Source organism: Indicator indicator, chromosome 13, assembly GCF_027791375.1.
Source record: "Indicator indicator isolate 239-I01 chromosome 13, UM_Iind_1.1, whole genome shotgun sequence".
NCBI classification, from domain to species: Eukaryota; Metazoa; Chordata; class Aves; order Piciformes; family Indicatoridae; genus Indicator; species Indicator indicator.
Genome location: NC_072022.1, coordinates 16,598,780 through 16,721,714, shown reverse-complemented (window position 1 = coordinate 16,721,714; position 122,935 = coordinate 16,598,780). Strand labels below are relative to the sequence as shown.

Genomic DNA, 122,935 nt, shown 5'->3' with positions numbered 1-122,935 from the left:
CTGCTGGAATGTGTCAGTGCCAGATGAAGACCTGAGGCCAGTGCTCACTCTGGTTTGGTCAGACCCAGGTGGATCAGTTTCATCTTGGTATTTTTCCTTTTCTTGTATTTATTGAGTTTTTTTGTTTGGTTTGGTTTTCCACTTTTTAGATTAGGATTTCAGGTCTTTAATTTACCAGCATGGAGCAAACATTGCCCCAGAGCTGTTTTAGAAGCCACATGGTCAAACACATTTTTCCATAAATAGAGTCATGGAATTGTTTTGGTTAGCTAAGACCTCGAGTTCAACCATCAACCCACCACTGCCCTGGCCATTAACCCATGTCCTGAAGTGCCATGTCCACATGGTTCTCAAACATCTCTGGGGATAGTGATTCCACCATCTACCTGTGGAGTCTGTTCCAGTGCCTGAGCTGTCTTACAGGAAAGGAATTTTTCCTAATATCCAACCTCAACCTCCCCAGCAACACTAGGTCCTCAGCAGCTGATGGGTGGAAGAGAAAGAGCATAGCTCTGGAGGCTTATTTCCCTCATCATGGCATCTGTCAGCACACCACACAATGCCCAGGCACAGCCCTATCTCTGCCACCATTTCATGCAAGGGACAACAAAGCTCCACTTTGGTTCTTTCCCCTTTCAGTGTTGCCCTTCCACCCAACTCCAGCAGTGGCCTCCTCCCTATGGCTGGTGAGACCATGGTGCCTAGCAGAGCAATGTGGGGACTGGGCAGGGGCACCAAGTTTTCCAGCTCCATGAGCATGATTAACTTGCCATTAATACCTGCAGCAGTGCCACAGCATTGCTTTGTCTTTGCTAACTGACAGTGGAGAGGCCCAAACCCTGGTTTACTGTGGGGAAGAGGTGGTTTTCTGATGCCAACACTGCCCCAAGGATAAAGGTACACCTGGTGATGCCTGGAAACAACATCCCCCTGAAAAGTACTTCTCCTCCCATCCTCCCTCTTTACCCTGCAGCAGCTCAGCTCCAGCTGCCCAGTGCTGCAGGCTGGGAAATGAGGTAGCTGCAGAGAAGCCCTCACCCAATCTCAGCAGGGCCAGGACTAACACAAGGCACTTGAAAGAAAGCAACAGACAGCGAGCTCAGGCTCTTGTTAGCTGGATATATTTCTTTTTTTGTTGCCATTGGGTTGGGTTTTCACAGAAAACTTTGCAGTAGAGGGAAAACATCACATCAGAGCCCCGGGGTCCGGTGCTGGCTCTGGCACACCCAGCTGGTGGCACGTTGCGCCTGTCCCTCCTCTTGGCCCTTGACAGGTTGGACTCGATGATCTTTGAGGTCTCTTCCAGCCTTCTTGATTCTATGATTTCAACCACTTTTGCTCAAGGTTGTTTCTTTTTCTTTCTTTACCTTTTCTCAGGGTTGTTCTGCTGCTGCTTTGTTTTTTCTTGGGTTTTTTTGTTTTGGTGTGTGTTTTTTTTTCTTTTCAAACATTTCTCAAGCTTTCTCTGAAGGAATGGCCACAGGCTCTCAGCTAGCAGGAGACAACAGAAGAGCTCTGGGACACATGGGATGGTTTCCTTCTCCCACCTCGCAGCTGACTTGATCATAGATAATTTTCCAACTTGTTTTTTATTAAAAAAATAAAAAAATGCTCCAACTATCAGTTTTACAAGGCATACAAAAATCTCTAAGAGCGAAACACAAGCGCAAGGTGCTGAGGTATGAAAACCTGAGGTAGTTTGTGTGTGTGTGTGTGTGTACACATGTGTCATGGGGGTGTTGGGTCTTCAATTCCAAAATAATTTTGCTAGCTGTTTTTCCAGCCCAGGGGCTTACAACCTCTTGTAAATCTTGGGTTTTCCTTCCTTCCCCCCATGTTACCCTCCTCTCCAAAGATCAAGGGGGGCAGGGCTGGTGCTGCCCATCACTTTCCAGAGCTGTCAGCGCCCAGCAGTGCTGTGTCGGGCAGTGACGCAGAGAAAGAGGGGACAGATGGAAAGGGGATACAGAATGGATGCAAACCCCACTTTTAGATTCTGTGAAGCTAAGAGGAAAGGGCATGTGAAAGAGATTCCTCTTTTAGGAGATGGTATCCCTTCTGTTGGCTCATACAGGCACTGCTCTTCTCAAAGCCTTTAAGGAATTGCTTTTTAATGCTCGTTTTTTTTTTCCCTGCTGGCAATCCTATGTCTCTGCTCTACTGTGCATTAGAGAACCAATGGACTAGCTCCTTTCCTTTAAACTCTACAAAAGCCTGCTTTTGCTGGAAAAAAAAAAAAAGAAAGAAAATCCTTCTTCCCTGACCACTTAAAAAAAAAAATTAAAAAGAATTCTTCCAAAACTCAAACCCCGTTGTTAGTTTTGTTATTGATATATTAATTCTAAGGATCAATGTGCATCAAGCTGTGTGGCTGCAGCCCCCTGACCCCATGCTGGGTGAGCTCCTCCAGCCATGCCTGGCTGAGAACAGGTGGCTTTTGGGAAATTAAAAATACAAAACTTTCTCTGCCTATGTTAGTCCAACTAAAGGGATTGCATCAGGAAGTGATGGAGTTAAGGGGAAGGCTGTGGGATGGAGAGAGGCCTCCCTGCACCCTTCTACTGCAGATCCTCAAAGTGCCCTGGCAGTGGGAAGGAGGCTCGGGGAGGTCTTTGGTTTGCTCCTGTGACCTGCTGGGGGCGGTCCGGTGGCGGTGTGGTTACATTCATCGGGCGGTGCTGGCCAGCAGGGGGAGCCTCACTTGCTGTGCTGCGAGGCTGGGGCTCCCTGAGTGTGCTTCTGCTCCTGCTGCTTCACCTGCTGTACGATTTCCCTGATCTTCCGCTGTGCAGTCTGACGAGGAAGGACCAAGAACGGGAGGTCAGGATGGGCACCGGGAGCAGCCACTGTTCCCCACTCCCAGCTGCAACAGCATCTCGCTGCTCATCACCCTCCACAGTTTTAATTACAGGACAAGCCTCAATTAAGGTTGTGCAAAAGGTGTCACTCTGCTCCCGTACAGCTGCAAGTGGAGCACTGCAGGCTTTTTATTTGTGCTTCTCCTATCACTCCTCAAGAGCCTGAGTTTTGGGGTGCCACCAGCCACTCAAGCAAGGTTGTGGTACATGCACCCAGGTGGGATGCAGGTACCTGCAGGAGCTCCCTGATGGCACAGACACCTGGGAGGAGCTGTTTCACACCATGGGTCCCACTATGCATGGTGTCTAAGACAAGGATTTTTTTTTTTTTTTAGCTACGTCAAGCCCATCTTTGATATTAGTGCTGTGCTGGCAGAGCTGCCACAACACTTCTAGTGTATGGTGACTGCACAGGAGCCACCCAAAGCAGAGCAGCAGGATACTCAAGCAGCACTGTGCTCAGCAGCTTTCCTTGGTGGATTAAACTGGCTGGGAGTATCAGAAAATGACCAAACCTTACCTGACTGGCAAAGAAATGCCCAATTATTTTAACGACGACCTCCTCGTTCTCGTCTGGGGTTTGGTCTCGTGGCACAACGACTTCTGCACTAGTTAAGTTTTGCAGCTCATTCACCTGGAGCAAACAAGCAAGCCTTGGGTGGGTTTTGTTGTGAAGAACCAAAATTCTTCACTGCCCATGTTAGGGGCTGGAAGGGACCTCAAAAGAACATCCAGTCCAATCCCCCTGCCAGAGCCACCACCAGGACATGGGGCTAGGGTCAAGATGTTGCTGTGATCACTGAGCACCTGGGCTTTGCTCCGCAAGATGGACAGGGTGATGCCCAGCTCTGCAGTCTTGGGGCATGGGGGAACATCCTGGCACCCCTCACCTACCGTCTTGCCACCTTTGCCTATCACGCGGCCAGCAGCAAAGGAAGGCACCTTGATGTGGGCTTCAAGCTTCACTTCTTCTTTTGGGTTAAAGAAGTTTTCCTCTTTCAGCTTCCCAAATATTCGGCCTTGGGCCTGGAGAGGAGACAGAAGAGAAGTAAAAACCACCAGGCAGCAGTCCTGGCCACTGCCTGCTGTGCCCTGGCAGTGATGATGTGCTGACAACCAGCAGCATCGAAACCATGGTACCAGGCACTCAAAGAGGCAAATCCAAGCTGGCAGCACAGCAGTGATCAAAGATATGCTACTGAATTGCCCCTTAGCATCCTCCCAAGCCTGTGGCAAATATACCTTGAACTGAGCCTCAGGTGGCCCTGTGATTATGACCATCCGCTCACTGGCATCAGGACCTTCTGCCGGGGCGATCTGCAGAAGGATGTGGAAGAAGGGGCATGAGAGTGACCCTGCTTTGACAAGACCTCCCTTACGAGGGACATCTTCCCATGCATCCCCTCTCACCCAAGCAGAGCTGATAACAAGTGTGTTGCAGGATTGAGTTTGTACTAGTTTGGGGATCAAAACTGCTTCTTACAGGCTCCCATTCGCTGCCCTCAGCAGCAGAATAGGGAAATCGAGACATGAAGCCTGGGACCAGCCCCACAGTGCCCTGCTCACCTTGATGGAGGCACCAGCAAACCGTGCCAGCTGCTTGATGTGCTGCCCCTTCTTCCCAATGATGGCCCCCACTGCCTGCGTCGGGATGAACAAGTTCACAACCTCCTGCTCTGGCAGCTTGTGAGGGCATGGAAGAGCAAGATGGTCAGGGGACCAGCTGGATCAGAGGGTGACTACCCCTCTACCAGCATCCCAGGGCCAGTAGTTTCCCACCCTCCCAAGGTGTCCAAGCAAAGATCTCATGGAGGGGGATGCCAGGGCACTTACAGAGTGCTGATGGGGGAAGGTGCCAGCTGGAGGGGCTCCATACCGACCTGAGAGGTATGCCGAGGAGCTCTGCGGTCAGAGAGAAAATGAGGGTCAGTGATGCCGCCAACATGCCAGTCCCCTTCCAGCCACCCCTAGCCTGATGCAGAGCAGCATGTCACCACCCTGAGTCTGGAAGGGATGCGGGGACAAACCTTCAGTGCCTGAAACCCCTCCTGGGGAGTGCAGATACACCCAAGGGTGTATTGGGGTGAGCTACAGCCAGGATCCTGTGCCTGCCACACAGCGCAATGGGGCTGGGAAGTGGATAGGAAGTCCCATTTCCCCCACCAGTCCCTCCCTGCTGTTGTTTTTTTGGCTGTATCCTGCTAGTGTTTATCCTGCCCCTGCTGCCTTATGGAGCAGTCACAAGCCTGGAAAGCCAAAACTGTGCTGTAACCACCATCAGTCTCTTGAGGAGAAGGTGGGGGTTTGGTGACAACTGAACTTTTGCCACCACTCCCCTTCTCCAGTTCCAAGAGAGGAAAAAACAAAGGCTGAAGATACTCTCCCATGATCTGGGACGGGGACAGGGAGAAAGCAGTGGGTGTGTGCCAGCACCCCAGCCCAGCACAACCCCTCAACTATTCTGTGTCTCAAGTACATCAGACAATTCTCCTGGCAACAGACTCCCCCACTCCGGATTTGGGCAATGCAACCAGACACTCCCCATCAAGCAAGGTTACTCAGGTGGAGAATACCCAGCTCCCCTGCCCACAGCAGATGCTGCTCTTGCTGCTCCTGGCCTTCTACTTAAACCTGTCACACTGAGGTTTTGTGCTGCTTCTCACACCAAACTCATACTTTTGGCCACAGGCTGCTCCATGTTTCCTACACCAACATGTCCTCTCCTGCCCGGCTGGTTCTCATGGCTTCTCATCTCTCCCTGTTCACTGTGAAGCTCCTTCCTCATCCTCCACATCCTTGACAGGTCCCTAGAGCTCCAAAGTTAAGGAGGCTACAGCCACTAGACCCAGGTCCTGCCAAGGACATGGGGAGAAATGAAGATGTGAGACACAAAGTACTAGGGTGGAAGGAGCTGCCCCAGAGCCAAGCTGGTTTCCTTTTCATTTTTTCCCCAGCTCTTTGTTTTACTGTTAAAAAAAAATAAGTTAAAAATATGGCAGAGACAATTGCACCTCTTAGCCTCACCAGGGTGGCCTAAAAAAGGCTACACAGAGCTTTGGGGTCAAGGAGCCCACACTGAACACCACCCTTCAGAAGACCTGGTCAGTTCCTCTCTACCACATGAACAAACACTTGAGCAGGCATTTCCCAAAGACTGCCAATGCAAGCAGCCTCCTCCCCTCCATGGCTGGCAGTGAAGACAGACCTCCTCACTGCCCTGCAGGGCTGTCACACACCTCACACTCATCCATCCCTCCTCACTGCCCTGCAGGGCCGTCACACACCTCACGCTCATCCATCCCTCCTCACTGCCCTGCAGGGCCGTCACACACCTCACGCTCATCCATCCCTCCTCACTGCCCTGCAGGGCGTCACACACCTCACACTCATCCATCCCTCCTCACTGCCCTGCAGGGCCGTCACACACCTCACACTCATCCATCCCTCCTCACTGCCCTGCAGGGCCGTCACACACCTCACGCTCATCCATCCCTCCTCACTGCCCTGCAGGGCCGTCACACACCTCACGCTCATCCATCCCTCCTCACTGCCCTGCAGGGCCGTCACACACCTCACACTCATCCATCCCTCCTCACTGCCCTGCAGGGCCGTCACACACCTCACACTCATCCATCCCTCCTCACTGCCCTGCAGGGCCGTCACACACCTCACGCTCATCCATCCCTCCTCACTGCCCTGCAGGGCCGTCACACACCTCACACTCATCCATCCCTCCTCACTGCCCTGCAGGGCCGTCACACACCTCACGCTCATCCATCCCTCCTCACTGCCCTGCAGGGCTGTCACACACCTCACACTCATCCATCCCTCCTCACTGCCCTGCAGGGCCGTCACACACCTCACGCTCATCCATCCCTCCTCACTGCCCTGCAGGGCCGTCACACACCTCACGCTCATCCATCCCTCCTCACTGCCCTGCAGGGCTGTCACACACCTCACACTCATCCATCCCTCCTCACTGCCCTGCAGGGCCGTCACACACCTCACACTCATCCATCCCTCCTCACTGCCCTGCAGGGCTGTCACACATCTCACACTCATCCATCCCTCCTCACTGCCCTGCAGGGCCGTCACACACCTCACACTCATCCATCCCTCCTCACTGCCCTGCAGGGCCGTCACACACCTCACGCTCATCCATCCCTCCTCACTGCCCTGCAGGGCCGTCACACACCTCACGCTCATCCATCCCTCCTCACTGCCCTGCAGGGCCGTCACACACCTCACGCTCATCCATCCCTCCTCACTGCCCTGCAGGGCCGTCACACACCTCACGCTCATCCATCCCTCCTCACTGCCCTGCAGGGCCGTCACACACCTCACACTCATCCATCCCTCCTCACTGCCCTGCAGGGCCGTCACACACCTCACACTCATCCCTCCCTCCTCACTGCCCTGCAGGGCCGTCACACACCTCACGCTCATCCATCCCTCCTCACTGCCCTGCAGGGCTGTCACACACCTCACACTCATCCATCCCTCCTCACTGCCCTGCAGGGCTGTCACACACCTCACACTCATCCATCCCTCCTCACTGCCCTGCAGGGCTGTCACACACCTCACACTCATCCATCCCTCCTCACCACCAGCCTGGCACTCACCGTTCTCCTCCGACTGCTCTGCTGCTGGCGTTGCCAGGAAAAGAAAACAGCAGAAGTAAATTAAGCTGTGCAGTGTTCAGCCTGACAGAGACAGACCACAGAGCCTGGGGGTCTGTTGAGAGCTCCGCAGGTGCTACTGGGCCGAGGGTAGGCTGTCTCCATCAGCACTCTGGCTGGCACGTCCTCCTGATGCTGCACCAAGCCTGCCTGTCTGCAGTCTCAATGTTTTGGAAACTGTTTCCCAGGCTTACTCTGCCACAGCATCCCAAGCAAGAGGGAAAGCCTTGCATACAAATTCACGTGAAGATCAATTCTCAGCAAGCACAACCCTTCAGCTGCCAGACCCACAGGGCACAAGCAAGTCCAGATCATCACAATCCAGTGGTGGGTTTGGGGCCAGGACTAAAAACCATCTATGTGCTTTCTCCATGCTGGCATCAGCACAGGTTGCCCCCAGACACCTTCAGAGAGCAGTGCCCTTGGGCCAAGGCCAGTCCTTAGGCTCAGGACTTAGATGCTGAACTGTGCTAAGCACAGCACAACACAACCTTCCCAGAGAGCTAAATCCAAGCAGCGACAAACCACATTCATTCCCTGTCTTGTCCGTTTTGCTGCCATGATGAGCATCTTCCCCAAACAGTCAAGAGTTGTGGCTCTTGTTCAAGGCTCCCCATCAGGGCTCCTCCAGATAGAGAGTCCATCCAAGCCCCAAGAACTAAAGAATGAGACCACTCTGCCCCTAAGAATGTGTCCCCTGCACCCCAAAGCCTCTTGCACTTACTGCAAACGGGTGGTATGGGGTGGCTGTTGCAGACCCTCGGGCTCCTGGGGTGGATGGGAACATGGACAGTCCTGTTGAGAAGATGCCCAAAGCACTGAGATTCAGTCCTGGGATCAGGTTGGCTTGTTGCTGGGAAAGCAAAGACATAAGACAACCACGTAAAAGACAGAGTGCATTCTCTGGGGTTCTCACCACATAGCGTGGACATGACGGGTGAGGACCAACCCTTGCTGTAATGACTCCCCCCCCCCCCACTTTCTTCTGGCCACTTTAGCAGGGGCATCCCAAGTGGGAGGGCTGGGAGCTTACATTAACAGCCACCACATCACTCTCGTAGGCCTCTCGCAGCTTCTTCATGATCTCCACTTCAGCACTGCAGCAAGCCTCTGTGCTGCCCTTCACCGTGATGGTCCGCTCGGGGTTATAAATGGTTAAATCCTGCAAGCTACCCCACAGACACACCCAGTGTCACATTTTGGGTTGAAGGTACCCAAAAAAAAAAAAAACCAAACAAAAAAAAGTAAGTTAAAATAAAATGGAAAACTCAAATCAAAGATGAGTTTCCCCTTGAGACAGTGTGGGACCACACACCCTTGTCTTGGCCAACACCACTGTTCAGCTGGCACAAGGAATTCCCACCCGGGATGGGGAACATGTGTAGGAGGCCACAACTGCTGTTTTCTGGCTTCAGTGCTGCCCTTCTCATGCTGGATGGAAGGGAAAGGACTTACGGGGAGATGGTGATCTTCGTGCCTGTGTCCTGCTCAATCTTCTTGAGGTTGCGGCCCTCCTTGCCAATCAACCTCCCCACCAGACTGTTGTGTGCTAAGATTTTCAAGGGAATCTCTTCTGCTCTAAAAGAGATTAAAAAACCCAATAATATCTAACGGTTCATCTCTCCAGGAAACCAACCTCCAGCAACAAGCACTAACCATGTGGTGGAAAGAGCAGAAGAACCACCACTGTTTCTGACCACTGTTATCTCCTCAGTTTCTGAGGAATGGGAACTCAGGAATTTCCCAAGCCCAATGGCACATCTGTATTTCATGGGGGTTTGTTCTCCAAGTTTGCCTACATAACTCTGAGGCCACCATCATGGAGAAGCTATTAAGTTAACTGACCCATGAGTCTACTCTGAAACTCTTAAATTCCTTCAGTGGCTGGGGAGTGACAGAAGATGGCTGCTTCTCCACTGATGGCTGAGTTCACCTCCCTTCCACCAAACCCACCAGTCTCACTGGGCAAGGGGCACTTACAATTTAGTTTCATCAGCCTCCTTCTGCATGATATCAAGGATCATGCGACATGCTTCAGAGCAGCCCTCTGGGGTGGCATGGATGGTGATTGGCTTCTCAGCAGCACCAGCATTCTCCTTCCGATGGATGTCAACCCTACAAGGAAACAACCAGCAGAGAAGAACCCCCTGAGATGTGCCTACTGTCATGTCACACAAAGGCTTTTGAGAGCTCAGGAGCTGAGCTTGCTATTCACAGGAAAGCTCATTTCAGTACCTGCTCAAGCTCTGGGGTGAACCCAGGTCTGACTGATGTACCCCTACTCTCACCTGGTCTCATGCAAGCCCAGGTAGTGTTTCACTTCAAGTTGGTTTAGATCAGATTTGAGCTACGATCACCTTTGTGACCCAAGGTCTGCCTGGCAGCTGAGGGATGTCAATCAACAACAAATGATCCATCAAGAGCAGACAGAACAAATCCTCAGCTGGACAAGGCCCTCAGCAATCTGGTCTATCATCTTTGATGCCAGTCTGACTCGGGAGCAGACTGGATTAGACGACTCCAGAGATCCCTTCCAAACTCAATCTCTGCACAACACCTGAGGCTGTCTGGCAAGCAGCAGCTGCCAGGACGACCGCGTCCCCTTTGGGACAGAAGACAACTTACCACAGGCAGTGTTTGGCACAATGGAGGCACACGTCTACAACAGCTCTTGTACTCACGCCCTTCCTTCCACAGGAGACCAGAAAGCTGTCCCTTGTGCCCCGCAGGGACTGTGCTTAGCTGCTCTGCTCCTCCCCTCAGCTCAGGGCTGCGAGGAGGCACAGGCCTCCAGCTCGCTCCTCACTGCTCAACCGTACCTGGCAAAGGCCCTGAGAGAGAGGGAGAGAGGAAAGCAGGGTAGGAGACTCCTGCATGTCAACCACGTCTTGAAGAACAGGGGTAAGCAACCTTTCCATCTTCTCCACACAGATCTGTGCGCTCTGGATGATGCCATGCAGCCATCCTGCCGTCAGCCACCGCCTCAGCATCCCTGTCACTGCTGCAGCCAGGGCTGGGCTGGCCCAGATCTTCTCAGAAGGTGCAGCAGTGGCCACTCCAGCCACCCAGTGAACGCCACCAGCGCTCCAACGTGGTGCCCTCCAGCCTTGTCTTTGTTTTCATAAGAGGTCCCCATCCTGACCAGGATCATTCATGGGTGCTGCTGTGCATGCAAGGCCAAGGTTGTGGTGCAGTCACCCCTAACCAGCACCACATTTGGATGCTGCAGGGTCATGGTGGGTTTGCACAGGTCAGCTCTTCCAGGAGCTCAGGAAGCACTGTGTAGAAACAACAATGCTTCATTTACAGGTAGTGGGGTGCAGTTGGGTGAACCTTCCCTGACGTAATGGAAGAGCCTACCTTACCAGCTTCAAAAGGGACCCCAGTGGTTTCATCTGAGCATGAAGACTGAAGGAAGACAGAGTCTGATCCCCTTTTCAGGCTACATCTCTCCAGATTGCCTATGGATTCAGGCAGAGCTGTTCAGGCAGCAGACTGGTCCTTCCTGGACTGTGCAATGAGATGCTGGAGACAGTGTCACCACCAAGCTCTCCCTGCCCTTTATTTATGTCTACAGAATACAGTGACCCAGTTGCATGTTGCATGACACTCTCTAAGGTTCTCTCAGCTGTGGAGCTCCATCAGGTTGGTTGACCTGGAGGATCTGTTTCTTCAGAGGCAGTGCCCAGCAGGCACTGGGTAGAAGGCAAATGCATCACTAAGTGCCACAAGAAACAATGCCAAGACCATGCTCCAGAGCAGTGCTGCAATGTGACACACTAGGCTGATGCTTCCAGATAGGGGGAACCAATGAGGAATCCATCCCAACAAACCCCACAGCCAGGAGTGTGGTAGCTTCTTCAACCCACAAGCAGCTGAGCCTGGTGGAGACAGGGCATGTAGCTGAGCCTTTGTTCTGAAGAAGGGCCAAGAGCCATGGATGGGCTGAAGTGACAAGTACCCTGGACAAGCCCAGGAGATGGACATGGGCTAGATTTCTGGCTGACCTCCAATGAATCCCAAACTGGGATGTGCAGGCAGAAGCTCTGTTTGCAGAGAGAAGATGGGGCACCAGGAAGGAGGTGGTGCATTCAGGCATGTCCCACCACAAGGAGCTGGAGGGTGGAAGACAGCTCTAGACTTCCCAGCACATCCCAGTGATGCTGCTGCACAGCTTCATTCTGCCAGAAGGATGGAGAGGTGGACCCTCAAACCCTCACCCCATCAGCAGATGCCAGGGACCCCAAGGTGCTGCAAGCGGGGAGACCAGAGCAGCTGAAGGGATGGGGGCACAGGAACAGGGCAGGTTTGCCCATGGTGTAGCATTAAAAACCTTCAAGACACCTTAGTAGGAACACTGGGAATACTTCAGAGGGGTAGCCCTGACAGCCCCTCTCAAAGTGGACAGACAGTATAGTGTGCATGTAGGGTCATGCTGGCCCCATGGCTGCTTGGTAGCAATGGTCCTCTTCTCCTTAAGTTACAAGAACTGCAGTCACTGTGCAGTGTTGTGGGGGCTCTCCTCAGCCAAAGAAGAAGATGGCTCAGCCTGGGAACAATTTGTCCCCTGGAGCTTAGGAGAATCTCTGAGCATCACTGGGTGTGCAGACAGGGGTAAAGTCCTACATAACCAGAGGAATTCAGGAGCCAGTGCTGCTCCAGGTAGGAGCAAGGGCCTACAGGCAACAGGCATGTCACCAGCAACCTTGACCCCAGCATCATCACACTGGTGGGTGAAGGTGGCCTGAGAAGGGACAGAGCTGCAGGCTGACAGCAGCGGTCTCAGATCAAGTGCATATGAGGTCCCCTTTGCTCAAGGTTGGAGTGGAGGTGGTGGGCCACCATGGCATAGGGCCTCTTCTGGTAGGTCAGGAGAGTAAGAGCAGGGAGCACGGACTTCCTCCATAGCACTAGGTCTTTGAGTCAGGCAGAAGTGGCTGCTTGATGGCAGCATCTGGCCTAATGGTTGGGAAAAACTGACATCTGGTGCCTCCCACCTTCTCCCTGGGCTCAGGGCTTGGAAAGGGCAATCATCCAGTCTTGGGCGATGAGAACACAACTACACCCACTGCACATCACACCAGGGGACTCACCTGGAGAAGAAGGGCTGGCAGCCAACCAGGACCAGCTCACAGCAACCATGCTCTAGAGCTAACCAGGTTCCAAGAGCTCCTCTCCCTATGCATCTGCCCCCTTTCTATACAGGCCTCTTCCTGCACACCCAACGGTGGAGTCTGGCTCGCTCAGCTGCAGAGCAGCACATGTTCCTACCTCCTGGTCAAGCAGACGTACTATAACCAAATAATTTGCCTCTAAAAGCTTGTCTGAGAACTAGGATGCCCTGGAGGATGCTCTGGTACAGGAGTCCTATATCCTGTGGGATCAACGGGTTCAGGATGATGAGCATGGCAGAAGACAGCTTTGGGTTAAACACACACAAATCCGGGCAGGAACAAAGCATGCAGGAAAACCACGCAGAAAATCAGAGGTGAAATCAATGTGAACATTGACAAGAGAAACATGGAAAACTTTGGCAAGGCAGTCCCCCTTTTTTTTTTTTTTTTGTCTTCAAAAATAAAAATGTTAGACTGCAAAAAGAGAGGCTTTGAACTTACAAAGAGATCGTCCTTCTCATGGCAGTGCTCTGCTCCCATGGTGTCCCCTCTCCCCTGCAACAGCCCTAGCCCATAGAGGGTGCTGTGGGATGAGAAAATCCCAAAGCCAAGTACCACGTGGGCATCAACCACTGTACCTGGGATCCCTCTTCAGCACTTTATCCCCCAAATCTGCCATTTCTCCCTAAAGCCCTGTCCCCAGCTGTTTTGGTGATCAAGCTTTGGTGCCCTATTCCTAGCCTGTTTAAACGTGCATCCCCCTCTTGCTGCAACCAGATCACCCTGGCAGGCAAGAACTGTTTAGGACCTGGGTTCTGCCACCATCCCATGAGGGTTGCACCCCAAGAAAACAGCACTAGCCAGCACTCCAAAGCCCCAGGCACAGGGAGGATCCATGCCACAGACCTAGAGTACCCTGAGGAAGGAAACAAAACCATTCATGGTACTTACTTGGACTGGGTTTGCTTAGTAAGATTCTTTATGGTCAAGCCCTCCTTTCCTATGATCGCACCAACAAACTGCGTGGGCACCAGCATCCGCAGTGGGAACTCGAGCTGTTTGGGCTGTGAGGAGCCCCCTGGGGAGGAGCCCTGCTCCCTGGAAGAGTGGCCCCCGCGGCGGGACCGCTGGGGGGGTGGAGGGGAGCTCACCTCTTCATCCAGGAGGTAGGAAATCTTGAAGGAATAGTTCTCAAACTGGTGGTCGCTCAGCTTCTCAATTGCTCTGCAAGGTGAGAAAAGTGGTGAGGGGCTTTCCAATGGGTATACCTCCCATACACCAAGCACCTGCCCTTGTAGGCTTGCCCTCCCCAGCCCTGCATCCTCCTCCCTTCCCAGTTTGGAGAAGGCAGCCAAGGGAACACAGAGTCCCCCACTTTCCCCATGCAAGCCCCATAGCATGGGGTAATGTTCCCTTCCAAGTGGGTAACACCAGGGCTAGCACAGTTTGTCTCCACAGTGGAGATGGGATGCTAGCCTGAGGATCTGCCACTTCACCTGGGGAAAATGCTGGCCAGAAGCTACCACACAGCATGGAAATGCTCTTGTGGGCTTTTTGGATATGGAAATGGTGACAGGAGGGCTCAAACAAGAGCTGCTGCTCCAAGGAGAAGGGTGTGACCCCCAGTGCCTCTCTACTGGGAAGTTTTGATCCCTTTCCAGCTCAGCAAGACTGGGAATGCAGTACATGGACTCTTCATCCCCCTCAAGCCCCTGTTCAGCAGTGTGATGACATTGCTTGCAAGCAATGATAACTTCAGCCATACTTCCTCCTTCTTCCTACCACATCTCACTTTGGATATTTGGCAGTGTCCCTTGGGAGGCCATCCTGAAGGACAAATGAGTTGAGGAAGGCTGGGCATGCTTCAAGAAGGAAATCTGAAAAACTCAGGAGCAGGCCATCACCATGGTGGGGAAGACACAGCCCAGCTGAATGGAGAGCTCTGTCTGGAGCTCAGGAACACAAGGAGAATCCATGGTCTTTGGAAAGGGGGACAGGTCACTCAGGAGAACTACAAAGACACAGTGAAGCTACCCAGGGAGAAAATTAGAAGGGACAAAGATCAATCAGAACTCAGTCTAGCCACTGCTGTAAAACAGAATAAAAAAATGCTTCTATGAACACATTATCAACAAGAGGAGGACAAGGGAGAATCTCCATCCTCTATTGGATGCAGAGGGAGACAGTGACTAAGGATGAGGAGAAGGCTGAGGTGCTTTAATGCCTTTTTCACCTCAGTCTTTGATAGTTGTTTGTTGAATAGCCAGCCCCTCAAGCTGGAAAACAGGAATGAGGAACAGAAGGAAACCTCCATAGTTCGAGGAAATAATGAGTGACCTGCTGCAAAAGTCTACGGGGTGAGACAGATTACACTCAAGAGTGCTGAAGGAGTTGGTGGATGTGCTCACCTCCTCATGAGTTGCCAGGAGCCCTGGCTAACCTGAAAGGTTCCAGCAGACTGGAGATTACCAAATGTGATGCCCATCCACAAGAAGGGCTGGAAGGAGGATCCAGGGAACTACAGACCTCAGTGCCAGAGAAGGTCATGGAATGAATCATCTTGTGTGCCATAACCCACCATTTACAGGACAATCAGGTGATCAGGCCCAGGCAGCATGGGTTCATGAAGGGCAGTTTAATGAACCTCATCTCCTTCTATGACAAGATGACCAACTGGGTGAATGAGGGAAAGGCTGTGGGTGTTTTTCACCTGGGCTTCAGTAGAGCCTTTGACACTGTTCCATGTAGCATCCTTCTGGGGAAACTGGCTGCCCTGGGCCTGGATGAGCATACACCCTGCTGGATCAAGCACTGGCTGGAGGGCTGGGCACAGAGAGTGGTGGGGAATGGAGTTAACTCCAGTCTGCAGCTGGACACAAGTGGTGTTCCCTAGGGCTCAGTGCTGGCACCACTCCTGTTTTAATGTCTTTATCAATGGCATTGACAAGGAGATTGAGAGCACCCTTAGTAAGTCTGCAGACGACACCAAGTTAGGTGGAAGTGTTGATCTGCTTGAGGGTAGGAAGGCTCTGCAGAGGGACCTGAACAAAGGCCAAAGCCAATGAGATGAGATTCAACAAGGCCAAGTGCGGGCTCCTGCACTTGGGTCCAGGCTTGGGGCAGAGTGCCTGGCAGAGAAAGACCTGGAGATGCTGGTTGACAACAGCTGAAGACAAGCCAGCATGTGCCCTGGTGGCCAAGAAAGCCACCAGCATCCTTGCCTTAATCAGCAGAACTAGAGAGGTGACTGTCCCCTCAGCACTTTCGAGGCCACTCCTTGCATACTGGGTTCTGGTTTGGGCCCCTCACTCCAAGAGGGACACCGAGGTGCTGGAGCAGGTCCAGAGGAAGGGCAAGAAAGGTGGTGAAGGGTCTGGTGAACAGGTCTGGTGAGAAGCAGCTGAGGGAACTGGGGTTGTTCAGCCTGGAAAAGAGGAAGCTAAGGGGAGACGTCGTTATCTCTACAACTCCACAGAAGGAAGCTGTAGCTAGATGGGTGTTGGCCTCCTCTTACAAGTCAGAATTAATAAGACATCTGACAGGACTCAAGTTATGCCAGGGGAAGTTTAGGTTGGACATAAAGAAAAACTTTGATACTGAAAGGGTTCTCCAAGACTGGAACAGGCTGCCCAGGGAAGTGGTTGAATCCTCATCCCTGGATGTATTTAAAAACCATCTCAATATGGTGCTCAAGGATGTGGTGTAGTAGTGACCCTGGCAGAGTTAGGTAATGGCTGGACTCAATGATCCTGAAGATCCTTTCCAACCATGCTGATTCTGTCATGTCTGTCCTTACAAGTCCAACCTTGTGATAGGTCAACTCTGATGAGAAATTACTGTAACACTCATCTGCAGATGGACTCTGGCAAAGGCTCTTCCTTGCATGGTATCAGCCTGGCCCTTGGTCATATCAAAAATACCCTGGTGACTAAGTACAAGATGAGCTCACTACAGACTCACAGCCAGCTGAGGGTTGGTCTCCAGCACAGAGCTAAAGTCATCTACAAGCCTGGAACAAAGCAGTCTCCTTGAAATTATCCCTACATTTTAGAAGTAACCCTTAATTTGTTCTGTTCTCCTCTGCTGGCTATCACAGGTCTTTCAGAACATCTTACCAGAACCCTGTGCCCTGATGCACAGCCTCATCACGTTCTTCCATCCTTTGAAAGCTGGATGTGGCTCTGAGCAACCTGATCTAGTGTGAGGTATCCCTGCCCATGGCAGGGGGATTGGAACTAGATAATCCCTGAGGTCCCTTCCAACCCTAACAATTCTCTGATTCTACAAATCTTGATGAGTGACATTTCTTTCCAACTCTGCTGCACACCATGCAGGTAATTTCCCTTTGCTGCTCTACTTTCCTGCAGAAACTGGCCATGAACCTGTGGCTCCCTCTCACCTCCTCTAACCAGTTATTTATCCACTCAGAGGCCCTCTCTTCTCCATGGCAGAAGAACTTTGTGACAGCCTATTAGAAGTCATAGAATCATAGAATGCGTTGGGTTGGAGGGGACCTTAAAGATCATCTAGTTCCAACCACCCTGCCATGGGCTGGGACACCTCCCACTAGATCAGGTTGCTCAAGGCAGTGTCCATTCTGGCCTTGAACACCTCCAGGGTGGGGGCATCCATGACCTCCCTGGGCAACCTGTTCCAGTGTCTCCCCACCCTCACTGTAATGAATTTCTTCCTAATCTCCAGTCTAATTCTCCCCTCTGCCAGCCCAAAGCCATTGCCCCTCATGCTATCACTCCAAGCCCTTGTGAAAAGTCCCTCCCCAGCTCTCTTATAGCTCCCTTCAGGTACTGGAATGCTGCTCTAAGGTCTCCCTGGAGCCTTCTCTTCTCCAGACTGAACAGCCCCAACTCTCTCAGCCTGTACCTACAGGGGAAGTGCTCCAGCCCTCTGATCATCTTCGTGGCTTTCTGTGGATCAGTCCAGCAGTTTGATGTCCTTCTTGTGTTGGGGGCACCTAAACTGGTGCGGTACTCCAGGGAGGGTCTCTCCAGAGCAGAGGGTCATCCTGCTGGTCACACTTCGTTTGATGCAGCCCAGGACAGAGCTGCCTTCTGGGCTGCAAGCACATGTAAGCTGACCAGCTGGTTTCTCTTGACTCCAGGAAGCAAGAGGTGACAGTTTCTGCCCGCTTTGGTCTCCAGCTTGAATTTTCCCCCAGACGGTGGAGCGTACTTACATCTCCCATCATAGCAGCATTTCTTCAGCATCTCTCCCACCTCCTTCACCATATTCCAACACTTCAGCAGCTCAGGCTGAGTATTCAGACTGGCAATTAATCCAGTGCATTTTTAGTTTAGGTCCAGACTTCCAGCCTGGGAAGAAGACTCCTTGACAAACCGTTTCTCTAACCTGTCCCTCAGCTTTCCAGAGCACTTTGCTCACTTAAGACAAGACCACTGCATCCCTACAGAGGACCTTATAGGAAGTTCACTGTCCAAGGTGAACTGCAACATGGTACATCTAGGAGACGTCCCTGGGAACAAGAGAAGGCACAGAGGAAGAGTGGACCACTACAGGGCTGATGGCCCCAAGCTGGACCAGCAGTGCCTGCATGATGGAACACTACAAGAAACTCCATCTCCTATGCAAAAGAAGGCAAGGAGACTGCCCAGCAAGAGAGCTGACAGAAGACACAGCTCAAGATAAAACCATCATCTGCTTGCTGTACCTTCAGAAGATACACAGAGAACCCTTAAGGCACTTGAAGCTCACACTGTAAGAGACAAGAATAATCCTGGAAGATATCCAAGAATTTTCAGGAAAAGTTTGAGTAGTGTTAAAATACAGACAGAAGGAAACAAGCCCCACTTACACTTTTGCTTCTTCTTTAGTTGCATAAGTTACGTTAACAACAGCAGTTTCTGTGTCTGTGTTGACTGGAGAAAAAGCAAGAGGAGAAGTTAGAGCAAGGGTGGAGAACAACACTGCCACTGCTCCCAGCCTCCTCCCACCAAGGATTCACCAGTGATTCTATGATTCAGGGGGAGATGGTGGAAAGGTAATGCCTGTCCCACTGGGGACAGCCCCAGCCATTGTGCATCCTTGTGCACTGTTCATTTTCCACCATCACAAGGACTGGACTGGGACGGCAAAGGACCAGAAGGTGCCATGGCCAGATCCTGCCACCCTTGCCAAGAATTATGCACAGCTGGACATCTCCAATACACCAGAAGACCCCAAACAACCCTCAAGCTCATTTTCGCTTGCAGGGACAATTGGTTTTTGAATTTGCAAGCAACCAGAAGCCCTGGGGATGGAGAGCTGATAGCCCATGACATCCTGCCACCAGATAGGTGGCTCCACCTCTGCCAGCAGGGCTTGTGTCCACAGGGAAAACCATTTTAGCCCAGTACAAATGACTGGGAAAACTAGGTTTTACTCCACTGGGTTTTCTCCAGCATGGGCAATGCTTGGGAGCAGCACTGGGACTTTTACACAGTGTACCAGACCATGCTGGGCCATCTTACCTTGCTCTACATTCTCCACCATCCCATACTGAGCTAATAGGCCATCCAGCACCTGAGGGAGAGAGCAGCAAATGGGGCAGGTGAAGCATGCAGAAGAGGCTTCTGGACACACAAGGAGCAGACAGGGGAAGAACCTGCTTCACCCACAGACACCTTCCAAAGAGCCAGTGTTACCCAGATACTTGAATTCCTTCATCCACCTTCGTCCCCCTATCCCAGCGATCACCCCCACTCCTGGAAGCTGCCCCATGGCTCAGGGATCCAAAAGCAGGCAGGAGATGGAGCCCAGTTCATGCCCCACCTCCCTCCTGGGACTACTGGAAGGTAAAGGGTGGCTTGTGTACAGGCCACAAACTCCAGCAGCACATAACTCATGCTGCTCAGCACAGCTGATGGAGGAAGTGATGAATGGGATGGTTTTAGGATCATCTGCTTCTTACCTCCCACTGCAGGTGGGGAGGAATGTTTCGGATCTGGATCTTCCTGCTCCTGCAAAGACAAAGCCCTGGGTTAGGGTCTGCAGGCATAGCATGGCAAGAGGACAAAGGCTTTCCATGAGTCAGACAGCAGCTGGTGACAGCCTGCCAAAGCATCTCACTTCCCCAGGCTGAGCTGGAGCAGCTCATTCCCAGGGAAAGCCATTTCTGCCAGCTTCACCCCAGTCACCACTTGCTGGGGCTGAAGCTGTCTCCAGAATGCTCTGTCCTCTGGCTACCAAGAAAACCTGAAAACAGCCTCTGCACAGTCATGGCCACACAGGCACAGCTAGGACATGCATCCCCCTGACAGCAGTGCCCTGGCCTGGTCTGCTGGGTGGGGACAGGACCACAAGACCCACCACGGCTAGCCCTGCTGTCCCTTGAGGAGGGCACTCCAAAGGTGCATCCTGCTGATGCCCACCACTTCCAAGCAATGTGGGGCTGCTTTCCATAGAGAAATCTAAACACATCCCCCAAGGCCTGCCCTTGGAAATGGCCAACACATCCAATCTGGCTGTGGTTGCATTCCCAACCTCACTGAGGTGCAGCCTTGGGATATGGATGCAAAACAAGAATTGCAAAGGCTTCCCAAGAGGTATTGGCCACCAAACACCCCCCCAGCCTGTGGAAGAAGACATGTTTGGGCAGTGGGGAGTTTTGAGACATCCACATCTACAGAGGATCCAGCCAAGCCATGAACTCATCCACTGTCCACCTGGATCAGCATTCATGATTGTAGGCATAATCTCACCTGGTCCAGCTCTGATGCTCTGGTCAGAGCAGAGCCAGACCACCTCTCGGGAATCAGAGATGAGTTTTCAAACCAAGCCACCTCACAGACACAGCTGGAAAACGAGACCTTCAAACTTTGGCCCAAGTGGCAAGGCTGGTCCCTGCACTAGCTGCTCACTACACAAATGCACCCTGAGCCTCTGCAAACAATTTTGGCAGATAGAGAGTTTTTCAGGTAGCATTGGGCCAGACATCAAGGCAAGAACAGAAGGAAACACTGACTTTCATTATGACCCAAACCAGCCAGGGCTAGGGAGGGGCAGGCACTGCAGCACTGGAGGTTGGTGTGCTGCACATGATCCTTCTTCCACTACATCATCAGCACCCTCCTCTTGCTCCTGATTTAATAGGACGGGACAGTCAGAACCTTGTGGTGGACAACCATCTGCCCTGTGAAACTGAATCTGGGGGGGCATCACAAGTAACACAGTTATAAGGATGCTGCCAAAGTACCTGCAGCAATCAGGAGCATCCTCAGGAAATCATAGATGTCTTAGGCTGGAGGAGACCTCAGAGATCATCTACGCCAACACCTCTGTCACAGGCAGAGACACCTTTAAATTAAACTTGGTTACTCAAGGCCTCATCCAACCTGGCCTTGAACACTTCCAGGGAAGGGGCATCCACAACCTCCCTGGGCAACTTATTCCAGAGTCCCACCACCCTCATATTGAAGAACTTGTTCCTAAGATCCAGTCTAAACCTACTCTCCCTCAACTAAAAACCATTGCCCCTTGTCGTGTCCCTAGGCACCCTTATGAAAAGTCCCTCTCCAACTTTCCTGTAGGCTCCTTTCAGCTATGGGAAGGCAGCTATAAGATCACCCTGGAATCTTCTCCAGGCTAAACACCACCAGCTTCCTCAGCCTATCCTCACAGCAGAGGTGCATCAGCCCTTGGATCATCTTTGTGGCCCTCCTCTGGACTCACTCCAACAGTTCTGTGTCCTTCTCATGATAGCTCCCAGGGAAGTAATAAGTAGTGACCATCCCAGAAATCCAGGGACACAGAGGAAGAAGAGCAATGTTCAGATGATGTGAAATGAAAACAAGCCACCAGACCTTCTGCCCAACTTACACAAGCCCTCCCCGTGTTTGTCCATCCTTCCCCTGACCACCAGGCAGCAGCTCCATGGACTACCCACCATCCCCTGGTCTCCTCTTCCAGAGGAGCTTCTTCCCCCACCACAAGCATTTGGGAACCAGAAACTCAATTTTGTTAAGCCAGCTTCAATGTGGTACATAAAGGACAGCTTCACCACTCTTTGACCTCTCCCTCCCCCCAAAAAAAAGTTTAGTTTTGTTTTGGGTTTCTGATGTTTTGGGTTTTTTCCTAGTTAAGCTTTGTAATATCTTACTGTAGTAAAGCTACCTTCCATCTCAGATCAGTATTGAAGAGTAGAGAAAATGCTGCCTGACAGCTCCTGTTTTCAATAAATATTGTTTTTCCAAGAGAGTCAGGGAAAAAAATAAGAGAGAGGAAACATACTGGAAACCAACCATCTCCCCCACAGCCCTGTCTGCTTTTATAGAGTGTTTGTCCCAGACAAGAAAATATCTAGAAAAAATGATGGTCATCATCACATAGGGATCAAACTCAGTCCCACCTTAATTCTTCAAACCCAGCAGCTGGGAGGCTGAGACAGGAATGCTTCCCTAATCAGGTAGGGATTAAAGCAGCTGTTGGGTTTGTGTCTCTTTCTCATTACATATATTTTTTGGTCTATCAGGGTCATCCTTGACAAGTTTTGCTCTTGCCCAACCCGATTCAGCAGTGGATCTTAACAAGCGACAGCTCCGTCAGCACCAGGCTGGATAAGCATTAAAGAGCTGCCCCAGTTTCAACCAGTTGCCAAGAGCATCGCGGATGTGTCTGCTCCAGATCCTCTCCCAGCCCAGGGGTTTTGCCTTGACGCTCTTAAGGAATTAAAATCCGTTCCAGTTAAAGCCTTGTCCTCTTCCGCAGCATGAGCAACCTGCCGAGGGACTGCGCGGGGGCGACCGGAGAGGGCAGGAGATGGATGCACCCCTGAGCTGGGGATGTGTTAACAACAGGGATGAATGGGAAACGTCCCATCTGGCCACAGCTTTTCAAGATTAGTGAGTAGGGGAGTGGAAGGGGCGGGGAAAAAAACCCAAACAAACAAGCAGGTGGGGAGAAAAAAACCCAAGCTGTGTGCAGAAGCATGGCCACCAGCTCCACAGGCTGCAAGCCCTGGCGTGCTGGGCATGCAAGGGACGTGCAGAGCTGCAGTGCTGTGCTCTTGTCCCCTGCCAGCCGCAGCCATTGAACCATCCCTGCCCCAGCCCAGGGAGAGCGGATGGGCAGTGAGTAGGGGTAGGCAGGGCATCAATGCAATGCCCAACAGGGCAGAAGGGCAAGTTCAAACTGTCAGAAGAACTATGAACCAACAAAAATCATAGGGAATTCATGTTCTTGGTCTGTCCCCAACATCCTTCCTGTTCTGCATCCAGAATACAACCCTGCTCCCATCCTTGATGCCACTCCACTCCCACCCCCAATGACACCCTGCTCCCACCCCTGCATCCCAGCAGGTGGCAAAGAACCAAGTGAAAAGGCAGCCAAAGAAAAATAAAACAAGGGAAATGCCACCAGCTCCCAGTTTATCCACGTCCTGAGAATATAACAAGTAATGGCATTGCACCTCGGTACAACTAGCACTAGAGTCCACCTAGGAAAGAATCACCTCCAAGGGGTTTCTCCTGAGCAGCTCCTTAGGGAACACCATTTGGGATCGATGAAAACCTGTTGCACACCCAGAGGGCAGCCTGAGTTGGCTTCCTTGTGTGTCACACCATCAGCACTGCCCTGGCAGTGTCTTAGTTATGTTTGTGTGTGTATATACATATACAGATCTCTCTATCTTTCTATAGTTCAATAATAGTTGGACTCAAATTAAAGGTCTTTTCCAGCCAAAAATGATTCTGTGATTCTAAAGATATATATTTTAAAAATATAATTTATGTATATTTAAATGTGCATTTATAGAGTAAAAATTTTTTTAAAATTATGTATATAGTACCTTTATAATATCTTTTATTGCTACATACATAAAAGATATGTACATATATTTGTTTATATTTTTATATGTGTGTGTATATATATATATTAAAAAGACACTTTAAATGTTTAAAGATATGTTATTTATATAGAGTAAGAGAAGCATAAAAGCAACTAAAATATATTGAAGGTATATATTTAAAACCCAGACTAAAGCAGCCCCACTTTCAGCACTCCCATTTTCAGCCCAGTGCTACCACAAAACAAAAAAATTCCAGCAAGTTTAGTTCTCTTGGCAAAACAAAGTAAATCCTCCCCATGCTGAAGGTGGAGAAAAATCTCTTCTTGCTCTTCATGTTTCTCTAATTCTTTTTTTTTTTTTTAATTAGAGCTATTAGAACCAGAGAGCCATGAAAGTGCTTTCCCTGGTCCTCATGTATTTACAGACAGACACACACATGGTTGCTGGTGGCTTTTCCTGGCAAAGCAACTAGTTTGCACAAGGATTTCTTCTGCCCTCATTAAGCATCCCACTAATGACGTGCAGTCAAAAAGAAAAGATGGGCTGCCAATGAGGAGACAAAGGGGCTTGTACATTTGTTCCAAACCCTAACATCACCAGCATTTTGGGTTTCAAAATAAGGGAGTGTGAAGAAACAAATAAATAAGTAGGGAAGAAAAAACACCTAAAACCCAGAAAAACACAAACACACCAAACCAACCAACAACAAAACCCAACCAAACTAAATATGTGGAAGTAAGAACTGGGTTGATGCTCAAGATAAGAAATTTATTTAAGAATAATTCCTTTGGAAATAGGAGCCAATACTGCAGGCCTTATAAAATCACCCCCAGCAAAGCTGGCAGGCATTTGCATCACTATCCCACCACAGCAACCACTGTCTGGGACAAAACCACCCAAGTTTTGCCATTTGCTACAATAGCAAAAATTCTTTTTTTAAAGTATTATAGAGATTTCCAGCCCAAGCTCTCTCCATCAGCTTTCCACTCCCTGCTCTTCAGATGTCCCTCACGCTTCTACTTCTCACAATTGAAGATTACAGCAGAAACAGAAATTAAAAGGCACCTCTGCAGTTGGGAACACAAGATTTTTCACTGGTTTGGAGACACTAAATGGCACATGGCTACACCCCAATACTTTAGAGATCATTTTTATCCAGTCCTTGTATAAAAGTCAGCATTGGGGTGGCTGGGTTTTACTTTCTGTATTTCACAGAAAATAATTTTTCTTGTTTTTTTTAATCTATATTTCCCACTAACAGGACTTTCAAAGATTTCAGAGATGTACAATCTATCTGAAAGAAGAATGATGCTGATGCTTCCCTCACCACCACGCTCCGAGATACAAAACACTCTTCATGAGGGATTAAATTGTCCTGCTTTAAGCAAATAAAATCAATCTCTGCTGAATTAAAAAATTAATTTAAAATTTAATTCAAAAATTTAAAATGTTGATTAAGAGAGAAGGTTGTGAAGGTTTGGGGGTTTTTTTGCTTTCATTCTCTAAGGCACAATACAGTATGTACAAGGGAAACAACAACAATTGAGACACTGTTGGATCCTTCCTATAGAAGCCCAAAGCCTTTGTACAGCAGCAGAATGGCTGATTTTTAACTTGTGCGAGGCAGAGCAGGCAGCATTCAGGCTTCTTCCTACCATCGTCACCTTTAATTCCTGTCTTCGGAGAAGGAGAAACAACCCCCTGCCAGCAACTCCCAGCAGCACCTCGAGGAAATCTCTTCCTCTCCCTACCATGGGGGGCGAGATGTTGACAGTGTTTTCCAGCTCATTTCTTACCGAGCCATATTTATCTATGTCTGAATGCATTGGTAAAATACATCTGTGTTAGATTTGGTTATATAAATAAAGCACTCCAGGTGAATCTGGGCACAGAGGGCTAGCGTCTGGCATCAGCACCTCCTGGTCCCCATCCCCATGACACAGAAATGCTGGGGGATGAGAGCCAAGAGGGGCTCAGGTTCCCCAAACCCAATTAAAGCACAAACTTATTTAAACAACTGCGGGATTTCACCATTTGAACCCCCTCAGTGAATTCCCAGCAATTCTCTGGAACACGACCACAACTACAAAAATTGGGTTTTCTACAAATTTAGGGGGAGGATAGCTAAAACATGACCATGTGAAGCTCTGCTCTCTGCCAAAAAAATCACATTATAAAAATAAAATCTATAGTCTGAGGCAGAGGCATGGCCCTTCTAACTGGATATATTAATTAATGTATTTTTTAGTTTTGGGGAAAAAAAAGCTACATTAGATCTCAATAATCTGGGGAAATTTAGGAGCTGAGATGGAAAAGAAAATTTGGAGGCAGCTGAAAACAGACATGCAAAATCAGTATTTGTTTCTGGGCTGTTTAAGTTAAAAAAAAGATTTTTCTTTTAAAACTCAGAGGGACAAGCAGAAGGACACCTGCCTGACAGAGAATTTAGGTAAAGATGAATTCCTTGTTTACATCCTCTTCATACATGGTAAAGGTCAAGTTCTAAGTCCATACTATCATCGCACATTCCCAATTTCTGGATCCATCACTCTCTTAAAAGTCATCAGTTAGACCAGCCTAAGGCTGCTGCAAAGATTTAGGTTAGTAATATTACAGCTGGGATTATTTTGTTGCTTGCTTTTCAGGATTTTTTTTTTTTTTTTAAGGTAAGACAACGTGTGATCCCAGACGAAGAAATCCTGCTCTGGCACACGTGATGCTGGGCACAAGACGTTCCACCACCGAGCCTCAATTACACAACAGCATTCTCCCCCTTTCCCCTCATAATTCCAAAATTAATACTCCAACATCAATCACAGGCCAAACCTCCACACCTCCAGCAGCAAATTAGCCTGTAGATTCATCCAACAGGATTTTTATTCCAGCACACAGATCTTTTATCCCAACACACGCTGAGGGTGGAACAATCCCGTGACAAGGCAGCTACGCAACATGGTCCTGGGATTGATTTTCTCTTATCAAACACACGGATCCCTGTCCCTGTGTAGCTGGTACCGGGACTCCCCAACCCTGAGGAACATCAGAAGGCACACTTCGACGCAATGTACGAACGCGTCGGGGTTTTGGATCCTCCGGCAGAATAACGGGAGAAAAGAAGGTATTTAGGAAAAGGAAATTGCTGAATTACTTTAGAAACAGCATCTTCCCACGCCACTGGCAGCCCCACTGTAAGGCACAACCTCCCTGGGTGTTAACTCCCAGCTCACCCCAGGAAAAGGCAGGGGGGAAAAAGAGCGTTTTTCATACACACCGCCCCCCCCCCCCCAAAAAAAAAAAAAAAAAAGAAAGAAAACCAACCAACCAACCAAAAAAAAACCCGACGCGAGAGGCAGTTCTCTACTGACACCGGCTGAGTGCCCACACGCCCAGCAACGGCTGCCCGGCACCGGGTCGGGGGCCAGACCCACCACCACCCGCGGCCGGGACCCCCACAGGAGCTTTGTCGTGGGCCGGGAGCTCCATTCCCCTGCCTCCCCTTTCCAGAGCGAAAGTAAAACCCGGTGGGACTCCCGCCTCCCCCTCTCCCCGCTCCCGGCGCTTCCCACCCTCCTCCCCCAGGCCCGGTGGCACGGCGGAGGGGTGGAGTGGGTGGCGGTGGTGGCGAGGAGTTACCTGAGCTTTTTGGGCACGGAATAGTCCACTTCCATCACTTTGCCGTGCAGCTCCACTTTCCCTGCGGAGACAGCGGGGCGCTCAGCATCACCCTGGGCAGCCCACCCCCGAACTCCCCATAAATCCGACTCCAAATCCACCACTATCATACCCGCCCCGGGGCCGCCTGCCCCGCCGCCGCCCCGGCCTGCACGCACCCGCCCTGCCGGTGCTCTGCCTGCGCCTCCTCAGCCGCTGGCCCCCAGCCGCCCCTTCGGCCGCCCTTTGCTCTGCGCCCCCAGGGAATTCGAGCAGGACACCTCGTAAAATGGTTCCCAAGGGGGAACGGGTGCTGGAGGGGCGGCGGGTCAGGGGGCTCCGCGCCTGATCGCTTCTTAATAAAATCGAAGAAAAAAATCAGCGAAAAATACCCGATGTTGGAAAGAGCTGGGGCGGCCGCGGGAAGGAGGGAAGGGAGAGAATGAGGCGGGGGACACACATACACGGACGGGGAACGGCGGGATGTCTGGGGAGCGAGGTCAGCGGGATGGGGGAGCCCCCGCGCAGGCGAGGGAGAGCCGTGGGATGCTGGCGTTGAGGGGGTATGGGCTCCCTTGCCTGGCTTACCCGAGAGGGTCTCGATAGCCCGGATGGCCCAGTTTTGGTCCGGGTAATCCACGAAGGCGTAACCCGACTTGAGCAGGACCTGGCCGGACAGGGGCAGCTTCCTCTCCCCAAAAAGCTGCTTGAGGTCGTCGACGGTGGCGGCGGGACTGAGGTTCCCTATGTATAGCTTGTTCATCCTCCGTCGCTTCATGGGGAGCAACCCCACCCCCCCCCACCCCCGCTCTCCCGGCTCCTCCCCGCCTTCGGCGGCCGGTAGAGACGCGGGGACGGGAGGGTCCGGCTCTGCGCCACCCGCCCTGCCCCTGCCCTAGCCCCGCAACAGCCTGCGAAGGGCGGTGGATAGCGGGCGGGGCGGAGCTGTGCCGTGCCGTGCCGAGCCCAGCCCAACGCCACCGCCCGCCGGGACGGGGAGCCGGCCCCGGGGCCGCCCCGTAGGGTAGCGGGTATCCGAAGCAGGTGGAGCAGCAAAGACTCCTACGTGAGGACCAGCCGGGATGTTCCCCTCTTGAAGGGTGTGTGGAGAGGAACCAGTGGCCGGTGCCAGCTCTTCTCCTCAGGGGGTGGTGGAGTTTGCCTAGCCCGGGCAGAAGCGGCTTCCAGAGGGGGCTCACCAATTTTGGGTCATTTATCCGTGGTAGATCAGGAGGTCCCACCTGCAGCACGCTCCCTGCCTGCACACCGCAGCACCTCTGTCCATAAGCCCATTGCACCCCATCTCCCACAGTTTGCCCAGCTCTCGTGTCCCACAGGCCAATCTTTGCTCAGAACCACTTGAGCAGTTCCTTCAGGGAGAGGGAAATGGTCTCACTGAGGAACGAAGATGAAAAATAAATCTGTAAATAAATAAAAGCCTGTATTAAATTTGGGGGAGTTTGAGAGCACAAGTGGGCAAACCCACCCCAGCTGAGATATGACTAGCCATCACTGTGTGAGCCCATCATCCAAATGGCTTCCAGAAAGGGCAAGCTGATGCTCTAGCATCCCAGAGCTGAGGGATCGTGTTCTCAGCCAGGTGGTAGATAGCTCCTGTAGCTTCTGGGGCACATGGCTCTTGGGGCCTCTGCTGAAGTATGTCCTCAAGTGACCAAGAGTTAGTGTCACAACTTACCTGCTCTCCTGAGGGCAGGATGCTGCAGCTGAAATGGCTTCTCTACCTCTCTTCTTGAGAATACAAAGCCAAATCTTTACGGAAGTGTGTCTAGGCCATGACTGGAAGCTAAATAAGGTGCAGAAATGTCCTTAGAATAGAATGTTGTGCCCCAGGAGCAGTTGTCCTTTACTGGAAATGGGATGAAGGGTGGTAATCAAATTCCCCAGTTTGTAAGCAACATGGCAGGACAATTAAAAGTGACACTCCTTCCTGCTGCACTCCATCCTACTGCCACTCTTCCCCTGTCATGCCGCGGTGCTGGATGGAGTAGGAATAGCAGTGACGGATGCTTGATGTCATGTGTATAGCAAAAATAGATGTGGTTGGATTCTGATGATGCAAAGCGAGAAGAATCCTTTCTCCTCCAATTTCTTCGTCTTTGCTTTCAGTGCAGCTCATGCTGGGCTGCCGGTTGGCTGTGGGGCAAGAGGTTTTTCTTTGCCTAGAACCTTTTTGCAGTGCTTTTAGGCTGAAACACCTTGATGATGTAATTTTTTTAAAAAGGCTTACCCTCATTTGGGTCATCAATTCATCCTCAGTGATGAGCTATTGACAGTAACAGGGCAGGAAGCTGTCGTTTCATCACGTTAAGTCATTGCCACTGGGAAGCTGTAGCTTTTGGAGTAATCAGTGCCCACAGGTTGCAATATTCATTTATGACTTGTCACACAAGTCTTCAGCAGGAGCTGGATGAAATGTAGGAAGTCTCTTGTAATTACCAGCATGATCTCATTCCTCCTGCTTCTCATTTTTGACTTTGCAAGAGGTCAACCTTCTTCAGACATTTTCCCAACCCTACGGAGCTGGTACTCTTGCTCAGAGTTTTAGTGGACTGCCTTTAGTCTGTATGGGATGGTCAAAAGAAGCATGTACTTTAGGGAGGCAGATTTAAGAGCACTGATACAAAACAGCTGGTGAGGCAGCAATCACACAGGCAAAGCTTAGAGTAAATGGTCTGGTCTTAAGGTTGGTGCAGGACCCAGCAGGAAAGGCAAGTCTTCTTCTGAGGTCAGCCCTGCAGGTAGTAAGTGCAGTGAGATCATTCCTTTCTGAGAGATGGAGCAAGTCTGGGAAGCAGCGGTCAGACTGATAAAAGCAAAACCACACGAGAGCAAGGAGTGGAAGGAGACTTTGTTTAGTCTAGTGGAGGACAAGATAAGGGGCTTGTCCTTGTGTGCAGGAAGGGCTGCCTTGAAAACACAGGAGAAATTAGGAAAAAATCCTGAAGTATTTGATCAGAAACTGGTACTATTCCTTGGCTGGAGGTTTTGGGAGGAGGCATGACAAATTTCTGGGATTACTACATCCACCGTGGTGCTAGGGCTGGCCAGAGAGATTCTTGAGCCCTCACCAAGCTCAGGATAAACAGGTTGGTCCCCAGCTCTGTTTTATCCCAAGTCTTTGCTAAATCTGTCTTGGAGCAAGCACATTAGGATCACTGATGTTTCATCACTGTTTCCTGGTGGACTGGTCTTATTTGAACCTGCAGGAAGGGCACTGGCTGGGCTTCTGTTTACACATGCTTTTGAGGGGGCCTGGCTGGGACTGCACTGAGGCATCTGTGTTGGGATCCCTCCTTAGCTCCCAGAGCTGAAGCATGTGTCCCCAGAGAGCATTTGGAACAGGAGAGAAAGGGACAGCACAGGGAAGGAGGATCCTGCCTCGAGCCAACTGTCAGGATAGAGTGAAGCTGCCACATTTCCACCAGTAGAGGGGCTCCAGAAGTTGTGATGTGCTTGGCAGGGCAGGCAGCAAGGCAGACTTGGGGATGATCCCAAAGGAGGTGTTCCCTACCATCACTAGGGATCAGAGAAGCACCAGCATCCCCTGCAAGTGGAGAGGATGCAAAAGCATCAATGGACAAACATACGGTGGCTGTGGTCTGGCCAGATCTCATAGTCCAGCACACACAGGTGAAGAGTGTGGCTTTTCTGCCAGCAGACAAGGTCAGACACCTAGCTCTTTGCAGCTGAATATAGCATAGTTGTAGCTGTGTGCATGGCCCAAGGGGTGGATCAATGGCCTATGTGTTGGGAGCAGAATTGGCTGACACGCCTGCTTGCCCTGATCCCCAGGAGCTGCATTAATCCAGGGGGAAAAGGTACCTGGCTTAGGAGGAACCCACCTTGTCCCTCAGACCTGACCATTCTCATTGAATCCTTAAGGATATTTATCACTCACTGATGATATAGGACAGACCTCAGTAGGGCTTTGTCCCATCTCTGCCCCTTTGGTTTCAGGGGCAAGATGGAAAACAGCCACTTGCCAGTGTGCAGGGATGCACATCTGGCTGTAAAGAAAACTTCACAGTAGAAACATTGCCAAAGAAAAGCCTCAAATAAACCTTCCCTTACAAATTAACTTCCTTTACAAAACAATCGAATTTTATTCTAAACAAATTGTAGAGGCAACTTTTCTGAACCCAAATTAAGAAGTCCTAGGAAAAATAGGATTTTGAAGAACTTAGGAAATTTAGTGGAAAACCGAAAGCTGCTGCACTGCTTGTGCAAGGGGTGCCAGAAGATTTGGTGCCCTGTGCTCTCCATTCCCCATGTGCAGTGTCACACTAGACCCAGATGCTCTCAACACCCAGCTTCAAGTTGTGTTTGCAACCCACCTTGCATGTTAGCTTTAGTAATGTCCAACCGAATATCCTAAACCCACAACTACCAACCCTCACATGCTGACGCTCAGCAGCTCCCTCAAGCTACACCACTCCTCATGCCTTTAAGACTGAGGAGATGCTGTAGCGTCATGGAGCGGCTGAAGCATCGCTCCTACCACAAGAGGCACAAACTGACTTAGAGGAAACTCCACATGCACGCTATGGGGAGAGACCAGCAGCACAGCAACACAAACATTGGCTTTTCCCCACAAGCTTTAAAGGCTTTTCTTTGTCCTGCTTCTGACAGAAAAGTGGGTCAGCAAAGGGTGCAGCATTTCACATCCACCCCAGCAGATGTTGCTCCCACAGACACCACTGCAGAGGATGCTTTACTATTGCTGGTGGGATTTACGCCCAAGCTCAAAACACTTCTCCCCTCCACAGACTGGTAGAGCACCAGGATATCCGGCAGTGATTCAGAGGTGGTTTCAAAGCACATCACATACCACAGCATTCGGTCATTCCCATGTAACAGGGCAACATTACACATGCTGAGAAGCATCTGACCAGGGTCTCTTTCTGGACTCAAGAGCAGGCGCTGCTGCTTTCCCCAAACCCTATAAACAGCTTTCAAACGGATTTCGGGACATGCTTTGGTGTGCTGTCTCTACATAACCCCATTTCCTTTTGTAGAGGAAAAGGTTTGCTTTCATCCAGAGCAGAGCACTGCTCTACAGTGGATGCAAGCCTCACCAGAAGTACCAGGTAGCACCATGCAGGGAATGGGAGGGAGCCAGATGAACTCAGCTGCCCAGAACTGCACCACAAGTTGCAAAATCCTCCTTTTGCTAAAACATAAAGGAGTTTCCTGCAGGACACACGTTCTTAATTCTGTATTTGTTAACCCCTGCCAAGTGATTCAAAGGGTAGGTCCATGACTAAGAAAATACAGTTTGAAATAACTATTGTGGAAATCTCATTGTCCAATCTTATATCCAGTGAAAACTGGTATGGATTTAAAAACATCCAGGTATTTGCAAAAGCCTTCCAAAGATACCTGACATACAGCTGTTAGCCACCTCCACAGGGAGCTGCAGCATTTTTTGCCTCTCGCTTTGTGCTGTTGCACAGAACTTGTCAAGCTGCTTCTGAGAGCAAAAAGGAAAAGCATTTTTTTTCTACAGCAGTAGAGAACACCATTTTTTGACTTCTGAAAACACTATTTCTACACACACAAAACTGTAAACACTGAGTGTAAAGCAACATGGAAAGCTCAGTGCACCTCCTCCAATGCACAGATCATAACTGCACAGATTCGCTGTGTATGATAAAGGATCTTGAACAAATACTAGGTAGTGTAACTCCAACAGGTAACTTAGCAGCCAAGAACCAAAATGAGTGAGATAGTACTGCCTTTACAAATCACAAATGAACTTCAGGAAGCACTTCATGAAGAATCAAGTGCAATTTAGCCTTCATGGGATAGGAAAGGTCAGGTTGCTCCCAAATGAGCTGTAGTTCAATGTGCAAGCACTTACCCTATGATTACCTCAGGTTTTTTTGTTAGGCTGATGAACTATTACAGCAGTTTCCACGGAATGAAGAATTTGAGGGAAGAAGAGGCTCACAGTATTAAGTATTACCACTTAAATCCCAACCTGTGATGGCTTTTGGTGGCACTATTCTTTATAGCTGAATGCCAGCACAGCAGCTCATACAGCCATGTTTTAAATTCTCAAAGACTGCAGGGGTAGGCTCCTGATCACTCATCCTCTGGTGCAAGCTGCTGTATAAAAACCTGCAGCTCAGTCATACTTAAGAGTATCACACCAGGACATGTGTGAAATAGTATTCAGAAAGAAATTGGTATTAGGTGACTATATAAGCCCACAGTTCCTCTGCCTGTAGAACACTGCACCACCCTGCTTCTTCCTTCCAGTCCCCTCCAAAGGAACTGCTATGTTACCAACAACTTCCATTGAAGTATGTAACTAGAGTTGAAAACTACAGTAGGACAAGAGATTACAGAGGCCACCAATAAAAAATGAGACAGAAACACAGAGAGAGCAGCTGTTTGTTCCAGTCCCATATAGAAACAGGGCAAAACACCAAATAAGGATCAAGAGGCTGCAGGTCCACAGGGTCGTGAAACTGCTTTTAGTCCATGAAAACACTACAAGTTGCCATACAGGAAAAAAACAGTAGTAGAACCTAAAAAGCCGAAAGAACCGTGGCAGACGTAGCTTAGCATCTCACTGCTCTTCCTCCTTTTTAGGTGCTCCATGCTTGGTCACCATGGGAGCTATAATACCAGGCTAAGAAAATTTATAGTTTGACAAAAGTACTTTCTAATCTTGCACAAAATTTTCCTGTCTCGTGTGTGAAGTTTATGAATCCAAGTAGGCAAAAATGGTACTATACTGGTAGTAAAGCATTGAGTGACATTGTACTTTAGCCAGATATGCAGATACAGACACACCCTCATTAAAAGATGGGATAATCAGTGAAGAAGTACGGAAGATCAAAGTAGACTAAATGTTATTTCACTGCCTTCTCAGAGTGTATAGTTACCTATATCCACTCTTTAGTTCAAGGGCTCCATGTGAGAGCAGGTGATAACCTGCTGAATAGCTCACCCAGACCTCAGTAGCATTACCAAGAGTTTACTGTAAGTCTTGCCCCATGTGTAGACTGCTGCTGAACGACATCTTACTGCTCTACACACATGCACATGCTCCAAGCACTAGGTCTGCATAGCTGAATGTATTATGTTTAGAGAACAACTAGCCAGCAACACAAAACTACGGTCAATTTTACTTCTGGGCTTCCAAAATTATTCCAGAATACATAACCTAAATACCGTAGTCTCTTTTCAACTCATAAAACTTATACTTGGCAAAAGTAAGTAGGAAAAGAAAAAACAAACGTCTTTTTATTTTATTTTCCACTTTTGGAAAGCATTTTACACAGGTTGATTTTCAGAATATCTTGGAATCAGTAGAAAAAAAACCTAACTGAACAGTTTGTCTTTACAATAGAAACCTTTCGGGAGTCAAAATTGAGACTAAAAAAATACATGCAAAACATACTCCTTTCAAAACACAACTTGAAACAAAGCACCAAACTACACAAATACGCTGAATGAACATCACAGAAGTAGTCTTCTTAAAAGGTGTAAAAGTCACCTATTCACTAGGCACTGTTCACTTTTTTTAAACAGAAGAGACAATAAAAATATTGTCGACAAACTTGCAATTTCAACTCAAAGGCTGTAGCTGGAATTTCCTCTGTGTGTCGTGCTTTAGTAGCGACCTGAATTAAAACACAAAATACATACACCATTAGACTTACAAGGATTGGCAAATTAAAGACTTCTGTCTAAACTCACTGCTATCCCTCAGCTTTGCATTAAATTCAAGAGCCTTATGATATGTCTGGCAAAGTCCAGCCGTCAAGAAAGTTCTGCCAGCAAGTTCCTTTCTGTAGAAGAAAAGCCCAGCTCCTGATGCACACTAACTGTTCCCTCCTGTCCAGCTTCCTCTCCTATCAGGAAAAGCAGTTACCCTTCATAGTGCTTGTTTTCATGTGGACACAAAGAGCATACATGAGAACATAACCCATTCTTTCACTGTATCCATTACAAAGGGAGTATGCTAGGAATGCTATTGTGTTTTAGTAGCTATCTGCCTCAAAAATGCAGCTTATCTTCCATGCAAATGAGCAATTCCAAGAAAAAAGCACTGGTTGGACCTTGGGATGCAGTCAATACTTTTAGCAAGTTATGTAGTGAAATTTACTTTCAGTGTTAGAACTTGGGAGGTTTGGAATTTGGCCTTGCCCTTCGGCAGGTAAGCAGACTGCTAATATTCTACAAACTCCTGTTTTAGAGTTTCAGAGAAAGAAATGGCACCACAGACTTATTAATGAGTGGTATTACTGCAAACGAAGTATTTACTCTCTCCTCAAAGTTGCCAATTGCTCAGTGAAACATTAAAGGGGACTGTGGTTCAAAAAAGCATGACCACACTGAACTCATGCAGTCCTTGTGGACACAAAAGCTCAAGCAAAGTTCAAGCCAGGTGGAAGTTTCCTTTACTTACGAGGTGAATAGGACCGAGATCTGGATCGAGATCTGTAGCCCCCTCGACTGTAATATGGTGATGGTGATCTCCGCCTGTGAAAGAGGGCAACAGAAGCAATTCCTTTGTTAGAGCCTCTTGCAGCAGCTTTACCTCTAAGCCAGATCCTGGCATCTGAAGAAACCGGAAGAGCACAATGCTGATCAACATTTCTACTAGATAGCAGAACAAATATTAGAGTGTTTTCTTAACACTTTTTATCATCACCAGGTCACAGGAGTATTACTTTGGACTAACAGAGGAAACAAGCTCTCTTGTGTTTACAATTTGACTACAAGAGTTTCAACCAGGAGCATCCCTAACAAGCAGAGTAAATCAAATTACACCTTAACTTTTAATCTAAATGACTTGTTTTGAGATGAAGAGTTTATTTGATTAGCACTCACTGCCACAACCAACCCCACCTTCTCATCCCTCCAATCCAGGCCAATCCTCAATTTTGCGCTTCCTTGCCCAGTTCCATTCACCTAACAACAACAAAATAACCAAAACCCCCCACAAACTTCCAGAGATTCAGGACATTAGTCTACTGGCATAAATCAAGTTTTTTTCCTGCACAAAGCAGTCCCTATACTAATCTAACTCCTTTACAGTGTGATAAAAGAACCTCTGAAATGCAGCACTGCATTTCTATTCAGCTTCTATTCATGTGTTTACAGGTGTCCTAGACTTGATTTACAGAATGCTCCCAAGATACCACATGTAACAATTTCCACATGACCAGACACTGAAAGCTTTCTTTTCGTACCTGTAAAACTGATCCCTGTCTTGAACAGCTCTCCATCCTCCACCTCCTCCACCACCACCACCTCTGTGAATGGAAAAAGTAAAATGACAAAAGTCCATTGTACAAGCCAAAAGCATTATCAAGTGTTAAGAAAATGACTACAAGAAAACGTTGGTTCCTACACTGATAATATGTACTTCATTCTGTTTATTTTTAGGTATTCCTGGAATGAGCTGGCTAAACTCTGTAAAGGAGCAGTTAAGGAGGACTCATGTTCCTGATGACCAATACTGTAGTATTTTACAATGTCATGCTCTCCAACAAGCAGCAGCGTAAGATCTGTACATCATTTTTGCTCCTAGAATAATTTCTATTCTCAGATGCCAACCTTCTCAAAGCAAGCAAACTTTCAATTCACTGTCCTGAAGAAAAGGCTGATTCCAGAGAAGTGGGAAAAAAAAAAAAAAAAAAACACACCCTTACATCTTAACACTTTACAATCACATATACGAATTGAGACACAACTTCTAACACAGAAAACTGCCTAGAACTGAAACAATACATTATGGTATTTAAGAATATTAAGTGCTAAGAATATTAAGGGCCAGTACTTCCACAGATTTAGAAACAGCAAAGCATTACCAGACAGGTAACAACCCAAAATTTGGATTATGGAAGAGTCACTGCCACAGGCATCTCAGAAGCTCAAAAAGTCTATAAATCGAAGGACAGCGAACCCTCAAACACCATGCTTTCAATCAGCAAGTCTTCCCCCTTTTTTTAAGGTATTCTCCATTTGGCCAACAGCTAGTGTGCAAGATGGATTTTTTTTTTCTTTTAAGGTTACTCTTTAGGTTACAGGTACTTTTCCAGAAGGAATGAAGCATCCCAAGACAGTGAGAAGAAATTATTTTTACCAATTGGAAATTATATCTTAAAAGGTTTACTGCAGAGAAGGCAAGGAAGACAAAGTAAGGAATTGTTACCAACCGATTTCCTAGGACAGAGCAGTAGTTTGCAATGCTCTACTGTATCTTTAACAATTCCAACTTTCCCTTCTTCATGACACACACTATTTTCCTCAAACAACCAAGATTTGTGGCTTACATTCACTTTTCAATATCTGGTATGAAAAGATACTCTAAAGGTTCTGCAGTGAACTAAAGCTCATTGGGGTGTGGGATTTTTTTAACTCTAAGATAGGAAATAGAAATCACCCTTGCTGGAATCATCATCAATGAGTATTTTCACCCCAAAGCCCTAGCTTACAAGAGATACAGGATAGGATGCAGGAAGGTCAGAATTGCACCCAGCACGTGGCAGCCTCAAAGACCTCAACCAAAGCATGGGCCATGAATTCCAACATGCTACACTCAGACTAGTGCACTAACTGAAGCAGTCTGTCTTTTCTTATCACTCTTACTAGCCTGCTCTTCCTCCCCAAAGGCAGGTACTCAGCTTTTTATGTTCAGTCACTATTACAGTCTGGACCTATTCTCACCAGCACATACACAACTCATGGAATTAAAGCTTCTGATAATCACAGAATGTTAGAGGTTGGAAGGGCCCTAGAAAGATTGTTAGGTCTAACCCTGCTGCCAGAGCAGGATCCCCTACAGTAGGTCATACAGGAACACATCCACGTGGGTTTTGAGTGTCTCCAGAGAAGGAGATTCACAACCTCTCCTGGCAGCCTGTTTCAGTGCTCTGGCACCCTCACAGTGAAAAAGTTTTTCCTTAAGTTTAAATGGAACCTCTTATGCTCCAGCTTGCACCTGTCACCCCTTGTCCTATCATTGGGTATCAGCGAGAAAAGCCTGACTGCTGACTGATGAAATTTTCCAGTTTTTCTCTAGTACACTACATCCAAATTGCAAGCTTCCACTTTAATTCCAGCTTGAATATTAGAACTGCACCTGTATTCTCACCATTCCAATGCTAACAGATAAACCAACGAAAGATTCTTTTTAAATGAGAGTAGAGAGAACATATTTTGTTCTCAAAACCTAATGCAGATTAAAAAATCTTTATAGGCAAACTCACGCTACAGGTTAAACACCCCAAAAGTATTTCTCGATCTGCCCAAATGTGATTTGTACTGAGCAGTCATTCTGGTAAAGACTGCATAAAAAGATTCCAGAAAGACACCATGTGCAAAAATATTTTGGCACACATGTAGAATAAACTGCTTAACACTTCTAAAGGTAGAAGTGTACACAAGAAAGTAGAGTTTAAATAGCAGCTGAGTATTACAAATATTGCCTCACCTGTATGATCTGCTGTAATAGTCACGATCATCATAGCCTCTATCGTACCCTCTGTCGTAGTAATCTCGGCGTCGTGAGCTGCCACTACAAATGATGAAAGAGAAGTACATTTAATGAGATATAAAACATTAATATTGTTTGCAGTGCTTTCCAGTAGGCAGTCAGTTAAGTATATGCCATTTGAACTGGGTTATACTGTTACCTCATGTCCTCACAGATGAAACAACTGTGAGCACCCTTACTTTCCCATCGGTGCAGCTGCCAACAAACTACTAAAATAATTGCTTTTTCTAAATTCTTGAACTTTAAGACAGCTACACTTTCCTCCTTGGTCTGAAAGCTTGTAACTTTTTGGTAACATAGGCATACAAGGAATTCCATTCTGTGACAACTTTTCATTCACTTTTAACTCTCAGAAAGCTCCTTTTGGAAGAACTTTCCAATTAAATAAAACCTACAGTTTCAATATGACAGCAACTACTTAACCACCAGTACTGTTAAGATGAAAGCCTTGGGGAGAAACTGGGCAATTACTTGAGAGAAGACTTTACGTTCTTGGCATCTTTAAGTAAAAAATGTACTCCAAAGATAGGGCAGACCACGCTACATAGCTGCTGAATTATTATCTGTTAATTATCTCTTGAAAACTCAAGCTTGCAAAAGGCACTAACATTTGAAGGTGTATACGATGACAGCATAATTTAGAAATCATAAAAAACCCAAGAAAACTATCTTACTGTAAACATAAACGTTAAGATAACTTGTGTCTGGGCTGCATAACTAAGAAACAGGATTTTGCTCAATCCAGGCTGACCCCCGATCAGTCACTGGCAAGCACCATATAAATTAACTCTTCCTGTCTAAAAAGCTGTAAATATACATCTCACAACTGATGGCTGTCCACATCTAGCCTCTCTTTAATGTTGAAGATCTCCTTTACCAGTGGAGTTTAGTTTTCATAAGCTTTGGTGGATAACCACAAGTGCTAGCAGAACTCCTAAGGATTTAAAAAAAAAAAAAACAACACAAAAAAACCCACCAAAAAAACAACTACAAAAAAACAACCAAACTAGACATCAGTGATTTTTGCATTTTAGTTTCTAGTACTGAAACAACCTCATAACCTATAGCACACAAGTCATAAGCAAGGAAAGAGCTTTCAGAAGAGTGGATTAATGCAAAAGCCCAATAAACTATGAAACCCACAGGGAAACAGTATCTGTACCTTGGTGGGGATACAGAACAGTTTTTAACAAAATACAAGCCAATCTTATCTGCTGCTGGTTTGGAAAAGCCCACACAAGTAACTTACTAAGTGGGCCTTCCCATATAAATTCCAGGGGTAGGTGTGTGAGGTCTTTTTGTTATGGAGAAGTCAACCCGGATCCTTCTTCCATCCAGCTCCATTCCATTGGCACGTTCCTTTGCCTAAACAGAGTGATAAAATACAATTAGCTGCAGGTATGAAGTTTATTTATGACCACAAATTTCTAACCACTGCTTCAGGATTAACTCATAACATGACTCTTAGCAAGCACATCTATGCCTTATATGTAACATTGAATACAAACTCCTAAGACATTCTAGGCAAATTGGATATAAACTTCAGCAACCACTTAAAATGTGGCTTACATTTCATAAAAAGCGTGAAAGAAACATAATTTAACAATTGTTTCAGTACCCCTATTTCTAAAATGATTAAGAGGAATCTCTGAACATGCTTATGTAGAGAGACAACTACTCTAATATGAAACAAAGCATTCAGAAGTTAAGAGCACTACTGTTTTTTCCTCCAGTAAGTTGTCAAAATCTACCATAACCTTGAATATAATAATATCAGTGTCAAAAGTAAATCTGAAGTACAAAAAAACCCAAACCCAGTAACTCCCAAAAAACATCCCCTCCCCCTGCCCCTAAGCCATTGTTTTTCGTTTTTGGTTTTTTTTATTTTTTTTCAGCCAAGTAGCAAGACCTACATCCAAAGCTTCAACCTAACATGGAAGCTTTCACATCAAATTTGGAAAAGACAAGACTAGAGGCTTTAAGGAGTGGAATTTATGCAGAATTTAAACCTAGTTACAGCCCATAAGCACACTGCATTCCAAGGCCTGGCTGGAGTGTTAGAATTCTCTACCTGGCAAGTATAGACTTCCCCGTTCATTCTGCAGCACTTATAAATCCTGTATTTGTTACAAGGTTTTTGACACAGTTTCCAATTTAACAAACGCCTTAGGGTTTCCCCTGTACACTTATAGGCACGAGGAAGCCATGTACAGCCTGGCCTTTTATTTTCAGGAAAGATTCCCCCTGTCCTTTCAGACCAAAGCACTAGAAGTCAACAGAATGCATCATAGCACTCCTACAAAGAGCTCTGCAATGACTGCCTGGTCCACTCTGTACATGGCTGTTATTAACTAATATCACATGTGGAGTTATGAAGCAGCCTGGGTCTCTCTTTCTTGTTGGCACAGGTGGCACCATGGCTGGCACTTCAGACTAACCTGAAGTTTGCTTTTGTGAATTCACAATAGTTTGGCCTGCACAAAGACCAGTGTTCATACCTCTCCATTCTCTCCTCTGGTACACAGGAGGTACCTCTAAGACATTTGTTATGATGTGCCAAGTATTTTTTTAAGCCTGGGAAATCTCACAGCCATATCCTGTTACAGAATATACATCCTAGCAACTGTTAACAAATACATTTGGTACCCCAACCTACTTCCTTAGCATCTTCAACATTTTCAAAGTACACAAATGCAAATCCTCTTGAACGCCGAGACTGCTGATCATACACAATGGAAACATCAGCAATTGGACCATACTTGGAGAAAACTTCTCTGAGATCTCTTTCTGTGGTGTACAGACTCAATCCAAACACGCCAAGACAACAATTTGGGTCAGGATTTGCCTAAAGAAAGAGACAGACAGGTATTAGAATGAAAACGCTTTTATCTGCAGTAGAAGCTATTTCACAATTCGTTGACTGAAAGCTTCAAGATAAAACAACAACAAAAAGATACCGAGATTCAGGTTGGGTTAATTTGCTGATAGATACTACTACAGTCAAACCTACAGGTACACAAGCCTCCTTCAACAAAAATACTTTGCATTTCTCAGGGTACTGTACAAGCTACAATTAAAGCACAAAGTTTTCCCTCTAGAGGCTAGCTGATGACTGTTGAACACAGAGATATACATGCAGAGAGGGGCCAAAACCACACCTTCATTTGTATTAGCTATCACCTTTTTCCCTACTTCAGCACATATCAAATTACACTCAGTCACCTGAGCTTTTAAGGCAGGTAAAAGCAAAGTGTCTTGCATGCTTCTTTAAAAATGACACCATCAAAACAGCTTTTAATACAATGTTTTAGTTTTCCAGGCTTTCTAATCAAGTAATTCTATCCCCATCCTTCGCCACATTTATTATGTTCACTCATTACATCAATTACAGTGACAACAGCCTGCATTGGCAGCACTTCTAAAGGCATCTGCTAAAAACCAAACATGACACCCTCACAGAGGTAGGAATCACCTACTTCTGTAACAGACATACCCTGTTTCCAATATGACGTCTGCGAGTCGACATGGGTGAATGGCTGTGACTGTGTCGTCGCCGATAATCCCGACTGTAAGACCTACTTCTGGACCTCCTGTGAGAGCGGGAACGGGAGCGTGATCTTGTGTAGTGTCTACGAGAACTCCTCCTTGATCTAGATCTGAGGGAAAAAGGTTCAGTGTTGGGTTTGACTTCGTTTGTTAACCCTTAAAAATATGTCAGATATTAACAAAAAGCCCAAATACCCATTTTCTACAAACCTGCAGTAGCACATGACTTGGCTACTCTAGTCACTCAAAGGCTTGTTACTTTTAATAACTGCTGGCTAAATCTTTACAATTATTGTAGATGCTGAGTGACCTCCTGTAGAATGACAGCTTCAAGTTATTTTCTTATTCCACTACAGCTTTATAACTTTCTCTAACAAGGCTATCTTGATTTGACTTGGTGTATGCTTAGAACATTCATAGCATTGAAATAAAACTAGCTAGGGTGGTTTTCTTTTAAAGATTCAACAGAAGGAAGTAACTTAGAATGCATGACTGCAGAATTGCACATTTCTGCTTATTCTAGCACTCAGAAAAACACTGCTTTCAGTGAGACTGAAAGCAAATGCCCCTGAAACAGAGCTTCACATAATGAAAGAAGCTAAGCAGTAGCTTTATTTCAATAGTTATTTAACAGTGGTGTTCATGAACATTGACATGTTCAAATTTCCAAGTGTATTTAGGCAAACATGCAACTGCGCATTAATGTGAGTTGAGGCATCCTCACAACAGTTCCAGAAGTGTTTTCTGACAGCACTAGGTCTGCTGAGATGAGGCTCTGAAACACTTCAGCTCTCTCAACACAGACCACCTTAGCTGAAAATCTAGGCAAACACTCAAACTGAAGTAGTATACCTGAGCTTGGCCTGCTGATGGCAGTCACTGAATAATCTGCCTTCCACACAACTACAAGGAAAAATCACTGCCTGGTTAAGAAACACAATGAACAGTGTAACATTCAAAGGCTCTAAGTCATAAATTGTTAATTTTCAGACTAATGTGTGTCTTAAGTGTCTTTCCTCTAGTCTGTAGATGCCAAGGTAGTTAAGTACTGACCAAGACCATAAGCTACCATCATTGTACCATTTCCACAGTAATACCACCACTACACTGGCATGAATGAACCTGGTCATACTCCTGAGCATTTACTAGCTGCTTCCACAGTCAGAATTTCTCACTAGGCAAGTGACACCAGATGGCCAAACTGCAGGATATACACTGCTACCTGTTACACGCTTCCATAAAAAAATGCCCTTAACCTTCTCAGAAGTGAGTCAGCTAAGTTCTGATATCCTTAAACATGTATAACATGTTCAGGAGAAATGACTTTGGCATGTCCCATTACAATACTTCAAACAATGTATACAGAAAATTATTTATGGCAACTGAAAGTAAAAACAAAACAAAAGCACTTCCCTGAGGCAAAGGAAATGGTAAAGAAAGACAGAAATAACGCTACTGATGACAAAAAGAGAAGCTCAACGCGTGCATACAGCCATGTTTCAATCACTGACATGGAAAAAACCCTGAAGGCAAGCACAAAACTGTTGGTTCCAGGTAACAGAATGCACCCACTGCATCTAACAAGACCTGGACGCTTCTAAACTAGGCAATCCATTATGTGAGAGAACAAGTCTTATTTAAAATAGGCACTGCTTATATTTCTGCTTTAAATGGCAGAGTGCCATTATTCTCCTTTGCTGCAAAGCAACTGCAGCTGACAATCCTACTCCTGCATTAGGATCTGTTTGGATCTCACAGAATTAACTAAATATAACAAGCATGCTACACTGCTGCTGAAAATCTCAACAAAAACATTAAATCAAGTATATCCACACCCCAACTGATAAATACACCAGGACACAGATTTGTTCCTAAATTAAAGTTTAATTTATAAAGCTGGTAACTAAAAAAAAAAAAATAAAAAATTACACTTCCAACAGCAACTATAAAGAAATAAAGTTTTCAGTGTTATTTATCTGGTGAGAGGCAGTTAGATGATCTCCTTGGAAGAGGTAAGCATGTTGGTTCTAAAGATGTGCCTTGACAGGTGTCCAAACCTGCTAGTAAACACACTAACTTTGTAATAACTTTGTAATACTCCTAGTCATAGAACAGCTGTTAAGTGCTCAGGAAGCAATGGCAGTCAAAAGCTTCTCCTTTTGTTGTTTAAGAAGTAAAAAAGCAGTTGCCTGGCTATTATTTAAAGGATGATTTCTTCTGAATCATTTGCTAGATCTCTTGTAACATTCTAGATCTTCTATTTGCTTCTTCCAGCATTTTACACAATTAGTGACTATATTCCTAGACACTACTACAGTCAGTCTGCAAGTGAGAAACAGTGCTTGAAAGAGTATGGAATCCCTATGGGTTATGGATTAAGGTGCAGAAGAACTGCTGAGCTGGTCCTGACTTACTTGTTATCATAAAAGGTTTCCTCCAAAGGTTATTTGGCATTCTTCACACTCAAGAGGTTTTCAGAACCCAACTGATTGTTTTTCTACCAGATTAGTTGACAGATTTGCTTTTGCACAACAGTGACTGCCAAGTGCATGATTTGACAGTTCTGATTATGCCTGAAGTATACAGAAAAAACAAAATGAGAAGCCTCTAAAGTAAAAATTTCTCTTGTATCTTCCTTTTCCCAGAAGGCTTTCAAATTGATAAAACTGTCCTCACAAGGAGACCTAAATGCAGTATCTGATGGTGTCTCCCATCATGAGTGATTGCTAATATCAATGTCCTCTGAAGCTCTCATCCCTCTTCTTGCCTGAGCCCCAGGATCTGGCAAGCCTAATTTATTCTTACACACTTCAGTGTCTTATGAACACCTCAGCTGGAAACCCCACTGATGAAACCCACGTTTTAACCTGAACGTTTACAAAAGAATAAAGAAACTGTCATTCACTTCTGTAGTCAGCACTCAATTGTCTGTTTATGGTTGGACTCAATCTTGAAGTCTTTTCAATCGGGTGATTCGATGATCTAGATTCTGAAGAAAACAATGCCAGTTCACTCACTTCGAGGTTCTGTCACCTCTCCATTCTTTATGAAATGCACTACCTCTTGTGTAACATCCGGTAAAGCAAATGCAAAGCAGATAGCAGTGACACAGTCTTACTTCTAGACTATCAGCACATTGTTTCAACAGTTTTAAGATTAATTCTGTGACCATGAACAGATTGTTTAGCAGCAATACAGTGCAAAAGGCACTTTTCATAGGCAGCATTTGTGTTGCTACACGGTAAATACAATAAGCAAGCTACTTTCTCCACAACTTTTAAGAGCTTGGAAAGCTATCTCATCTTTAAAGCTTTCCATTTTGCTAATTTTTAAGTTCAATTAATAGAAATTTAATCAAACAGAGGTCTGTTGAAATTCACATTTATCTCTACTGTTTCTTTTTCATAGAATATACTCTTAGCTACCCCTGAAATATCACTGCTTCCAGTGAGAAACTGTAATATATTGATATGACAAAAATCTGATGTGCAATATTTTTGGAGCACACAAAAATTAACATCTTGGGGGGGAAGTGGAAAATTGAGGGGTAAAAGGGGTGGGAAACATTAGAACTACTGCATTACACTCAAACTAGCCATTATTCCAAGACTTCAAAGGCAGGCCACCTCCAAACTCATACCAGCAAGATGCACAAGCCTATGCAGTCAACTATCTCTTATGGAAAAAAAGCTGCAAAAGCATTTAACTTGATCTTTTTAAATCCTGAAACCACACATGCCTTACTGGATTAAATGTCCACGTATCACCAGTTACCTCTGGAAACAGAAGTGGGCTAAATTGGATTTCAGTTCACCTCTGACAATCATCCGGTTTGTGAAGAGGAGGAAGAGTTAAAAGAAGTAAACTCACCTGGATTCAGACCTGGATCTAGATTTTGACCTGGAACGCCTGGAATCCTCCTTAGATCGAGATCTTGCAGGGGTGTGCCTCCCCGACTTGCCAGACCCATGAGCGCTTCCGCTTCTGGAAGCAGAACGGGATTCCTGCACGCAGATATTGAAAGCCTAATTTGTACAAAAATTTCTTGTTTACCTAAGGTGTGTAAACAAGCTCCAGTGAAATAAATGGTAAAAATTTGTATCTATGTGTCCGGGCAGTTGGCATTAGAACTGCCTAGATTTTTAAGAAGTTTTTATTTTTTTCCCTGGTAGACACTTCTTTACCCTGCATATACTTTTGCTATTAAACAGATAATGCATGCATGTTTAGCAAAATATACAGGGACACATAAACAGACTAGTAATTACTTAGCGTAGTGCTTTCAGATTCCAGATTACTTCTTATCTTAACTTCATTTTTATTCCTTTTCTTCATTCTTCCGTTTCAAATTCTGACTTCTTTCATCTTCCCCACTTCACACAAATTGCTCAATATTCTACAAGTGGGACTTCTGGTCTGATAATTAGCATGCATTCACTTTCTTTTTTTTCAAATTTCAGCTTCACTTATTCCTGAGCTTCAAATAATTCTCATTTATAAAACTTGTCAAATGGCGACTTCCGCATTTTCCTTCTTCAACATTAACCTTAATAGAAAAAGAACAGGATGAAGAATATTTAAAAACTCCAGGATAAAATCTAGTGCCAAAACTGAAACTAGAAAAAAAAAGTTTTGTGGACTTTTACTATATATGCAGTTCAAGAATTGCATCTACCAAATACCCTACTATTTTATAAACAGATTCAGTCAGTTTAACTTAGTACTAAGTAACTGAAGTCACTATTTATGCCTATAATTAATAGCAAATGCACAGCAGATCAACTTATTATCTACTAATGAATTTTAGCATTAAGATACTCGAAATACTTTGCACTGTCAGCCACACACTAAGACAAAAATCATCAAGAAGTAACTTAAGCAAGGTCCCTATTGTGGCCAGAGATGACTAACTGATAGGATTTTTGAACGCAAAAAGCACAACGTGGTTGGTCTTTCAGTGACTTACAATTACGTTTCTTCTGGGGATGTTTCTTGCCCTTCAAAGAAGGCCCAGTTTGAAGGTTTATGAGCAGACTCACACCTACTTTGTCTGCACAAGTGTGATTGCAGATGCAGGCTTCATTCTTCCACATAATTCATAGTTTTCCACTGACCAAAATGCAATTCTGTGTAACACACTCAAACACTGTTTTGGAACAATATCCCATCTAGTCTATTATTTACTTGTAAACTTCTTTGGTAATGACCTGATTGGTATTTTAAACTTTTATATTCCTTTAATCTACATAATTCCTAGCCTCAGTCACATGCCTTAAACAGTTGCTTTCAACACACTAGAAGGTATTCTTTATTTCAAGGTGTTAGATAAAAATCTAAAATTCAGCAGCAGAGTTCTATTTACTTTGTAAAAACAATGCTAACTTTTCTGTCAATTCTGATCAAGAATGCTCACTAACACCCGAGTAAGAAATTTCTCTCAGTAAATCCATCAATCACTTACTAACATCTCCAAAACCTTTAAAACTCAACTTAATGAGCATTCCATACTAAACATTCAAAAATTCATTTGCTAACTCAAAATTTCATCATGCTTAAACCACTTCCACAAAACTTGAAACAAAATTTCACTTTTACAATTGCCTACCACACAATCCTGAGGAGGTGGGGGAAAGAGGCATAGCCATGGGGGAGAAACAACTTGCAGGATAAAGCAGGTCTTCGATTAATACAAGAGCAACAGAAATAACACAAACTTGGCCTTATTCTTCCCCATCAAAATATTTAGGGAGGTGTTCTAAACTATAGCCATCTCATATACTACCACTGTAAAGGGCAAACACTGAGAGCCAATTTCAAGTTACAAATAACAAATTTAACCTAACGCCATTACTACCTTCAGAAAAATAATCCATGGAGTTCCAAATTAATGTATTAATTTAGCCATAAGAAGCCTTCAACTCTAACAGAATTTGAAAAAGCAAGACCGATGAAGGACTGAAAAACAAACTATGGCTGTTATCCTTTTGAGGAAAAATACTTCTGCTCACAAAACAGAACTCTCAGTAGGTCCAGGCTAGATAGAAGGAGCCATGCTCAGATACAAGTGGTCTAATACTGAAAAGAACAAGAGATGCAGGAAAGGAGCAAAGCAGCAGGGAGGATCTTGTCCATAAACATACCCCCTACCCTTTTTAGAAGTGAATAAGCTTTGAAAAAATTAGTAGAAAAAGGGTATTAGTGTAAGCAAATGAGTGAAGTATTCATGTATTTGATACAATTTTTTTCTACAGTGTTTGCCTCACATGTTAAGATTGATGTGGAAAATAGGTATCTTGGATATGAGAAGAAATTCAGAGAGGACACCTTAGGACAGCTGTGTACCTAAATCAGAAAATTAAACAACTAGCTTATTTTCACTGAGCTCCTTTGGACCTTACATATTCCATCTTTTAAACATCCAGATCATCCTTCTTCAAAGCATTTATCTTTGACCTACCCAATTTCATTATTCCTTTACCAGAATTCATTGCACCTCCTTTGTGCCAGATATTACTAAGACTGATAATAACCCCTAAAATTTCAAAGTTGTTACCCTGCCCACCTCCATTTCCAGAAAATCCTTCTTACCCCAAAATTTCAAGCACCAGGAGCATGCAGCACTCCAAGTCTAGTTTATACCCCATTTACTGACACCCCTTAAGGGTTCATAGAATCCACTCCCACAGCTCACTTAAATTTAGGACTTTCCATCTAGTTTTGTTGTTCTTAATATATTTTGGTTTTGCTATTTCACTTTGTGAATTTTTCCTTTTAACTGCCAGTGTAGGCTCCTGTCGTATGTGGAAGAAGAAACAACCTCCTTTATTCTACCTATATTCAAACACTGTTGGTAAGTAGATCAAGAGCGGTGTTCACTGTTAATTATTGGTTTTCTAGCCTTGAGTTTACGCAGCATGGATTTTGAAGGTCACCAGAATCCCTTGATCTTTACCAACAGTTCTTTCCCTTCATGAGGCATTACTGGAAGTCAGCTGGAACCCCTGAAGTTCAGGGCTTATAGTTTGCAAATTACTCTCCACATATTTTAAACACATCAAACACTGTATAATACTACAGAGATGATATTTGTAACACCTCTAGGTACATTCAGAAAGATGCTTTACAGCTATCCACTCTATAAGCAGGAAATGCCACAACAGCAGGATTATTTGGGAGGCAGATAGAAAAAGTTTCCTCTGACAGAAGCAGCTTAAGTATGCAAGCGAGGACCATGTATTTGCACTGAGATCCAGTTTTTCCTTACAGGAACACAAGTTACAGACTTCAGCTACCTAAGATAAGATACAGGCAAATAAAATTAGCACTATTTTTTGAATCCTAAATACCTCTCAACATGTATTGCCACTTGCTTTCCTAAAGGAAAGGTGCTGCCTCACACTACACATTATCACATCTGCAGTTATGATTTATTCAAGGTGCAGTCGTGCTGATTCCACATTCCTTTAATCTCTCCACTGCTGAATTTGGGAACTGGTTCAACAGAAGAGTAACAGCATTTGCCACTCTTTCCCCTGAAGAGTATGATCAGATCACTGCTGAGGGGGCTGGGAATCTACCCAGAGGGAAAGCATAACCACCCCTTTATACAAGTTTTCAAACTCCACCAAAAAGACAAGAATGTGATTTGGAGAACCAAGCTAACAGAAGCAGCCCAGCTTCTTCCTACCACCGCTGCCACTTGAGCTGATCCTGGGGGCTCATTCAGTGCACCAGGACATTAGGAAACTCAAAAGGCAAACTATTTTCTGACAGCTTAAGGTACTGAAACTGTCCACCAAGAAGTCAGATCAAGTGCCAGCTGAGGTTCTTTTGGTGACAGCAAGTGATCAGATTGTTTCTAATCTTTTCAAACTGCTTCCTTAGATATTCTTCCACAATTTAGTAATGAAAAAATCAGGCTTTTTTCAAAGCATGTTAAGTACTTTGTAAGTAAATCTATAAATTGAGCATATATACCATTCAAGTTACTCAACAAAAAACCTGTCAGTTTCTGACCAGACACATACCAAGCAATCACTATCAGCACTAACCCACTCATAGGGGACTATTTTGTCCTTTGACCAGTCTTCTTTACAACCCTTCCATGTCAGCACAATTTCAATGAATGAAACCAAAATAACAGTGACTTTGGAAAATGTAGCAGTATTACAGTTTACTGACAACATATGAAGTATCTGTAACATTTAGTAATGTATAATCAAATCACTTCAATTTTCTTCTACAATTTATACTCCATAGTGGAAATTTTAATTGGGGATTTTTCCCCCCATCTTCCTTTTTGCACTGTGACAGAAGCCAATTTAAGTTTGTGTTGCTGCTGAAATACCAAGTCCCATTACTCGGGAAAGCACCTCGTCTATCATCTTCATCCCCAATGCTGACATTAAGACTTGTGGCTACACAATCAAGTCAAGTCTGCAAAACAGTGCAGCTGGAAATGGAATCAGAAAAAGAAGGAAAAAAGTTCAGGTGCTTTAATTCCCAAACTTGACTGACTACAGAAACACTAACACAAGGGAGAAAAGAGGAACATTTTCAGGAGCACAACTCTTGTTGGCAGCACAGACTTGGAATAGTTGAACAGACAGTTGTAAAGTCGTATCCTAGATTATTTATTCATTATTCAAGAGTTTCTGCTCTTTAGAGACTTCAGTGCTTCCAGTGTGAAAAAGTACAAAGCCACTGAATCAGTAAAATACAAGGCTTAAGTAAACCAAAAATAAATCTTAACACTGGCAACAGCATTAGAAAAGCCACTCCCTGATCTAGTCTGAAATAGCAGGCTTGTAACTCAATGGTTTCATCTTTTAGTTTTAAGAACATGTACATTACATACAACTTACCTATTTATGATCCATAAAAGCTCAGGCATAACCCATTTTAAGCCTTGGTGAAGCCTGCAAAGTTTTGTGTTTTTTGGTGTTTTGTTTTGTTTTAATTAAGTGAAAGTATAGAAGAGAGAACATAGAAAAGCAGATTGGGCAAGTGATGTTGTCCCATCATATCCTGAACAATTACGTTTCTAGAATAGTTTGTTATAATGATTTTAACATTTCCGCTCATTCTGATGGAAAATGCAATGAAAGTTACCCTGGTAAACTAGTGAAGTTGACACCTTCCTTAAATTGGTTTTCAGACTTGCACAGAAAACTAACACAATAGAAATCCACCTTGAGAAAGTCAGAAGTAATATTCCCTTGCTAAAAATACACCAATTCCAAGAGTGACATGAACCCATCAACTGAAAGACGATATGGGAAGTGGTAGAAATCTATCCAGTCTTTTAGCATTTATTTCTATCTAGCATTTTTATCTTCCTGGAGATCAAATTTTTCTAACCTCTTCTAACCAAGTTTTTCTACTTTGAAGTTGAAACACCCACGCTATTAAAGCTTATTATAGTGAATCTGAATAAAGACATAGTCAAAGAAAGACAATGCAAGACATGGCAATTTTGTGTTCAGAATTATTACACCCTCTTTAATGGCTTTTTGTTGTTGTTTATTTTGCCACTTCCAGTGAAGGTTTAAATTTTAAACCACTCATCACCGCCACAACTCCCTGATGCTGCAGTTAAAAAGTTAAACTGGTGCTGAAAAACATAACATTGAGCTTCGCACTGCGCTTGCCTGTTGCAGTAAAAATGAAAAATATCAAAGGAAAACAAGACTAATTTACTGAAGAAAAATCAACTTTGAGTAATCTGTATTGCAGATATACATTACAACATGAAGCCTAGCAAAATCATCTACTGCCATGTTAGTAAAATTCCACCCAGACGTTAACATCTTGCAGTAACTATGCAGTTTACAAGAACATCTCTCGTAGGTTGCACGAAGCAAGGATATTGCCCTAGCACAGTTCGAAGTTGAACTTTTCAACTACTGCAATCACATTTAAACTAAGAGACCAAGAATGCAAGGCCGCAACTACATCAAGAAGCAGAGTTAGTATTTCACAAGCGCGAGGAGCAGCAAAGTGGAGCTGAATTTACGAAGTAATTACCCAAAAGTGAACTGCAATGCAGCTTTGGAGAGAGCGTAACAAAGGCTGAGAGTACTATCGGCTCCCAGAGGATCTTCCTTCCCTATGCAGACGTTACCGAACAGGACTGGGGGATGGAGGCATCAGCCGAGATCGCCGCAGCCCGTCTACGAGCTCGGAGGAGCCTGATGGGCCGGGGCATGGGAGGGTGAAGACGACAGACCCCTGTCCGCCCTCCGGGGCCGCGACGGAAGCTGGCAGCTGCCGCACAGTCCCGCCACAGTCCGTGTGCTCTACCTCACTCAGGGCAGACACGAGACTGCTCCGCCAGGGAGAGACACGCCGGCGACGGCGCAGCTGCAGAGACCAGAACACGCAGCGCCGCCAACCTCGGCCATTTTGTCCCTCTCCGGCACGCCCGGTCACCAGCCCAAGATGGCGCCGGGCAGACTCACGATGGGAGTGCGCCGGCGGGCGGGCAGCTAGAGGATCCCCGCCGCGCGCCCCCCCCACCTTCTCGGTTGGACCAGCCGCCATCTTCCCACAGCCGAGCCCTCGCCCCACCGGCTCTCCCGCGCGTCCACCGAGGGCCTCCTCGCCCACCGCACCATGGCGGCCTCTTCCGCGGCGGCTCTGCCACCCGTTCCACTCAGGCAAGGGGACAGGGAGGAGACACTGGGGCAGACAGTGCCACCAGGAGAGGGGCGAAGTAGGACAGAAGGGGCCCGACCGCGCAGCGCACTCAGGCTCCGTTTATTACCCGCTCGCCGTAGTTCTGCTCTCCGCTATCGCTCATTGTCTCGCCGCACCGCTCCCCGAAACGCGACCGACCCTGGCGCCAGCGTTTCCGTAAAGGAAGTGACGCCCAGGGCACGCGCACGCCCCGCCCCGCGCTGCCGAGCCTGGAGGCGCAAAACCCCACCCTAAGGTGCAGTTCCACTGTGGGGTGAGCGTTGGATGTCTCTCACCCCACCGGGCTCGGGTGGAGATTGTCTTGTACGCCCGGACGGGGAGACTGAGGGCAAGGCCAAGACCTCCTCTTTCCCTTTCTCCAGCCTCGCTCTCCACAGGCCGCGTAGGCTTTTAAAGAATCGCTCTGCCTGCAGGGCGCTTTCCCGGAGCAGATGCCCAAGCGTTTGAAAGCATTAGTTTACTGCGGGTCGGGATTAAAGACTGGGGACTTCCCACACTAACCACGCGAGGGCAGCATAGCGTTTACTGGCCAGCCGGCTTTGCTCAGGCCTGGACTGGCCTGTCGGACGCGTACCGCTGCGTCTGCCGGCAGCCACACAGGCACCGTTTTCTCCATCACAGTCACTCCGACTGTCGGTGGCTGTTTTATTTCACCATGGCAAGACATGCGGCACGGGTAAAGCATTATCATCCACAAAGGGTCGACGTGACTCTGACTGTGCAGGTATGACACAAGGACACCCAAATGAAGTGTGGACATGGAGGTGACAAATGGACACCTATGGCTTATTATGACCTATTGTGAGGTGACAATGGACAATATTTTGGTTTAAGCAAAATGCTGACTCATTCAACACTCTTGAAGCCATGGTGCCATGTGCAGGAGTGTCTGGAGACAGACTGCACCATCACACCCTGCTGGCATATCCCAGTGTACCAGTTAGCCAGCACACTGCCACTGAAGGAAGTGATCCCACTCCTCAGCTGCTCCCATAGCCATCTGATGTACCGAGCAGCACTTCTTTTTCTTCATTTAAATGCATTTTTTCATAGTGTGAGAGTTGGGATAATCACAGAATCACAGAATGTTGGGGGCTGGAAGTGACCTCAAAATATCATTGACTGCAGTCCCCCTGCCAGAGCAGCATCACCCAGAGTAGGCCTCACAGGAATGCATCCAGGCAGGTTTTGAACGTCTCCAGTAAAGGAAACTCCACAACATCTCTGGGCAGCTGTGGCAGGTACGACACTGCCCTCCCTGCCACAAGCACAGGGTCCTGACAGGCTCCAAGAAGGGCGCTGGGGCTTGCTGGAAGCTGGTAAATATGAGCTTGACACCCCCAGACATTAGCTGGCACCTCTGGGTCTAGAAGTCAGAACTCCAACTAATTATTAAACTGATCACAGCACAACAACTCTCAAGGATATAAACAGAGTCCTGCTATGGAGAGAGTTGAGTTCACCTCACAGAAGCAGCCTGGCAGTCAGGTCTTCTCCCCTTAGAATGGAACCTAATGAGTCCTCACCCTCCTTGGTGAGTATACCCATGGGGAGATTTTCCTTTTCTGAGTGAGTCTATGCACATTTTGGTTCATAACTCCAAATAGTTTAATTAGTTATAAGGAGAGCAGATTAATTGTAATAAATCCACAGTTTTTGAGTGGCTACTGCTGCCTGTTTTGTGGGTGCCTTCATGACAATCTGCTCTCCTCTACCTGCTCAAAGCTGTGAAAAATCACCCTTACATCTCTTTTGTGAACCTGCTCCAGGATGATGCCTCTTGGAAAGCCAAAAGAGCGGAAAGGTGAGATTCCTCCTCTCCCTGCCTCTCAAATCTTCTCTCTCCAGGCCTCAATCTCATCCATGTGTACCTGAGACACCAGCAGAGCTTGTGAGAGGTGTTTTTAGGAATGCTTCCACCTTCTGCCTTGGTGTTGCTCACTGTTGCTCGCTGACTGGTGACATTTTGAGGGGGTTGTCTGAATTTTGGAGCAGGGATGTAAGCTCCTTGGTGTCTCCTGACAGGATGATAGGCTGGGTTGGGACAGAGCTGTGGATCCTCACAGCTCACCCAGCATGGAAAACTCTGCTGATGGTTTCTCCTCTGGTCTGTGCTGAAGGATAGGAGTGGGAAGAAGCTGCCAGGAGGGAGGAAGCGTGTCTCTGGGAAATGGATGAGGATGAGAATGATGCCCTCACATACAGAAAACCTCATGTGCAGAAAACCCAGTTTGATAGCAGGATCCAACAACTCTAATGTGAAAGGGAGAAGAGGTCTGTAAGCCTTCCCTGGGTAAGTCCCCGGGATAGTATCTCTGAAAGGTTTTCCTGTTCTGGGGACCTTGATTGAACTCAGAAGGGTTACAGAGAAAAGGCCAAAAGTGTCTATGACAACCAGCACAAGGATGGTGCATTCTGCCTGCCTGGCTCCCTACAGAGGAAGAATCTTCTTCCTCCAGTGAGATGAGAACATCTCTTCATGTTAGCAGTGAGGCCTCCAGCCTAACATAGAGTCATGTTGATTCTGTACCTGAGAAAACCAGCCTGAATCTTTGGGCAGAGAGGCTGTTCTTTGGTTTGGTTCATTGGCTAAAGCTGGCCTGATTATTTACATCATGGTGCATCTGCCTTTAAAAAGTCAAAGGCATTGGAATGTGCTGCCTAGGTTGAGCCACCAACTCTGGATGTGTTTAAAGGTGGTTTTGATGCGGTGCTTGGGGATATGGTTTAGGGGTGAACTTTGTAGAGTAGGGTTATTGGTTGGACTTGGTCATCCTGAGTGTCTTTTCCAACCTGAATGTTTCTGTGAAAGCACAGTACCTGTAATCCTAACTGCTGTGCTAAAAGGGAGGAATGATGGCTGACATAAAAGAGCAAGGTGTCTGGAATTTTAGAGAAAGAGGGAATTAAACTGTCCTTAGGCACAGCAGTTTCTTTCTTGGCAAACTTCTGAAGAAGATTTGGCTAGGCAGTAAATAGTAAGTTAACAGCACTTACCTGAGTCACTATGTCCACTCCAAGCTCTCTTTAAATCTATCACAACCACAGCTAGAATGGTCTGAATGGCCAGGGCAATGAAGTTGTTGAAGCCAAACATCAGGTGACAGCAGTCTGGAACCTGAGGGGAGGCCGGCAGATCAGTTAGGTCACACTGGGTGCAAAACTGTTGCTTTGATTGATGATGTTTGGTTGATGAAAAGAAACAAGTTGTGCAGGTGATATATCAAGGACAGAGTAAACAATGCTTCATTTGTTTGCTTCCTCTTTGTTATTCTACTTCTGACAACTGAGTAGCTTGGTCTCCTGAGAGATCTTGGCTGAGTTTGTGTCCAAGATTCTCTTTTATTCCTTCTTTACGCCACAATATCGTTAAGGATTATCTGCTGGGGAACACGCTATACCAAATCTTTTCTTGCATTCCTTCAGTTTGTGGCCTGTGACTGTTCAGCAGGCAAATGAATCTTAAACCCATTAAATGGTTATTTTATTTATGCTGCAAACTGTAACCTTCCAGAGCTGGTTATTGTTGTGCTTTGTTTGAGTTTTACCTTCGTTTAAAAGCTTTAAGCAATGTTTTACTTTTTCAATGTTTGCTGCTCCATCTAAAAGAAAAGGTAGAAAATACATACGTCCTCTACACTCAGGTTTTTATCAGGTCCTGTTAGATAGGGAGTCAGGAAAGGTTCTGATGGTTTCATCATGCGGAAGAATCCATAGAGGCAGAGGAGCAGGGTGGGAAATCTCCAGGTGTTGCTTTTCTCTGGCTTACTGGCAGCCTATGGCCCCTGCAGCAGAGCTGTGGAGGAATGTGATCAGAAGGGTGACAGTGCCCACTCAAGAACAGAGATGTCATGCAATTCCTTTGTAGTCTCTGATTTCTGAAGCTAAAGAGTGCTCATTAGAGGCTGGCAGCTGGAAAGCATTTTTCTTCATCACCTAAAAGTGAACAGCTTTGCTTGATGTTTGTCTGCTCTCTCTCTATCAATAAAGAATGTTGGAATCACAGAATCACAGAATGGTGGGGTTTGGAAGGGACCTCCAGAGATCGTCGAGTCCATGGATGGAGGTTCACGAACTTTTAGAATTCGCCTTATGTAAGTATTATCAATGGTTAAGGGATTAGCTTCATAGACATAAATAAGGCTGCCATTGAGCTTGGTAGAGAGGTGAAAAACAGGAGTGCAGCTGCAGGTGGTTCACACGTCATAGAGATAAAGAGGAACAAAAGCAAGATGAACCCAGTCTTGTGGTTTTGGCAAAAGAAAAACAAGAGCTGAATGACCCGAGTCCAACAAGAGGACACTGTGATGAAGAGGAAGATGAGAAAGTAAGGGGTCTCAGAAGACCGCCGGATGACTGTGATTTTATAAAGTGACAGTAGGGGGCAGCAAAGACCGAGAGGTGAAGGATCTGCGGCTAGGCGTTGTTGTGCTCCAGATTTCTCAGCAAACTACTGAATATGATAACCACTGCCCAGGAATTGTTACTCACATGTGGTACTAACCCTGGATATAAGGTGTGTAACCAGCTCTTTTTGGCGCTGTGCCCATGGTTGTGTAATAAAGTGATACCTGGCTTAATAGCTACCTGAGCGAGTGAGTTAATAGATTTCGCTGCATCAGATCTTTCAACTTAAATACTTTTCTTACCAACTCAGTAAAATGTGGAATAACATTAAAAATTAATCTAAACGATCCTTTACCACAGAACGCCAAGGAACAGCGGAACTGTTTTAACAACTCTTTCAAAACAGGAAGCTCAGTAGAAAGTGTGGGGGGCCAGAGCATACCTGGAAATGAGAAGTGTGTTATGATTTCCTATATATTACTGCATAGAGGCCTTTGTGAACCCTGAAATAAATATAACCTCTCCTATGGAGACAGACTGAAAGAGCTGGGGTTTCTCAGTCTGGAGATTAGAAGGCTCTGAGGAGACCTTATTGTGGCCTTCCAGTATCTGAAGAGGGCCTACAAGAAAACTGGTGAGGGACTTTTTAGGATTTCAGCTAGTGACAGGACTAGGGGAAATGGAACAAAACTGGAAGTGAGGAGATTCAGATTGCATCTTAGGAAGAACTTCACTGTGAGGGTGGTGAAACACTGGAACAGGTTGCCCGGGGTGGTGGTGGAAGCCCCATCCCTGGAATTTTTTAAGGCCAGGCTGGATGGAGCTCTGGGCAGCCTAATCTAGTATGAAGTGTCCCTGCCCATGGCAGGAGGGTTGGAACTGGATGATCCTTGAGGTCCCTTCCAACTGTGACAGTTCTGTGATTCTGTGACAATAGGTTTTGTAAAACGGCTTTTCCAGATTTCTTGAAACACCAATTTACAGTCTTCAGGACAGCAAGTTTGAAAGCAGAGCTGATGAAATGATGCAAAATGTCGTTTGGGTAAAGAGCTTTTTCATTTGCAGAATTAAAAATGGCTTGTACATAATAATGGTTAGTATCTTTTGTTGTATAAGCATATCAGAGTTGTTCATTACCTTACTAACTCTCATCAAGAACAGCCAATCTCCTCCTACTTCCCAGAGCTGGAAGTTGATCTGCTGAAGTCAGTGCTTTTGAGCAATGGTACTCATCTGGGTGAATTCTGCAAAGATATTTACATTTGAAAACAGCTGCTTAATAAGTCATCTTACATTTTAAAGTTTGCTGTTGTGTTTAAGACCTGCTCTCAGCTAATAAAATCCCATTTAAATTTACTTGTTCATCATAGACATGAATGATTGAATCCTTGTTCAAATTTCAGTGTAAATTGTGTATTGGTTCTGTGTTGTGCCACGTTTGAGATTGTGTTGTTGGAAATACCAGAGACAAGCAAATCCAATCAGAGCTGGATTATTTCCTTCACTCAAGAGCAGACAGAGGTGTGTGAAAAGGTCTTGTTTTATGTTTTAGTTCCATTTAAGGCATGTAAATGAAACACGAGTGTCAGTTGCTTCTCAGATACTAATACAAGTGGGAGTGAGAGTTCTTGTGTTTCCAGAGAATGTTCCATGTGTCTGCATTGTTTGCAAATGGGTATTTTTTTCTGTTGCACTGGAGCATAATCTCAAATGAGTGCATAAACCCATCTTTTTGTTATTCCCAGTGACTGTGGTGAGGGTGTTTTGTTAGACACCCCACAGAGGAACACTTTCATAACAGTTTATCAGGTTTTAAGCTTTCATAGTGCTGCAGCATGCTGTAGTCATTTGCAGATTTTTATCTCAGTTAGTGCTGGAGCAGATTTTGATGGACTGAAGTACATTTTTTTTTTTTAAATGCTGCTTTAGAGTTTGATTATTGCATCATCTGCACAAGCTGTTCTTTGCTGGCTTGGAGTCCTGTGGATGAAGCAACTGCAGCACTGGGTGTTGGAAGAGCAGAATTAGTCCTGTGATATGAAATTGAACATAAACCAGTCTCATTACATTCCCTTTTTTCATAATTGTTAAGTATTTTGTTGTTCAAAGCTGCCCGCGTGGTGCCCTAAAAATGTCATGGATCAAATGTCCCTGAATTTCCATAATTATCCATTCTCATATGCAGATATCTGTATACTGTGGCTGTTTTAAAAAACACAAAATATTTTTGTCATTTCCACATCTTGATTGCCCATCTCCACTGTTGTGGCTGAAAGTACAACTTCCTTGAGGGAGCAGAAATTGTTATTTCTCTAACAAAACCCCACTTTTCTGTTTCTCAGTCTTTCAGTGGACCATTTTATTTCCGTTTTGATCCGTGTCTTCAAACACAAACCATATTATAGTATTTTTGGTCACTTACAAGGTATCAAGGCCGGCTGACAGTATCTGGAAGCATTTTCACCTATAATAAATCCTAGTATGTATCATTGTGACTATGAGGTAATTTACATGCAAAAAATGTACTGTCTGATTAAAGGACCTTAGAAGTGATGTTAGAAAAGCAATGACCTCCAGAACCAGCACAATACAGGCAGACATCATATTTGAAATTCCATCTTTCAGATTCTTTTCCCGATAACTCTCTTTGTTATGGTTCTACATGTTTTGTTTTTTTTTTTTTTTTGTCATGAACTTGCAGGATGTAGACGTTGCTTGTTTTGTTTCTTCCTAGGTTTGAAAACAAAAAGTATATAGCTGAAAGCATCCTAGAACTGAAAAGACTCAAAATACTCAATTCAGCTGGATCTCTTGATTCACTGTATAAGACTCGATTATAGTTGGGCTTTCTTTCAGACCAGGCACAGTATCCTCATTTGGTTTTGCCCTTTTAGGTCTGGTCTAAGGTTACTGCTGGTTTCAGAGAACATGGAGAAAAAAACAAACATTGAGGAGAATACAGTTCATTCAAGTGAAACATACATGTGAAATCAACACTATGCAATAACTGCAATACCTGCTGAGGCACTGGGAATTTTTTAGTTAGGGTTCAAAATGTTACAACTGGAACTGCTGTTCTGACAGGAGAAGGAGACAATACTGACTTAATGAATATTTTTAGCAATTTTTATTTTCATTACCTCAAATGTTGTTTTCTTCTCCCTTCCTCCCTTCTTTCCTCTCCTTTTCTATTTCAGGTGCTCAAAGTACACCTATTGCCACTGACTAGTGTAGCATTCAACAAAGCTGATTCCCAGCAAGTTCTTTTCAAAGTCAAAATACACAGCCATTAGCTGAAGTTTTGTGTTTGTAAATAAATTGTGAGGGAATTCCAGTACTCTTGGTGCAAAAAATAATTCAGCCCTGCTGCTCATAAGCAACTTCAGACATGATTGAGGGGTAGTTTTCAGTGCTCTGTGGGAGAACCAATGTGAGTTGTAAAAAAGTAGTGGGTAAGATTCAATTTATGTAATATTTTTCTTCCTAGGTGATACTGTGTTGGCAATTAACATATTTCAGAAAGAAAGACCTTTATGGTAATAAAGCTATATGAGTCTTTGATGTAAATGCATTTGGGACTTTCCCTGTGGTGGCATAATATCCTCCTTGGCTGCACTCTGCTTTGCTGCACTTCACTGATTTTCAGCAAAGGCTGGGAGGAAGGCACAGTATCCATCAGCCAGACCTGTCTTCACTGCAAATTGTTCTAATGAGTGTGATAGCCCAGCTGCCTAATTCAACTCTGTCCTGCTAAATGCTGTGCAGCTGCAAGGTGCTTTCTGAGGGCCGTGCCTTCGGAGGGGTTTAAAGTAGTGGCACTATGAATTTGATCTTGTGTAGCAAATGCATGGGAATGGCTGGTGCCCCCAGCACAAGGACATAAAAATGTTGGAGTAGGTCCAGAGGAGGCTGCAAAGATGGCTGGAGCACCTCCCCTATGGGGACAGGCTGAGCCAGGGCTGTTCAGCCTGGAGAAGGCTCTGGGAGACCTTACAGCAGCCTTCCAGTAGCTGAAGAAAGAAATTCTTTACGGTCAGGGTGGTGAGACACTGGAAGAGGTTTCCCAAGTAGATCATGGATGCCCCCACGCTGGAGGTGTTCAGGGCCAGGTTGGACAGGGCCTTGAGCAACCTGGTCTAGTGGAAGGTCTCTGCCTATGGCAGGGTGGTTGGAACTAAATGATCTTTAAGGTCCCTTCCAACCCAAACCACTGGCTGGTATGGATGTGCTTCTTCCTTGCCTGCCATTTGGGCCAATTGGTAGCTCATGTGGGCTCTTTGAGTGGGGTGCAGGGTTTTTCCCATGGCATTTTGAATGTCAGGATTTATGGTCCCATTCCAGTTGTGCAGCTCCATGTGAAACTGGATAAGAGAAACACTAAAATCAGTCTCTTCAGAAAGGTTACCTGCTGAATTAACAGATAGCTGTAAAGAGGTAACAATTTTTATCACAGACTACAATAAAATGGTTAATTTACTTTAAGGTGCTATGAAAATCTTTGGCATTATGACAAAATTGAGGTTGGCTGTAGTTTTTCAGCTTCTAATAAACCCAGCATCAAAATCAGACTAACCAAGACCAAACTAAACATGAAGTTTCTAAATACTTCTCTTTCAGTAGATAGCTCAATAGCATTAATATATCTACAGGCCAAATTCTGTCATCTATGACCTAGGTGGTCTTAGGTTGATGGTTGGACTTGATGATCTTAGAGGTCTTTTCCAACTGAAATAATTCCGTGATTTTATCTGGAGACCTTGGAGGGTGAGATGGTGGTCAGCAGGCAGTCCTGGCTGGGACTGGTACTGAGGAATGTGTCTGCTGTTCTCATGGATGACCTCCAACTGCCAGGGCATCTCCTGCAGCTCATGAGGCTCATCTGGTTCAGTAAACTGTGGTGCATCTCTTCAAGCACTTGCCCAGCTCCCACTTGTACCTGTTGACAAGCTTTGCATCCTCGAATGTGATCATGTGTCATCTCTTGATTGCTGTGAACCTGGCTTGTAGGGGTTTCATCTCTGGGCTCCTAGTCTGTATTGGGAACAAACTGAACAGCCACCTCTCTATGCCCTTATGGTACCAACAACCTTGTGTAGTTAGGGATGCTGAACTGCAACTAACTGACTCTTGAGATTTTTACCTACAATTGTATCTGGTATGAAGTTCTCCTGTGTATTTAGCATTGACTTTTCTCAGCCTTTTTTAATGGTGGACAAGTCCTGTTCAGATTCACCCAACTAAGTGCTGGGTTCTTTTTCTGTTTAGCAGTAGAAATACCTTCACACCTATGCAGCAGGGCAGTAAATACCCGTGCAAATAAGCAGCAGAAACTCTTTAAAATTCTGCCTCCCCACCTCCTGCCCACTTCTGCAGCCAGAGTAAGCACTAGCAGGATTCACTATGTCAGGAGTTATCCTGGGGTTACTGCCTGGCAGGGAGCATGTAACTCACTGTTCTGTGGTGCTAGGAATGTTAGGATCGACCTTGATGGAGCTGTGGAACCTGAGTGAAGCTGTAGCTTTGGTGTGGAGGTAAGACCTAGAGCTTCCTCTGCCTTGGTTTGGGCAGGGCCATGGCTCACTCAGCAGAGCTTTTACAGGGCTGGCTGGAAAAGATAATTTTGGGGGCAGAATGGCTGGAAAGCTGCCCAGCAGAAAAGGACCTGGGGGCTCTGGTTAACAGCCAGCCTAACATGAGCCAGTATGTGCACAGATGGCCAAGAAGGCCACCAGGATCCTGGCCTGGATCAGGAATATGTGGTGAGCAGGACCAGGGAAGTGATTGTGCCCCTGTACTCAGCACTGGTGAGGCCACACCTTGAGTACTGGGTTCAGTTTTGGAACCCTCACTACAAGAAGGACATCGAGGGGCTGGAGCATGTCCACAGAAGGCCAGCAAAGGTGGTAAAGGGTCTGGAGAACAAGTTTTATGAAGAGCAGCTGAGGGGACTGGGGTTGTTTATTCTGGATGAGAAGGGGCTGAGGGGAAACTTCATTGCTCTCTTCAACCCCTTGAAAGGAGATTGGAGTGAGGTGGGGGTTGGTCTCTTCTCCCCAGTATCAGGTGATAGAACAATAAGAAATGGCCTGAAATTGTAACAGGAGAGGAAAAATTCCTCTTCTGCAAGAGTGGTCAGGCATTGGAACAGGCTGCCCAGGGAGGTGGTGGAGTCACCATGCCTGGAGGTGTTCAAGAACGTGGCACTTAGGGACATTGTTTAATGGCCATGGCAGTCTTAAGTTGACAGCTCGACTTCTTAGAGGTCTTTTCCAACTGAAACAATTCTGTGATTCTGTAATAGGTCTGACACCTCTATCGCAGTCATGAACATTTTAGGAAGGCAAAGCAGACACATGTTAGGACATAAATTTATTTCTGAATAAATGGCAACATTCAAAAGTACAGAGAAACTGCATCACACTGTTACAACTCTGTCATGTTATTTGTGCTTTGTAGGATAAGTAAACATTTATTCTATCACACCAAAAACTGACAACTACCTGTATTTGGCTTAGAAATAAATACACCTTTCCACGATGAACTCAAAGCACTCCATCTGTAACACCTGATGCTTTATTGACTTCCAGCCTTGGAACTGCTGAGCTTCCAGAAGAGCTGCTTATGTGGTGGGAGTTCTGGATGCTCAGCAGCTCTTGGGGCAGGCCCAGGACTGCGTGGTTCTGCTCAATGTAGGCAATAAACTGACCTTTGTTGTTACAGTAAAGCTACCCTTGCTATTCTGTGCACCCTGTAGAGCAGTTGTGGCATACTATGTTCCACGGTAGCTTTGACCCACTAACAATCTGTGTTTTGTAACACATGAGTGATGCAACCATGCAAGTTGAGGAATGGTTTGAAAGATAAAATTGACAATATGGCTCTTTTAATAAATTATTTAAAACTACTTCAAATTTTTCAAAAATATTTAGTGCAAAAGGATAGCTGTTTTTTTCTTTCCCAAGAAATATTACAGAGGCATATACCGTTGTATGGAAAATAAAACATCTCTTAAGTACTTTATTGGGGCAAGCAGGCAGGGTTTCTATTTCACTCTTTGGGTGGGAGAGATGAAAGAAATACTTTCAAAGGAATAACTGGCAGAAGAGCTGTGATGTGAACAGTTGTAATTGACCTTTAAATTCCAACCCGAGCTCTTTGGAAGAGTCAAGAGCCTGCATTTTTAAGTGTGTGGTACTAACTGATCATCTCAACCAGGTGATACCACCGCACATCTTGGCAAACAGCTAGAGAAACATTAGTGATGTGAACTATCACATCATCCAGACGCTGACACCTAAAAAATGAACAGGTATCTGCTGAAATGTTAACCATTGCTTTGCTTTCTTCTAAGTTACAAAAACTAAGAGTTTTATGAGATGAAACTTTTCAGATACACATTTCTTCACTTTAATAACAATTTATTGGATTAAACTAAAATAGTATTTTTTTTCCACTTCTTTTCACTGATCTGTGGCAGGTAACAGAGTGCTTGAAGCACTTTGCATAAGGATGGTACTGTCATTACTCCTCCTTATTGGGTAGGGATACTGAGGCACAGAGGTGAAGTGACTCATAGCAGGTCTGTGGTGGGACCAGGTGTAGAGCCCTACTGCCTCCCTGGACAGCTGTGCTCAAGGGTGTCCTGGGTGTGGCTGCACCATGCTGCACTGTGTTGCCTCCATGTGAAGAGAAGTGAGTTCTGAGGGCAGTGACCCAGAGGCTTGATTTCACTTCACTGAGATGGGAGTTGGGAACAGCTATGGAAGAGAAATAATCGCCCTGAAAGAAACTGTTTACAGCAGCTTTTTACTGTGGCATCTGACTGTGAAGGTCTTAAGGGTTGAAAAGTCTCCACCTCTTAGCAGGCTCTGGGGATTTAAAAATAAAATAATTATTTCAGTAGGGTAATGGGTGTCTCCAGGCAGCATGGATAAAACTCTGGTTCTAATAGTCAAACTGTACAAACAGTGGTGTGTTAAACCTGAATATTAGTGTACTATCCCATTTAGCTGATTGATTTAACCAAACTGATGAAAAAGGTACATATTAGATACTTAATTAAGCCTTTATTGTGTAGTCCATTAATTCAGAAAGGTGAAAACCCAGCCCCTTCTAGTCCAGTCCATCCTGTAGCACAATGTGTCGTGAGTCCCTTGCGGTACAGACAGACACAATACACCTTGGCTCACTCTGCTCTGTGTGCACTCATGGAATGGATGCATGGTCTTCCTGTGGAGATTGTCCATCTGTGCCCATTTTACTCAGTGATGTTCAGAAATCCACTGCTTAGTTAAACTGGAACCAAGTGGAGACACTGAAGAGGTGGACTTCCTTAGCCCAGCTCAAGAAGCCAGTCGAACAGGCTGGGTGTCATTTGTCTGCCTTCCTCGCTGAGCTTGCAGTACTGCACCACAGCTTGGAAGATATCCCCCACCTTCCAGGACTTCTGCTGAACTAACTGCACAACATCTAAAAACTAAACAAGAAAACAAACCAATCTTAGCATCTGGCTGATGTTTGATAAATACACACACAGAGCTGCCAGACCATCCTTTGTGAATGGGCACAATTCACCATGTGGCAACAGAAAGGCTCCTTCCACACAGGAAACGTCATTACCCCTTTGAAAGAAAACCCAAACCTCTTCATCCACATTAGCTGCATTGTAATTGATATTTAATTTTCTATATTTCCACACACATCCTATGCTATTTTAAATGTTCACATAGCACTGGTGAGAGGGAATCTAGGCAAACATCCGTCACATGAAGATGTTTGACAGAGTAGTGGTTGAACCACAGAGAGTATCTACATACCGTTTTTCTCAGCTTTCAGACAAACCAGAGGTTAAATACACATTCTTAAGCAGCTGTGAAAAATCCTGAATTTTGTCCACTTTGTACTTAATAATGGGCTTCACCATGTCCTGCATCTAGCCCTGTTTCTTCCTGAAGCACATAAAGGAAAATCAAAGCTTTTCAGTTCTTTGAATTCCACAATCAGTATCAAATCAGTTTGTCCCTTCGATGCTTCCGGTTCTACACCACCCAAGAAAACAGTCTCGAGCTGATGTAGCTGTTTGCTATTTACATACTGAAGCCTAAACTTTTAATATGTATTTTAATGCCCTTTAATAGGCACACGATTGCCACGAGTGCTGTTGTCGGCAGGATGTGCCTCATTATTCTCCAGTGTATCTCTGCAATTGAATTAGCTGTCTGCCAAAGCACATGGGTAAAGCTGACAGCTGCTGCTTTCATTAGCTGCAATTTGCACTGCTGCTGCTGAATGCATTTTAAATGATGTTTATGATTCCCAAATGCATGTACTCAAGAAAATCAAACAATATATCTGTTACTCAAAATGATCTTCTCATGAAAGACCAAAATACTGATTTCTAATACTTCTTTTGTTAATTAAGTTGAACACTTTGATACTTAGAATCATTAAGGTTGGAGAAGACCTCTAAAATCAAGTCCAACCTTCTACCCAACACCTCCATGACCACTAGACCTGAAGTGCCCCATCTATTTGTTTTTTGAACCTCCAGGAATGGTGACTCCACCTCCCTGGGCAGCTTGTTCCAATGCCTCATCACTCCTTCAGTAAAATTCTTCCTAATAGCCTATCTAAACTTCCCCTGCTGCAGCTTGAGGTCATTTCCTCTTGTCCTGTTGTTAGTTACCTGGAAGAAGAGGCCAACACCAGCCTCACTACAACCTCCTTTCAGGTGGCTGTAGAGAGCAATGAGGTCTTGTCTCAGTCTCCTCTTCTTTAGGCTAAACAATCCCAGTTCCCTCAGCCACTCCTCATAAGACATGCTCTCCAAACTCCTCACCAGCTTTTTTCCCCTTCTCTGGACACACTCCAGCACCTTCTTATACCATGGTGCCCAAAATTGGGACACAGTATTTGAGGTGCAGCCACACCAGTGCTGAGTACAGGGGCATGATCACTTCCCTCTCCTGCTGGCCACACTATTCCTGTCATGATGCTGTTGGCCTTCTTGGCTACCTGAGCTCACTGCTGGTTCATGTTCATACAGCAGTCAACCAGCACCCCCGGGTCCTTTTCTGCTGGGCAGCTTTCCAGCCACTCTGCCCCAAGCCTGTGGCACTGCATGAGGTTGTTCCGACCCCAGTGCAGGACCCAGGACTTGGCCTTGCTGAACCTCATACAACTGACCTTAGCCCACTGGCCCAAGCTATCCAGGTAAGGCTTACCTTAAATGTTGGCATTTTTACTTTTGGTAGTAAACAGCAGCATTGCTGTCTTGCAAACACAGATGGTTTTGCATATGCTCTTAAGCCCAGTAACTTCAATAAATCATAGCTGCTGCTGTGGTTCAAGTGCATCGATGCTATTCTCCACTCTATAAGCAGTACCTTTTCAATTCTGTTTTCCTGAGACTTCTTAAAATAGATGGTTGGGATTCCAAGTTCAGAAGCAGCTATCCACTGCAGGGTGGCTCGCAGCTCCGCGTCAGGGCTGTCTGGTTCCATATCAAAGTTTATCACTAGCAGGTCCTTCTGACAGTTAGCTGTGCCCACTGAAAGCTCAGAAGTGCTTTCTGGAAAAACAATCCCAACAGTTAGTGTGCCATGACTTGTGTTAACCTCAGATTGTCTGTTTTAATCAATACAGTTCAACTTACCCTCCGTATTTTCTGTCTGTTCTGTAAGGAAAACTTTTTCTTCCACTAATTCACTTAGAAACAAACAACAACAGAGCTCATTAGTGATATTTAGGAACAGTCTACAACATTGCTTCACGATGGATAAACTTTTCCCTCAATGTAAGACCTAGAAAACTGCAAGAAAAAAGCTACACAGGATGAAATAATACAACGCTGAATACATTTCATGGATTTAATCTTTGAATCAGGAAAAGCTTTGGGAATTGGAGCATTATTCCTCTAAGAGGATGAAGTACTTGTACTAGCTACACTGTGTATTGCCTTTCACCAGGATCTCTGTATCTTTAGTTAGACGAGCAAATGACATTATGGTATGGCACAGCAAGTCTCATAGCCTGGGTGGAATACTGAACCTACAGTGTTCTGCAGGGCTACACTCCCTGGCTGAACATGTCCCAGGCTGGCTTTCTGGTTTTATCTTTTGTAGTTAAATATAGTAGTAACTGTTGGTCACTTCAGTTACTGCTGCTTTAAAATATATTACTGTTTGGATAAACAAATTCTGTTTACACCTTGTAAGGATTTCCATCTCTCTCATAAACTACAGGAAACAAACTCCAGGCATGTGGTCACTGCTTCAGCTTCCTTTTCTGAATGTACACATGGCAGGAGACTGCAGAATCACTGCTGCTGTCACACTCATTCCCATGTTCCTGGAGGGACATCACTCACAGTGCACATCCCAAGCCTGTCCCATTCTGCCCTCAATCCAGAGGACGCTGCAGGTGTCAGGTTTTTCTAGCCTGGGAGGGCACTAGTCTTTAACACCTTCGTTCACAGGACTTCAGATTCTTCCCCAAGGCTGCAAAGAGTCCAGGTTAGATACACTAGTGCAGCAGGTGCTGCAAAAGGTGAGAGGCAAGGATCAAATGGCAGCATGCAATGTATGCTTTGTCATGACTTGGAATCACAGGTGCTTAATAACCTCCTTCCCAGTAGATTTGTTTCCAGTCCTCTGTTTGAAAAGCAGATGTATTCTATACTTTGACTTTGATTTGTGGAAGTAAAAACTCCTCCGACCTATTAGGCCTGCATCTGAGAACAGCCCCTGAAAGCTAACATGGGGAGTCAGAAATGTATCCCTTTGGTCTTTGAAATATAAGGGAGAGAGGTCACTGCCTGCTGTGAGGATGGGAATGCTTCACAAGGTCAGTCTCTGAATCAGCAGCTGAGAGGGAATGTGTCTAACTCACAAACAACCCAGGTTTCTTACAGAATAAAACCCCTCTCAAAGAAGGACAGTTGTGGTATAGTCTGGTAATGAGCTGTAGAGGTTTCCTGATGTCACCAACTTCACAAAGCTGTACAATGTATGATGTGTGGTCTCTATGCTTCTGCCATGGCCCATGCCCTGATGGCATCACCAGCTGGCACGTGTCACCAGGTACCATAATCTTTAGGCAGGTACTTGCACATCTCTTGATAATTTATCTGCATGCTCAGTAGAAACATGCTCAGAAACAACAGGAAAATGTACATTGGGCCAAATTATTGTCATTATTATTAATAATAATTTATTTATTGATATTAATAATATTGACATATATTTTCCTTTGACTTTAATGGATCCTTGTTTGCTTGACCTTACTTGCTATTACAGCAGAGTTTTGGCAATATTTGAAGTTACTCAGAGAAGAAAGTTCACACTATGATAGTGCAGAAAACTCTTTTAGGAAGAGTGGTTGCTGGATCCATGTTCTCTTGAGATCCATCTGGCTGGGCTTTCCTGTCATCTTTCACTGTCTGGTGCTGTCACTGCATAGGCACCTGCATGTGTTTTCTTCTGAATCTAAGGGCTGGCTCAGCAGCAGGCATAGAGCTGGGCTTGGCACATTTTAGATGGTGTAAATGATTTGCAGTTAAAATCAGATTAAACATCAAGTCTCACTTCAGTGACTACTTACTTAATCACAGGAGAAGATGTCACGTTCTCCTGATAAACTTCCAGGTCCATAATGCCAAGACTGCTAGTAGTACTGCTGTTGCCATTGCTGACAAAGCAAAAGTTTAAACATTAGTGCCAAGCTGCGCCAAGCATGTCTCCATACATCTCTCTTTAATTTCTTTATGCACAAAGACAAGTGAGGAGGCTGGTCCTGCTATGCAAAGTTCCACAAAATCACTTCTGCTCAGCAAGTGGTTCCCAGGATGAAGCACTCTAGTATGCTCAAAGTAATGAGGCTTTTATTACAACAGTTCTAGATGGAGCATGTATCAAATGATACTGTAAACTGGAGAGGAAAAAAAAAAGTGGCCTATCTTCTTGCAAATGGCTTCTGCAGTGAACATTTGGCCTCAAATTCATGTACAGAGATGTCCTGGAGAAAACCTGCAGGGATTCAGATCCCTCTGAACGTGGCAAGTTACAGCAAGGTGTGTAGTTGCCCATCACCACTTACCTGTTTAGTGTCTCCATGCCTGTAACCAGCCCCCATGTCAGCGTATTACATCAGACCTCAAAGGCTCTCAGGACCCGAGGGAACCCACAGGCACAGCAACAGCCCCTCCTGTTTCTGACTACTCTGCAAGACTGAGGTTTAAATTAAAGCCAGTGCTCAATGGGACCAGCAATGACCAGAGGTATTCTCTTTGGCTTCTTTACAAGAACCAAGTGTTACATCTGAGAGTATCTGGAAAAGACAGCACCAGTTCACTTGATGGCATTGTTATGGATTTGACAGATCACGTCATGTTGCATGGACAGGCTGTGGATGTGCTGGCTGCAAGTCAATCAGCATATGCTAATTCGGTGTGGCAAACTAATCTGAACCACTTTGTTTGTAGTGGAAAAGCAACTAACAGTGTTTTTCCTTATGTGGGAAGGACTGATTAGACAGTTCCTTTCCCCATCACACCATGGGTTCAGACCTGCTGTGGCAATTCCTATCTCAGCACAGAGCCCAAAGGCACCAAACAACAGCTCTCTCAGACCAAGGGCTTTGTCATGAACTGGTACTGTAATAGTGGGATGAATGATCACCCACAGATGGGCTTTGTGCTGTATTTTTTCAGCCAGCCAACAGTGCTCTCTGATAGAGACTCTCTCTTTCCTGCTTCATTGCCACACTCTTCTCTCCTTGCCGTCTTAATATCCTGGTAATTACATGACAACATTTTAAAACCTAATCCAAGAGCATGTGAAGAAAAAAATCTTGCTCAATTTGAAGTCATGAAAGGGATGAAGTCAGACTAACATCATTTTATATAAATTCTGAGGACTCTAACAGTTTTAAACATGTCCTGACTTAAACAATAACGAAAAGCCACACATTGCACTGGGAGCTCTGGAACTTATGCCTGTTCTGGGGGAGCTCAGCCATCCTCTGCTGATGTGCTCCCCTGTGCCAGGCTAAGCAGCTCAGGGCTCTGTCTCTGCTCTCAGTGCACAGATACCCGGTGGGAGAACAGCAGTCTCATCAATCTCAGCTAAAGAGATGCCAAAATAAACATTATGCAAATAGTAGTGGATAGATCAAAGGCAAGACAGTAGCAATTAGCTTGTCCGATGGCCCTTTTGCTATAGGACCGAGGCACTTGAGTGGTGCCAGGAAGGCTTTTTTGTCTGAATTTAGTTGCTCACCAGTAACAAAAAGACCTGGCTGAGAATCAGGATGTTGCTAGCTCTTAGCAATACGGCGATGAACTCTGTCTTTAGGCTGTCTTTACAGTATTCTGAATCAACCTCGAGCTGCTGCCCTCATTCCTGACACATGGCACTCAAATGGTTGACTAGACCATGTCGTGCACTGAGAACACACAAGTGTGGTACCTCAGGGATCGCTCGCTGAGCTGTAGGTAGCTGCTTGTGTCGTCGGGATTGTCCTCATCATTAGCAAGCTGGGACCAGCTGCCTGTGCTCTCCTCACTGCTGCTGAGGTGGTTTGGGAATTCTTCAGCTGCTTTTGTCTCTCCTGGGATTTCAACATCATCTCTGCTCTGTGGGCTCCTGCTGGTAGGGTGAAAAAGACAGCACATTGGCATTGTAATGCAGGCAAACAAACCAGTCTCCAGACAGTGCTGCTTGTTAAAGTCAACCATGCTATAAAATCACAGAGATGCAAGAGTCTGGACAGGTTTATAACTTATACACAAAGTCCAGCTGAACATATGGGTTTGAGACGTTCTTAAAAAAAGGGTCATCTTATGACTGCTACAAACAAACACAAATCAAAGCCTGAAGTATGCTGAAGTATGCATAGAAAAGGTTCAGCTGGGACAGGAAGGTTTTGCACATACAGAAGAAACTGCTCAATGCATAGGCTGACCACACTTCAGTGGTTGAAATATGGGGTGTATGTTAGTGCAAAACAGAGAGTTCTTTGAAAAAGATCCCTCTCCTACTAATGGCTGAGTAAGTTTCTTGCCAGGGTTTCCTACTCTGTTAGTACTGTAGATCTCAAAATGAGGTGGGAGCTGGTCTCTTCTTCCCAGTATCAGGTGATAGAATGACAGGAAATGGCCTAAAATTGTGCCAGGGAAGGTTTAGGTTTGACATTAGGAAAAGTTTCTTTCTCGAAGGAGTGGTCAGGTGTTTTAACAGACTGCCCAGGAAGGTGGTGGAATCACCATCCCTGGAGGTGTTCAAGAAATGTGTGGGCATGGCACTTTGGGACATCGTTTAATGGCCATGGTAGCATTAGGTTGAGGGTTGGACTTGATGATCTTAGAGGTCTTTTCCAACCAAAACAATTGTATGATTCTATGATTCTACCAAGAGCTGTGACTTTCTGATGACTCTCAGGGTCTTTGCTGCTTAGGCTGGGGAAGGACAAAGTGTTCTTTTTCTAGGCAGGTGTGCAGCAGGGAGTCAGAAATCAGACCAAATGTGGTGCCCAGCCTGAGTTTAGAAAGTACAGGTGAAGGGAAAAGTGCTTTATAATTCTGCACATTTGACATGGCACACACCCCCACATATACATACACCCACTTCCTCAAAAGCAGGCACAAACACCAAAACATGCCCTTAACTTCAGAAAGGGAAGTTACTGAGAAGAGACTGACCTGAAAAGTAAAAGTAGTGAACAGAATTAGTTCTGTTCCATAAACCGAAGCAGGACATTCAGAGCACTCTGTGACAATACCGTGGAATCATGTTACAGAATCAGAGAATGGTTTGGGTTGCAACATCATCAGTGCTTGTATGGGGTAAAGGGACTTGCTTGTCTGAGGGCCTCTGCTCTGCCCAGCCATCAGCATCTGTCACTAACTGTGCCTGAGGAAGGGCCCTGTCTGCCTGAGGGCCTCTGCTCTGCCCAGCCATCAGCATCTGTCACTGACTGTGCCTGAGGAAGGGCCCTGTCTGCCTGAGGGCCTCTGCTCTGCCCAGCCATCAGCATCTGTCACTGTGCCTGAGGAAGGGCCCTGTCTGCCTGAGGGCCTCTGCTCTGCCCAGCCATCAGCATCTGTCACTAACTGTGCCTGAGGAAGGGCCCTGTCTGCCTGAGGGCCTCTGCTCTGCCCAGCCATCAGCATCTGTCACTGTGCCTGAGGAAGGGCCCTGTCTGCCTGAGGGCCTCTGCTCTGCCCAGCCATCAGCATCTGTCACTGTGCCTGAGGAAGGGCCCTGTCTGCCTGAGGGCCTCTGCTCTGCCCAGCCATCAGCATCTGTCACTAACTGTGCCTGAGGAAGGGCCCTGTCTGCCTGAGGGCCTCTGCTCTGCCCAGCCATCAGCATCTGTCACTGTGCCTGAGGAAGGGCCCTGTCTGCCTGAGGGCCTCTGCTCTGCCCAGCCATCAGCATCTGTCACTGTGCCTGAGGAAGGGCCCTGTCTCCTGAGAGCCTCTGCTCTGCCCAGCCATCAGCATCTGTCACTGTGCCTGAGGAAGGGCCCTGTCTCCTGAGAGCCTCTGCTCTGCCCAGCCATCAGCATCTGTCACTGTGCCTGAGGAAGGGCCCTGTCTGCCTGAGGGCCTCTGCTCTGCCCAGCCATCAGCATCTGTCACTGACTGTGCCTGAGGGCCCTGTCTCCTGAGAGCCTCTGCTCTGCCCAGCCATCAGCATCTGTCACGGACTGTGCCTGTCAGCCCTGGCCCACAGGTACCAGCCTCATCCCGAGGTAACATGGCAGTGCTGAGTGGCCAGGCCACAGGGCGCTGGTGTCATTCAGGTTTTTAATGCAGGGCAGGGAGCACTGGCACTCAGTCCAAACCCTGAGGGATTCTGTGGGTGCTGTTATTTGGTGTTTTGGCATTTTTTCATTCATTATGCAATTCCATCTCAGAGCAGCGACACTGTGAACTGACAGTTCTCTACTGCTGAACACTCAGCACTGACAGGACTGGCTCTGCTGCACAGCTTCCCTACAGGGAACAATTCTCTTTCCTTGGTGATGGCCTCTTTCCCCAGGCCTGCAGCACTTTTTAAAATTTAGTTTGTTTTTTTTCTCATTGACTGTATCTCTGCTTGATACTTTGCCTGGAGCCCTGTGTGCCTGCATCCACACCAGCAAGTAACTTCATGCAGTAGGAGTGGATCAAACCAATTGGTGATGACACTTTTATGTCTACATTCTATATATTTTTAGCATTTTACTTTAGCCTTGGCTCAGTCCAGACAGCCACATCACAAGTGCTTCAAATCCACGTGAAGAACCACTGGAAGTTTTGCTTTCCCAGCAGGGGCACTAGCACATCTGAGACATACTTGTGCGGCTTCTAGCTGAGATTCCTTTTCAAGAGATCTGCATTTCACATTGCTAACAGAGCCAGTGCATGAAAATGGAACCACACTGCATCACCAACCCAAAATGCTCATGGAGGTGTAGCCTCTGCTTACTAATTCTGCTCTAACAATCTTACTGCTCTAAATTCCCCATAGCCACCTTGAGAACTCTGCACCAGAGGTAGAGGAAAAGTTGTTATTAAAGAGTTCAGAAACCATGCAAAAATAACTTCATTTTCAAACTGCCAAGTTCCAAAGAGGAGGATTTCTAAATGTATCTCATTAAACACAGGTGGGTTCAAGGGAAGAGGAAGGTTAGTGGAGGAGAGTCAATACGAAAGAAGTGATGCTATGATAATTATCCCCCTAATTGCTACTATGCACAGGGAAGCACAGGCTTTCTCACTTTCTCAAAAGCGAAAACAGAGCACTGCCTAGAACAAAATGAGCTACAGAATGGTTTCTAATAGTGTCAGTGCACTCTTCCCAGCACTTTGAGATAATGGGGTGCTATAGAGCTCCAAATGATAGGCAGTTTAGATACCATTAAAGTAAGAGATACAATGAAGTAGAGTTAAAAATAGGCAAGGCCCTGAGAGAGAGCCTTGCTCCTAACCTTACAGCATCCACAGCAACCCTCTGTACTTGCTCTATGCTCTCATGCTGGGCTGACACTGTGTCTTAACCAAAGCAGGCTACAGATTTCCCAGCAAAAGGAGCACAGTAGTAAGGAGAGGATCCTTTGGGATACCCTGTAGGACAAACACCATGAAATTAAATTAAAATAAAGTAAAATTTTATTCTTTTCTCTATCTAAATTTTGCCAGAGCAATCTTGAAACCAAGGAGGTGAGTGTTGCTTTTAATTACTATTTTATTTCCTCCATTAAAGCATTTTTATTACTTGTAGCTCCAGACTGTAAACATAAAGCTAAACTCAAAACTCCTGGAAGTCTGGTCTTGTTTCCAGGCACACTAAGCATTTAGTTACACAGTCACAGCAGACATCTACAGGCCCAATTCTGCTGTCTTCCTTTTTATGCTGCCTTTCAGTTATTAAATTGAGATATCAGCCAGTGCTAAATTAAAGTTCAAACTTTGTCTGTCTTTCCTGTCTTGACTGTGGAAGACTTCAGTATTTGTAGAGAGACAAACACAGTGTTAAATTTACTCAGAACCACAGCACTGTTGTGTTCAATGTGAGTTTGCTCTAGAGATCAGCACTGTGACATATGATGGGGTGACTTTGTGCTGTAAGCCCATAGTAAGAACTTAACCTGTTCCTTTCTCTTACCTTATACCTTTAGCAAAACAGTTTTTACTGGGAATTGAAACACTAAAGCAATGTGCTGATTTGCTGGCTTGCCACTTACCTGTTTCGCAGGGATCTGGAAACTGTGTGTTTCCCATCACAAGCTTCTGGAGGCTTTTCTTTGCTTTGATGCTCGTTTCCAGGAGGCACACATGAAGTTAAGGACTCCAAGTCTTTTTCCGGTTCATCTCGTTGATCAGTTTCTATCTGAATTAAAGGCACTTCCCTGTGCTGACCCACAGGGAGGCACCCAGGGCTCTTCACAGGCTCTTTTTGCTCCACATTTCCTCCATCCCCTCTGGGTTTTGACTGGCTCTGAGTTGTGCTTTGGGGGTGTTTGCTTTCCAACACGTGTTCTTGGCTTGTACAGTCAAAGGAATCCTGCTGGACGACAATTAAACTTTTACCACTCTCAACAATATTTGCAGCCAGTCTGTTTGCATATTGTTCCACCTGTGGTGGGGATTCACTGTGGAAATGCTCTGTCTCTGCGGCTTCAGCCTCATCTGCTATGATTTTGTTCTTGCGCATGAGAGATTCAATAGAACTTGCCCATGTCTCGTGAATCAACATGTCCGTTATCTGGTCAGTCTTGCACTTTTGGTACAGGCAGGAGTCAGACTTGCAAAGACCTGCAGAAGCCACGGTACTGACCGGCTGCACGCTTAAAGAATCCTGGTGGTGGTGGGCAAATCCATCTAATGAATTTGCCTTCACTGGGACATTCACTGTTAGCCTAGAGCCTGATACTCTGCTGTCAGGCACTGATGACTGCCTAAAGCAAAAGGGTGATCGTAGAGAAGGTGGAAGCAAGCTGCCACACCAGTCCTTTGAATTCCGAGGGGAAGATAAGTTCTCTTTATTTTCCTTTTCTATTTCTCTTAGCATATACCTATAAAACTCTTCAGTGATGCTTTCTGTGCTGGACTGTTTGGATGGGCAACTTGGCCTTACATTAAGGTGACCATTTTTCTTGGCTACCTGTTGCAAAGCAGAATTTAAGATGCTGTTTGCATTTTTTCCTGCATAGTAGTCCAATAATAAATCAAACCCTCTTCCTTCATTTTCCATCTGGTTCACCATAAATCTTGAAAATTCATCTGTAATGCTTTCACAACTCGACTGCTTTGAGACAGAACTTGTCTGGCTCACAGAGTGACCCAAGGTGTTCATTAGGCCTAAGGTATTGAAAGAAGTTTTGGAATCTGAGTCCTCCTCTGGTATGCTCTCGCAGCTTGAGGCCTTGGCTCGGCTCCATCTGTCACAATGCAGTCTGTTTCTGGGGTGGTTTGGACCCTGCCAGATGCTATCAACCACAGAAAGCTCAGAGAGGTTCATGATCTTGGCAGCCACTTCATCTGCAAAGATATTGACTGAATTTGGTGTGTCCTCGAGGTTTATAGACTCATCTACTACCCGATTCATCAGTCTCTCCTTTAGCTCAGGATGCTCATCTGTTTTTCTTTTGATCTCACTGAGTCGAGGTGCTCTGTGCTTCCGAACAACTGAACCATTAGCATGGGGTTCCTTCTTCCGCTTCATGGTCCTGCATGATAAACTCTGGGTCACCAGATATTCATTACCTCTCTTCCACGCACAGAACCAGGGCTGCTTCCCATTTGAATTTTCCAGACAAATGGCTGCTATTTCTGTTGCCATAGAGACAACTGTTTCTGCCAATTCTTCTGCAAAATCTGTTATACAGTATTTGTCTGCTGAATTCTTCACCTGCAGCACAGGCTGGGAGGGAAGCAAGCTGTGATTTCCTAGTAGTGACAAGCTAACCTGGAGGTCATTGTTTAGCACTGTCTCGCTCTTGTGCTTGTCATGGCTCTCTGTATTCTCAGTGGCACTGGAAGATAGCTCTTCTTGAACACCATTGTTTGCAAAGCTATTTTCTCTGTCTGAAAATGACCTGTAGTCCTTCCAAATATTGTTATTCTGGGTTGGGGATTTGTAACAGTCTCGTGTGGTTCTTTTCAGGTATCTTCTCTTGGGAGATGTTTTTGCAATGAGTGCATTATGCCCTGTGGCTCTACTCATTGGTTCTGAATTCAATGTGGCACTTTCCTTTCTATTCACATCTTTTGTGTTGCTGTTCCTGGTGTTCATGACATTTCCCAGATCTTTGCTAGCACTGGTGCTGTAAGATGTACCAAATGGCTCAACAGCAGATGGATCATGGGGGCTGTGTGACATTTCATGTGCTGTGGCCTGTGTTGACCATCCTTCTGGTGTTGTTACTTTCTCTGCTTTTGTCCCTTTGGAGAAAAGAGGAGAACACTCTTCAACCTGCCTTATGTCGTTCATCTTCTTGCAAGTGAAATATATCACATTAAAAAGCAGCTCGTTTGCAGTCTCCATGAAAAAGTCTTGCGCACTTGAGCCATTTTCTGAATGGGGGCATAGCTGTCTCCTCTTCCTCACCTCTTCAATGGAATGGCGTAGAATAATATTGGATAAGTTTTGTGCAAGTTCATCCCTGATTACTTCACCTGTGTGTGGAATCTGTGGCCTCGCTGCTGTCTCTATAATTTTTCCATGTATGGATTCCATAAAATGCCCTACATTTCTGTATGTGTTGGGTGCTGTCAAAATGATTGATGCCTCCTTGAGAAGTGCCTTTGCTATGCTGCTGTTCAGCTTCTCCATGCTGCTTCCTATAGCTAAGCTGCAGTGCAGAGTGACAGCTGCAGATGTCTGAGCTGCAGATAGCAGTCCACTCGAAGTCACAGGGTACTTCTCTTCCTTTGTTTCCCCCAGACCACAGACAGCTACAGCACTTGCTACCTGAGTCATGCCACACAGTGCAGATGGAAATGAATATTCTGTGCCAGCACAGTCATTGAGTAGCTGTGATGATGCTGTGTGCAGCTCTTCATTATCAACTGCTCCACTTTTGGAGTCTGTTGCTTCTTGGTCCTGTCTGAATCTTTCTGCAGCCTGGGGACTGGAAATGGTTCCAATAACAGTGGCTGCACAAGCTAGAGCCACTTCCAGAGCACTGTGGCCATGCCCGTTCGACTGTTCTTCCTCAAAGTAATCCAAAACTTCAGAAGAACTCTCTGCCTCAGCCCAGTGCCCTCCCCAGTGGCTGGGGAAGGCAGCCCCTGGCCAGTCAGACACGTTCTCTGAACTGTCTGGACTTTGCACAATGACGATCTTGGGAAGTTCATTCCATGATCGGGAAGCAGATATGTCCTCTGACTTATAGGAGCTTCCTACAGAGATGCTGACGGCAGCCTCCTCACTAAAAGTGGGCTGAGACTGTGACAGTCTAATGAATGCATCCTGCAGAACAGATTCTGCCAAATTTGTGGCATACTGACCTGTAGTCGCTGGCTCTTTCTGCAAGGGAGGATCACTTTTACTGATGTCTGCACAATCCTCCCTGTCTGTCTTCTCACTGTGTTCCACTGCTGGGTCATACAGAGGCTCCAGCTCCTCTTTAGCCATTCTGGTTAAAGATCCATCTTCTAACACGTGTGCTGAGCAGGAATTTTTTACCTCGCTAGTCAAATTAGTAGCACTAAAGGATGAAGTAGCTCTTCCAGCTAATTCCTTCTGCAACACTGTTTCCTGGTCTGACTTCTCTTCAGATTGTAAGATGCCATCTTCTGCCACAGTGTTCACAGCTTCAGGGACTCTAGGAGCAGCAGTATCTTTAGGAATGCAGCTCCTTTCGAGAATCAAAGGCAGCCTGGCCTTTCTGTAGTGGAGACTTTCAAATCCCTTTCCTTTATTTTTTTTGACATCAAAAGATGCTTCTGAAACACTTAATTTTTCATGACCTGTTAAAAGAAAAGAAAGAAATGCATTTTTGCAGAGTACCCTTGTACTACTGTATACCACACTCCTGCTCTGTGAAACTCCTGTACAGCCACGTATTCTTCCCTTTGAACAGGTTTGAAACACGGATGGCTGTCCAGTTTCTAAACTACAAATGGACACATGCATGAATTATCACTGACTGCAGTTTCTGTAAGCACTGCCATGATTGCCTTGCTGAAACAAACACCAGCAGAATTACATTCAGTCCCATTGATTTTACCAGATTTACATTCATCAGCCTCGTTGTCATCCTCAAGGTGCTCAGATGCTGTGAGGAAATCTTCTTCTATGGAGGACACGGAGCAGTTTGTGTCATCCTCGGGCTTTAAGATGCGAGTGTCTGTCTGCAGCTGTCTCTCCTGAACGAGCTCAAGTCCAATCAGAAACTTGTTTATTTCAAAAATGATGCAGCTTGTGCTGTTCTTCCTGTCCCCCCTGGCACACTGAACCAGGCAGACATCTGCCAGCCAAGGACACTGGAGGAAAGGAATCTCAAATGGTTATTGAGTTAAAACATGAATCTTATTTTTAAGCATCCCTCTCTATAAATACCTCAGGAATGTCCTGCTGCAAAGACACAATGTGAGTTGTCTGTAACACAGTGTGCAGTTATACACATGCCAGAATCAGCCCACCTGGGCTGACACAGGCCTGTCATCAGAGAACCCAGCTGCAGCACAGGGCATCTTTATTTGGCTGAAATTACAGAGCTGATTATTTTCAATCAACTCCTTTTAAAGGCAGAGACTCATTTACTTTGAGTCAGATGAGTTAGCCCCCTGACATGCTGTTACCAGTGGCCTTGTACCACCCACCCTCATCTGTTTCTGGAGGGAACTGCCAGGACAACCTCTGCTGCAAGGCTTGTTTGAAGGCAGCCCTGCATATACTGCCTGGTGAGACTGGTAAGAGCAGGTCATCTTCACATGTTCTGCCAGGCTGTTCTAAAATTGTGTTTTCTTTTGTTTCTTTACTTCTCCTCTTGTTCCTTATTTGCCCAGAGCCCGATTATTTCAGACCAGTATAACCCCCACTGGAAATGGGGCTCCAGTGCATGCTGTGCCTAGACTTACATAAAACTGTTTTACCTAGAGCAACCAGACAATGAAGTTGAACATTGGATAGAAGATGGGAGAAACTCTTCTTATCCTCTTTTTATTGATATTAAACCTGTTGGATATTTGCACAGCCACGGAGCTGACCTGCTATCTCTGTATAAAGGAAGACCTGCTCTGAAGCAAAGCCAAGCTTTTGCACTTTTTGATGTTCTGCTTCAGCTCCATGTCCCCAGGAAAGACCGGCCTGAGTGGAACCAGCTCTGGATCCAGCCAGCATGTTTAAAGCTGTGCACAAGATGCCCTGGACTCCCTGCACCTTTGTGCACAATCTAGCACCACATAATCCCTTTCTGATCTTTTGAGTGTGAATGCAAAACAAGCATCTAGTAATAAAGGGAGTGGAATGAGGATTATGCTGGAAGAGCATGTTTTATTAGTTTGCTCTTCCTTTACACCTAAAGAATGCCTGAACAGACCCCAATTAAATTACTGTGCTTAAACAGCTGGTTTTGAACTAGCGGCTAAGAAACTGTTGCTGAATCAGACTTCAGCACACACCCTGTTGTGAAAAATATCATTAAATAGAGATGCAGCCTTAGATTAACCCTTCCCCTGCTGTTCACAGAATCACAGAATTGTCAGGGTTAGAAGAGACCTCAAGGATCATCTAGTTCCACCCCGCCTGCCCTGGGCAGGGATACTTTCCACTAGATCAGGTTGCCCAGAGCCACATCCAGCCTGGCCTTAAAAAAAAAAAAAGCCAGGCTGTCCTGGCCAAGAGAGCCAATAGGATCCTGGGGTGCATTGAGAAAAGTGTGGCCAGCAGGTCTAGAGAGGTTCTCCTACCTCTCTACTCTGCCCTGGTGAGACCACACCTGCAATATTGCATCCAGTTTTGGGCTCCCCAGTTCAAGAGAAACAGAGACCTGCTGGAGAGAATCCAATGGAGAGCCATGAGGATGATCAGGGGACTTGAGCATCTCCCCTATGAAGAGAGACTGAGATCCCTGGGGCTGTTTAGCCTTGAGAAGAGAAGACTGAGAGGGGATCTGATCAATGTGTATAAGTATCTGAGGGGTGGGTGTCAAGTGGAGGGGGGCAAGCCCTTTTCAGTGGTGTGCAATAATAAAACAAGGAACAACGGGTTCAAGCTTGAACATAATAGATTTCACCTCAATATGAGGAGAAACTTCTTTACAGGGAGGATGATGGAGCACTGGAACAGGCTGCCCAGAGAGGTTGTGGAATCTCCTTCTCTGGAGACTTTCAAAACCCACCTGGATGCATTCCTGTGCAGACTACCCTAAGTGATCCTGCTTTGGCAGGGGGCTTGGACCCGATGATCTCTTGAGGTCCCTTCCAACCTCTACTGTACTGTGATACTGTGATTCTCAAAAGGAGCTGCATTAAGTAATTTTTAAGTTGACAGAAACAAAATTAGGTCTTAGCTCTGGTTTGGTTGGTATCACTTGGTATTTTCCACTGTGACATTCAGGCTTACAGTAGCCTCTTGGATCTTCATGTTCTGTCACAGCACTTTTCCGAGGTGCATGCGTGGGAGATTGGGAACAACAGTGGGAAGTAGCAAGATTTCACTTGAGCAGGAGCCTGTAGGAGCTGTGCCCTGCTCTAGCTATGGTCTCAGACAAAGTGTTGCATCTTTCCTTTCCCCACTGCTGTGCTGCCCTTATGACTCCTGCTACGCTTGAAATCTGTACCTGTGAATCATCTCTGCCACCAATGCCTTCCCTGAAGGATCAATTGCTAGTGTGGCCTAAAGCATTACCAGCTGCAACCCAGACATCCTCAGAAGCCAGAGGGAATAGCAGGATCTCTCCTATCTCTGTGTCACACCCCCCCCCCCCCCCATACTTAACTGACTTCTGTTAGAGTTGTTTTTCATGTTTGTGAACTCCCACTCATCTCTCAAAGTAGTGCATGGTCTTTGCTTTCAGCTTCCTTTTGTCTATTTCCTAAATCCTATTCCTCACAGGTGTGATCTGATCTCAGAGATGACTGATCCCTACCTGGGGAACTTCATAGTCAGCCTGAAGGTTTCCCGAGGTTAATCCGCTCAGCAGGACAATTTCATTCTCCTTGGGTGGCTGAACATTCATCGAGCTGATGAGTTTGGGAAGATTTGGAGAGACACTGATCAGCCTCTGTAGCAGGAAAGAGATTTTGCTCTCAGATTATGAAATCTGAGTTGCAGAGTTATATTCATAAAAATTAAACACCATTTACATGAATCCCTTGAGAACGCTTGTATGACTTTGAGTCAATTAAAAACTGACCTGGCAGCATTAAAATTTTTTCTTTTGAGCCACTAGGCAAGACAAGGGTGACAATGCAGATCCTGTGCCACTCTCCAGCAGGACACTCTGTCATCCCTTGTGCTGTCATGTGCTGAACAACTCGATTGCATTTGTGCATCTAAACACTTGGGCCTTCCTATTACCCATGGGTTCCATAGAGACTGGGAGCACTGTCTGTTACTGTCTCAAGCAGGAAAGATTCAGTAAGCATGGTAAGGAGAGCTGGACAAACCTTCCTGTTTTCCTCCAGGCACACTGAAAATCAGGAACCAAAAGGGAAGTGAGCTGATTGAATTGATACAATAGCAAACATGGAATAACAGAGTATTTAATGTTCAGATGCCTTGCATTTATTTGCTTCTCCACCATGCACCCTTCATGACCTTTCATTTGTAATGATACAATCATTTTCTACCTGTTATGCATTTGTTAGAGGCCAAAGTGGTGACAGTCACAATGCCTAGTGGATGAGGGAAAGGCTGTTGATTTTTCTACCTGGACTTCAGTAAAACATCCTACAGCATCCTCCTGGAGAAGCTGGTGGCTGATGGCTTAGACAGGTGAACTGTTTTCTGGGTAAAAAACTGTCTGGATGGCTGGGCCCAAAGAGTGGTGGTGAATGGAGCTAAATCCAGAGGGCAGCTGGTGACAAGTGGTGCTACTAAGGGCTCAGTTTTGGGGCCAGTCGTGTAATATCTTTATCAATGACCTGGATGACATGATTGAGTGCTTCCTCAGTAAGTTTGCAGATGACACCAAATTGGGTGGGAGTGTTGATCTGCTCGAAGATAGGAAGGCTCTGCAGAGGAATCTGGACAGCTTGGATTGATTGGCTGAGGTCAGTTGTATGAGGTTTAACAAGGCCAACTGCTGGATTCATGCAATGCTCTGGGCTTGGAACAGAGTGGTTGGAAAGCTGCCCAGCAAATACCCTGGGGGTGCTGATCAACAGCTGGCTGAACATGAGCCAGCAGTGTGCCCAGGTGGCAAATAAAGCCAACAGCATCATGGCTGGCATCAGCAATATTGTGGCCAGCAGGACCAGGGCAATGATTTTGCCCCTGTACTCAGAACTGGTGAGGCCATACCTTGAGTGCTGGATTCAGTTTTGGGCCCCTCACTACAAGAAGGACATTGAGGTGCTGCAGTGTGCCCAGAGAAGGGCAATGAAGCTGGTGAGTGGTCTGGTAAACAGTCTGGTGGACTGAATGACTGAATGAACTGGGGTGTTTCATTTAGAGAAAAGGAGGCTGAGAGGAAGCCTTTCTACCTGGTTGTAGTGAGGTGTGTGTTTGTCCATTTCCCAAGTAAGTAGCCACGAGTGGAAATGACATCAAGTTTCACCAGGGGAGGTTTAGATTTGATATTAGGAGAAATTTCTTTACTGGAAGTGGTCAGGCACTGGAACAGGCTGCCCAGGTTAGTGGTGGAGTCACCATCCCTGGAGGTGTTAAAAAAATGTGTAGACGTTGCACTTTTGGACATGGTTTAATGGCCATGGTGATGTTAGTTTGAGGGTCAGACTCGATGATCTTAGAGCTCTTTTCTATCTGGAAGGACTCGATGATTCTGTGGTTCTATGCAGTGATGCTGTGTGACATAGGAGGTGTCTGTTGCAACACTGTGAGGAGGTTTCAGCATGTACAGGAGACCTGTGTGCTCACTTATCTGCAAAAGCCAGAACAAAGGGACAACAACCATTCTAGGAGTGCCTGCAATCCTTCTCTGCCAAGGATTCTGGAGTGCTTGTGTTGTCAGTAGGGAATGGGAAGGGACCCCCTACCGATGGAGTCACTGCCACCTCCATTTCGTGCACTAACAGTCCCTGAGATGGCAAAGGCATTTGGGGAGCACAGATCTGACAGCCAGCTGTACCTGTAGTTGTTGTGCACTTCAGTGCTGCTCCACTCTTTCCTTTTCATTGTCTAAATAACAAGCCCGCAGTATTGTTCTTTTTATCTCTGAGTGAATTAGATACAATAAAACTTTTTGTCTAACTCAATTTTGAGGAACAATTCCCATTTCAGTAGGCTGATCTTCAGATAAGGCTAACTATTTCTATCTGACATAATGAAATTCAGTGCTTCAGTTTGACATTTCAGTGTAGTACAAAAAAGTTATAATCTTTTTATTTGCTCAAATTATAACCTCTCTGTTATGTCATGGGTTGAGTTGAATCTGCTGATGGTATTCAATAACATGATGCTGTCATGCTAGCTTCAAAATGAAAGTGCTGGCTGGAACAAAGTATTATGGGGCTTGGAGTTCTGATTGCAACATGAAAGGCTTCCTGTTCCAGTGGCTGCTTCCATTTTCTGGGTTTGGTGTGTGGGTCTTCTCCACTGGGCTGGGGCATCATTCTCTGGGGGAGAATTCATGTACTTGTGCAGCTAGGACTGGAGTGGGTTTTCCATCCCACTTCCTCATGTCTTCCCCATGGTCACACAAGCAAAACCACAGGGTATGCTGTGGTGTGTACCTCCCAGAGTCTCTCTCTTGAACAGGGGAGCACCTGCACCTCATGGCTGAAACACAGGACTGTACAGATGGGGAATAGAGCATGTTCTTCCTGAGTTGAAGGACCTCCCAGAACAGTTCCTTTACACCTGAAACACAGGTTTTCCTCAGGTTGCCAGGGCCTGCTAGCCATTTCATCCACTGTTTGTCCTTGACCATCTTCCAAAGACCAAGTGACCATCCCTGGCTCTTTCTCTTGTTCCCGTGATGACCTTGATTCATCCATACCCTTTGCCAGAGGAGCTGCTTTCCTTGTATGCTTCTTTTTCCATACAGGGGCAGCTGATATTGGAACAGGCTGGTTCTCTGGTGCAGCTGCCATGCGTGTTGTTCTGTCTGTAGCCCCAGAGACCTTCTCTTGCTCCTGAGCACTCTGGACAGTGATGAGAAGGGCTTGATAGATGATGGATCAGGCTCCAATGCATGTGCTGGACTCTTTCAAGTAGTTCCCTGGGGTCCTTCTTGAACTGAGGGGCCCAGAACTGGACACAATATTCCAGATGCAGCCTCGCCAGGCCAGAGTAGAGGGGGAGGAGAATCTCTCTTGACCTAGTAGTCACACCCCTTCTAATCCACCCCGGGATACCATTGGCTGCCTTGGCCACAAGGACACATTGCTGGCTCATGGTCATCCTGTTGTCCACTAGGACTCCCAGGTCTTTTTTCCTCAGAGCTCCTCTCCAACAGGCCAGACCCCAACCTATACTGGTCCATGGGGTTCTTCCTTCCCAGATTCAAGACTCTGCACTTGTCCTTGTTGTATTTCATTAAATTTCTCCCCACCCAACTCTCCAACCTGTCCAGGTATCTCTGAACAGCAGCACAGCCTTCAGGTGTGTCAGCCACTGCTCCCAGTTTTGTGTCATCAGCAAACTTGCTGACAGTGCACTCTGTGCCCTCATCCAGATTGTTGATGAATATATTGAATAGTACTGGTCCCAGTACCAACCCTTGGGGTACTCCACTAGATATAGACCCCCAACCAGACTCTGTCCCATTGATCACAACTCTCTCACTTCTTTCCTTCAACCAGTTCATATCCACCTCACTACCCTATCGTCCAGACTACACTTCCTCAGTTTAGCTGCAAGAATGCTGTGGGAGACAGTGATGAAAAGAGCAGGATGCTGAAAATAGCACAGAAAAACAGTCCCTGCTAATGGATGACTTGCCCAAGGCAGCAAGGTCCCAGCATTGGTTGTTCTGCCATAAGCCGAAATAGTTTCAGCAAACTACCTGTAATGCTTTACCAAGGAACTGCCTGGGCACTGTGAGCACACCTTACCTTTGCTCACATACCAAACATTCATGCCACACTGCTGTGTCAATCACAGGCACCAAGCCAGGATGATGAAAATGAACTGACAAAGGACAATGTAAACTCAAACCTGACACCAGGCTGTATCTTTAAAATGGGACTTCCTCAGATCCCAGCAAGGTTTGGAACAGTTTGTGTTTTACATAGCATATAGTGATGTGTTTTTTCTTAAGTGTTTGCAAAATAACCAAAATTTTCCTTTCTTTAAATCCAAACTTGCAGTTAAAGAAATATCACACACCTTTAGCTCTGTTTAATCTAGACCCCTTCTTGAAACCATATAATCTGGAGTTTTACTGAGTACAGTTGAAAAAGACCTAAATGAGAAAATTCTCAAAGGCTTTGTGGTATTAGGAAGGAGAGACATCAGAATTATTTTTGTGCAGTATCATATAAAATTTAAAAAACTGGAGGTATGACATTTCCATGTTTGCTTCTTTGATAAAACAAAGGTTGTGCAAGAAGTCCACTCACATGGGATCTGCTGGGAATTCACAGGTTGCAATGATCCTTTGGGTATTTCTGGGATGGGAGTAAGAAAAGCTATAAAATATGGCCTGGTGTTGAGGCAATAGATTCCCGGTGTGTTGCTCTCTGTAAGGGTTAAAACTCTAGGGTTGGCTTAGGTTTGTCTACAGAATTTTGATCTGGGTTTATATTGGAGAGTCCTAGTATATCTGACTAGACCCACTGTGTGTGTTATTAAGAGCTAAACTGTTACCTGCTTCACTTTCTCATCGCTGCAATCATCTCTGTTCGCATCTAAATTCACAAAACACACCTGTAATAAGAAAGAAGAAGAAACAGTAGCTTATAAAGTTGTATTAGAATAGCAGCAACTCTTTCAAAGTTCATAGGGGTTTCTTTTCTACCCTGGTAGCTGAATATGCAAAGCTTCTTCCTAGTGCAAGAAGGGCTGAAAAATTAGTAAAGAGAATAGCAGGGTGAACTTCAAGAAAGAAGACATGGAGAACAAAAGTAAGAGTTATGACTTATCTGCTCTGACAATTAGCTGATGAATGAGCAAGTGTTGCCAATAAACAGGGTATTAGACATGGCAGAGGAAATGCTAAAAAAGCATTTGATTGTCTATCAGATAAGCTCTTCGTGTCTTCCTTTTGGAATAACTTCTTTTCAGGCACTTGAATGTTTCATAAGTGCAACTGTCAGTTGCTTTTAGAGTTTTCTTCACATCACATAAAGATTGAAGTATTTTTTCTAACTTTCCAAACATCCTAAGTAGAAGTTTAAGATTTTATGAAATAATTTGTTTTAACCTTGGTTCATGAGCCACTAAGGAGGCAGAAGTTTGCAGCAGTGCTAACAGGCAGCGGAACAGCCTCCTACCTATTGAGGATCCATGGGAGTCTGGGAGTACTGGACAGTACTGCTCTTAATGACCAGGTCTTTGCCCCCTTCTTTGACCATTCTGGATTTCAGTAGCCATTTAATGGCAGTGATGTAAACAGAAATTTCACAACTAAACTCCATTTCATTTCTCAAATTTATTTTTATACATGACTGGAAGGCTGTTTTCCAACATTCAGAAATAAGATAATCCCTCCTCCAGGTTTATATATGAGTCAGAACCAAGGACTCCAAATCACAACTGACTGTCCTTCTTTGAACACTGCAATATCTCTTGAGAGATTTGTGAGAGTTTGATATTGCCTTGATTTAAACCAAACCCTGGCACAGATTCAGGCCTGAGTTGAAGCCAAGCCCTGATCAAACTAAACTGCAGATCCAGAATTTACCTTTTAAGAGCTGAGTGATTTTTTTGGGGTGGGTCTTTTTTCGGCAAACAGTAAATGCATCTTTCTAAAAATGTAAATTTTCCGTAGAAAAATAAAATGGTGTAAATTCGCCTCTTGACTAATATCCTTGCATTAGGCATCTGAGGTCCTCTTGTTTGCTGCTCTTACCCCAAGCAAAGGTTGACTCCAGTTTCTACATGCATATCCCCTATGTACTCATTATGACCATGTGCAGTAACAGCCAGCACAGCAGATGGAAAAATCCAGCCAGGCCTCCCATCACAAACCAAAAATGTTTCACTGAAAAAGAAAGCTTGCTGCCCTTTTAAACAGTTTAATGGCATCTCTGTATGAACATTTTAAGGAAAGATATTTCTCCCTCTGACAATGCCTGGGCTTGGGATATGTCCCCATCATCATTGTTTATGGCTGTCAGTAATTTATCAGAAATAGCTTCAAAAACTTCTACGCTGCAAGGTATTAAAAATCTCCTCTAGCAACATAATGTGGGAGTTATATGTAATTGTCCTAAACATTTTAGTTAATTTCATAAACAAAATCTTGCCCTCCTTTAAATGAGGATTTTACATGTTGGCATTTCACCCATCAGCCACAGATTGCAATCACAAAGCATCAAGAAATTATGCTTTTCATTCACATATGAGCTTGCCCAGTGCCCACAGAGATTTGTGGTTATGAATTTCTGGGTGCATGGAAGGGAGTTTGTGTGAGGGACTGTTAGTTTGGCACATAGGGTAGGGGTGCTGGGAGGTGTGGATCCAGCTTCTTGTCCCCTCAAGTGTGTTTACTACTGTGCTGAAGGCAGGGGTGTTAGTAGCTTTGTTTCCAGGCCCCCATGCCAGAGTGGTAAGGTCTGGTTTTGTACAGGGTTCAGTGTGAAAGCTTTGTGAAAAGACTGTGTAGGAGCAGTCATGTCTGTACATACCTTCCAGCCAAATTCAAGACTCTGGTAAACCTTGTTTTGTCCTTTGCTACCTATGCATTGGCATGATGATTAAGGAATCATGGAAGGGACCATATAGATCATTTAGTTCCAACCCCTCTGCCATGAGCAGAGACAACTCCTACTAGACCAGATTGCTCAAGGCCCCATCCATCCTAGCTTCCAGGTTTGGAGCCTCCGCAGCCTCTCTGGGCAACCTGTTCCAGTGCCTCACCACCCTTTGACATGCTGGCACTGCTACCAGTGATACTGCCATCCTGCAGGTATGTTTGCCCCTTGCAGCAGCTAAAAAAAAAAAAATCATAATTTTGTGTGGCGTGCATGGCACGTAACTTACTAATGCCTTGTTAGAAGATAGAACAGTATAAGCAAGAATATCTACTACTTAAAGCCATACTCTCTTTCTTTCATCTTTTTTAAACTTATTTTCAGAACCCACTGAATTTACATTACAAAATTCCATATTGAATCCAGCTGCCAAAGACACTCATTGAATTCCAGTGACATTAGTTTATTACCCTGCCAATGCAGTCTGTTTTCAGCACTTTCCCCTTCTGTGGATTTTGCAGTTTTATTTATAGGCAATTTTAAAACAAAAATAGTTCTGCAATGGTGAAAGACACTGAAGGGCTCATTTACTTTTCACATACTGCTGTTTGCATAGAGCTTTGCCCTGCTTTAAGCGGGAGGTGATGGGACTAGATGGCTATAGCAATTGTCTCAGATGAATCTCGCTGTTGCATGAGCGTCGGGCGATCCCCCAGAACAGGTAGCTATTGCCGGATCTGACTAGAGTGCTACTATCTAGTATGGTGAGGGAACATTCAGCTTGTGGAGAAGTGAAGCGCTTTATTTTTTCGCTGTGTAGAATATACTTCAGTTCGAGAGTGGTCTCTCAGAGACGTGGCGAAGGGAATGTGAGGATGACTCTACAGTGAAATATTATTTGTTGCTATTTCTGCATGGCTATTCAGAATTCATGAAATTTAAGCTCTCTCTTAATCTGGTGCGTTTGCAAGATTGTCTGCTGTGAACTAGTCTTGGGGATTAGTGAGATCATGTATGTACACCTCAATACTCAGAAGACTCCTCAAAAACGAACACTCCGAGAATTAGCTCTTGAAACTTGTACTGAAGAGATGAAAATATACTTGCTCTTGTAGTTATCTCATATTAGAATAGGAGAGCACCTTAAGATTTTTGGTAGGTTGCACGTCTATTTGGTTCGCTCTGAGTTTTCTCCTTTCTTTGATACTCGCTAGACAGGCAAGGCGGAATAAATCTGAATGTTTACTTAGATTTACTATAGGTAGTGCATCGAATACGCTTGTGTCTCCTCTATCCTTGAACTGCTCGAGGTGCCTTTCTTGGCCTATAAATACATTTTCGCGGGTTATCAATCCTCGCGCGCAGATAGGATCAATTGTCAAATTCGTGTCTCGAAAGCACGCGCTTTTACACGCTTTGCGCAAAATGTGTTTTAGTCTGCGTCTCTACTCATCACTGAGGCTGATTGCCTTGGTTTATCGTTATAGAGAAGTACAGTGCGAAGTATTATTGCCACTGTTTCTGTACTATATATCTCTTATGAACTTGGGAGAGTCAGATATACCAAGGACAGTAGAATCAAGGCTGGTGTGAAGGGGGTCTAGAGAATAGACAAGTAGTCTTATTTAGGTAGCATGGCGTAAGGTGGGAACTTGGGTTTGTGTTTGGGTGCGTGGAGAAGGTGGAGGCTAAGAGAGTTTGAGGAGCTTGTAATGTCGTTTCTTATGAAGAACTTCTCCATTAGAACGACAATGGGTAGTGAGGTGATGGGGTGATGGAGGATTGATCTCGCCTTACTCTGCTAGTTATCAATGTAAATAGAATCAAGGAGAGGGGGGGAAATGGCTCTTTGGAATTTGGCTTGAGCGCTTAGGGGAGGATTTGAGGTTGTGAGTTGTCCTAGGAATAATTTTCTTTGCTGACAAGGATCTGGTCAGGCATTCGGAAGCTCAGCGGTGCTCGACCCATGGGAAGACTCTTCGTGTGCGGGTGGGTGGATGTTCACCGCTCCTTTTTAATACTCTTGTGAAAGGCTCGATCAGAAGTAAGCAAGGCTGTGGACATGGTTTATCGGCTCTCAGGGCAAGTGTCTTTTCGGTTGGAGAAGGTGTGGACTAGATGGTTTAGCAGGTCTTTTACTATGCGCCAACAGCTCAATGGTCTATGATTAGCTTGGAAACTATATTTCAGAGCAGAGGGTATTTCCAGGACTTCTCCTGTCGAGTGGAGTACCCCAATGATCAGTGTGGAGTTTTTTTTGCCAAGGAAGGCAGTTCTTCTGCATGTAACCAGATGGCCTTGTAACAGTTATGTTATGTTGCGCAGTATGTTCAGTATAGAACAACTAGTCGCGTCAAGAGAAGAATCCACTAAATGAGGGTTTCCCAGTGATATATTAGATCCGAGACGATTATGACACTAGCTTAGAAAGATAAAGTGCTTGCACGAGACGTTGCTCTGCCTTTTAGAACGATGTGTATTTGGGTGTTTAGAATTTCCAGGACCCACACTCTACCCTGCTCTCACTCCACAACTCCGCGCGACCAATCTCCGCCGTTTCTCTGAATAGCTGAATCTTCAATAACAGGAGTGAAGGGATACTTAAGCGTTTTATTATTCTTTACCCTATTTCATACCAGGTTTATCTGGTACAATGCTCACATAGATCATGACTGTCAGCTCGTGTATGGCAAGAGAACTAACTCTGTTCAAAAAATACTAACTCATTTTATTAAGGCTACAATGCGCATTGTGTCCCAGCGAGTAGATGTGTATGTCGGAGGTTTAGAGTGTGTGCTTAACAAATAGTTTGATCATGCGCTAGTGGAGATGGTAGATTTTGTCATGATGTTTTTTGATTAAATTCTTTTGTAAAGAAGTTCAGGAGGATAACAATTGGATGACGCAGCTTTCAATTAAAGAAGGAATAGTTAAATGGGTTTTTGTCTTGGGCTTTTTAGCCGCACAGAAATATTTCAGTGATGCTGCGCGAGATCAAGTGAAGAGATGCAGAATTCGCAAGTTGGACGGTGTCGAGAAGAGTGTAAGATGGAGGATAGTCTTGTGAGACGGATGATCAATATATATAGGGATCATTTAGTTTGTAAGGGAATCGATAATTTCAGTAGTAGCTCAGTCAGAAGTTGTTGTGATTTCTATATTGCTCGCGCATTTAGTTGCATTTTAGGGTTTTGAGTAGACGCAGTATATTGTTAAGATATAACTTTTACCTGATACTTTTGACGAAGAACTCGTTTTTTAATTGTGATCTGAGACCCCACATTCTGGCAGATGGTTTGGCATGGGGTGATTTCTCATGATTTGAGTTTCGACTTTCAGAAAATTGTTTGGGTGTCTGATGACATGGATGGTGAGACTAGTTAGGATAGAAGGACGACTTACTTTTTTAATCAGATCTCTCTTCATATACTGAATAAGCAGTACTGCCTCTAAAAATAGGCGAGTAGTGATAAAGAGACAGGGCTCTACTATGCACGCTCACTAAGGTACAATTTCTGCATTACACATAAAGTGCTATGACGAAGAGTCAAGAGACCGCAGACTGCCCTTATTTTCATGGGACTTATTGTTTTTGGGATTAACAAGAGCCTCGATCGCCTGGAGTGGTCTTGCTATTGACTGAGATACAGCCTGGGAGATTCCAAGATGGGAGTCAGCTGTAGTTCTTGCGTATGAAAGACGCACATTGACATATATTCTCCGCTTTGACAACAAACAGATCTCCATCAGTAGATAGTTGAGTCTTTGGGCTTCGCTCAGCTTTACCTCTCCAAACTCCAAATTGCTAAATCCGTGATGGTTTGTGGCCAGTAGGTTTGTGGTGGTGCAGGAAGTATACTAATAGAGAGGATGGTCGATGAGTAGTTGTGTGCCGCCGTGTAGGTAGGGTGGGGTTGCGGGTAACTTTTGGATTTAAGGGGTGAGCAGACTTTAGGGATTGTTATCTCCACTCTCAGTGCGTGCTTAAGTGCGGGGAGATAGAGAGTGGAAATAGAGCTTACTTCTAACCCATTCGCAGAGGTTCCTCGTGTGGTGACAGTATCTGTGGTTTTTGGTAGGAGTTCTGGTATCTGATGTGACTATTCAAATGCCACACCACAGCTTTCTTTCTTTGTTGTGTTGGAGGATATAATTTTTCCAAATCAAAAGGACAGGAGAAAAACTTTAATAAATGGCACATGGGGTTTTTCAAAGGGGTTTTCGTGTGTTTGGGACCAGTCCTGGTTAGTCAACTTTTGGGGGAACGGTTGCTGGATGAGATTTCCCCAGGGGTAAATGGTTCCTAATATGGTATTTCATGGGAATATAGATGAATGGGAACTGGAAGGATTTTCGCAGGTCTGAGCCACCGCAGCTGGGGAGTGTGGTAGGACTACGCAGGATTTTTTTGATTAGTACAATCAAAAAACTCAAGGGACCAAAATGGCCCCCTTTTTTCATAAGATTTTGCTTCTACTACGAAAGATAGGGGAAGGGAAGACATTTGGCATCGTGCAGAAGCTTTACGCATCTTCCAGGATGGCTGAAAATGAAAGAAAGTAGCTTGGGGGGGAAATGGTTAATGCAGTAGGTATAGGCCAGGGCTCTTCGCGCTTCTCAATACCCGCAGACATATCTCACATGAGGGCCTTGTCCAGAAAATTCTAGCTGTTTTCAGGGGGACCCACGTTCATAAGGTAGGACAAAAGATAAAAACATTGTCCTGGTTGGATTCGCATTCTTATTCCTCGTTAATTCTTTGCATGGCTTTCAGAGGATGGCCTCACCTTTTTATATTAACCTTGACTGGGGTCTAAAACAGCTGTGAGCAGGAAGCTTGGCCTGGGATGGCGGGTACATTGCACACATAGAAGGACCGGCTGGCCGAACAGAAGGCTCTGTAAGTCTCCTCCAGCAGAAACAGAGAAGGCAGTTCCTAACTAGTTTAGTTTAAAATGGACTGATTGAGGGCCTTTGCAGCCATATGTTTATTTTTGTTACAGAGCTTCAGTCAGGACTGATGAAAAGAGAGATCCAAGGAGCCACAGCAGGAACAAAGCCTGTGGTGAAAGGGACTGAGCTTGGTAATGTTGAGCAATTAGTGTTTTGGCTAGGAAGTGTCGCTGTTATGAGGGAACACATGAAGCTATGGCCATGGTGGTTTGTGGATCTCAGGTGCTCAGAAACGAGGGCTCACTATGTCACCTTCTGAACTGCAGTGGAAACCACTAGCTAGACTGCTCGAGAGTTTTATGTGGAAAAAAATCTCTAAATGAATACACTGGTTAAGTCCACAGAATAAGTGGTATTTTTTTTTTTTTAATCATAGAATGGTTTTTGGGGTTGGGGAAGGGGACCTTAAAGATCATCTGTAGTTCAACCACCGGCCCAACCGATGGGCGCAAAGGACATCTTCCACTAGAACAGGTTGCTCCCATGGGCCCTGGTCCCAACCTGACCTTGAACCACCTTCAAGGGAGTGGGGGCATCCAGGAAAACCTCACCCTGGGCAACCTGTTGCCACTGTCCTCCCCACCATCACTGTAAAGAATCTCTTCATAATATCTAGTCTAAATATACCCTCTTTTCGCATCTTATTTGTACTCTGGTACTTTATCTAGTAATTTCTACAGGGGTGACTGGTTAGAAGCATGTGACAGTAAACTGTTGTGGGGAGCTAAGAATACTGTCACCCCAAAGCTGTAATTCAACAAGTCCAAGTGCCCGGGTGCTGCACTTTGCCACAACAAACCCCATGCAGAGCTACAGGTCTGGGGTCAGAGTGGGCTGGAGGAGCAGCCAGGCAGGAAAGGGACCTGGGGGTTACTGGTTGACAGGGGCGAGGGGGCTGAACATGAGCCAGCAGGGTGTGTGCCCCAGGTGGGCCAAGAGAGCCCAATGGGCATCCTGGGCCTGCATCAGGCATAGTGTGGCCAGCAGGAGCAGGGAGGTCATTGTGTACCCCTGTACACGAGCACTGGTTTAGGGCCCACCACCTTGAGGTACTGTTGTCCAGTTCTTCTGGGCCCGCAGTTTAGGAAAGATGTTGAATTGCTGGAGCATGTCCAGAGAAGGGGCAACGAGGTGGGGGAGAGGGCCTTGAGCACAAGCCCTGGTGAGGAGAGGCTGAGGACTGGGGAGGGGGAGCTGGGACTGTTTAGCCTGGAGAAGAGGAGGCTCAGGGGGGACCTCATTGCTGTCTACAACTACTGAAGGGGAGGTTGTAGCCAGGAGGGGGTGGTTGGTCTCTTTCTCCCAGGCATACCAGGCACCAGAACAAGAGGACACGAGTCTCAAGCTGCGCCAGGGGGAGGTTTAGGTGGGAGGGTGAGGGAGAAAGTTCTTCACAGAGAGAGTGGTTGGCCATTGGAAATATGTGGGCTAGTCGCCCGAGGGAGGTTTGGGGGGATGGAGTTCACCATTCGCCTGGGAGGGTGTTCAAGAGAGGGGGATTATGGAATGGTGCGTGGCACTTGGTGGCTGGAGCCATGGTTTTAGAGTAGGCATGAGGTTGGGTAGGGTGTGGACAGGTTGGACTCGATTGGATCCTTGAGGTCTCTTCCAACTTCTTGGATTGCTTGATCTTGATTCATTGAATTTCTGGTGTTGATTTGTTAGGCATGGAGCAAGTCGTCAGTTGTAGCTGAATCTTTTGGGTGTCCTGGAATGGCAACACTGGGAGAAATGAAGGCGTTCCTTTTTGGAGGGAGGAAAAATTAATGGTGTCTTGGTTTAAAAAACTTAATCTTATCACCAAGGAAGCAAGGTAGAGCAGTTGGGGGGCGGCAGGTGGATGGCTTAATAGGAAGTGAAAGAGGAGAGGAGGGCTTAGTGGCATTTTTCCTGATTCAGGTTAGACTTTACAAACCTGTGATTTTTGATTCTTAACCATGCATAACGATGGCTATATAATGTATCTATACAATTAAACTAGCACAGTCAAAAAACCCATTATCAGGCCGGCTTGTTTATCCTTTCCTTAATTGCCTCTTCGCTCGATTGCAGCTCAAAAGGCAGAGAACTGGACTTACATGGCGGGCTTTTTACTGAAGGCCCACTGGGAGCAAACGTGGCGCGTGGCTGGTTATTAAATTGCGTAGTGGACAATAGTTCCTCATTTTACTTGATCCAGTCCTAAAATCCTTTCCACAAAAGGACTTTTGATTTGTAGGATAGGAATTTATCAGAGAGACACATTTTGCAGGAGGTGTGGACAAACTATGGGCTAGCTGCCGTAACAAGGGTGCCACATCCCCATTTCCTGGCTTCCCCTGATGTAGGCTCAGAGCAAAGGGCATCTAAGCCCAGGGGACGACTGCAATCAGTGAGCAGACGGGCTAGCGCCGCTGTGTGAAAAGGACAGGATGAAGATGAGAAACACGCTCCAGACTATGATGCACGCACTAACTTTGTACCACAGAAGTGAGGGGACAAAAACACCCATACAGGAATAAGCGTGTTGAGTAAGTAATAGAACTAGCTCACTCGTCTGGCTGTAAAATAATACAGCTATATTTTTCAGTGCGTTGCTGCCTTAGCTTCTGATCTAAACAAGCTTACATTTTAAGTTGTATACATACAATTTACTCTTCCCCTCCCAACTATTTTGTGCTCAGGTTAATTACCTGCTCGTTCATACACCCCCAGAGAGTCTGGAGCCCACGGAACTGGAGTCTGATCGCTCTTGTATCTTCACTGTGTGGAATATGTTTTCCCTTGACATCTTTGTTTAGCCAAAATCATTTGTGTCATTTGGCAAATTGGAAAACTTAGTTCAGGCAGATGTACTTTTCCCTTATCCGCTAAGTACTGAAAAATGCCTGTAGAGCAGCACAGTAGAAACTGTTATCATGGTGCAGGATAAGCAGAATGGGATTTACGTACTTGTATTTGAAGTGCTTTTGGCTTCAGGCATTGGTAACAGGTTTCCCAGGGATTGTGGTGGAGGTGCTGTCCGGGAGATGTTCAAGAAATGTTGTGGAACTATGGCACCTTGGGACAGGGTGTTATAATGGTAAGGCCGGTGGTGTGGTTCGGTCTTAATTTTGACATGCTGTGGACTCAATGATCTTTAGAGGGTCTCTTCTAACTGGAAAAACAATTTCTAATTCTTGAGATTCTTTTATGTATTTTTTTCTTTTTCTTCTGCATGGAACACAAACATCTCCAGGGGGAAAAGATGAGTTGATCTTGATTAGGTGTCAATTGTAGAGGGAAGCAACATTGTATCAAATGAGATTGGTCTGGAGGTGTATGCTTAAAACAAATAGTTAGTGGCAAATAGTTCCCAGCGCTGTCCGCCAGAAATCTGAGTATTCATTTTAGGTTAATTGGGCACTAGCAGTGTTCTCCTGCGCAGACATGATTTGGCCATGCAATGGGTCCGAGATAAATTCTCTGGCTTTCCAGTTGCTTGTAAGATTAAAAATATTGCATCTCTTTTGAACTGTGGGAAAACTATGGGCAGTATGTGGCATTTCGCTTGGCTTACCAAGACTGGCCGGGGCAGAGATGGACAAGAAAGTTGGGCTGCAGGGAGTCAGTCTTTCACCTCCATTCACTGTTCATTAGCCAATCATATCCAAACCATTAAGTTTGTTACATCCTTTGGTGCAGTTACCTAGCAGAGTCTGGTCTATAGTTAAACACAACAGTCAAAACTTCATGGCCTAGTGATGACTGAAAATTTCAACTATTTCTATGCAACCTTTCCCTAGAAGTGTCTAAAATTTGGAAGTACTATTTTTTGAAGCTTGATCTTTGTCTCTATAGAGCAGCCTAGTCACTGACATGTTGTTTGAACCTGTGGTGGTGCTTGCAGATTGGAGGCTGCAAGCAGAAGGAGCAGGACTGGCATCTCTACACCACAAACCTCTCCCAGGTTCATACTTGTTATTTTGCTCAGAAACAAATCTACCTTGAAAATAACAACCCCTGCAATAGTCTGGTGGAACCATAGTTTTTCCATACCAACAATCTTCCAACACAGGAAATGGAAAAAGACAAGATTAACTTGAACAAAGCTAAATGATGGTATCAGTTATAGCTTATTGGTTTATGTTTATCCCTGTTTTATACAGACTGGCTTCGAAATCAGATTTCTCATCTTTGTTAGCTGTCACAGTTAAATTATCTTGTCTTCTGAAATTCTACTTCATATTTAAATGGGTACACACACACAAAAAAAGAAGAAAATGGTTCTTTGGGGGAGCTTTGCAGATCAGTGTTTTGATAACCATCAAAACAGATGACCTTGCCATATAGACAGAAAAAACCAGATGGTGCATTGTTAGAATCTGCTGGAAAAGGCATTTTATGTCATCCTAATAAAAGTAAAAATATGTGAATGCTGCTGGTCATTTTCAAGGAGACAAAGCTCTCAGACAATTTCTGGACAAAGCACGGCCCATTGCCACTCCTTTGATATTTCCTGTGGGTTACAGTTTGCTCTCATTCAGATGCATGAAGTAAAATAATATTTTTTTTCCTGGGACTTTTCCTGAGTTTAGCTCCTAAGGGAGCCCAGCATACAACTGTATGTGCTGTGGAACAGACACTTGCCACTCCAGTGAGGGATGCCTAGGAGTAGCTGCATTGGGTTATAGTGCTGTGGGGAAATCAGGGTGCTCTGAAATATGATCTAAAGCCAGGAGACTCTGACTTTGGGTTGATAAAAGGTTTTGAGCAACTGTATTGTTTTTCTGCTTTTGCACAGATGAAATTAGGATGTGAACAGGGCTCATAACTCCAAAACCACCATCATGGAGCTATTGCTGAGAGTAGAAATGAGTGAGGTTAGACACTCCAATCCTTAAAACCAAGTTCACAGCACTCACAGTTACTGTACAATTTCACAACCCTCTTCACAAAGAACTCTATCTTCATGGTTCTACATTTAAAGAAGGGATAAAGTGTTCAGTAGCATAACAGCATGTCAGAAACAAAACATATCCTGAAAACAGACAGTACCTGCCCAAGATACAGAGGGGAAACCAGGTGGAAATAAATGCCAATGTAATGCTAGATAATCCAAATATCACTGCATTAATGTAAGATGCAAGCTGCTCACACTGGGCACAACGAGCAAGGAAAGATAGAAACAAGCACAATCACATATATATTAATTTAAAGTGACATTGTGAGGATTCATGCCTGAATCACCTAGATCAGGATGGAGAGGAGACAGCCAACTGCCTTGACACATAGCTGCCTTCCTGCTCCCACCACTGGGCTCCTCAGACACAGATTCTAACATCTGAAGCAAGGAAAATAACTACCAAGTGCGAGCAGGGAAAGCTCAAAGTGCAAGGAATAGCTTGTTCCCAACTGGCCTGTCCTGCTGAGGAGATACAGCCACTGCTGGAGGACTGTGTCCTGCTCAGCACCTGGGCTGGGTTTGTGGTCACTGAGCTCAGCCCTCATACATGCTACCTAGGCCACGCATGGCTGCATCCCACACCTCCCCAGGTTTAGGCACTCAGACTATGCTTTCCCTTTGCACCCAGAAAACAATTTTCTTTCCTGGGGCTTATTCTCTTTTCCACTTTTGTTTGTAGGAGATTAAACATGAGTTTTATGGGCAGACCACAGTGCCAAACCACTTATTCCCTCTAACTCTCTCCTGGGCTGTCTGAATTGGCACCTAGCTTGTCTACATAGCCTTGGTGTTATGAGAGAAGGCAGGAGAGAGGGTAGAAAAAGCTGAACAGCAACAGGCCTGGGATGTAAAGACCCTATAAGCTCAGCTTCCAGACAGCATTTACACACTGACATACTAGCCAGGACAGCACAGAACGCAGCAAGTTCTGCACAATTACCCTGTGTATTTATCCAAAGACACACAGGAAGTTCTCTGCTTCTGCACTCTTGCTGTTCACTGAAGCAGGCAGGGATTCTGTGGTGCAGAAACATGACTATTGGAAGTGCAATTAAGTTTGCACAAGCCACCTGTACACAGTTCTGATTTTCAAGTCTTGTCTCTTCAGTTTAAATTCATTTCTTTTAAAACAGGTATTGAAAATTATTTGGGAGGAAGTCATATAATCTCTGTGAATCTGGATTTTATTGGGAGGATAAAACAAGCCTCTCCTGCAGCACTTTAAAGTGTTGATCACAGCTCTTTACAGTGCACCTCACCAGAGTAACCTGTAACTGATAGCGACAGTTTTGATCTCAGTTAGATGGAGGAATATAGTGGAGTGTCAGCTCCACTTCATCACTAGGGAAAACCTGGAAAAATTCATACTTCATTGAAGAAAAGGATCAAGCTTTTCTTAAATCTGTGTCTCCTCTGAAACGTTGCTGGCAGCTGCCAGCCAGTGCAGCACAATGCCAAAAGATACAACGATTGCAGCAGTTAGCCCAGCCTTCAGATACCTCTGCTGACTCAGTGTTTTGTCAAAGACTAACTTGGGTTAGTACAAGCTGAGATGAAAGCAATAAGGAAAATATAGACAGTATCTTTCTTTGCTTGTCATTCAGCTGTTTGCCAACATCAGAATGCTGAAAAAAAATCACAAAATTGCTTTACTCTTCCAAAGGGAGAGAACAGGCTTCTAGCAATTCCCTGAGGCAGTCTGCCAAAGAGTACAATATATTGTGTTTCTAGAACATTATATCCTTAAGTGCTCAATAAACAAATTATTTCTTAACATGTACTTCTTTTAAGAAGTAATAGTCCTAACTTGCAGCCCATGGACACTGAGATGTCTGTGTAGTTTCTATACCAATTCAAGATTAGATTTCAGGATTTGTAATTGTTAATCTAGATAATTTGCTCCCCATACCTCTTTCATGCAAAACAGGGAAGAAAACACATAATAAACATTTCTCTACTTGCCTTTTAGATGATACTGGAAACTCAAGGCTTCTTTAGTATCAAAAGAGAGCAAGTTAGTGATGATAATCTGCCTGATTATGTCCTAGCAGAAATGCCTGGAAGGTTTTGTGAACAGGCGTTTCAGGAGTCAGACCCCAACTTGGGTTATTTGTATACAAGGATCTACACAGTGAAAGGGTTGCTATGAGCAGAGTGACTGTGCATTAAATGCCCTCTGGATATGTAGAACAGAACTTTCTGCCAGCACTGACACTAGATCTGAGAGCAGTGGTATATGTTCACCAGAAGAGTTCTTGCTTGACCAAACTGTTTCTAAACTGGAAACACCTCTGAACCAAATGTAGATACGAGCATCTAACAGGGAAGCTGGAGGTGACTGTCATACTGCCAGGCTTTGGGTACTGGGTTTTCTTCCTTTTGTATTATCTAACGCTACTTAGAATCACAGAATTGTTTCAGCTGGAAAAGAACTCCAAGATCATCATGTCCAACCATCAACCTAAGACCGGTATGGCTATTAAACCACAGCTCCAAGTGCCATGTCCACACATTTCTTGAACACCTCCAGGGATGGTGATTATATTAATTAGAAAGTCTTGACTGAACTCTGAATTTTCCTTTCCCCCAACTTCTCCTCTATTTGCTCTCCCTTCAGCTTGAATTTACTCTTTCATTGCTCCCAGGAGCACCTGAAATGATTTCTGTTGGTAAACAGGCAACCAGAAATCATAATTATGCTCCCTTATTGAAGCTGTCATCCTTGGTATCCTCTTGACTCTTACAAAAGTATTTAATCAAACTCATGCAAATCTACTTCCACTAGCTTGTCAAACTATTTTTATGCACACACATCCACAGCTACTTTGGGACAATGTTTTGCCTAATTAACATGTGGTTTTTGACAGATTTAGTTCTTGTCCCAGTTGAAGTATGATCTATTGATTTCCAGAACCCAGTATGAAATAGGTAAGATAAGTAATTTCTTTACAGTATCCTTGAAGCACCTTTCAGGGAAGGGGAGGAGAAAAAAAGGGGGATAGAGTGGGAGGGAGATGTGGATCTGGAAGGCACTGTCTTACCCAAATACACTGTTTAAGCAGCAAGCTGTGAAATTCTTTAAGCTGTTCATAATGTCTGGATTACTTTTAACTGGGAAACATTTTGGTGGATTTGATAGGTGTTACTGAACATACACTTGGTCTGTACATGGCCCTGAGTTCTGCAGAAGAACTGCCTCTGGCAAAAAACTCACTGCAGTGGGGTACAACTGACAGAGGAAGCTGGATTTCCTGCTCTGAATTCAAAGAATCATAGAATTGTGTTGGCTGTAAAAACCTCTAAAACCATCTAGTCCAACCTTCAACCTAAGACCATTGTGGCCATTACACTGTGTCCCAAAGTGCCATGTGCACCTCCCTTGGCAACCTGTTCCAATGCTTGACCACTCTTGCAGGGAAGACATTTTTGCTATCAAACAACCTAAACCTCCCCAGCCCAATTTCAGGCCATTTCCTCTCAGTCTATTGTCTGATACTAGGGAGAAGAGACCAACTCCCACCTCACTCCAACCTCCTTTCAGGGACTTCTGGAGAGAAATGAAGTCTCCCCTTAGCCTTCTCCAGACTAAACAATCCCACTTCCCTCAGCTACTCCTTATGATTCAGAGATGTAACTGTGCAGTCACACACCCCAAGGAAGAGGAAATGAGGATGATCTCAAGAGGAGTGTGCTCTCGTGGCTTTCTCATGCAAACACAAAGCCTAATGTGTGAGCTTCCTTCAGCTTCCTTTGGGTCTATATTGTGCTGCTTTAAAATACCTTTGTGCAGAGCAGCAAGGCTCCTGACACCTGCACCACAAAACACCTAAAGGAAGAGACACTTCCCTGTGGTTTTTGGGACAGAACGATCCCAGCTGTTCACAACTGCTAGCAGAAGTGTGTGGGGTGTCAGATAATATTCTACAGTGCTCTCCCACCTTGGTTATTTCTTTATTTGTTTGCTATTTAGTTTGCTATTGCTCCATCTCTGATCAGCTTTGGGAGGCAGCAGGAATATTGTTTTCTGCCCTGCTATTTGAACTTACATGCTGTCATAGGATGGAAGAATGTAATTCCCAAGTGTTTCCTCTCCCTGAGCACAGAGATCAATGCCTGCTGTGTTGTAAGGTACGTAGAGCTTGGAGATTCTTCACAAGAAATAAGGAAACTGAAAACTATCAGTTGTTCTTTTATGTTGCAGTTATTCAATCTTAGACTACAATCTCCTTTTCTTCACTGACTAAGTTCTGATGTCTCATTTTTCCTGCTATTGTCTTACTTCTTTTTGGAAGTTCATTAACAGCTACAATTAATATGCATAGCTCAATTTTTGGGTAGACACCAGACTGGGGATGACATAAGAGATGGAGCTCTCTTCTCTACACATGGTGGAATTTGATCCTTGGTTAACAAGGATCTTGAGTTGAAGTACATCTTACATGAGGTGCTTGGAATGGCCTGATAGTGACTCAGAATAAAAAAGCATCTTCTGGAAGACAGGACTAATCATCCTTTAACATTTGGATGCAAAGCTTGTCTCACATTAATTTCCATGCTTGACAAAATGATTTTGGCTGAGGAACCAGCTGTGAAGTGTAGAAATAAAAGTATTGTTTTGGAAGCACTAGGTCTGCCATGTAGCAGTTTGCAAAAGCTGTACATGAAGGAAAGTGTGAGGCGGCAGTGCTACATGGGTGGGAGATTTTCCAAGGGATAACCCTATCTTAGCAAGTTCACCTAAATAAGGTCCTGATGTGATCTTCCTGTGTCTCCTCAGCCCAGCCACAATCCTTTCCTAGGTACACATTTTATGTTGTCAGAAGGATGTGTGAAATTGCTCTCCTTCAGCCATTTTAGCAGTAATGTACCTAAAGTTTGGTCCAAATTACTCTTCAGAAAGCGCTTATTTCAAATACCTTGGTGGATTTATGAGTCTTGATATTCTAGAAACTACCTCTATTTTAATGGCTAGACTGCATTAATGAATCATCCCCAAGTCATCTCCTCATAATCTGTTGATTCAAGAGCAGCTGTGAATATTTTCTTCCCATTAAGACTTATATTCCTTCTAATTAATTATCACTTATGGTTTAAAGAAAATATGCCAATAAATATTGATGCCACATGCACTCTCTGCTTCCTCCAGTGCCCTGTATACTTTTGTTTAAAAAATTTCTCTAACCCTCATGCTGCAGCTTGTGCTGGAGGTTATAGCAGCATTGAGCAGTTACAGGTGTCCCCTTTCTTGATGAAGCACAGCATGGAGGAACTGAGAAATGAGGCCAGAGTGAAGTGCTGAAGGGGACATGGCTGCAGTACCGTGCTGGTGGGTATTTACAGTTTTGTCAGAATGAGGCTTAGCATCAGATTCTCTTACACACAGGCAGGAAAATGCTGTGTGAGCAGGTCACAGAGGGACAGGAGAGAAAAGAGCAGATCTAGAGAGATGATTAGAGTGTCCAAGTAGGAAGTTACAAGGATAGAGAAGAAAATCTATTGTCAATCTTCCCCATTATTAGGCAGCTCTTGGCTGCTGTATAAAACATGTGCAGTCCTGAAAAAGTGGAAATACAACCCTTGAAAGGCATATTTAATTTCTGCCTTAACAACAGCTCATATGTGAAGCTGTATTTTTCAGAGCCAAGTACAAACAAGAGCAAAGAGAGGAACATATTTTACAGATTATATAAGTAAGCCTTGACTTTTAAGCTAGTGCTCAGCCTGCCTGTGCTAGGCCCCAGAAGGAGAGAGTAACTGGTGAAGAGGGTGGGTTCTTCCTTCTCTGTGCAAGTGAGAGGGGCTTTCAGGAAGGTACTTCATGAACACCCGCATGTGCCTGAGAAAGGACTAGGACTCAGTGCCAAAATTTTGCCTGCAGCTGTTGATTCCTTCTCTTTGTCAGGATATAATTAAGGTATCGTCAGCCCCAACAGGAAGATGGGACTTAAAACTAAAAATACCTCTAGTAATTATGGCTTAGAGCTGGAAAGCAATGGATGGGTCTTGATTTCTGAACGAGACAATGCTGTTCTTGAAGACAGTTGAGTAATTACTGAGTGAAAGGTAAAGTAAACACTCTTGTAATCCTCTGCCTTGACATGCTGCTGGAGATGTGCATGAGACCTTCTGATGGAAGACAAACCTCTCAGCATGTAGGTCTGCCTGCTTTATGCTTTGCTGTGTTTAGGAGAAATGTAAATCTTCGTTCAAACACAACGAACCACAACAGTTGTTTCAGCTACGTATGGTCACTACTCAGCAACACACATATGGTTTTGATTTAAAAAGCCCAACAAACAAACCCTCTCCTCTGGGATTCAAGACTGCATTTCCACACTTGGCTGCACAATGAGCCTTGCTGGCTACTACAACTTCTGGGAAGAAACCTCCTCCTTTCTCAACTCCTTTAGGACCAGCTGTCTACCCTCAGTTAAGGACATTCTTTCATTCTCTGGAGACTCCACAGAACATCCTAGAGCCAGAGGCCCTGATTAAGAGACAAAATGTCCCAGTGCTTAAAGTTCAACACCTGGAGCCAGTGTCCATATTAGTGCTAGCAAGTTACCTGGAAATCATTGTAGTATCAGAGAGTAATATAAAATACAAATCTGAATGTTTGTACCTAAACATCTAAAGACATGCCAAATCCTTAAAGAAATTAGTTGGGATGTGAAGAGGGAGAGAACGTGATGTCATGTTTTGTGGGGAGGTTATTGCAGTCTGGGTCCATTTTGAGCCACTCAGGAACAGTATTGCCAGCAGGGCCAGGGAAGTGATCTTGCCCCTGTACATGACACTGGTCAGGCAACACCTTGACTACTGAGCTCAGTTTTGGAGATTTCACTGCAAGAAAGACATAGAGGAGCTGGAGCATGTCTAGAGAAGAGCAACAAAGCTGGTGAGTGGTCTGGAGAACAGGTCTGGTGAACAGCACCTGAGGGAACTGGGAGTGTTTAGTGTGGAGAACAGGAGGCTGAGGGAAGACTTCATTGCTCTCTGCAACTCCCTGAAAGGAGGTTGGTCTCTTCTCCCTAGTACCAGACTGAGAATAATGGAGTGGACAAGGGCATATATATATTAATGTGAAACTACATTTATTTTATGAAGTCTCTCCAAAGGGTAATAAGAATGTCACATTACAGATATTTCAATTACATTTATAAGTCACTGTGTGCAGCTTATGAATGATTATATCTCATGAACCCTGGTAGGTGGACTAAGTTTTCATTCAGTGGAAACAAACAACACTTCTATAATTAAACCACCTTTATAATTTATACTATCTAATTATTGTCTTAGCATGAAACGATGGTTTCTAATCTGCAGCAGTAAATTGCTGCTAAACAATATCATTGTTAATTGAACTAAGATTAATTTCATGTTGACCAATTACACATATTCTCAGAAGAGGAAAAACCCACTCATAACATCGGTGCAGAAGTTCTTTGAGGGAGTTGAATCTTTTTAAGCAGACAGAAATCAGACAGGATCATCTGAAATCAGGCAGGTAGCACACTTCAACCCAGGGGTGTTTTAGAGAGAGCTGTCAGGGTGTGTTATTCCAGTACAGAAATGAAAACAAGCAGTGCTAATACCCAGGATTTACCTTCCCTCTTTCCTGCTGTGCCTTCACCTCAAGCACTCTGAAATGTCTTCCCACATGCCTACCAGCCTTTGTGGGAAGTATCCCCAAAAGGCCCTGATCACCTGATGGCTCTGCCCCTCTGGACTCGAACCCCAGTGCAGCTAATTTTAGGATCTCAGGTAGTGACAGGACTAGGGGGAATGGAATAAAGCTGGAAGTAGGGAGATTCAGACTGGATGTGAGGAAGAAGTTCTTCACCATGAGAGTGGTGAGAGCCTGGAATGGGTTGTCCAGGGAGGTGGTTGAGGCCCCATCCCTGGAGGTGTTTAAGGCCAGGCTGGATGAGGCTCTGGCCAGCCTGATGTAGTGTGAGGTGTCCCTGCCCATGGCAGGGGGGTTGGAACTAGATGATCCTTGTGGTCCCTTCCAACCCTGACTGATTCTATGATTCTATGATTCTAATTGCATTTCCTTAAGGTAAAGACAGAGGATGGAAAGTCAACAAACCCATACATACAGAAAGCAGAAAAGGGAAGTTTGTACAAGACGATCTTTTAAACTCTGTCCACACCACGCTCACTTGTTATAAGACCTTTTTTCACAGACAACTTGCCAGTTTGCATACAAATGGAGAATAGACACCACATCTTGCCTTTATTTCTCCTTGTGATTTCTACTGTTAATCACTGCAGATGACCAGAAACATTGGATAAAAGATGAACACACTAGCATGTCCTCTGCTGTGGCAGGGTACCAGAATTTGAAATAACAATTTTCAGAACTCAGGAGAATATTTCCCACTTAAGCAAATGGGAAATACTCTTCCGCTAACACAATTTATTATTTTTCCTATCCTAAAGGCTACATTTTCATTAACCCATTTGGAAATGAATGGGCTATTACACAAACTCTGCTGCTTAAAAAAAATATAAACCTCTCTTTGAAAAAGCAGACTGCTCTGAGTTAAATGTTTAGTGTCTGAATAAAGCAATGTGAGTATACTTGATGAGCATATGTAGGACAGCCAGGAGTCTATTTTTATTTGTACTAACTGTACTAATCACTAATGGGACATAATGAATGTAACATTTATGAAAGCTCTGTTCACATGGTCTTGCTGCATTTATACTCCTGGATTAGACCCCTTATTGCTAAACGTGAATTCCTGAAACTGAACACTAGAGCCAGATGTATTCCAGCTATCTTTGGGAAAAGCATCGTTAATGATACCATACATCTGAGATTTCTTTTTCCTTCTGCAGATCTAGTGACAGCTTTCAGAGGCAGCAGGAGTAGGAAATGGAGACTTGCTGACTTTGTTTCAAAGCATATCCTAAAACTCCTCCCCTGTAAGAAGTGTGTGGTCAGAGTCTTTATCTTAGGATAGCATTAGGAACTGTGGGAGCAACTCCATATCATGCATGCCTCGTGAAGCATGCCCACCCTCTGCTTACAAGCAGAACTACACTATCACATCGTAGTAACGCAAGCAGTTTACTTAGGGAAGAGCTTTATCTTGTCTTTCCTTGGACAATGAAGGGATTTAGGAGAAAATTATCACATTGCATGATTTTGATAGCAGATGAGATCTGGGTCTGTGACTTCTGAATGTCCTTTTGGAATTGTAATGAAAAGTCACTTTAGTACTTCTGGTCTAGTGGGAGGCACCCCTGCCCATGGCAGGGGAGTTGGAACTAGATTATCTTTAAGGTCCCTTCCAACCCAAACCATTCTGTAATTCTGCCTCTTCTCTCAGACCTGCAGAATGGTAAGCAGAATGGTTTGTACCAACAAGGTGGCTACCGGGGCTAGACAAATCCTGATCTGTGCTTTCAAGAGGAAAAGTCTGTATCAAGAAGCTATACTGGGTATTTTAAAATGAAATCTGAGTATAGTCTTGCTTTAACAAGCTTCCTTTTCTCAGTAGCTCCATCCTATCAGAGATGGAGGTAATTTCCTATAAGATTCAAAGAAATATGAAGAATAAAGTCAAAGTTCAACAGATCAAAAAGCAAGTCATGACTCATTTAAGTATAATTTGGAGTTATCCTTTCCTTTGAGAAAATAAGCCTTCTTTAGGTATCAAATACTGACTAGTAAAACCAAGTGACTGTGGTCAGTGTATTCTGCATTAAAAGCAATCCTTTCCTTTGCCATCAAGGATACCACTGATCACCTGCCTGATAAGCTCATTCTGGTTAAGAAGTATTCAGGCTGCTGTTCATGTGACAGCATTTCAGCTGTGAACCATGTTTGTACTTCCCAATACCATGACCCTTTTCCTCGGGAGAACGCAAGCAGAATGCTCAAAGAAAAGGTAATTACTGCTTTGGCGAGTTAGAAAATTAGTTCCAGTAAACATTCCTTATTTCACCCACTGTCATCCCATATAGTTTCTTACCTCACACCCTGCATGGTGTGCATATGTAGATTAGGTTGTGTTTTGTTCTTTGTCTTGTGGAAACCAATAGTCCAGTAGACAGCATGACAGTGAAGTGAGCCCTTTGACCATATTCCTGACTTTAAACTGCTGACATTATGCTGTGGTATCATGCCCAGGGCAAGACACAGAGCCTTCAGTCATCCCCACCGTGGGAGAGAGAACCAGCTTCTTGACAGCAGGCATCAGGGTTCATCAGCTGGAGCAGAAATGCTTGTGTCTGGGAGAGAATCCCAGCAGAGTCCATAGAGCCCTCAGCTGGCCTTCAGGCTGTATGCAGCTCAAGTGGTGCTGGAAACCCTTCACCTGAGATAAAATCGCTCTTGACTTAAAGCCCTTCTTGGCTCACTGGGACCAGGGAGTAGCAATCAAATGGGATTGCAAGTAAGGATCTGCTTTCCTGCATCCTTCATCAAATAAAAACCTATGGCAATCATAGCAATGTACTTCCATCTAGTTTCATGTAGCTCACACATAAAGCAACCTAACAACTCCTATTTCTTCATGTACACTCTTAAAAAATCCCTGTTCTTAATTGCATTATAACCCACAACAGTGAGATTTCAATTGCATTTCCAATGTACAATAATTCTGTTTGAGTTCTTTCAAAGCTTCTCTTCATCTAATACAGAAAGTGTTGTCTCTTTAATTCTCTCTCTCTGCCTTAAAGAACATTGAGCAGCCTTTTAAACATCTGCTCTTTCCAACCTGCCACTTAGCAAGTTACGGGTTGAAGTAATTTTCTCTTGGGCTTATTTTTCTCTCTTGTCAGTTGCAGATTATGAGCATAAAAAAACCCATGGAGAACCACAGAGTCTGAAGGCCAAATGTGGGGAAATGTCTGCAGCAACATTTATTGATGTGCTCTGTATAGAAATCCATCTGCATTTTTTGTTTTGTATGGTTGCTTTAAACAGGAAGCTGGAAATTACAGAAACCATAGCCAGGCTGCAGTAATTTCAGTGTCAGTCATTGAAATTTTTTTCATGTAATATGTGCTGTGGTCATCCCCACACCTTACCCAAACAACTCCCCATGGACTTTTCCCCAGAGGGGGTTACAGCAAGTACTTACTGAGGCACAGTTGCTTTCTGACTTGTCTTCCAGAAAGCCAATTTGGCATGGTGTCCTCTGATTCTGCAGCCAGTAGTCTGTTGATCCTAGCAGACTGTTACTGCAGAGAATCTGTTAAAATAGTGAAAAATAGTTAAAATTATTTAAAAATGTACTCAGTCCTACCATACTTTGGGGGCCTGAACTCTCTTGTTGTAACTCAAAGGAAATGTTGCCTACAATTTTATCTTTTTGGGGTTTGTTTTGTTTTGTTTTGTTGTATGCATGTGATGTTAAGACTGAGATTTTGCTGCTTTTGGACCTGTCCTGTTAATGAACCTTAAATTAAGTGATTTATATATCCCCTAAAGTATTGACCTATTTACTCTCAGAACTGAAAGTCCTTCAAGACACTTTAAGGAGATGCCTAAGCCCAACATTCTGACTGGAAAATAGTGCTAGGAGTTTTGGTCTGTGTTTAAATGATAAACATAGATGTTGGTGAAACTAATTATTTACAGATACCAGAGTGCACAAACTTGCAGCCTTTATATGTCTCTTTCTCTACAAGTATCCATTGTTTCCAGGCTACAAACTTTCTTCTTAAACACATTTCTTGCTTCCTGAGAAGCTGAAGTTTTTAATATCTGCGGTAAGGATTACTGAGCTGAGACCAAAGCTCAGCCTGTAGTTTCTCTGTGTGGAATCAGGCCTGCAGCTTATGTCATGAGCTTTGCTCAAAAGAAACCAAAATGAGGCCAGATTTACAAGTCTGATGCTTAGATCGAACTGAATTCCTTCCTTGCTGCCTGTGTACTAATATTCTTCCATGAAAAAGGAACTCCTAGTATTTTTAAAACAAGAAGGTAAGTGCAGGAAAAGAATAGCTGCAACAGTCATGCTACTTACAGAACGTTTTATATGACTTACCATCTTCCCCAGGCAGCAGTGTGAAGAAGAATGTTTGCTAAATGGATGTGGCTTTTATTTGTACTTCCCACAATCCTGCATTATATTGGACTAGGCTGTACTCCAGCTCTTTAGCCTTTTATTTTAATAATGATGTTTTAAAATACAAATTTGTTGGTCTACCTGAGGGGAAAAAAAAAAACTATCCATGGTACTCTCCTTTACCTTGCTGTACATTTTGCATTATCACAGTTTTGTCCTGCTTCAGGAACACTTGATCCACAAGCCTTGATCCCTTCCTTAGGAAGGGAAGTGAAGGAACTTGTAAGGCTGCTCTGCTTCTCAGGGAAGACGAATGCTGTGGAAAGCTGCTCTGGCCAGTGGACACAATTTTCTAATACTCAGGGGCAATCCAGAAGTAAGCTTATTACCACCCACAGACTAACACCTACTCTAATGTTTATCTCTCTGGCAGAAAGTCTGTTAGATAGTTAATGCTGCACTCCCTGCAGCAATACAATTCTGTATTGATTCCCAAATAAAAGTCAGCAGAAGATGGATGAGGAGGTCACAGGAAACACCACAGCCTGTAAGCTTGCTTTGGTGCCCTCCACAAAGGCTTTGCACCTGCATGGTGGCTGTTTCTCAGTGCTCCATCCCTGCTATGTGGTTTCTTCCAAAAAGCTTCTGGATACAAATTTAGGGTTCACAAAACACTCAGGAAAAGCACTGTGCCCAAAGACTTTGTTCTCTCAATGACAAAAGCTCATGAAGGCTGAACATCGGCACCCATCACTTCTTAGGTGCTGCCAACTAATCTTGTTTACCAATTGAATGACTCTGCACACAATAAATTTTATAACCTCCTGTCTCAGTGCAGAAAGATTCCTGACACCATAACTAAGTCCAAGGCTAGATTCAGAAAATAATAGATTTCATATCCCAAAGAAACAATTTCCTGTTCATGTTATAAATTTTTTTTCCCCTGAAATGTTTTCAAATGTGAAAATACCAAACCAGTAAATAAACCAGTTGGTAAAATCTAGAATCAAGCAGTTATTTCCTCTTTTCCAAAAACTACCCTCCTCTGAGGCTTCTTATGAAGACATACAGAATTGAACAAATACATACATGCACTCTCACATGCATATCTACACATATAACAAATATATCAATTATGCAATATATTACATATAAATTTCAGATTTCATCTTATTCTAGATCTTTTGCCCTAGGTGATCCTTTTTTGGCATGGGTGTTGGACTAGCTGATCTCCAGAGGTCCCTCCCAACCTCTACCATTCTATGAGGTTCTTATCCCCAAGGGCTGGAGTTCTTAATTAAGATACACTGCATGCATTGGAAACAGCTCTCTCTAGCTCAAATTGTCTTCACTTTAACAAGAACTCGTTTTGTTTCCTTAAAAATCACAGTGAATTTGTCTCCAGCTTTAATCAGTTCAGATCATTCTTTCCTAAATCTCAGACAGTTTCTGAGAACTGGAAGAAATATCATGCAGAAGTAAGCTTCAGAAAACAATCCTTGGTATAACTCTTCTTTGCCTCATAAGGACCTCATAAGCAAGCAACATTCAAGAACAGCTAAATGATGCAGATGTATATTGTTGGTGATAAACACATGGCATGAGCTAGGCAGCCCAAACTTCAGAGGGCTTTCCTCCTGTGGGATGTAAATGACCTGTGGTAGCTCTGTCTTTCTTTAGAGGATATTTTTTTTTCAGGATGCAAACACTGGTAATACAACAACATAAGAAATAGCTCTCCTGAACAAATGTTTCAGTTAGGTCAGGTCACAGCCACCAAACTTTGGTCACTCCAGGATGATTTATAAGCTGCAAGGATTTACCGTATATTTAGTTTTCCTATGCAGCTTTTCATAATAGACTTTGAAGTCAATAGTAGAAATTATTACAAGTATGTTTTGGATAGCATTGGATAGCATTGAATAGTGATTTTTAAGTAACCTCAAGGAGATGAAGGAGCAGGAGGATGTTTTCCATGGGCAGATTCTGCTCCCATGTGTACATAAGTTGTTCTGCACGTTTACTCGAGAATGCAACCAGAAATGTGAAGAAGGGTGCAATGGAACAGAACATTTTTGCTACTGGGGGTTGGAGAAAATAATTTGCAGCAATCTGGATTTGAAGAAGGCAGGTAAGAAAAACAAAACCAGGTATAATGAGTCCACACAGCAGAAGGTGGTGAGGTCAGCAGTGTAAGGAACACCAGCTGGCCCAAAGTCACCTGTAAAGTCTCTTAAATTACTCAGCAAAGAGCATACTGTGGGAAAGGGAGGCACATGCAGGAGAGGCTTTCTTGCATGTGGCCTGGTTTTACATGTATCTGAAAGGTGATCAGCAGACAGAAGTGGTGACATTTCAGTAAGTGGTGGCAGGAATGAGGATATATTTGGATAAATTTAAACTCCACCTGGATTATGAAATGAATTAGGACTGTTCTGGACACATTATTGCTTATCTTCTTTGAAGCAAGGATGGTTTGGGCCTCCCCGCAGTGCCGATTGCATCGGGGTCACACAGACCTATGCCAGAATGCATCCACAGAAGCCATGCCAGCTTTGGGGCATGTTTATTTGGTAATAGACAACAACATTGCCACGGGCAAAGACAAACCTACAGGAACAGCATGTGTTACATGTCTTAAGAGCACCTCACTGCTGTCAGGCAGTTATCCCTGTTAACTATGTGCACATGTTGACACAAAGTAGGAGTTTCCATATATCTTAAAACTTGCTGGGATGTTCCTGCTTTTAAAGGAATATACTGAAGTCCTTATAGTAAAATAATGTACGACTGCAATGATCAAAAGCGTGTAAGCTTGACGGAGCTGGACTAAATTGACAAAGTTAATTAATCAATCACCAAATCACAGAACACATCCAGTTGGAAGAAACCTCCAAGATCATTCAGTCCAACCATTGACCCAGCACTGAAGGGTCAACACTAAATCATGTCCCTAAGTGCCATGTCCACATGCTGCTTGAACACCTGCAGGGATGGTGACTCTACCACTGCTCCAGGCAGACCATTTCAATGTCTGATAACCCTTTCTGTGAAGAAATATTTCCTAACATCCAGCCTCAACCTCCCCTGGTGCAGCTTGTAGCCATTCCCTCTAGTTCTGTCGCTTGACACCAAGGAGAAGAGGCTGGTCTCCTCCTTGCTCCAACCTCCCTTCAGGTAGTTATAGAGAGCAGTGAGATCTCTCCTCAGCCTCCTCTTCTCCAGACTGAACAACCCCAGCTCCCTCAGACACTCCTTGTAGGTGATGTGCTCCAGGCCCTTCATGAGCCTCCTTGCCCTTCTCTGGACATCTCCCTGTTCCTGCTGGCTACCATGTTTCTAATACAAGCCAGGATGCCATACCAAATGCAATGTGAGAACTGGCATTGCCCAGAGCTGTAACTCTGCAGTACACTCTGACTGCCAGTTTTGCACTTAAGTAAATCCTCAGTATCATGCTGAGCTGGTCTGCACCACAGGATAAGAACCCTAAACCTGCACTACTCCAGCTGTCAGTCAGCACCCGTCTTTTATATAACCTCCACTTGCCAAAATTTCCTCTTCCTGTCTTGCACTTCACTCTTACCTAATTGAGGCAAATCCTCAGTCAATCCCACTGACATGCACTGTTAGTAATCCTGCTGAATTCAGCCAGGCTGAGGGGACTGGATTGTTTAGTCTGAAGAAGAGGAGGCTGAGGGGAGACCTCATTGCTCTCTACAGCTACCTGAAAGGAGGTTGGAGGGAGGTGGGGGTCACTCTCTTCTCCCCAGTATAAGGTGACAGAACAAGAGGAAATAGACTGAAATCATGCCAGGGGAGGTTCAGGTTGGACACTAGAAAAAATTTCTTTACTGAAAACATGGTCAGACATTGAAACAGGCTGCCCAGGGAAGTGGTGGAGTTACCCCCGGAACTGCTCTGAAAACATGTAGACATGGCACTTTGGGACATGGTTTAGTGGGCATGGTGGTGTTGGGTTGATGGCTGGGCTTGATGATCTTAGAGGTCTCTTTCCAATGAAACAGTTCTATGGTTCTAAGTTGCTTCTGATTTGCAATGGTACCACTGAAAGCAGAACTTACTGACCATACTGAGGTGTGACACACTGTACTGCTGTGTCTCTGGTTCAGAGCAGGATCATCACATTCAGAAAATAATTCAGGATGAATTTGCATCGTGTACTAAATGTGAAATCAGCAGTAATTCACCGTTCTATAAAAAAAGTTTCCACTCTCATCTGGAGACTGAGCCGTCAGCATTACTCAGTGTGTTGTGAATCAATGAACTAAATCAGCCTCTAGCAGAGCGTGGATTAGAAAAGTCACTCTTTCCCAGAGGAAAATACTGCATATGATTTTAGCATAACAGCTTCCTGCTCCCCAATTTAGATCATAAGACATTAAAATACAGCAAATATCTATAACCGAGACAGCATTTAAAAAGGCTCTGCTCCACAAATGAAACAGCTGCGTTTTGGTGGCTGATCATTTTAATTGCTTTGGTTAATTACTACTCTTCAAAAAAGATATGGAAGTGGGACATACAGAATGGGATATCAAGAGGCACATCTCCTGCATTCCATCAGAGTGCTCTGTGTAGCCACAGGCCACATCTCATATGGCTCCTGACGGGAGCTGCTCATGCCAAACCCAACTGCTGTGAGCTGCAAGTCAACTGTTTGAACTGTTCCCTTGCAGCAGGGGCACAGTGTTCCACTCCACCACCAATCACACCTCTAACTTAAAAACCACTGTAACTCACAGAGGCTAAAAGAGAAGGTAATAGCCTATTTTTGGTAAGTCTTTATCCTTTTCCACACAGACACAAAATAATGGCATCACTGTGACACTGCTGTAAAGCAGCCCAAAATACCCTGCTGTGTGTCAGAAGCGCTGGCAAAAGTGAATCACTTCTTTTGGTGTGCCAACAATCATCCCATCGACTGGTTGCACTGAAAAGTTCAGATGAAGGGTTCAGGCAAGGGAAGCAACTCTAAATCCTGCACAGCAGCACTTTATAAGCAGTGATGCTTCTCAAGGTGACCATGGTGGGAAGAGTTGTAAACACAGTGAGTGGTGGCACTTCTCAGCGCTGTGCCACTCTCCTTCACTCTTACATAAAATAGACAACTCTGACATTAAGAGAAGGTTTAAGATGGCCTCCCACACAATGGATTTTTTGCCTGGTTTTGTCTTTTTGAAGATCCTGATCACAGTCAGCAGCAGTTCTTTTAAAATCAGGTATTCTTCTGTAAACAAACAACTCCTTTGGTCAAATGAAATACTGACACTTTTAGCAATGTTGGGGTGAGCTGCAGAAGTTCAGTCCCAGTCCCCAGTTCTTTTTTTATAACAATGACATTGCATTTAACATTTCTGTAGACAATACTCACCCCCCACACCCACAGTGTGGTTTGCAGGATGAGGGAGATAAATCTTTTATCTTCTACATGTTTTTATCTTTCTCTTTCTCTGCTTACCTATATAGAGATATTTATTGTTGTTATGAAAACAAAACAAAACAAAACAAACAACAAACCCAAAAGGAAAGTGTTGTTATTACTAGAGAAGGAAAAGAAAAAAGAAGTTAAGAATTATGGGAAAAATGAATGAACTGTGAAGTTTTATAACATTTCTGTGTTAGAACAAATGCTTTCTTATCAGCTCTGGAACTATGCCTGTGGGAGACAGGAGAGCTCTGAGGGTTATTGCAAAGTGAGGGATGAAGGATGGCCTGTCTTCTTAGCAAGTCTTTGGCAGTGCCCCTGCCTGCTGTAACCCTGTACTGCTGTAACCTGGCCCTGGGGAGGAGGAATCTGTATTCCTTTGTACTACTTTTATTTCATATTGTCAGATAATGAGGAAAAATAGAAACTTTCAGGGGGAGTTCATCTCCTGTATATGTATAATATATTTTGGTACCACTCAGTTATGGACTAGGCTGACAAAATTGCAAGATACCTTAACAGCACCCAGAATTCATTTTTCTGTATCAGTCCTTTTTTAGCCATCTGTTTAACTTTTTATTCCCCAATAAAGACAAAAGCTAAAATGCAAAGCTATAACCTGGGATAGGTATATCTACCTTTGAATAGAACATAAACTTAGAAGTTACCTTCTTACATGCTGTGACAGAGCTTCCCAAACTGGTTGCCGAACTCTCTGTGCTGCTGCCTTGGTGCTCTGGGATATCATGCATCAGTGGAGGTTCAGAGTTGCTGAAGAACAAAAAAGAAACAAATCCCCAAAATCCTTTCCAGTGACTCAGCTACACAGATAACTCCAATGACACCAAACCATAGTTCAGCACAGAGATGTACCTTAACTTTGATTACAGGAAGCCCTACTCTCCTTGCTGACATTATTGGTCTATTTATTGCCTTCATTTTCACTTGTTTCCTGAGCTACACACCTTGGATAGCATATAGATGCCTATAACCATGTCCACATCCACCTGTCTTGTGGTCTTGTAAGAAATGTAGTAGCTTGTTTTCACGAGCAGGCAGCTTGGAGCAGCACATGAAACCTTTGCTGCATTAATTCAGCTTGGCAAAGTGAAGAAATGCCTGCTGCATTTCCACCTGCCTGGGTAAGAGGCAAATGGGTGGTGATCAAAATGTAAACTAGGAGTTGCTTAATTCTGTCATCTAGATGGAAAAACTGCGGGTTTAGAGCAAGGGTATGCACATACTCTGAGTCAGTGCTACAACAAACCTTTATTTACCATGGGACTGTGCAGATGTGCAAAATACAAACCTGTTACAAACAAGCTCCCCCAGCCAAGTTATTTGCGTGCACAGCTAGTATCACCCCTCAGACTTCTCCAGAAATGTACTAGGGAAGGAGCAACCTACACCATCAGGTTCTGCCTCCCAAATTGGGTCTTTAGAGTGTTTTTTCATTTATTGCAAGGCACACATTAGGAACACACTGTGATAGACCACAAGAAGCATGCAGGTTACCATGGCTTAGCCAATAATCTTTCATCAGTTTCAAGGGGATAACAGACCATGTACAATTTCCTGATATGCTCAATTAAAAACTAAGATGTCACCTTGACTAGAGCTTAAGCCACTTATGTGCAAAGGAGGCTATTTCCATGCTTTGCTCAAATCCACAATCAAACATCAATAAGGCTCCATTTCTCTCAAAGACCCAGCTATGTGTATCTCACCTGATAGTGCTTAGGACCAGTAAGGAGCATATCTGCTCCCACTGACAAGTAGCTTTGCCAGTAAGAATTCTGCTGATGTTTGTGGTGTGTGTATTTTTCTTTTTTTTTAAAGTATCTTTATATGACAGCCTTACAAGTCTGAATGAAAATATAAACTGAACTTAACAGCTATTAATTGCTGACTGGGGGGCAACTTCACGAATTGCATCAAAGGACTAAATAGAGATGGCCCTGTAAAAATGTCTTTGCTGCAAGAATGGTCAGGTATTGGAACAGGCAGCCCAGGGAGTTGGTGGAGTCACCATTCCTGAAAGTGTTCAAGAAATGTGTGGACATGGCACTCTGGGACATGCTTTAATGGATGTGGTCATCTTAGGTTGATGGTTGGACTCAATGACCTTAGAGGTCTTTTCCAACTGAAACAACTCTGTGGTTCTATGTGAAACCAGTCATTTGGACCATGTAATACCACTTAAGACTCTGTAAAATACCAGCTCCACTTGTATCTAGAAGGGAGACTTGTCTGATTACCAACCTTTGCTCCATTGCTCAGTTGATATAGTTAAACAGTAATGACTCTGGGCAGTGATTTCTCTGGCATTTGAAGAAGCAAAATAGCATTTTATAGGCCTTATGCTGAGTTCTTTAACACAATGAGTGGCTTCAAAAGCAGGGAGTCATCCTGGTTTTGTATCTTCATTAAAAATAGGAACCTCATATTCAGAGGGTCAAATGCTGTGCAAGTTAAGTACCCTCCTTACTACACCCATGTTTGGATGCAGCTTCTGTACCAGGTACCACTCAGTACTCCAAGCAGATCCTGTCAGTACCACTTTTTTTTGTAAGCTGCATCACTTCTGCACTCTAACAGTAAGTGACAAATCAAGTCTGACCTGCAACTTGAAGCACAAAGCCCACTATTTTCTCTTGCTCTTTGCCAAGAGGAGGACTAAGTGAGTTTGCCACAACTTTGCCCTGCTGGGAGCTGATATGCTGCTAACAACTATTTGCTCTCTGTTACAGTGTGTGCAGTGAACTTACTGATGCATCAAGTGCTGCTGAGTCTAAAAGCAACAAAGATGATAGTGTGGCCACTAACTGGAGGCCTTTTTGAACCTCAGTTACACAGTATAAATAGGACAGTACATAGCTGGAAAACACAGCTGAGGAGCCATATTCTCAAGTATTAGCACTGCAGTTCAGCACAAGTGTCATGCTAGTGACATCAACTCCAGCCTCCCACTCTCTGTGAACAGGTTCATGCAGTTAGGGCTCACAGTCACTGAAAAGTGGAATAATATTAACAAAGAAATGCTAAGTTATGAAACCTACATTCTGAAACAGCCTCTTCCTCTTTGAGTTTCAGGTATGCAATTTCTAAAACAGGTATAGAGAAACATATACACCACACCTTGGTCACCACTGATGGTCAGCTACATGAACATCTCCAGGCAGATACTTCACTGTACATACTAACCAAGGGAAAATTGAGCACCTAGTTGAGCTTCTTCAGTTTGGGCATTCAATGTCACAAACCTGTGTCTTCCATAACTCAAGGACATTCTGTCATCTAGATGAAACCTTCAGATTCTTGGGTCTTTCTTTCAACACAGAACATGGCTTTTCAACATCTCTTTGATCTCTCAGATCAAAGTTTCCTCTTTCTGTATCCTGTGGGCACCCTTTCTAAGCATTAATTTTCAACACGTATGTGATTTCTTAAGAGACCCTCCTCAGGCCATACAGCTCTGCCACAGTCCCTCGCTGTGGCGAAGCCAGTAAGAAAAAACTACTTCTCATTAACTCCCCAGGAAAAAAACTATTCTGTCTTTGAGGAGCTGCCTGCTCTCATTAGTTCCTCAATAGTAGGAAGTTGAAAGAAACTGCTGCAGAGATGTAACCATCTCATCATCAAATGCCAGCTCTGCATTCATGTACTGCACTTGTTGCTTCACATTAGGAGTTTACACAAAGTGTTAGTCTTTCAAGGCATCTGGCACAGATCAGAGCCTTCTGGCAACAAGACAAGGCAAGCTGTTGAAGGTTTCAGGTCCTAATTCTCACCTTAGCTTGGCTCTCCTTGTTTATTATGTGATAGAGAACGCTCATCTGACTTAGAGCTGAAGGCCAGAGGCATAACAAGGCATTTCTGTTAAAAGAAGGCTCATTTGGGGATTTTTCTTTTGGTGTGAGAGATCCTAATTTACAATTCAGCTTTTGAAACTGAAGCTGGGAACCTGGCCCTGTGGCCTAGTGTTCAGAACTACACCATGTTCCTGTTAATACTTCCATTAACAGAAGAGTCTGCAGTCACTTATCTGTCACCAGATGCAGTCCTCCTGATTCACGAAGTATGACTGAGGCTTTCCTCCTGCAAAGCAAAATGCTCTCACCAAGAACGCAAACAAATTTCTTGGAAATCAGAGGACTACAGTAAATAGCTATTAGGCTCATGGCACTATGTGATAACAATACACCCTTTATTACTCACAGAAATGCAAACTAATTGCTTCTATTTTCCTGCATTGAATAATTAAAAAATACTGACCTTGATGACTCAGGACTTGATCAAAAAAACACAGCTGCTCCTACAAATAATTACCTCCTTTGCAGATGTGGCAGATGGTGCTACATCAGCTAGAAGAGGTAATTTAAAGAATTCCCCAGCTTATCACTACAGAAAATTAACCTCGTGAAACAATATCAGAAACTTCAATTTCCTACCATCTTGAACAAGCATAACCAGCTTCCAAACTCTTGCTTTTCAATAATTGTCCCTGTGGCATATCAATCCCCACAGTCCCTAAGGAGCAATTTCAATAAATATTAAGTGACCACTATATATATACTTAAAACACTCCTGTTATAGCCTAGTCCTTTTCATTTTGATTCCTAATCTGCACATTCTGAACATCCAGAACATACTGATCCATGAAAAAGACAGTCTTGATGAAGGAAGCAAACTGAACAGACACAGAGAGGTTTCTCAGTGCAATTAACTCCACACTAGATTCAGCTAGAATTTGTACTGAGCACCATGAACAACAGTGAAAGGAAGAAATCTCATTTTGGAATAGAAATATGAAACAAGTGAAAGGCTGGCAACATAATTTAGGATATTCTTAACTTCACACTCCCAAATCAACCTGAAAGCTACTCAGAAAGGAAGAAATCGAGACACGCAGCAAGAAGCAGTTTTGGAAAGCATGCAGCATTCAAACAGCATCCCTGAACTTCAAAGACTTTTTGAAGTGGACAGACTATTCACACTCTTTCCTCAGGGGACCTTTCAGATTTCACAATTTTAAAACTTACCTTTACATGGAAACAGGTCAACAAAGTCTCTAGCAGCAACATCTTTAGATGTGAGAGTGTCAAAGTTACTATTTTGATCCACAACATTGGTTTTTAGTCAGTCTGGACCCTGTGTATACTTCAATCAGAGCACAGATGGTTAGTCAAACAGACTCTCTATAAATACCTCAAACAAATGTCTTTCTGATTTTGTTATGGATTTGGAATCCATGTGCAGAATACAGTCACTGGCAGTATCAGGGTCTGATCTGCTAAGGTTCCACAGCCTTATTTCCATCTCCCTTGCCTGCTACTGACTTCCCTGGAAACAGAGAATACTGAATACCCCTTGTCATTACCAGAGCTGAGTGTCTATGCAGTCTAACAGGTACAAGACTGGGTTGCTGGTTTTACATATCAGTGTGCTAGAAAGAGTAGAAGTGTAAGTACTTTCTATTCAGATTGCTCATCTCATGTCTGTTGGGTCCTCTTGATTTACATTCATTTTTTGTCAGCAATACAGCTGCAAAAAGGCCAGGTTTTTAGCTATGTGCTAACGAGAAATAGGAGTGTGTAGACCTAAAGACAACCCATCCCGTGGCACATCACACAGTGAAAATGCCTAAAAAAAGGCAAGCAAATCAAGAAGCCTTTGCAAGCATCAGCAATGATAAGCCGTCTTTCAAATCATGAGTTAAAAATATTGTCAAATAAATTGTACTGAAGAATAAATGTAAACCAAACTGACTAATTTTTTAGGATCTGCTCTGAGCTATTCCACCATTCCTTTATTTACTGATTGAATTCTTAAAGGGAAATGTTAAACAAGTTTTAATGTAGAAGGGTACAAACT

General features: G+C 44.8%; 3 protein-coding genes across 6 annotated transcripts; all 3 read right to left on the bottom strand.

Annotated features, from left to right (window-relative positions):
* Positions 1–2,697: 2,697 nt before the first annotated feature.
* On the bottom strand, positions 2,698–27,878 carry IGF2BP2 (insulin like growth factor 2 mRNA binding protein 2). Of its 3 annotated transcripts, none has more exons than XM_054386338.1 (17): positions 27,689–27,878; positions 27,083–27,143; positions 19,577–19,625; positions 19,137–19,188; positions 18,482–18,545; positions 13,603–13,875; positions 9,518–9,652; positions 8,993–9,115; positions 8,571–8,706; positions 8,262–8,390; positions 7,481–7,504; positions 4,692–4,760; positions 4,425–4,541; positions 4,101–4,175; positions 3,753–3,884; positions 3,379–3,492; positions 2,698–2,793 (listed from the first exon to the last, which is right to left on the bottom strand). In XM_054386338.1, exons 1-17 carry the CDS (start codon positions 27,876–27,878, stop codon positions 2,698–2,700), a joined length of 1,839 nt encoding a protein of 612 aa, XP_054242313.1. The 3 variants fall into 3 exon arrangements, with proteins under 3 accessions (XP_054242313.1, XP_054242312.1, XP_054242315.1); XM_054386337.1 differs by having other exon boundaries at positions 7,481–7,501; XM_054386340.1 differs by lacking the exons at positions 4,692–4,760; positions 7,481–7,504 and having other exon boundaries at positions 27,689–27,863.
* A 6,497-nt stretch (positions 27,879–34,375) lies between these two features.
* TRA2B (transformer 2 beta homolog) lies at positions 34,376–53,020 on the bottom strand. 2 transcript variants are annotated; one of them, XM_054385801.1, is made up of 9 exons: positions 52,951–53,020; positions 46,056–46,189; positions 42,133–42,295; positions 41,296–41,484; positions 39,889–40,004; positions 38,577–38,660; positions 36,331–36,393; positions 35,544–35,617; positions 34,376–34,755 (listed from the first exon to the last, which is right to left on the bottom strand). In XM_054385801.1, exons 1-9 carry the CDS (start codon positions 52,984–52,986, stop codon positions 34,745–34,747), a joined length of 870 nt encoding a protein of 289 aa, XP_054241776.1. In that variant the 5' UTR covers positions 52,987–53,020; the 3' UTR covers positions 34,376–34,744. The 2 variants fall into 2 exon arrangements, with proteins under 2 accessions (XP_054241776.1, XP_054241777.1); XM_054385802.1 differs by lacking the exon at positions 34,376–34,755 and having other exon boundaries at positions 35,536–35,617.
* A 12,542-nt stretch (positions 53,021–65,562) lies between these two features.
* On the bottom strand, positions 65,563–117,813 carry SPHKAP (SPHK1 interactor, AKAP domain containing). The gene is made up of 10 exons (XM_054386214.1): positions 117,730–117,813; positions 110,683–110,793; positions 87,659–87,718; positions 82,815–82,949; positions 79,950–80,205; positions 75,960–79,689; positions 71,696–71,965; positions 67,885–67,937; positions 67,616–67,800; positions 65,563–65,706 (listed from the first exon to the last, which is right to left on the bottom strand). Exons 1-10 carry the CDS (start codon positions 117,811–117,813, stop codon positions 65,563–65,565), a joined length of 5,028 nt encoding a protein of 1,675 aa, XP_054242189.1.
* Between the last annotated feature and the right edge of the window lie 5,122 nt (positions 117,814–122,935).

What these genes read in the sequence shown, in the direction of transcription:
- IGF2BP2 (XM_054386338.1), bottom strand. Translation starts at nt 27,878, where the DNA reads ATGAAGCGACGGAGGATGAACAAGCTATACATAGGGAACCTCAGTCCC. An exon ending in GAGGCTGATGAAACTAAATT is followed by an intron (nt 9,116 to 9,517) that starts GTAAGTGCCCCT and finishes AATCTCTTTTAG; the next exon opens with AGCAGAAGAGATTCCCTTGA. An exon ending in TAGGCAAAGGTGGCAAGACG is followed by an intron (nt 3,493 to 3,752) that starts GTAGGTGAGGGG and finishes TGTTTGCTCCAG; the next exon opens with GTGAATGAGCTGCAAAACTT.
- SPHKAP (XM_054386214.1), bottom strand. Translation starts at nt 117,813, where the DNA reads ATGCATGATATCCCAGAGCACCAAGGCAGCAGCACAGAGAGTTCGGCA. An exon ending in CTGTCACAGCATGTAAGAAG is followed by an intron (nt 110,794 to 117,729) that starts GTAACTTCTAAG and finishes CTATTTTAACAG; the next exon opens with ATTCTCTGCAGTAACAGTCT. An exon ending in CTCAGCGAGCGATCCCTGAG is followed by an intron (nt 67,938 to 71,695) that starts GTACCACACTTG and finishes TTTGTTTCTAAG; the next exon opens with TGAATTAGTGGAAGAAAAAG.
- TRA2B (XM_054385801.1), bottom strand. Translation starts at nt 52,986, where the DNA reads ATGAGCGATAGCGGAGAGCAGAACTACGGCGAGCGG. An exon ending in ATGTTGAAGATGCTAAGGAA is followed by an intron (nt 40,005 to 41,295) that starts GTAGGTTGGGGT and finishes CACTCTGTTTAG; the next exon opens with GCAAAGGAACGTGCCAATGG. An exon ending in TATTACAGCAGATCATACAG is followed by an intron (nt 36,394 to 38,576) that starts GTGAGGCAATAT and finishes TTCCATTCACAG; the next exon opens with AGGTGGTGGTGGTGGAGGAG.